The sequence below is a fragment of the Phyllobates terribilis genome, unplaced genomic scaffold, assembly GCF_046119375.1.
Source record: "Phyllobates terribilis strain yellow unplaced genomic scaffold, ASM4611937v1 Scaffold_8__6_contigs__length_399053987, whole genome shotgun sequence".
In the NCBI taxonomy this organism is placed as follows: domain Eukaryota; kingdom Metazoa; phylum Chordata; class Amphibia; order Anura; family Dendrobatidae; genus Phyllobates; species Phyllobates terribilis.
The window spans coordinates 134,105,012-134,249,190 of record NW_027362768.1 but is presented as its reverse complement, the minus strand read 5'-3'; the positions used below and the strand labels follow the sequence as shown (position 1 = coordinate 134,249,190).

General features: G+C 43.5%; 2 protein-coding genes across 7 annotated transcripts in view; one reads left to right on the top strand and one right to left on the bottom strand.

The window, feature by feature from the left end:
* Window positions 1-45,300, top strand: part of NCF2 (neutrophil cytosolic factor 2) — a 53,113-nt gene extending 7,813 nt beyond the window's left edge. Inside the window, exons 2-15 of the mRNA XM_073642613.1 lie at window positions 1-22; window positions 2,516-2,624; window positions 6,581-6,718; window positions 10,368-10,475; window positions 11,627-11,686; window positions 18,861-18,904; window positions 20,123-20,264; window positions 33,038-33,100; window positions 35,214-35,313; window positions 35,820-35,869; window positions 36,675-36,814; window positions 41,286-41,391; window positions 42,102-42,261; window positions 43,207-45,300. The exon at window positions 1-22 is cut by the window's left edge and continues 61 nt beyond it. Coding sequence (XP_073498714.1) covers window positions 1-22; window positions 2,516-2,624; window positions 6,581-6,718; window positions 10,368-10,475; window positions 11,627-11,686; window positions 18,861-18,904; window positions 20,123-20,264; window positions 33,038-33,100; window positions 35,214-35,313; window positions 35,820-35,869; window positions 36,675-36,814; window positions 41,286-41,391; window positions 42,102-42,261; window positions 43,207-43,277 — 1,313 coding nt within the window. The 3' untranslated portion in view covers window positions 43,278-45,300. The remainder of the gene's footprint in view (window positions 23-2,515; window positions 2,625-6,580; window positions 6,719-10,367; window positions 10,476-11,626; window positions 11,687-18,860; window positions 18,905-20,122; window positions 20,265-33,037; window positions 33,101-35,213; window positions 35,314-35,819; window positions 35,870-36,674; window positions 36,815-41,285; window positions 41,392-42,101; window positions 42,262-43,206) is intronic.
* A 9,348-nt stretch (window positions 45,301-54,648) lies between these two features.
* On the bottom strand, window positions 54,649-113,060 carry SMG7 (SMG7 nonsense mediated mRNA decay factor). 6 transcript variants are annotated; one of them, XM_073643323.1, is made up of 23 exons: window positions 112,756-113,060; window positions 95,139-95,170; window positions 94,131-94,248; window positions 92,295-92,427; window positions 91,876-92,047; window positions 91,117-91,188; window positions 80,695-80,845; window positions 80,463-80,598; window positions 78,270-78,432; window positions 77,769-77,925; window positions 77,471-77,541; window positions 76,256-76,316; window positions 74,492-74,593; window positions 73,793-74,225; window positions 73,596-73,719; window positions 73,073-73,458; window positions 71,972-72,376; window positions 68,529-68,678; window positions 64,974-65,054; window positions 64,711-64,870; window positions 62,699-62,869; window positions 62,455-62,606; window positions 54,649-56,238 (listed from the first exon to the last, which is right to left on the bottom strand). In XM_073643323.1, exons 1-23 carry the CDS (start codon window positions 112,782-112,784, stop codon window positions 56,125-56,127), a joined length of 3,573 nt encoding a protein of 1,190 aa, XP_073499424.1. In that variant the 5' UTR covers window positions 112,785-113,060; the 3' UTR covers window positions 54,649-56,124. The 6 variants fall into 6 exon arrangements, with proteins under 6 accessions (XP_073499424.1, XP_073499422.1, XP_073499423.1 ...); XM_073643321.1 differs by having other exon boundaries at window positions 74,492-74,611; window positions 112,756-113,059; XM_073643322.1 differs by having other exon boundaries at window positions 64,974-65,051; window positions 74,492-74,611; window positions 112,756-113,059.
* Between the last annotated feature and the right edge of the window lie 31,119 nt (window positions 113,061-144,179).

The following is a 144,179-nucleotide window of genomic DNA, read 5'->3' as shown; positions in this document are numbered from 1 at the left end:
CAGTCTTCTTCAAGAAGGGCAAGTAAGAGACATCATGAACTTGTCAGGATATAGGATAGTTAAGGACACATGGCACTCACGTCTCTCGCTCACTAGTTACATCACACGATGTACATACAGTATGTGGCACGTGGCACTCCTACTCTGGGTACTTGTCATTTAGGAAACATGGCACTCACGTATTGCCCTAACTACATGCTGCACACATAACAGACACACATACAGTACCGGTCAAAAGTTTGGACACACCTGTTCATGCAATTCTTTTCCTTTTCTTATTGGAATATGCACATAGATTCAGACTGAAGGCAGCAAAACCGCGAAGGAACACATATGGAAACAAGAAACACAAGTGAAACCACCCAAAATATGTGTTAAACCTTAGATTCCTCAAAGTAACCCCCCTTTTACTCTGATGACAGCTTTACACCCCCATGGCATTCTGTCATGCACCTTCACCAGTCCGTCACCTGGAATGGTTTTCCAACAGTCTTGAAGGATTCTCTAGAGGTGTTGAGCACTTTTTGGCTACTTTGACTTCACTTTGCGTCCAACTCATTCTAAAGCATCTCATTTATGTTGAGGTTGGGTGATTATGGAGGCCATGTCGTCTGATGCAGCACTCCATTCCTCTCCTTCTTTGTCACATAGCTCTTACATAGTCTAGAGGTGTGTTTTGGGTTATTGTCCTGATGCAACACAATTGATGGTCCCCTAAAGAGGACTCTTCTCGTTTGCAGTCCTCAGTAGTGGCCTCTTTGCAGAAATTTTACAATGAAAATATATATAAAAAATATATAGACTTGCGCTGCTAACAGAGTGTAAGAGTAGATGAGTATGGATGATTTTAAAACAATTCATCTAGAACACAGTTAAGAGGTAATACACAAATTTGATTAAAACCGATTAAAATTGGATGACTGGGAAGGGTCCCCGTGGTCCTGTTTAAAGTGCTTAGTGCTTCTTATTAGTAGGATTCCTGTTAGTAGGATGAAGAGTTTTCTGTGGAAGAGAATCCTGTTTAAGCACTTTAAACAGGACCACGAGGACCCTTCCCAGTCATCCAACTTTAATCGGTTTTAATCTAATTTGTGTATTACCTCTTAACCGTGTTCTAAATAAATTGTTTTATAGTTATCCATACTCGTCTCACTCCCACACTCTGTTACCAGCTCAAGTCTATATATTATATATTTGTATTTATCCCCCAGACAACTGTGGTAGTTGTTTATCTTGCAGCAGGTTCATAGTGTCCACCCACTAGCGCCACCACCCTCATTTTACTTTAATTTTACAATGAAGGCTGGCTTTTCACAGTGTTATCTGGACAGTTGAGGTTGAGATGTGTCTGCTACTTGATGTCTGTACATCAGTTATGAGAGCTGTTATTTGAGATGATGTCAATTTGCACTTTGAGTCTGGTAACTCTGATGAACTTATCCTCTGCAGCAGAGGTAATTCTTGGACTTTCTTTTCTGGAATGGTCATCATAAGAACCAGTTTAACAATAGAGATTGATGTTTTTTATGACTGCACTTTAGGACACAGTCAAGGTTCTAGCAATTTTCCAGATTGACCGACTTTCGTGTTTTAAAGTAATAATTTCTCTTTACTTAGTTGAGTGATTTCTGTTATATTTTGGCTAAACAGTTGTGGAATAAGGCTCAGCACCTGTTGGTTGCAAACACTTTCTGAAGGCCGGGGATTCCACAAATGAACTCTTGATGAGGCATACCTGTTCATTGGAAGTAATTCTGAGTGTACACCTGACGAAGCTGCTTGAGAGAATGCCAAGGAGATATAAAGATGTCATTAGAGTAAAAGAGGGTACTTTGAGGAATCTAAGCTTTAACACATATTTTGGTTTGTTTCACATGTTTCTTTACTCCTTGTTTCCATATGTGTTCCTTCGTAGGTTTGCTGCCTCCTGTCTGAATTTTCAATGTGTACATTCCAATAAGAACGAGGAAAGCCATTGAATTAACAGGTGTTCAAACTTTTGACCGGTACTGTGGGACACATCACACATACACTGTACTCACAAACTCAGATAGGAAATATAAAGGACATATGTCATTCTGAAACCCTAGATAAACAATGCAAAAGTGCAATAGGGTCTTATCCAAGTATTAAAATGAAAAACAAAGGGTAGGGGTTGCTCACCTTAAGGGGTTGTGTGAGACACAACACCTAGAAATGTATAAATCACAGCCGCTGCAACTTCCAAAGGATATATGTACAAATGGGCCAAGGGCGATGAAAGTATCCTGAGCAACTGATAAATAGTTTGTTTGTTTTATTTGTGGTTTGTCTTGAAGAAGGAGTTGGAGTGACTCCGAAACCCATTGACATTAAACCAATAATTCTTCATTTCATCATGACTTGTCATTTATCAGCAGTGCAGGATACTTCCATCGTTCTGAAACTCTAAACATTCCGCTCTACTACAGGGAGAATGTAGAATTACATGACGACCAAGGTCTGTACTAACAAATGGCAATGTATTTATGTGCAGGTATAGCCAAGCACTGGACGACTGGTCTCGCTGCTTTACAGAAATGAGGGGCAACCAACTCATTGACTATAAGATCCTGGGTCTGACATTTAAACTCTACAGTTGTGAGGTGAGAAAAGTATAAAGCACGATACCCAAATAGTCACAATTTAGATCTATTAATATCAATCTGAATGAAACACACCACTGGTATTAAAATGCCAAAAGTTGCAAAATTTTGGAGCCACTTTTTGGATGTAAAAGTTTTGATGAATTGGGGCCAGGGGTGGATTAAGAGTAGCAAGGGCCCAGCGCAGTTTAGAAGGCGTGGGCAACCCCCAACACACACACCTGATGTATCGCGTGACATGTCACCTGATCCCCCTGATAGATCATGTGATAGTTCATGTTAAATTAATTCTGCACAATACTAATATTTTAATTATAATTATTTTTTTACATTAATTGTATGACTTAATATTGAGCACAATTAAGTATGCTGACATCCCCCTATATACAGTATGAGACTCTACTTACAATATGAGCTTCCACATAACCCTCCTATATAGCCGGAGGCCGCACGGCGCCCCCCCCCCACGCACAGCCGGAGACTGTACGGCACCCCTCAGATACAGCAGGAGGCCGCACGGGGCCCCCCAGATACAGCCTCCGGCCATATCTGGGGGGGCGCCGCGCAGCCTCCGGCTGTATCTGGGGGGACCCATGAGGCCTCCGGCTGTATCTGGGGGGACCCATGAGGCCTCCGGCTGTATCTGGGGGGTGTCGTACAGTCTCCGGCTGTGTGGGGGGGGCTCATATTGTAAGTAGGGTCTCATACTGTATATAGGGGGATGTCAGCTTACTTAATTGTGCTCAATATTAAATCATACAATTAATGTAAAAAATAATTATAATTAATATATTAATATTGTTTAGAATTAATTTCACATGAACTATCACATGATCTATGTGGATGTCACGTGATACATAAGGTGTGTGTGTGTGGGGGGGGCAACACCTTCTAAACTGCCCTTGCTACTCTTAATCCACCCCTGGGGAGAGCAGTGGGCCAGCCATGCTGTAAACTGGCTCTATGCTCTGCTGGAGGCTGGAGCTGGTGGGCGGAGTCTCCTCCTGCACCACACAGTCAGCAGCTGGTGAGTCATCCTCTGCAGCGCCGGACACACCAGTTTTGCAGAGCGGATTCCATCTTCCGACTCCCGGGCCCTCCTGTCACACATTATAATGAGGGCAATCTGGCCATGAGCCCCCCGGGAGCCCTGGGCCCCGGGGGGTAGGCCAGATTGCCCTCATTATAATCCGCCTATGAGTGGGGCCATAATATGATAACAACTGCTTACTGATGGTTTCCAATTAAAGAGAAAGACATTTTCTTGAGTAAAAATGAATAAACAATTGAAATTCTATAAAAGTTAATAAAGATTTCTTAGGCCGTGTTACCATGTATCGTAAATTCTGCAGGGGTGGGGAAGGGTATGGGAGGGGATTTCAGTGGGTGGGTTTCCGTCCACCGCCGCCCCCTGTCACTGCTGTGCACATCCTCAGGATGCAGACAGCAGTGAATTCATTAGAACCAAAGAGACTCTTTTCCAAATAATGAAAATACCCACAAGAAAAAGAGTGAAGGGCATAAAATTGGAAAAATAAATAAATATATAAAGTTTATTGATAATAAATAAAATATCAATATGGTGAGATAAGGTCAAACTAAAAAGATACACATATGGAATAAGATGTAAAAAGGAAATCCTTATTGTGAAGAGGCAAAACCTTCCCCAGCAAAACCACTCCTTGTGGTGACATCCTATGAGAATGACATAGATAAAAGCATCAGCCATATTTAAAAAGCACAATGGCTAAAAATGAATCCCATAGGTGTCCACAGCAACTACAACACTTGTCTAAGTATATAATGTTATAATACAAATAAATATGCATAGCAGGTACAAAGTGAAAGTGCCAAAAGCCCAGAAAAGGCTATCCATGAATCTAGGCTAAGTAATATAAGTGCCTATATACATATAATACAAATGTAAAAGATGTATGTGAAGCAGTGAATTCATTGGTGGAGGACAGAGCTGCCAGCTCCTTCTTCCACCAATCAGCATGTGCGACTGAGCCAGCAGACACAATGACGCCACTACATCGTACTGCTGAGCGGAGCGCCGGGTGAACGGGAGCGAGGTGAGTATGTTGTGGTTTTTTTTTTTCATATGTGTATGGGAGGTTTGCATGTATATGGGAGGCTATGTAAGGGCTCATACTATATATAGTAGACCATGTGAGGGCTCATATTGTATATAAGGGGTTATGTGGGAGTTCATACTGTATATAGAGGCTATATGAGGGTTCACACGGTATATAGGAGGCTATGTGGGGGCTCATACTGTATATAGGAGGCTATATGGGGGTTCATACTGTATATAGAGACTATGTGAGGGCTCATACTGTATATAGTAGGCCATGTGAGGGCTCATATTGTATATAGGGGGCTATGTGGGGGTTCATACTATATATAGGAGGCTATGTGAGGGCTCATACTGTATATAGGAGGCTATGTGGGGGCTCATACTGTATATAGGAGGCTATTTGGGGGTTCATACTATATATAGAAGCTATGTGAGGGCTCATACTGTATATAGGCTATATGGGGGCTCATACTGTATATAGGAGGCTATATGTGGGCTCATACTGTATATAGGAGGCTATTTGGGGGCTCATACTGTATATAGGAGGCTATGTGGGGGCTCATACGGTATATAGGAGGCTATGTGGGGACTCATACGGTATATAGGAAGCTATGTGTGGGCTCATACTGTATATAGAGACTATGTGGGGGCTCATACTGTATATAGTAGGCCATGTGAGGGCTCATATTGTATATAGGGGGCTATGTGGGGGTTCATACTATATAGAGAAGCTATGTGAGGGCTCATACTGTATATAGGAGGCTATTTGGGGGCTCATACTGTATATAGGAGGCTATATGGCTGTTCAAACTGTACATAGGGGGCTATGTGGGGGCTCATACTGTATATAGGAAGCTATGTGGGGGCTCATACTGTATATAGGAGTCTATGTGGGACTTCATACTGTATATAGGAGGCTATATGGCTGTTGACACTGTACATAGGGGGCTATGTGGGTGCTCACACTATATTCAGGGGGTTATGTTGGGTGTATACAGGGGGGCTGTGTGTGGGTCTCACACTGTATACAGGGGGTTCATGCTGAATATAGATTGGCTATGTGTGGCTCTTACGGTATATAGGGGGCTGAGTGTGTTCTCATACTGCATATAGGGGGGTCAGCATACTTAATTCTGCTCAATATTAATACAATTCATATTAATATAAAATAATTATAATTAATGTGTTAATATTAGTATTGAGCTGAATTAACTTCAGCCTATTGCTTCGGACTTCTATAACAGTCACACTCTCTCATATGGCCCCTTGGTTACATTAATTGCCCACCCCTGCCTTGGCCATGTTCACACGATGCTTTTGAGATGTGTATGTTTTGCCGCATTTTTAAATAATCATAATAAAAGCATTGCAGGAAGGTTAGGTCATAAATCAGCTTAGAAGATCTGTAAAAGGAGAAAGAGAATCATTTAATCCCTACGGTTAGATGAGCTTACTGACGGATTCACTGATAACTCATTCTGCAGTCTGTTATGTACTGAAATTCATAGAAGATGTAAAAATCAAAAGGTCCAAATTTTTTTTAATGAAACCCTATTGCAAAATTGCTTTTTAGCCAAAAGCAGCTGAGAGATAACGATTCTTTCAGGTTATGTTCACCTGTAGCAGATTTGTTGTAGAAATATTTGTGACTGAAAATCAGTTCTGTTCATGCGAGTCCGGTTGTATTTGCAGTGTGTAAATGGATTTCTGCAAAAAGCAGTAGTGGAAGTTTCTGCAGCATATCGATGGCATGTGAGCATCCCCCAAATGATTGCCTCCCCCGCTATGGAGAGGGCACGGACAGGCGCATTACCGTTTTTTACATTTGTTGTTATCATTGATATTTTTAAACACTTTTTCCCTTTTTTTCTTTCAGATCCTGCATAATATTGCACTTGCAAATGCAAAAATGGAGAATTGGGAAAAAGCAGAAAAAAGCATTATCCTTGCCCTGAGTCAGAAAGCAGAGCCGCGGCATGGCACCAGGATAGAGAAGGCGATGCAAGAAATCCTGGTGAGTCTTGGACTCGTTCTAGAAACTACGCACAATTTTGACTTTAAGACCAGAATCACACCAGCGTATATTCTCTCATCCGAGAGAATCGGATCGATTATACAAAACACCCTCTGATCAAACATTGATTATAGTGTGATCTGATTTCCTCGGATGAGAAGATGGAGAAAAAGATGTCTCCTTCTTCTCCATTGTGTCAGTGCACTCAGATGTCATCCGAGTGCAGTCCGATGGTTTCTACTGATTAATTGATTGCATGGCCGAGTGCAATCTGAATATCAGATCAAACTCGGGCATGCTGCAATTTTTTTCCTTGGACACACTTTGTCCAAGGAAAAAATCGGACATTTGCATGGCGCCATAGAATAAACATTAGTCTGAGTGTGAGTTGATGTCTTGTTGGTTCACATTCAGACCGAAAATACAGTCTGCACAAGCACTTAATAATATTTCTTTGCATGCATTTTTTTTTTCTTATTTAGGCCATACATTTCATATATGGCTGACATATACAGTAATTTCATAGTCTACATTAGCCTACCTATGACAGTACAGTGAAGGACAAGGTAAACCAGACTAGTGATCAAACATTATCAGGCACTAATGCAAAATCTGGTGAATGCCATTAATCATACAGGCGTCTACAGGTGATTTGTGCCCCTAAGGCTCAAGACCCCTGGTATGATGGCAAACTCTGCACTCCCTTTTTAATCTGATCAATTTTTTCACTAAAAATCATTTTTGTTAAAAAGTTTGGTCATAAATCAGCTTAGAAGTTGCTTAGCAGAAGAGAGATAAGAGGTTCAAAAGCTAGTTTTAGCTGAGCTCACTGATGGAATCAGTGTTAACTCACTCAGTTTGGTCATAATTCAGCTTAGAAGTTGCTCAGAAGAAGAGAGAGAAGATTTTCAAATGCTTTTTTTCGTTGAGCTCACTGATGAGATCACTGTTAACTCATTCAATTTGGTCATAAATCAGCTTAGAAGTTTCTCAGAAGAGGAGGGTTAAGAGATTCAAATACTGCTTTTAGTTGAGCCCACTGACGGGATCACTGGTAGCTCATTCCACAGTCTGCTTTGCACTGTAATATTTAGGAGATGTTTTAGCTAAGTGGTCCAAATTTGTTCACTTAAACTCCTCTATGTGGTTTTCAGTTTGATCACAAAGCTGCTTTAATATAGAGCAAACTGCAGCTCCAACCTTCTTCTGAAGCCGCTCCATTTTCCAGTTTAGAAAAAAACATGTTATTCTGTGCAATGACAATTCCACCCTGTAAGATAATATGTCTGAAAACCACGGACGGAAGTCAGGATGATAAAGCAATCTATGTTTAGTAATAGTTTCACAAGGCTATGTAAGACCAGAATGTGCTATTTTAATAGATTTGGAAATAGCAGCATACGTGACCACTGCATGACACACACATATCCGCATAAGTGCTATCTGTAAATTGGGAGATCCGAACGATACAAATCCAGATCCATAAAAGGCAAACATATAAGACCGGTGGTGAATTGCTGTAGTCTGCGAGTTGGATACCAGAAAAGTTATGGAGAATATCAATACCCTTCTCTATTTTGGCACCAGTAGCAAACATAGAAAATAGGGAGTCTTGTACTAAGCATCAATATGGGAGCCTCATCAGAGTGCTCGGTGAGCCATATAGGACAGGAGGGCTTAATGTGTCTGTTTCCCCCTTCAACAGTTTCATGAGTCCTGGATCAATTCCCTAACTCATTTTGTTGCAAGCAATGCAATTCCTCCATTGAAGAGTGTCCGGTGCACCCTTGGTGTAGCCAAAAGCGCTCAGTGCTCGATTCCGTCCCTCAATTACCATGTCTTCACGGGTTCCTGAATGTTGATTGGCAGTGATCACTTGGTTAGTGAATGGCGCCTGAAAAGAAATTTCAAGCATGCTAACACTGTCTGTCACAGCATGAGCGAGCACAGGCCTCTATCGTCTCTGCTGTGGGCGCTCACTACACTGCCTCAGCAGAGAAGAGAGTGGGCTGCGCTCGCTCCTGCACTTGTTTTAGCTCTCATTCAGCGAGCACTGTCAATCAACATACAAAGAGGCAGCAATGCATGGTATTCGGGGGGGGCGAAATGGTGCACTGCACACTTGTGGCCACACCAAGGGTGCACCAAACACTTGCATATCAGACAAACTGTTTGTTTTTTTTAATGCTCATGAAAGGCAGCATTTATTACACCAGAGATATGATTTTTATTGGGGATAAGTGCAGTAGCGTAACTTGAAGCTCGTGACCCCCAATACCAAAGCTCGAACAGGTCCCCCAACTATTGCAGGGCCCTGATAAGAATAGTCTTTTCATATGGGCCAAAGGGATCTTTTGGGCCCCCTGAGCACCAGGGACTGGGTGTGATTGCAGCCCCTGTACCCACTGTAGTTATGCCCCTGGCCAAGTTCCCTATTTGACCACATGTTTAGTTTAACTATTGTTTTCTGGGCTGACAAACTCCCTTTAAAGGGAACCTCTTGGCAGGGTTTTGCTATGTAATCTGAGAGCAGTATAATGTAGGGTCAGATACCCTGATTCTAGTGATGTGTCACTTACTGGGCTGCTTGCTGCAGTTTTGATAAAATCAAAGTTTTATCTGCTGCGGATCTAGCAGTTCTCTGAATGCTGAGCTCTGTGTAACCCCGCCCACACCACAAATTGGCTGCTTTTGTATACACTATACATAGGCAGAAAGCTGCCAGTCAGTGCTGGGGGTGGGTTTGGATTACATGGCAGCAGATTTACTAGACCCATAGCATTAATCTCCTGCTGATAAAACTGTGATTTTATTGGTAATACAGCACACAGCCCAGTAAGTGACACATCACTGGAATCAGGGTCTTTGCCCCTACATTATGCTGCTCTCTGATTAGGAGGCAAAACCTGGTGACAGATTCCCTTTAAGTGTATGGGCGCAACCAGGGCTGTCCCTCCTTTCTTCAAGAGCCCCATAGTTGCATCATTGTCTGCTCTATTAGAATGAAGCCATTTCTAAAAGTAACAATTGTGTTAACGTTTTAATTGATATTTATGCAATTACCTAATATATTCGTGTAGATCTAATGGCACCACTTACAACACAAAATATATTAATACTGAATACAGAGAACAAAACATAGATTAGATAAATGCCCCTGTCCTTCTTTCCCTCCAATCCCTGTATTTTTATTTATTTTTTTTAAATTAGCAAAAAATAGAATTTAATACTCCGGGGAACGCTGCAGAATTTTCCATAGATCGTGAAAAGAACATGTATTGTTCCTAAAGTGTTCTGTAAGGGGCGCTCTGCTTCAGTTGGCGGCACCCAATGGTGCTGCACAATTACGAGATGTGGGCTGACAGCTATTTTTACCTCCAGCTCTTTCAGCGTCCTGCTAATTATCTCACCATCAAATGTTCTTAACAAAGGAGAAGAAAATTTCCCGAACAAGATCCTCCGCAGAAAATGTGATTTTATAAGAATATACGATGACGTCACTCAATAGCGTTTTCAGTTTTTGACTTTTGAAATCCTTTGGACAATTGTGTTTGATGCGGAGACATCGCTCGTTCCTTACATCGTAACGATGAGAATTAATGCTTACAATGAACCATTCTGATTCCACATCTATTTTTTTCTTTTTTAGAAACAAAAGGACTTTCCTTCTTTAGAGATGCCAAAAGGGAGGTTATTTCAGCCTAATGAGAGGCTTGTGGAACAACTGGAGAAGAAAGACTACTTGGGAAAAGCAACCGTATGTTCCGAAAACTCCACTGGGCATCACAATAGCATGAATTTTATTAGAAATGGTACAGAAAAGGCACAATACAGTCAGACATGTAATGTTATCCTGGCATTCACCAAACCCTACCATCAGATAGAGAGTCCAGTGATGGCGGCTTTACACCACTTCATCCTACGCTTCGAATTGTGCTTGGTGATGCAAGGCTTGCATCTAGCTGCTTGGCCATGGAAAGCCATGCCATGCATCTCCCAGTTCACAATGTTTTTGTGCTGATTGTAGTCACTGTACTTTTGGACTGATCGACTCAGCAAAGCATTGATGATGTTTACCCACTCAGCACTCAGTCCTATTAAAGGACCACTCTCAGACGTGGACTGGAATGGAACTGGAGAATCCTTTGGTAGGCCCCGTGAAGAAGTGCTAATGAGTCGTGGTATTACACTTGATTCACAATTTGCAGAAAAAGGATATAGCAACTGTCAGAGTAGCCTTCCAAGTATTACAGCAGTCTGTTCCCAGTAAGTAGAGAACAGTTGCAACTGGTGAAAATATCAATCATGCACTGGAAGCTGATAGATGTCAAGGGGTTCTTCATACTTTGAGTTATTTCAAGTTTAGGGCTCATTCAGACGTGCGGTCCGATTTTTTTCACAGACCCCGAGATTAGCATTTCCGATTTTTATCCGACCCTTGGATCAAAATCGGACATGTTTTCGCAATTTCCCGCAGACCGCTTGGTCTGCAACAAATTGCAGAAATGTGAATGGTCCCATAGACTATCACAGGTAAAAGTATTAGCCGTGAAAATCACGGATAGCACTCGGACGTCTGAACGAGCCCTTATATAGAAAAGAAGCCACAAAGCTAATTTTATAATGCGCAAAGAAATCAACTTTAATTGGTTGAACTATCCAGACAGAATTCAATCAATTTTTCCACCTGTATACATAGCCTTGAATATTAACAATTTCTCAGAAAGATAATATTTAAGGCATTATGCCAAGAAAAAATTACAATCTGGGCATCACGACAAGATAAGCTCTACACTAACAAAATATAACTTTTTTATAATTAGCTGATAGCATACAAAATGGAGTATAACAACATAAAAAATGGTGACCACTCTGACAGTAACTAATGAGAATGTTATTGTTCGGCAGGTTGTGGCCTCTGTCGTTGACAAAGACAGTTTCTCTGGTTTTGCACCACTGCAACCTCAGGTAAAGAATTTTCCAACCTAATTTACACTCGTCTTATGCATCTGATCCTCTAAATATAGGAAAAACCTATACAGATAGCATAATGCCATAAGAAGTATATACAACAACTGTATTATATATATCATTATATATCTGAAATCTATAACTTGAAGAATTATCCGATTTGGTTTCTCAACAAATGAGTAGCGCTTCAGTAAAGATCTCTCTCCTGGAATGTCATGTAAAGCAAAAGATTTTTTAAAAATACACACGTGGTCAAAATTGTTGATACCCGTCGTTTAATGAAAGAAAAACCCACAATGGTCACAGAAATAACTTGAATCTGACAAGAGTAAAATTAAACTCATGAAATAGGCCTGGACAGAAATGATGATACCCCCGAAAATAATGTGACAAAAGGGACATGTAGTTGTGTCCACTAATTAGCATCACAGCTGTCTACAATCTTGTAATCAGTCAGTGGGCCTGTATATAGGGCTACAGATACTCACTGTTCTGTTTGGTGACATGGTGTGTACCACACTCAACATGGATCAGAGGAGGCAAAGGAAAGAGTTGTCTCAGGAGATTAAAAAGAAAATTATAGACAAGCATGGTAAAGGTAAAGGTCATAAGAACATCTCCAAGCAGCTTGATGTTCCTGTGACTACAGTTACACATGTTATTCAGAAATTTAAGATCCATGGGACTGTAGCCAACCTCTCTGGACGTGGCCGCAGGAGAAAAATTTATGACAAATCAAAGAGACGGATAATACGAATGGTAACAAAAGAACCCAGGATAACATCTAAAGAGATTAAAGGTGAACTTCAAGCTCAAGGAACATCAGTGTCAGATCGCACCATCCGTCGTTGTTTGATCCAAAGTGGACTTCATGGGAGACGACCAAGGAGAATACCATTGTTGAAAAAAAAATCATAAAAAAGCCAGACTGGAATTTGCCAAATGTAACGGGTCCGGGAGGCGGAACCTCTGAGCTACTATACAAGGGGGCGGCCCTTGTAAGGGAGCGGGTGGCAGTCTCTGGATGAACGGACAGGGAGATACGGCAAGTGATCAGGGCAGTCTCTGGGTGAACGGACAGGGAGATACGGCAAGTGATCAGGGCAGTCTCTGGGTAAGGGGTAGGTACGACCTGTGATGGCAGAGCCTCCGGGTAGGCTAGCAGGCAGATGGTAGATGGGTGCTCCCAGGTGAGCAAGCGAGAGTCTCTGGAATAGCAGGTGGTCACGGCACGTGACAACGGAGCCTCCGGGCTGGCAGGCAGGCAGGTAACGGAGAAGCGCTCCCAGGTGAGCGGGCAAGAGTCTCTGGAATAGCTGGTGGTCACCGCACGTGACAACGGGACCTCCGGGCTGGCAAGCAGGCAGGTAACGGAGATGCGCTCCCAGGTGAGCGGGCAAGAGTCTCTGAGATAGCTGGTGGTCACAGCACGTGACAACGGAGCCTCCGGGCTGGCAAGCAGGCAGGTAGCGGAGAAGCGCTCCCAGGTGAGCGGGCAAGCTGGTCCGTAGACAGACTGACCGGAGTTGTAAGGCAGACCGTCGGACCTCAGGCAAGCAGGCAGGTAGCTGATGTGCGCTCCCAGGTGAGCGGACAAGTTGGTCCTTAGACAGACTGACCGGAGTTGTAAGGCAGACCGTCGGACCTCAGGCAGGCAGGCAGGTAACAAGTATTCAGGCAGGAATCAGGCAGGTAACTAGCAGGAAACTGGCAGGAAACTGGCAGGTAACTGGCAGGTAACTGGCAACGGGACCTGAGGGCTGAAGCACAGGTGAGACACAGGAGCAAACAACATTGCTCGGGCACCTCCATTTTGGAGGAGGTGCCTTATATATGATGAAGTCCTCCGGCCATTGGCCGGGGACTCTTTAGGGCGGCGCGCGCGGCCCCTTTAAGAGGAGGGGAGCGCGCGCGCGCGCGCCCTAAGCACAGGGGCCGGGAAGGAGCGCGCGCCGAGAGCAGAGCAGGAGGAGGACGCCGGGACGGAGCGCGCGCTGACAGCAGAGCGGGGAAAGGACGCCGGGCACGGAGCAGAGCGGTGAGGGGAGCAGCGTCCCTGCCTAGCAGAGGGCAGGGACGCCAGCACTACAGTACCCCCCCCTTTAGGCCCCCCCTTTTTTAGGCCAGACAGAAATTTAGCTAGGATGAGAGGGGCATGGATGTTCTCCCGGGGCTCCCACGTTCTCTCCTCAGGACCAAACCCCCTCCAATCTACCAGAAAAAAGGTCTTTCCTCTTACCCTTTTGCTGGCAAGAATGTTCTCTACCTCAAACTTGTCCTCAGCAGAAACCAGAGCAGGAGGCGTACCTGTAGACTTAGAAAAAGAGTTAAGTACCACAGGTTTGAGGAGAGATACATGGAAGGAGTTAGGGATCCGTAAGTTGGCCGGGAGTTTCAATTTATAGGCTACCGGGTTGATCTGACCGATGACCACCAGTGGGCCGATGAACCGAGACCCTAACTTATAGGAAGGGATCTTGAGTCGGACATATTTGGACGAGAGCCAGACTTTATCCCCAGGACGGAATTGAGGAGGGTCCATCGCTAAATGCTGCCAGGGGGCAGCAGGTACTGGCAGAGGAAGAAGGCGGCCGGCCGACAGGTGTCTCGGAACTTTGTTGCGGGCGCAGGACACACAGGCAGAAACAAAGTCCATAACATCCTTGTGCAGGTTAGGCCACCAGTAGTGTCGGGTAATAAGCTGGAGGGTCTTTTTCCGACCGGCGTGGTTAGCTAGTTTAGACGAATGACCCCAGTGTAGGATTCTCTCCCGATCAGGTACCGATACGAACGTCTTACCAGGAGGGAGACAATTTAGACTCACGGGAGCCACCTGCATTACTCTGGCGGGATCGATGGGGCAGTCACATGGTCTATGAGGTGGTGATGTCTCTGCCTCCTCCTTAACAAAGACATCAGCACTAGACCAATAAGGAATCGGAAGTCCAGGTAGATTAGCTGGGATAGGAGAGGGACGGACGGAATGGACGGGAACCAGGCAGGTTTTATGACAGGCCTGTCCCCAGTGAAGGACTTCTCCGGTTTGCCAGTCAAGCACGGGTGCATGTCTCTGGAGCCAAGGCAGACCTAGCAAGAGGGCGTGAGGGAGACCAGGCAGAACGTGAAAGGAGATACTCTCTGAATGCAGCATTCCCACCTGCAGAGTAATGGATTCGGTGATGAATTGGATGGGGCGAGGTAAGAGGCCCCCATCCACGGCAACAACAGACAAGGGTACAGCCAGAGGTTTGGTGGGGATGCGGAATTTCTCCACCAGGGACTGTGAAATAAGATTTCCGGCTGCTCCAGAGTCAAGTTGGGCTAGTTCGGAATAACGATTCTCCCCGCAGATGATTGAGACTGACAACAGCAGGGATGGAGAGGATTTATTTTTGTCTAGATCGACCCCTCTGAGTGAACCTAGATACAGGCGTTCTCCCGACCTCTCCGGGCAGGCACGGATCAGATGCTCCTTACTGCCACAGTAGAAGCAGCTCCCCTCGGCACGGCGGAAATCCTGACGGGATTTGACCATCTTGGTCTGGTCGACCTGCATAGGCTCAGGAGAGTGTACCTGGGGAGAAACGGAAGGAATGACGGGTTCCTGGAAAGTAGGAGCTAGACGTGGAATCCTTCTCTCACGGGTGACCTCTTTGGCACGCTCCTGGAACCGTAGGTCAATCCGGGTGGCAAGGGTTATTAGATCATCGAGAGTGGTAGGAATGTCCCGACCAGCAAGTTCATCTTTAATACGGCCGGACAGACCCTCCCAGAAGACGGATACCAGGGCTTCGTTATCCCAGGCCAGCTCCGAGGCAAGGGTACGGAACCGTATGGCATATTGGCCCACGGTGAGGCTTCCCTGACGGAGGCGAAGCAGAGAAGATGCGGATGAGGTCCTCCGTCCGGGTTCGTCGAAGGCTTTCCGGAAAGCCATGAGAAAGGCAGGCAAGTCGGACACCAGGGGATCTCCTCTCTCCCATAGAGGATTTAGCCAGGCCAGGGCCTCCCCGGTGAGATGGGACATGATAAAGGCAATTTTGGCTCGGTCGGAGTTAAACTGGTGGGATAATAGTTCAAAATGCAGGGTGCACTGATTTATGAAGCCCCGAGCCAGGACGGAGTCGCCTCCGAAGCGAGGAGGTGCAGAGAGCCGGGGTCCGGAAAAGGATACCATGGTACTGGCGGAGGTTGTTGGTGGATCAGACAGAGTGTTCAGGCGAGTATTAACATTCCGCAGGTGACCCAGGATGGTCTCCTGTTGGGACCTCTGACGGGACAGTTCAAGACAGAGGTCCGAGAGCGAGGGAGCTTGGGTGCCACCGGGTTCCATGGCCCGAGCAAACTGTAACGGGTCCGGGAGGCGGAACCTCTGAGCTACTATACAAGGGGGCGGCCCTTGTAAGGGAGCGGGTGGCAGTCTCTGGATGAACGGACAGGGAGATACGGCAAGTGATCAGGGCAGTCTCTGGGTGAACGGACAGGGAGATACGGCAAGTGATCAGGGCAGTCTCTGGGTAAGGGGTAGGTACGACCTGTGATGGCAGAGCCTCCGGGTAGGCTAGCAGGCAGATGGTAGATGGGTGCTCCCAGGTGAGCAAGCGAGAGTCTCTGGAATAGCAGGTGGTCACGGCACGTGACAACGGAGCCTCCGGGCTGGCAGGCAGGCAGGTAACGGAGAAGCGCTCCCAGGTGAGCGGGCAAGAGTCTCTGGAATAGCTGGTGGTCACCGCACGTGACAACGGGACCTCCGGGCTGGCAAGCAGGCAGGTAACGGAGATGCGCTCCCAGGTGAGCGGGCAAGAGTCTCTGAGATAGCTGGTGGTCACAGCACGTGACAACGGAGCCTCCGGGCTGGCAAGCAGGCAGGTAGCGGAGAAGCGCTCCCAGGTGAGCGGGCAAGCTGGTCCGTAGACAGACTGACCGGAGTTGTAAGGCAGACCGTCGGACCTCAGGCAAGCAGGCAGGTAGCTGATGTGCGCTCCCAGGTGAGCGGACAAGTTGGTCCTTAGACAGACTGACCGGAGTTGTAAGGCAGACCGTCGGACCTCAGGCAGGCAGGCAGGTAACAAGTATTCAGGCAGGAATCAGGCAGGTAACTAGCAGGAAACTGGCAGGAAACTGGCAGGTAACTGGCAGGTAACTGGCAGGTAACTGGCAACGGGACCTGAGGGCTGAAGCACAGGTGAGACACAGGTGCAAACAACATTGCTCGGGCACCTCCATTTTGGAGGAGGTGCCTTATATATGATGAAGTCCTCCGGCCATTGGCCGGGGACTCTTTAGGGCGGCGCGCGCGGCCCCTTTAAGAGGAGGGGAGCGCGCGCGCGCGCGCCCTAAGCACAGGGGCCGGGAAGGAGCGCGCGCCGAGAGCAGAGCAGGAGGAGGACGCCGGGACGGAGCGCGCGCTGACAGCAGAGCGGGGAAAGGACGCCGGGCACGGAGCAGAGCGGTGAGGGGAGCAGCGTCCCTGCCTAGCAGAGGGCAGGGACGCCAGCGCTACACCAAACTACATGTTGAAAAGCCACAAAGCTTCTGGGAGAATGTCCTATGGACAGATGAGACAAAAATGGAAGTTTTTGGCAAGGCACATTAGCTCTATGTTCACAGATGGAAAAATGAAGCATATCAAGAAAAGAACACTGTCCCTACTGTGAAACATGGAGAAGGCTCTGTTATGTTCTGGGGCTGCTTTGCTGCTTCTGGCACAGGATGTCTTTAATCTGTGGTACAATGAAATCTCAAGACTATCAAGGGATTCTAGAGAGAAATGTGCTGCCCAGTGTAAGAAATCTTGGTCTCCGTTGAAGGTCATGGGTCTTGCAACAGGATAATGACCCAAAACACACAGCTAAAAACACCCAAGAATGGCTAAGAGGAAAACATTGGACTATTCTGAAGTGGCTTCTATGAGCCCTGACCTAAATCCTATTGAGCATCTTTGGAAAGAGCTGAAACATGCTGTCTGGAAAAGGCAACCTTCAAACACGAGACAACTGGAGCAGTTTGCTCATGAGGAGTGGGCCAAAATACCTGTAGAGAGGTGCAGAAGTCTCATTGACAGTTACAGGAATCATTTGATTGCAGTGATTGCCTCAAAAGACAGTTCAACAAAATATTAAGTTAAGAGTACCATCATTTCTGTCCAGGACTATTTCATGAGTTTAATTTTTTTTTTAAATTCTGTGGAAGCAGAAAAGCAATGTCTGACTTTCATTTGTTCATTTTCATAGATTTTTAATTTATTATTACTTTTGTCAAATTCAAGTTATTTCTGTGACCATTGTGGCTTTTTCTTTCATTAAACGAGGGGTACCAACAATTTTGACCACGTTTGTATATATTGGTATCAGGCCTGGCCTAATATTTAGGTAATATTTTATAGAAAAAAATGAGTGTAGAAAACGGTCTTAAACTTGTGGGTGTCCAGTTGTGTCTAGACTACCCCATACTGGATATTGTAGTTTTACCACTGGTTGTAAATGACTGGTCTATTGAGCATCAAATGGCCCTTAGGGCTTGTAGTGGAGCTGGATTTTATTGGTCATATCCAAAATATAAAGCAAATATTTTCAAAAAAAATTACACAATTTCGCAGTAGGGTCAAAAGCGACAGGTAATGAACTGCAGAAATTAGAATTTGTATTGTGCCCTAGAGAAGATCCGCTGATGGGCTGCTGTTATTGGTTTTCTATGTGCAGGCAGCTAATGAACATTTTAGTCTTAATTCACACTCGAAGACAAGTTAGCTTTTAGTATTCCCTCCATTCTACTCCCTAAGCACAGAGAACTGGACAACATACCTTTTTATGTGAGGTCAAGCCTACTGGGCCTTATCCTGGATTGAATAGGAATTAATGGGCACTTGTCTACAAAATTTTCCCTCAATGACGTGTAAATGGATAATTCGATCAAGCAAATCTATTAGGACTATTAACAAGACGAATAATGGATGTGTTTCTTCTGCTAAATCAGGTAAAAAGCAACAACTGGTTATTTGCCCTGTGGAACTGTAATTTGATCATCATAGAATTATAAAAAAGATTGGCTCCAAAGTGTAAAATAGTATGGGATGAAGTATATCCTCAGGAGTCAGGATTATATAGTTGGCTTTATACACTGTACATATTTAGATTTTATAGGATGTTTTGCCTTTTGTTCCCTTCAATAGGCCAACAACCCACCTGCACGTCCGAAAACCCCTGAGGTACTGAGGTAAGTGAAACAGGGAAAAAGGTAAATCTTTAACTGAATGGTGGGCACTCTACAGGAGATTAATCGGATACCAAAAGATTTAAAAATGTGGTCTTTTTTTACAGTCTGTAACTTTTTTTTCTTTTAAAAAGCTGAAAACTTGACTCCATAACAATACTTTTTCCTTGTATCAGACATGGAGTCAGTGGTAGACCATGTGCCTACATTCGGGCCCATGCACCATCATCCCTCCACCCTTCCTCGGCATCTTAATTGTAATGTTATCGGTATCCTTGGAATGCAGCTAAATTTCAACACAATGGTGGAAGAGGGTGCGGTCAGCTCTCTGCTCCACCATCTAGTCTGAGTGTCTGCGCAGCAGGCGCAATGATAACAGATTACGCCTTATGCGTCTACACACAGCACAGACCAGAACACTGCACTGGGTAAACAGGACAAGGTGAGTAGTTTTTGTAAAGGGACACTGTGGTGACGTCATACTGTGTTGGGGGCATTGAGAGGGCATCATACAGTAATGGGGTGCATTGTAGGGGCCTCATTTTGTTGACGGCCCTGTAGGACATCATACTTTGTTGGGGGTCACTGTGAAGACATCATAATGTGTTGGGGGGAACTGTAGTGGAATCCTACTGTCTCAGGGGAGACTAAAGGGGCATCATTCTGTGTTGTGGAGCACCGTTGGGGCATCATTCTGTGTTGTGGGGCACCGTTGGGGCATCATTCTGTGTTGTGGAGCACTGTTGGGGCATCATTCTGTGTTGTGGAGCGCCGTTGGGGCATCATTCTGTGTTGTAGAGCACCTTTGGGGCATCATTCTGTGTTGGGGCACTGTGGATGCATTATACTTTATTAGAGGCATTTTACTGTTCGTGTGGGAGAATTCTTTGTGAGGTTATCATTGTTTGTTTAATGCATTTTTTTTAGGGTTAATACTGCATGGGTACCATGAAAAGGGTATTGTTATGGATGAAAACACTAAGGGTTTTCAGTAAAGAAGCTATTTTTTATGTATGTGCAATACATATCCCTCTCACGGTCTTCAAAAATTATGAGATACTTCTCTTATCACTTCACCTATGTGATGTGACCTTGACGAATAATTATTATTATTATTTTTTTGCCGGTGGTGTTGACCCAATTTAGATTTTTGCCATGAAGTTCCATGATCTATATTTTCGCCCCTGCATAGAGTAAAATTATTTTGGGATTTCTTTACAGGACCCTACAAGGACAACCCCACCGAGTATTATTTCAGTTTACCCCTGAGACTTTAGAAGAGATGGAGGTCATGCCGGGAAATATTGTATTTGTGATCAAGAAAGGGAATGATAATTGGGCAACTGTTCTGTTCAATGGAAAGGTAATTATGGTGGTGGGCTGTAAGTCTGACTCTATGGCAAGATTATACAGTTATATGAAAAAGTTTGGGCACCCCTATTAATCTTAAGCTTAATGTTTTATAAAAATTGGTGTTTTTGCAACAGCTATTTCAGTTTGATATATGTAATAACTGTTGGACACAGTAATGTTTCTGCCTTGAAATGAGATTTATGGTACTAGCAGAAAATGTGCAATCTGCATTCAAACAAAATTTGACAGGTGCATAAGTATGGGCACCTCACCAAAAAAGTGACATTAATATTTAGTAGATCCTCCTTTTGCAAAAATAACAGCCTCTAGTCGCTTCCTGTAGCTTTTAATGATTTCCTGGATCCTGGATGAAGGTATTTTTGACCATTACTCTTTACAAAACAATTCCAGTTCAGTTAAGTTTGATGGTCGCCGAGCATGGACAGCCCTCTTCAAATGATCCCACAGATGTTCAATGATATTCAGGTCTGGGGACTGGGATGGCCATTCCAGAACATTGTAATTGTTCCTCTGCATGAATGCCTGAGTAGATTTGGAGCGGTGTTTTGGATCATTGTCTTGCTGAAAGATCCATCCCCTGTGTAACTTCAACTTTATCACTGATTCTTGAACATTATTGTCAAGAATCTGCTGATACTGAGTGGAATCCATGCGTCCCTCAACTTTAACAAGATTCTCGGTACTGGCATTGGCCACACAGCCCCAAAGCATGATGGAACCTCCACCAAATTTTACTGTGGGTAGCAAGTGTTTTTCTTGGAATGCTGTGTTTTTTTGCCGCCATGCATAACGCCTTTTTGTATGACCAAACAACTCAATCTTGGTTCCACAGGACCTTCTTCCAAAAAGAAATTGGCTTCTCCAAATGTGCTTTTGCATACCTCAGCCGACTCTGTTTGTGGCGTGCTTGCAGAAACGGCTTCTTTCGCATCACTCTCCCATACAGCTTCTCCTTGTGCAAAGTGCGTTGTATAGTTGACCGATGCACAGTGACACCATCTTCAGCAAGTTGATGCTGCAGCTCTCTGGAGGTGGTCTGAGGATTGTCCTTGACTGATCTCACCATTCTTCTTCTCTGCCTTTCTGATGTTTTTCTTGGCCTGCCACTTCTGGCCTTAACAAGAACTGTCCCTGTGTTCTTCCATTTCCTTACTATGTTCCTCACAGTGGAAACTGACAGGTTAAATCGCTGAGACAGCTTTTTGTATCCTTCCCCTGAACAACTATGTTGAATAATCTTTGTTTTCAGATCATTTGACAGTTGTTTTGAGGAGCCCATGATGCCACTCTTCAGAGGAGATTCAAACAGGAGAACAACTTGCAAGTGGCCACTTTAAGTAGCTTTTCTCATGATTGCATACACCTGGCTATGAAGTTCAAAGCTCAATGAGGTTACAAAACCAAAAAAAGTGCTTTAGTAAGTCAGTAAAAAGTAGGTAGGAGTATTTAAAACAAGAAAATGATAAGGGTGCCCATACTTATGCACCTGTCAAATTTTGTTTGAATGCAGATTGCAATAAACCTCATTTCAAGGCAGAAACATTACTGTGTCCAACAGTTATTACATATATCAAACTGAAATAGCTGTTGCAAAAACACCAATTTTTAAAAAACATTAAGCGTAAGATTAATAGGGGTGCCCAAACTTTTTCATATAACTGTACTTTGTGGCAGGGACACTGTTATAATCTTGTCTCATGTGCCAGACAATCTATGCTGCATCTGTAGGTGAATCATTAATGAGGCATCTGTGGCAGGGATTTTTGGGGTGCAATAAAGGAAATGGGTAAAATCTGCACAGCTCTTTACTTAAATTCTTAAGGTTAATTCTATGCTTCTATTCATGACATCATTTACTTGACTCCCAATGGGTTGCGACAGATGATTGGAGTTCAGCTGATGAAAATGCCAACTCCATCTTGAAATTAGAGCCGCCTTAGTATGAACACCGCTCATAACTGTCCTGCCTGCAGCTTTTTCCTAATGTCATTTCCTGTTGAAAAACAAATCACTAAAAAGATCAATTAATTAATATAAGTGGTGCTGCCTGTGCTGTGTCTACCAGTAATGGATATATTTTATAGTGAAGAGCCACATTTTCATAGACCAAGAAAATGTTGATATTGTAATTATGAGGAACGTTATTAAAGGTGATAATTGTTGCAAGTCAGTTTTATATAAAATCCATTATTGGAACTTGCGAGCACATATTTATGCGGTACTGTGTGTGGCTACCCCAGTTTCCTTCTAGATGAATAGCTGCATAGATATAGACTTACATTATCGTAACTATGTCCATGCACTTCAGGCAACTTGTAGACTCCAATGGATTTCAATAGGCTATCATGCATAGGTTATGTAAGTCGTGGCTTGGAGTGTAGACCCTTGTGGTCACAATTGATTAACTGGAGTGAGATCAAATTGAATGTAGGAGTCAGTGTCAGTTGAGTAAAACTACAAGTTCTGTGTCATCCTAAGGCTAAGGCAGAAGCAAAATCAGGATACTATTGAGACTAGGATCAGGATCTAGAACTCTGATATATTTTCATTTAAAGATCAAATATATATATACAAACCAAGGGGACCGTTATGGGGACTAGGTTTGCCCCAAACTTTGCAGAGGATTTCAAGTAGACTCTATTTACTCTAAAAGACTTTGACCCAATACCATTATTATGTATCAGTAGTGTATTGATGACTTAATTAATGATCTATTCTAATATGGAATAGGATAAGGGAGCCTAATATTCATTTATTACCCATTTTAAACAAAATGACTTTGGTTATTCAATTTACAAGCATAATCTCAGATAAAGATATCAAATACTTGGATCTTGTCCTTATGGGTAAAAATAACTGCTCTACCACAAAATAAAACTTAAAAAGACAGCAAAAACAGACTGCCATAACCTATTAGATTTTAAGAAAATTCTACACAAAAAAATGGAAAACCAATATACCTTTTGGCCAGTTCAAACATTTGAGATGCAGTTGTACTGAGGAATTAGATTTGGACTTGCAAGGGAAGGTTATGAGTAGTGTTGAGCATTCCGATACTGTAATATCGGGTATCGGCCGATATTCGCGGTATCGGAATTCCGATACTTAATTCCGATACTTTTACAATATCGGATACCGGAATCGGAAGTTCCCATAATGCCTGCGCTCTGCAGTGTCTGTGAAGGATGACAAGTTGGATGGCAGCGCGATCCAGCCTGTCATCAGAATGCCATCCCAGCGGGGGTGAATTCTCCTGATTGTTTAAAAGCCGGCGGGCGGTATAAAGCCGCCGGCTTTTAAACAATCACACAGCCCCATACTGCTTCCCCGCAGCCTCCCACCCCGATCCTCCGCTCCCCTCGCCACCTCCCATCCCGATCGTAAGTTAGGACCGGGCGGGGAGCGCAGCTCCAAGGAGCGGGGAGTGAAGGACCCGGGCGGGGAAGCCGGCAGTGAAAAGACTTCACCGCCGGCTTTCCCGTTCTGTGCTGCGCTTTCCCGCCGGTTATTTCAAATGAACAGCTGAGGTATCAGGTGATGCCGATCAGCTGTTCATTTGAAGTCGCCGCGTTGCCCTCAGAGGGTTCATGTGAGTTCATGCTTGACTGCATGAACTCACATGAACTTTCCCACGGCCGCACAGGTCAGCCTCACCTCCCAGACCCGTCATGATTAGTGTGTGTGCGGGGTGTGTGTGCGGGGTGTGTGTGCGGGGTGTGTGTGCGGGGTGTGTGCGCGCGATGTTTGTGCGGGTGTGCGCGGTGTCTGTGCGATGTGTGCGGGTGTGTGCGGTGTGTGTGCGTGCAGGCAGACATAGGCCGATGTGACACTACTACTCCCATCGGCCTATGTCTGTCCCCCGTCCACTCCTGCCAGCAGGATCAGCTCGATGGGAGCAGTAGTTCCCATCAGCCTGATCCTGCTATTTAAATTGCCCTACTGTGTCCCCAATAAATGTTAAATACATGTCATTGGTGGCCAGTGGTTACCTAAAAGAAATTAGTTCATACATTACCTGTCCCCGCCGATCGCCACCTAAAATAAAGTAAAAAATAAAAAACTACACCTATACTCACCAAGACACCTAATTCCCCGAAGCCATCGATCTCCTGTAATAAAATATAAAATAATAAACCACAACCTTATCCTTACCCCTCCGTAGTAGTCCACGAGTGTCCCACGAAGATCTCCAGTTCAGAGCAGCCACATAGAATGTGACCGCTCTGAACCGCTGCCGCCGCTAGAATGACGGGGCCGTAAGGGTTCACCGGAGTTCAGGCAGCGCTGCTCCGGTTAGCTCCTTTACGGCCCTGCTGTATCGTGAGAAATTCCCATGGTACAGCAGTGCCGTAAAGGAGGTCTCCGGAGCTGCGCTGCCTGAATGCACTCCGGTGACCTCAGTCAGTGGCTCCCGCTGCCGGGAGCGGACGTGTTCCCGGCAGCGTGAGCTTACAGCAGCCATGCACAGCTGTCACCATCTCCAGATGTGACAGCTGTGCATGGGAGATCAGCGCAGGAACGTGGACAGGTAACTATTATTTTTAGTAAACTAAGAATTAAATAAAATTGTGTGTTTTATTTCAAATAAATTATTTTTTTCTGGGTGTAGTGTGTTTTTTTCTTTTTAACACTTTGTAGGTTAGTAATGGGGGTGTCTTATAGACGCCCATCATTACTAACCTGGGCTTCATGGCAGCTGGCGCTGACATGAACCCCACCACTATTACCCCCTGCCACCGCACCAGGGCAGCGTGGAAGAACGAGGCTAAGTGCCAGAGTTGGCGCATCCTATGGATGCGCCATTTCTGGGGCGGCTGACGACTGGTGTTTCTAGCCTGGGAGGGGGCCAATATTCATGGCACCCTTCCTGGGCTATTAATATCAGCCCCCAGCTGTCTGCCTAGCCTTTGCTAGCTATTAAAATAGGGGGGACCCCACGTCATTTTTTTTGGGGGGGTCCCCCATTTTAATAGCTAGTAAAGGCTAGGTATTCAGCTGGGGGCTGATATTAGTAGCCTGGGAAGCTCCGTGGGTTTTACCCCCTTCCCAGGCTTCAAACATCTGCCCCAGCCGTCTGCTTAACCTCCGCTAGAGACTAAAATTATGGGGGATCCCACGCCATTTTTTTTTTAAAATAAATCCATTATTTTAACACTAAATGACATTTGAGGAGTTAATAAAGATGCAGTCCCTAAATTATTATTTATTTTTTAATTAATTTTTCCCAAAACTTTTGACGTGGGCTTCGCCATATTTTTGTATGCCAGCCAGGTACAGCATCCAGCTTCTATGAATGCGCCATTTTCCGGGGCGGCTGCGGACTGCAATTTTCAGCGGGGGGCAGAAAGCTTGGGCCTCCCTGCGCTGCAGATTCCATCCCCCAGCTGCCTAGTTGTACCTGGCTGGACACAAAAATAGGGAGAAGCTCCACGTTTTTTTTTTTTTTAATTATTTCATGAAATTCATGGAATAATTAAGAAAAAAAGGGCTTCCCTATATTGTTGTGTCCAACCAGGTACAAATAGGCAGCTGGTGGTTGGGGGCAGCCCGTTCCTGCCTGCTGTACCTGGCTGGACCCAAATATAGTGCAAAGCCCCACGTCAATTTTTTTTTAATTATTTCAGGAAATTCATGAAATAATTAAAAAAAAATTATGTGGGGCTTCGCCCTATGTTTGTGTCCAGTCAGGTACAGCAGGCAGGAACGGGCTGCCCCCAACCACCAGCTGCCTATTTGTACCTAGCCGGACACAACAATATAGGGAAGCCCTTTTTTTCTTAATTATTCCATGAATTTCATGAAATAATTAAAAAAAAAAATACGTGGGGCTTCGCCCTATTTTTGTGTCCAGCCAGGTACAACAAGGCAGCTGGGGGCTGGAATCCGCAGCGCAGGGAGGCCCAAGCTTTCTGGGCCCCACCCGCTGCAAATTGCAGTCCGCAGCCGCCCCGGAAAATGGCGCGTTCATAGAAGCGCCATCTTCTGGCGCTGTACCCAACTCATCCAGGGCCCTGGTGCGGTGGCTCACTGGGTAATAAAGGGGTTAAGGCCAGCTTGGCATTATCAGCTGGCCCTAAGCCCGAAATTCATGGGGTCACGCCAATATTAGACATGACCACCATGAATTTCTAGTAAAGTATTTAAAAAAAACACAAACACCCAGAAAAAAGTCCTTTAATTGAAATAAAGACACAATTCTTTATTGTTCTAAATTAAACCATACTTACCATCACGCCCATTCCAGCTGAAGCCAACGATCTCCTGCAATAAAAGTAAAATAATAAAGCAACCTCATCCTTACCTTTCCATGGTTCCCACGACAGCTTCAGCTCTGCTACATCGAGATGACAGGCTGGACCGCAGCAGAACGCTGCCATCCAGCCTGTCATCCCGCAGACACTGAGAAGCGCAGGCATGCTTGCGCTCCTCAGTGTCTCGCTGTGACGGCATCCAGATGAGCGGAGGTCATGTCCAATGAACTCAGCTCACCTCATGCACGTCACTGACAGCGTGGGAAAATTCTCCTGCACTCAGCGCTTCAGCGTGAGAATTTTCCCACGCTGTCAGTGACGTGCATGAGGTGCGCCGAGTTCATTGGACATGACCTCACCTCATGCACGTCACTGACAGCGTGGGAAAATTCTCACGCTGAAGCGCTGAGTGCAGGAGAATTCTCCCACGCTGTCAGTGACGTACATGAGGTGAGCCGAGTTCATTGTCGGCTCATCTGGATGCCGTCACAGCCAGACACTGAGGAGTGGAAGTATGCCTGCGCTTCTCAGTGTCTGCGGGATGACAGGCTGGATGGCAGCGTTCTGCTGCGGTCCAGCCTGTCATCTCGATGTAGCAGAGCTGGAGCCGTCGTGGGAGCCATGGAAAGGTAAGGATGAGGTTGCTTTATTATTTTTCTTTTATTGCAGGAGATCGTTGGCTTCAGCTGGAATGGGCGTGACTGTAAGTATGGTTTAATTTAGAACAATAAAGAATTGTGTCTTTATTTCAATTAAAGGACTTTTTTCTGGGTGTTTGTGTTTTTTTTAAATACTTTACTAGAAATTCATGGTGGTCATGTCTAATATTGGCGTGACCCCATGAATTTCGGGCTTAGGGCCAGCTGATAATGCCAAGCTGGCCTTAACCCCTTTATTACCCAGTGAGCCACCGCACCAGGGCCCTGGATGAGTTGGGTACAGCGCCAGAAGATGGCGCTTCTATGAACGCGCCATTTTCCGGGGCGGCTGCGGACTGCAATTTGCAGCGGGTGGGGCCCAGAAAGCTTGGGCCTCCCTGCGCTGCAGATTCCAGCCCCCAGCTGCCTAGTTGTACCTGGCTGGACACAAAAATAGGGCGAAGCTCCACGTTTTTTTTTTTAAATTCATGAAATTCATGGAATAATTAAGAAAAAAAGGGCTTCCCTATATTGTTGTGTCCGGCTAGGTACAAATAGGCAGCTGGTGGTTGGGGGCAGCCCGTTCCTGCCTGCTGTACCTGACTGGACACAAATATAGTGCGAAGCCCCACATCAATTTTTTTTAATTATTTCATGAATTTCCTGAAATAATTAAAAAAAAAAAATACGTGAAGCTTCTCCCTATTTTTGTGTCCAGCCAGGTACAACTAGGCAGCTGGGGCGCAAGCATGCCTGCGCTTCTCAGTGTCTGCGGGATGACAGGCTGGATGGCAGCGTTCTGCTGCGGTCCAGCCTGTCATCTCGATGTAGCAGAGCTGAAGCTGTCGTGGGAACCATGGAAAGGTAAGGATGAGGTTGCTTTATTATTTTACTTTTATTGCAGGAGATCGTTGGCTTCAGCTGGAATGGGCGTGATGGTAAGTATGGTTTAATTTAGAACAATAAAGAATTGTGTCTTTATTTCAATTAAAGGACTTTATTCTGGGTGTTTGTGTTTTCTTTTAACTTTGACTATGGGGTTAGTAATGGGGGTGTCTTATAGACGCCTCTCCATTACTAACCTGGGCTTGATGTCAGCTGGCATTATAAGCTGACATCAACCCCAACCCTATTACCCCCTGCCACCGCACCAGGGCAGCGTGGAAGAGCGAGGCTAAGTGCCAGAATTGGCGCATCCTATGGATGCGCCATTTCTGGGGCGGCTGACGGCTGGTGTTTCTAGCCTGGGAGGGGGCCAATATTCATGGCACCCTTCCTGGGCTATTAATATCAGCCCCCAGCTGTCTGCCTAGCCTGTGCTAGCTATTAAATTAGGGGGGACCCCACGTTATTTTTTTGGGGGGGTTCCCCCATTTTAATAGCTAGTAAAGGCTAGGTATTCAGCTGGGGGCTGATATTAGTAGCCTGGGAAGCTCCGTGGGTATTACCCCCTTCCCAGGCTTCAAACATTTGCCCCAGCTGTCTGCTTAACCTCCGCTAGAGCCTAAAATTAAGGGGAACCCCACGCCAATTTTTTTTTAAATAAATCCTTTATTTTAACACTAAATGACAAGTACAGTAATCAACACTATCACTGTACTTCATATATATGTGACTGACATGTTTCTATCTATCTAATCTATGTGTGATTCTCTATTCTTTCTATTCTAAATTGTCGGGTACAGATGCTGAATTGCCGGCCGGCTTTCTTAAAGAGACGGTGCATGAAAACACTATTATTTTTTTTAATAAATCCTTTACACTAAATGACAAGTACAGTAAGCAACACTGTCACTGTACTTCATATATATGTGACTGACATGTTTCTATCTATCTAATCTATGTGTGATGCTCTATTCTTTCTGTTGTAAATTGTCGGGTACCGGTGAATGCCGCTGATGAATTGCCGGCTTTTCATGTAATACATTCTACATTATTCTTAGTTGTTTTACTTCATGTAGAATTAACCTACAAGGAAAGAAAGGGTTTATTTTCATTCCGATATTTGTGTCCCATTGACTTGCATTGGTTTCCGGTATCGGAATCGGCGATATCCGATACTTTTTGGGTATCGGCCCGATCCAATCCGATACGATATTTCCTGATATCGGAAGGTATCGCTCAACACTAGTAACCACTGGCCACCAATGACATGTATTTAACATTTATTGGGGACACAGTAGGGCAAGTTAAATAGCAGGATCAGTCTGATGGGAACTACTGCTCCCATCGAGCTGATCCTGCTGGCAGGAGTGGACGGGGGACAGACATAGGCCGATGGGAGTAGTAGTGTCACATCGGCCTATGTCTGCCTGCACGCACACACACCGCACACACCCGCACACATCGCACAGACACCGCGCACACCCGCACAAACATCGCGCACACACCCCGCACACACACCCCGCACACACACTAATCATGACGGGTCTGGGAGGTGAGGCTGACCTGTGCGGCCGTGGGAAAGTTGATGTGAGTTCATGCAGTCAAGCATGAACTCACATGAACCCTCTGAGGGCAACGCGGCGACTTCAAATGAACAGCTGATCGGCATCACCTGATACCTCAGCTGTTCATTTGAAATAACCGGCGGGAAAGCGCAGCACAGAACGGGAAAGCCGGCGGTGAAGTCTTTTCACTGCCGGCTTCCCCGCCCGGGTCCTTCACTCCCCGCTCCTTGGAGCTGCGCTCCCCGCCCGGTCCTAACTTACGATCGGGATGGGAGGTGGCGAGGGGAGCGGAGGATCGGGGTGGGAGGCTGCGGGGAAGCAGTATGGGGCTGTGTGATTGTTTAAAAGCCGGCGGCTTTATACCGCCCGCCGGCTTTTAAACAATCAGGAGAATTCTCCCCCGCTGGGATGGCATTCTGATGACAGGCTGGATCGCGCTGCCATCCAACTTGTCATCCTTCACAGACACTGCAGAGCGCAGGCATTATGGGAACTTCCGATTCCGGTATCCGATATTGTAAAAGTATCGGAATTAAGTATCGGAATTCCGATACCGCGAATATCGGCCGATACCCGATATTACAGTATTGGAATGCTCAACACTACTCATGATAAATTAACATTTATTGTGCTGGTGATTCTTTCAAGGCAATTCAGTGAATATTGCACTGATATTTTGGGCTGCATACAGCACAGTATGAGCAGTTACATTCTGTTCTGATTCTTTTCATTTGTATTTTGGTTACATCTAGCCATCTGCAGAACAAAATGTATCTGGAAATTGGATGTCCTATGATGGAGCCATCTGTCACTGCCATAATGTATCCAATTATACAACTTCATACAGATAGCTGATATGTCTGTCATCCCCAAACAGATAAAATCAATATCATTGTTTGGGAGAAAAAACTGTCTGATTCTGTCCTTTAAGATGAAGCATTAACCTGCAGCATTGCCAATCTGGGACAGAGACGTTTAATGAGGGGGATGCACACCAGGGATAAGAGGGGGTAATCTCATTCTGCAGGTGAAAAGCAATTATAATTAGTCTTATGACTTTTTCTGCAGTCCGAGTAATTGTTTTGACGGGGAGCATATGTCATTGGAAATAATATTCTAATAGGAATAGCTACTTATGTGGCAACCTACGTATGTATACTAAGTATTCATTAAACCACTCACAAGACTAAGTAAAATTAATTATATTTTTATTAAATATATTTAAAAACATAAACCATACAAAAATAATAATGTATGAGGTTTTTAGAAAAAGGATGAATCAAGTAAGGAAAAAGGTAATGGTGAGTCAGGTCTAACCTGAGATATAGTTACATGTATATGAAATGCTTAAAGAAAATGGCTGCCAAGTAATAGTATATTATCTAATATATATAATCCTCTTATCCCGTCTGTCTGTCTGTCCTTCAGTCCAGGAAATCCTGCGTCGCTGATTGGTCCGGCCGCGGCCAATCAGCGACGCGGGATTTCAGAAAAAGATGGCGGCCGTTAGCGGCTCATCTGCCGCATGGAGGTCAGCGGCGATGCAGCCGGGAGATGACTGGCGCTAGCCGGTCATCTCCAGGCTGCTCGCAACAGACGTACCCCGACCGGCTGCGCCGCTGACCTCCATGCGGCTTCCGTCGGGAGATCAGCGGCTAGGGCCTCTGATCTCCCGACGGCAAGTGTGAAGGGAGGATCGGGGAGCGGTGCCGCTGGTCAGGATACTTCTGCTGCGAGCAGCCGGTCATCTCCCGGCTGCTCGCAGCAGAAGTACCCGCACAGGCAGCGCCTCTCCCCGGTCCTCACTAATACGATTTGCTGATTGTCCCGGCCGCGACCAATCAGCGATATTGGCGCCAAATTTAAACACCGCTCTGCTGATTGCGCCCGGTTGGCCGCATACATATTCTAGAATACCCGATGCGTTAGAATCGGGCCACCAACTAGTATGGTCTATAATTGGCCCCATTTAATCAGGCTAATCCATATAAGCAGAGCTAGCAAAGTTAATGCTTACCCATGATGTAATCAGAAGACCATAATGACCACCATGACCGCCCCGACGCGCGTTTCATAAGGGGAGTGTATGCCTTGTAGTAAATATAGGATTTTTTTTAAAGAGCACTTGCCAATGCTCCTGGTATGTCTGTTTTATTAAATGCATCTGGATCCTTTTTTGTAATAACTCTGTGTGGCCCAGTTCCTCTGTTATTCCTCCTATATTAATACATTGACAATAGAGTCTTGCCATTCCCCAATCGAGGGGTGTGTCTGACACTGGCAACACTGATTGGACAGTACCAGATTGTGCAGGGAGACACTCCCAACTGGTAACGCTCAGCTGTCAATACATTTACAATAAGAATGTCAGAGAAACGGCACAACAAAGAGTTAAAAGAAAAAAATGCTCCAGTGCTGTTTCATTATAGGAATGCAAGTATTTGCTTAAAAAAAGTCTGTATCAATAGCATCTGCAGTTATGAACATTAATCTCTGTGATTTGGGCTAAAATTGTGATGTATTATTGTGGGTAAAACCATGAGCGACAGATAAGACTAAGAAGAGATAAGGAAATGTTCACCACAGTATGACTGATCTGTGACCTCCTACAGAAAGAGGAAATGCAGTCACGGAAGTAACGTTCTATGAAGCGTATTACAACTAACCGTAGGGTATGACGACATGAAGGAAATAATCCCTTTTCTGATTTCACAATGGAGATGAAGTTAGGTTTGTGTTCACATTGCATTAAACCAGAATGTTCATTGTAAACAAATTGAACACATTTAACCTGGTCATGGAGTTTTATTAGCCAACTGTATGCAAAAAAGTCTTATTTTCAATACAACAGTATGCAAAAAAATGGATATAAAGGAAGCCAGTTGGGACACTCCAAGTGGGCGAAACCCACACCATGTGCACTAAACTTTTTTTAATTTATTTTTCACCATTCTGTTTTAGGTCTAAAGTCATAATCTGATTAATTGAATAATGTGTAAGTCCCTTCAATAAATGATATAATTCTCACGGCATGCGGCGACCACTAGGGGGAGCTTCCTGCCCAGGGATTTGTACAGCTAGAAATCTGCATTAACCTGAGCACCATCTAGTGGAGGTTATAAGGAGCCACAATGACAATGTCATGGCAAGTAAAGGGGAAGCAGTCCATGTCCCTTCCCTGTACCGCCAGAATAGAAGTTACATACCCCTTTATACTCTGCAGTATTTTATTATACTGTTCAACATGGTGTCCGAAAAAAACGTCTAAATGAGCAATTATCACATCAGCCATTTTTGCCACATATCAGTTATACTTGTCGAATCAGTGATGACTGGTACATGTTCAATGAGAGATAATTATTTATTACGTCATATTTATTCCATTCTGAAATTATCTTTATTCTTTCTTGTATTTGTATATAGAAAGGGATTGTACCGTGCAATTATCTGGAGCCTGTGGAGTTGCGTTTCCAGTCGCAAACCCAAGTAAGCCATATACCATGCTTCCGACAGATATACATAATAGGTGGGATGAACTTAATATTTGGGGACCTAGTCCTGAGCTCTGTTCAGAGTTTTACTAAACGTTACAGGAAACAGTCAACAAGCTTGTTGTCAGAAACACCCAAAATCTTACCCTAGCTATTATCCTGAGTTTACTGCAAAGCATTAAAGGAAATCTGTCTCCCCCCTGGGCGATATCAGACCTCTACTATGGGCATACAGGGTATAGAAAAGTAAATCTATACTTACCTGTATGGCCCATAGTAGAGGTTTGATTGCATAGAAAAGTGCTTTAATCAATTCTATTATGTACAGGCTTGGCGTCCGGGGGATGCCGAGCAATCCCTGCCTATATGCTTAATTACCATATTCCCCCCCTCCCCTGCACGTCACAGGGCCCTGTGATGTGCACTGCGCTCCCTGACTTCCCGGGCTTTCCGCATGCCTGGGAAGTCAGGGAGCACAGTGCACATCACAGGGCCCTGTGACGTGCAGGGGAGGGGGGGAATATGGTAATTAAGCATATAGGCGGGGATTTGGGGGAATAATAAGCACATAGGTGGGAATTGCTTCGCATCCCCCGGACGCCAAGCCAGTACATAATAGAATTGTCTAAAGCTCTTTTCTCTCCAATCAAACCTCTACTATGGGCCATACAGGTATGTATAGATTTACTTTTCTATACCCTGTATAGCCATAGTAGAGGTCTGATAACTCCAAAATGGTGACAGATTCCCATTTAAAAAAATAAATAATGCATTTTTTGGATATCAAGACACCAGATGGTGAGCGGAAGTGGACATTCCCCATAAATAATTATGGTCGCATCATGGTTTCTATGAGCTTTTTTTTTTTTACTTTTGAGATAACTAGGAATGTATCTTATGTATGTAGCAAGCAAGACCATTAGGCTATGTTCATTAGCAAGAAACATTAGGCTATGTTCACACATTGCTTTTTTGCTACGTTTTTTTTTTTTCTGCAGTCAAAACCTGATCTCTTAGAAGTAAAAAAAAGCTGCAGCCAAAACACAAGTTTTACTGTGTTTTTCACTGCATTGCTTGCTGTGTTTTTCAGTATCTCAAACTTCATCTTTGTTTCCTCCTTGAAAGCATAAACAATACAAGATTTTAAGCCACCAATGCAAGACATATGTGAAAGAATAAAACAAGGTTGGAATAAAAAAGGCAATTTAATCAACTTATTTAGGGGGAGAAAAAAAAAGAAAACTTTTTATGTCTGAAAAACATAGTGACTAAGAAAATCTGGATTCATGTATGAAGAGCTGCTGTCAACTAAGGTTATCAGGATATTTAGTTCATGCAAAAATACACAATTGCAAATGTTAAAAACAGCAGGGGAAGTTGAATTGGCCTGGCATTGTTTACCTAACACATTACTAGGTCATTGAGTTGGTAGGGCATTGTTTACCTAACACATTACTATGTCATTGAGTTGGTAGGGCATTGTTTACCTAACACATTACTATGTCATTGAGTTGGTAGGGCATTGTTTACCTAACACATTACTATGTCATTGAGTTGGTAGGGCATTGTTTACCTAACACATTACTAGGTCATTGAGTTGGTAGGGCATTGTTTACCTAACACATTACCAGGTCATTGAGTTGGTAGGGCATTGTTTACCTAACACATTACTAGGTCATTGAGTTGTTAGGGCATTGTTTACCTATCACATTGATAGGACACTAAGTTAATTGGGCATAGTTTACTTTTTAATACATATCACTAATTTAGTTAACACTATTTTAATTAAACTGTACTTGGAGTCAGGAGAGAAAAAGGATTTAAGTGCAAATTACATTACAATAAAAAATATACTAACATGTGAATATAGCCTTACACTTCTTATTTCTGAAAATTTACAAGTGCAGAAGTGGGATTTTAAAGCTCCTGTGTCCCAATGCAAAATATCACTGGACCTCACAGCTCCTGACACTTGGAGTATTATTTTATTTTTAGGCTCATATGTTATTTTTTTGGGTAAATAAAGTACTGTGCAACTGTATTCTCCATCAGATGAACTAAAATTGATTGCAATGTAATATATATGTAAACATTATTATTGTTTTCAGGGAGCAGAAGCAAAGGAAGATGAAGCAGTAACCAAAGTTACAACCCCGGAGCAGGACATCCCCGCACCTCCCACGTCTGCGGCCCCCGCAAATGTGCAAGGTTTGTGGTTACAGCGCTCAGTGTATTGTAAATTGTACATATCTGTATCTATAAGCGCTATGTGGATGGCTAAGCTATGTGCATGGATTTAGTATTTGGCACATAGAGACCGTGCACACAAAATCATAGGGACTCCAATAGTTACTCACTGTTAAATTGCAAACAATGGGTTAAAGTTTTTTTTTTTCAGTTAATTAAATTTATTGTGGAAAGGGCTCAAAGTGGTTAAAAATAAAGAAAAAAAAAAAAGATACTCACTTGCAGGTACTTTCCCGCACTTACTCTGTGCTTCTCAGTCCTATAGTCAATAGACCAGAAATGCAAAACTTTCCAACCAACTTTTCTGTACCTTATATGTCTAGGACTCCAGGGCTTGTGATGCCCATTAGTTGTCTTGTCCCCATGCTGGATACTTCATATAGAGAAAGAATATACTGACACAGATTACTGTCATGTAGATTTTGCCATATGATCATGTCGGAATTTTTCTTTTTATTTCCCTCTAGACAAACCAGATAAAGCCATCGCAAAAGAAAAACCACCCACTCGCCCTGTGGTATGTATTACAGAGGGGGTCATACATGTTAAAAACAAACTGACTGTAAGAAATCAAAGATTAATAAAGACACAGTAAATGCTCAACACTTTTCTTTTGTTTACAGCTGGTTGCCTAGGAGACTGACCACCACTGCTGTGTAGCTTGTAAGCACAGCGCTGAAACTGGGCGGGATTAGGAGGTAACCGCGCTCTCGGCCAACTTTAAAATAGTGCTAACAATCGCAGGAGAAAAGAGCTTGTAAGCACTGCGCATGTTCTGCTGTTTAGCAGTGGTGGTCAGTCTCCAAGGCAACGAGCTGTAAACAAGGAAAATAGATGAGTTAATATCAAGAACGGCTGAACATTTTAATATGCAGGAAATTGCAAAATTGCTCGTATTTACAAGCACTATCCGACAATACCCATTTATGACGATGGGAATAACCCTTTAACGATCATCTGATGGTCAGATTAACTTTTATTGCTGAATCTATGACTAGTCTAAAGGATTTATACTTGATAAATGACAAATGTTAGGTTCACAGACAGAAGAGGGCCCCTGTGCAAAAACAGCAAAACAAGGGTTAGTGACTAGCGATGATGTGAAAGATTCCCAGTACCTAGGTCCAGTGGCCACCTCAGTGGTCCAAGGTTGCCCGATCAGAACCTTGCAAACCTCCTTCTATCTGCTGGCATCACCACTCTGAGGGGGTCTGCAGGGACTCGGACCACTGGACCAGGGTCCTGCAATTTATTTGAATCATCTCGATCCTCCGATGTCCTATCTGATGTCTCACACGATCTAACGCGTTTCTTCTCTGCAGGAATCCTCAACATCGTACGTTGTGAAAGTTTATTACAAATACACTGTAGCCATACAAGTCTCTCAGAAACTTTCATACGACGACCTCTTGATATTGATCAGCAGTAAGCTGAAGATGACTCCCTGCGCCATCAATCTTCAGTAAGTGCATGTCTATTATTTTTGGAAGAACTGCACATCCAAAAATCACACATTGATCTAATCCCGCTTGGCAAAAATTCACAAAACTCATAACTGTCACCAAATCACAGGTTGTGCTTCCTTGGATAGTTTTTGGTAAGCGCTAACTACTACATACCAGTCTACCCCCCACAAGACCTGTGATTTTGGAGATGCTCTGACCATTAATCTAGATTCTAGCCATCACAATTTAGTCCTTGTCAAAGTCCCTCAGATCCTTCTGCTTGCCCATTTCTCCTGCTTTCAAGACATCGTCATACGCTAACTGTTAGTTTCCTGCCTAATATATCGCACCCTTCACAGGGGCCATTATCGCGAGATAAAAAATGTCATTCACTTCACCTACCAGTAGTTATGATATTACCGATCCTTGTATAATTCTCCCTTTTACACTATTCTGTATGTGTTATGAGTGAGTCAAATTTATGTTGAGATTTAGACAATTCCCTAGACAAGACAACTAAGAACAATTTGCAATGATTTGCGCTAATCGACCCCCAAAAATGCCCACCTTCTTTTTATACAAGGCAAAAGATTGCATGAGCCAGAGAGGGCTCATATGACCTCAGGCTTCCCCATAATGTCTTGAAGTTATTACATCACATGGTATAGTGCAGACAATCCAAAGGGACTATCATAGCCTGTATGAAAGCAGAGGCAGGGAATGCAGCACATTTGTCATTTTATGGTGAATCTGAATAGTAAAAGCACCTCTTCAGCATTTTTTTTTTATCATTTCAGTGCTGGAGTGATGCTAATAAACTAAGTTCCCTGCCCCATGTCTTATAGTTACCCACCACCATCTTCAGCTCTGCCCCGTGCTGCTTCTATCCAGCGTTGCCGACTTGTGAACGCAACTTCTTACTGACCAAAAGGCTGAAGTAATGATCACAAGCTCCCAATGTAAGTCTATGAGAGCCTGTTCTGGTCTAGTTCTGGCTCTCATAGACTGACATTGAATTGTGACTTCTGGATCGCCCAGCAAACACTGGAGCGATCGGGCAGGTTACAAACTGCTGGAGACCGACAGGAGCGGCACTGGGAACTGATGAAGACAGACAGCGGCTGGTAATTAAGACAGGGACTTAAGAATAGGTATAGGATTTCAGAAAAAGGGGGTATCAAGTAGTGTACATCAAACCATTTAAAAACATATATTTATTTAGAACAATTAAAATACAACTAATAAACCCCTGTGCACAGTGAAAATATATTGGATTTATGTCTGATTCAATATCGCTATGCAAAATAGATATACCAACAACACAGCAGGAGAATTCAGATCATATGTAGAACAATTCAGATATCACAGTACTAGAATGATATAACCACACTTATATACAAACCAGATTGATAAGTGATTTTATCACATAAACAGATAGGGGATCTAGTACTGTGTTTACAGATCAATATCTACCATCCCAGGTCCTATCACAAGTGTTAAGCCTATTTCGCCCTAGGATCTTCACTAGGCTGTTCCTGTTTAGCAGCGGAGGTTGGCACCCTAATAATACGGGATTTGGAGCCCCCGCTCCATGGTGACTCGCCCTCGCTTACCCTGGTTGTCCTTGCTAGATATTTAGATACTATGATACATTTCTTGTCTAGACAACACAGATACTATTCTAGGAAAAGCATTTTGAGCACACTTATGGTTTTAGCAGTTTGTCATGATGTCAGTCTCTGTGTCTCTTGCCTCGACGCATTTCTCCACGAAATGGATCATCAGGAGGCCCAGTTCAAAGTTATGAGAGGTAGCGATAACCAAAGATATGCAGGATAGTTATAAGCCTATTGTGATAACTAGAATTGCATCATAGTATCTAAATATGTAGCAGGGACAAGCAGGGTGAGTGAGGGCGAGCCACCATGGAGCGGGGACGCCAAATCCCATATTATTAGGATGCCAACCTCCGCTGCTAGGCAGGAACAGCCTAGTGGACATCCTACTGCGAAATAGGATAACACTTGTGATATGACCTGGGATGGTAGATATTGATCTTTAAACACAGCACTAGATCCTCTATCTGTTTATGTGCTAATATTTATCAATATGGTGTATATTTATATATTATACATACATACATATACACACATATACACACAGACAGTACTGACCAAAAGTTTGGACACACCTTCTCATTTAAAGATTTTTCTGTATTTTCATGACTTTGAAAATTGTACATTCACACTGAAGGCATCAAAACTATGAATTAGCACATGTGGAATTATATACTTAACAAAAAAGTGTGAAACAACTGAAAATATGTCTTATATTCTAGGTTCTTCAAAGTAGCCACCTTTTGCTTTGATGACTGCTTTGCACACTCTTGGCATTCTCTTGATGAGCTTCAAGAGGTAGTCACCGGAAATGGTCTTCCAACAATCTTGAAGGAGTTCCCAGAGATGCTTAGCACTTGTTGGCCCTTTTGCCTTCACTCTGCGGTCCAGCTCACCCCAAACCATCTCGATTGGGTTCAGGTCTAGTGACTGTGGAGGCCAGGTCATCTGGCGTAGCACCCCATCACTCTCCTCCTTAGTCAAATAGCCCTTACACAGCCTGGAGGTGTGTTTGGAGTCATTTTCCTGTTGAAAAATAAATGATAGTCCAACTAAACGCAAACCGGATGGAATAGCATGCCGCTGCAAGATGCTGTGGTAGCCATGCTGGTTCAGTATGCCTTCAATTTTGAATAAATCCCCAACAGTGTCACCAGCAAAGCACCCCCACACCATCACACCTCCTCCTCCATGCTTCACGGTGGGAACCAGACATGTAGAGTCCATCCGTTCACCTTTTCTGCGTCACACAAAGACACGGTGGTTGGAACCAAAGATCTCAAATTTGGACTCATCAGACCAAAGCACAGATTTCCACTGGTCTAATGTCCATTCCTTGTGTTCTTTAGCCCAAACAAGTCTCTTCTGCTTGTTGCCTGTCCTTAGCAGTGGTTTCCTAGCAGCTATTTTACCATGAAGGCCTGCTGCACAAAGTCTCCTCTTCACAGTTGTTGAAGAGATGTGTCTGCTGCTAGAACTGTCTGTGGCATTGACCTGGTCTCTAATCTGAGCTGCTGTTAACCTGCGATTTCTGAGGCTGGTGACTCGGATAAACTTATCCTCAGAAGCAGAGGTGACTCTTGGTCTTCCTTTCCTGGGGCGGTCCTCATGTGAGCCAGTTTCTTTGTAGCGCTTGATGGTTTTTGCAACTGCTCTTAGGGACACTTTCAAAGTTTCCCCAATTTTTCGGACTGACTGACCTTCATTTCTTAAAGTAATGATGGCCACTCGTTTTTCTTTACTTAGAATTTGTATTATGGCAAGAAAAAAGCAGCTAACAGTCTATTCAGTAGGACTATCAGAGTGTATCCACCAGACTTCTGCACAACACAACTGATGGTCCCAACCCCATTTATAAGGCAAGAAATCCCACTTATTGAACCTGACAGGGCACACCTGTGAAGTGAAGACCATTTCCGGTGACTACCTCTTGAAGCTCATCAAGAGAATGCCAATAGTGTGCAAAGCAGTCATCAAAGCAAAAGGTGGCTACTTTGAAGAACCTAGAATATAAGACCTATTTCCAGTTGTTTCACACTTTTTTGTTAAGTATATAATTCCACATGTGTTAATTCATAGTTTTGATGCCTTCAGTGTGAATGTACAATTTTCAAAGTCATGAAAATACAGAAAACTCTCTAAATGAGAAGGTGTGTCCAAACTTTTGGTCTGTACTGTGTATGTGTATATATATATATATATATATATATATATATATATATACATACATACACCGAGGAGGGGAGAATGTCTCGCTCCAGCGAGTGGTGTCCTGTCACTTACCGAGCTAAGTACAGAGCAGGTGCCCACTCGCTGGAGCGAGACATTCTCCCCTCCTCAGCATGAGCAGTCAGATAGCTACCCCCCCCCCCCCCCCCGGCTGTAACCTTCAAACAGGTGAATATAAGGATTTTTTTTATTTTATTCTTACACCAGGACACAGTGGGAGCAGACTACTACTCTCATCATTGTCCCTTGCTAGCGCTGATCACAGCGCAAGCAGGGAACAATGATAAGGGCAGCGTTAACTATACCGCTGATTCCCAAACGCCTGTACGTGTGATCCTGATGCAGCACACAGGTGCACACGGACATCTCCGGTACTGTTTTTTCCAGTACCGAAAATATCCGGACGTCTGAAAGAGGCCTAAGGCTGTGTTTGCGGTAAAGAGCTTGAAAACTCTTCAGTAGTCATAGGAGACCTCAGAGTGTTCTACTTGTCTTTTCAGGGCAACTTGAGACTTTGCAGTACTTGCAATTTTCAGCAATTCGTATATTAGTAAAATATTTGACAAAGCTTGCAAATTTCAAAAGATTCACTCATCTCTAATATGAATCCATTGAAGTGTGTCGTTACCTGTAATCTCTTCAGTTTTATAGATGGAGACAAAGAAGTCCTGCTAAGCAAGGACAACGTGAAAATAGCATGGGAACAGATCACAGAAAACTGCCTGAAACTGAAGTGTACAGATGTACAAGTAAGACACGAGCTGAGCGCTAGATTATTAAATGGAAAGAAAGCTCTAGCACCTATAGTTCTGGCAGAATTGCCGATGAAAAGTGACCCCCTCAATCTTAGTGTAAATGGCAAGTTACAGTGTATGAGAATTTACCAATATATAGATTTTCCTTGGTGGAAAAAAGGAGAAAGAGGAGCATTTTTTGAGCTTAATAAGTTAAAAATATAAAACCAAATTGTAGAAAATGTTCTCATTTGCAACAGGCACAACTTCAAATGCGCTATAGTGGATTCCAACGGGGGCGGCCAACCTGGTATACTGTGAAAATAGCCTCCATAGGAAGTGCCAGCAGAGAAAAAACAAACAGATGGAGGGCGCTCCCGTCAAAATGGAAAGGGTCAAATTGATCCAATGGGATAAAACAAAAGCTATATAAAAATCAAAAAACTTTTCATTAATAAAAACAACACTAAACAAAACCTGAGGAAGGTTGGATGCAGCCGAAACAAGTAGTGTTTTTTTTTTTTGGGGGATTTTTTACATAAAAAGTTTAGAACGCACTCCATCTGTTTCTTTTTTCAGTGCATCAAAATTGGAACAGTTTCAGGACATATTGGACACCAAAAACAGTTACATTTAGTTATGGCGGATGCTTTTAACACGTGTCTGTGTGAAATTTTAGGTTATATTGGAATAAGGCCACAATCTTTCACATTTACTATTTGTAGATGGAACAATCTCTTAAAAAAGTAGAGGAAGAAGGCGTAAATCCCCTAAAATTAGAAGATAAATCAGAGGTTACTGTAACAGCAATATTTGATTATGAGGCTTCGCAGCCGGAAGACCTGCCCTTTAAGAAAGGAGACATCATCAAGGTTCTCAATAAAGGTAAGCATGGATGCCTTCCGCTTATGGAAACCAAGCTTGGTAACAAGTGAATATCCATTATATACTTTTTTAAAAAAACAAAAACAAAACAATGACCACATCAAAGTTGATCTGAACCAGTAGCTCAATGAAAGAGTAAGGCTATGTTCACATTGCATTTTAGGCTATGGTTGAGGGCTTATGTCTGTAGTTCTAGAAAATAAGATTCGGATATATGCACCGATGGGGCCATTAGTTCATCTCAGACGGGGTCTAGTGCTGCAATTCTTTATCATCAAATTGTCCAAAAGGGCAAATAAACCTTATGTATAAGGGATGTTAAAAAATGACTTAATTTTATATTTAAAAGGTCTGTAAAGTTTTAAAATTTGATAGAGTGATCCTGTATTAATTATATATTATATGTTCGGATCCATAGTTTAGTAGATCCCATCTATTCAGCCATTTGTCAACTAACATACACTAATAGTAGGCTCTTAGCCACCACGGCTGCAGTCCATGGTTCAACAAAAGCTTATCAGAAACGTATCAACGATCATACATACAGGATTTCACTACAGCAGCTAAAATAAAACCATAGCTACCCCAACAAGTTTCGCCTTGACAGGCTTCCTCGGGGGTTTGGGGCTATAATGTTTTAGCGCTGCAATTGACTTATTTAAAACTTTAGAAAGGTCTTTGGGGTCCCGATGCTTATAAATAAACATCCTGATGATGAACATTTTAGGTTTTTCTCTATGACTGATATGTAAATCCTAACTTTAGAGGACAATTTTCTGCTTTAAAACATAATGAGCTTTGCAGACTTAAACAAGGAAAAGTCATGAGGACATGTAAACGCTTGTGGGAAGATTCGCTTGATTGGGATCTTTAGCCATGAAGTGTGGATAATGATACATTTCTTGGTACTTTTTACACTAATGAATTCGTCTTGCTCTTTTGCAGTGTCACCAGAATGGTGGGAAGGAGAATGTCATAAGAAAGTGGGCATCTTTCCATCTGCTTTCGTGCAGTGAACGACCGGCGTGTGAAACGGCAACCAACACTATTCATGTATGGACTATAGCAGTCTGCAAGCATTCATGTATCACCTCCTGCTGTTCAATAAAGTAAAAATGTAACCAAAAACGAAAACACTTTCCGAGAACTAGTGAAGCTCTCCAGATTTTACACATCTTTTTAACATCGGTCACACTCGATTAAAAAAGTTTAATTAGTATTTAGATCATGTGCTCTGGAGCGATCCGTGACCGGCAGCATCACGAATGCATCAGCCGCAGTGCACCATCCATGTGACATGTATGCAAAAGTCTAAAAACTTTGGGTCATTGTATTAGTTATCAGGTTTTCACAATTTTTTGTCCCCTCCAGATATGTCCATGAGTAAAGCCCTTTCCTAAATACCTACTGCCCTGGGAGAAAAAAAATTACCATTTTCAACATATTCTATCAAACTAAGGGCTCATCCCGAAGTCTGTTTTATTCATGTCCAAGAAAAACTGTCCTAGTTTAATCAATAATATTGTTCAGATTTTCCGAAAAGATTTTTGTTTGGTCCGAAATTCATTACTTTTTCGCAGATCAGGAAAAAAGAAAAAAAAAAAGTTTCTCTACAGTCTATCTAGCAGTCTGTGCTGTCCAAATTTTTTTTTTGAAGGACCCATAGACTTGCATTGCTGATTTTTATCTGAAACTCAGATCAATATCAAACATGTCTCCATGATGTTGTGTTGACTGCTCGGTCCCCCCCCCCCCCCAAAAAAAAAAAATTAAATAAATCAGACATGTGAACAGACCCATAGACTATAGTAGGTACAGGTTTTATCCGTGAAAAACGTGTAAAGAACTTGTAGCTTAAAAACAGACGTCTAAATGAGCCCTAAGACTCCAACCTTACTGACAAATATGTAAAAAAAAAAAAATACAATTCCAGCTGCTAAAAAGTGATTTCAAAGTTATGAAAGACCCTGTAAGGACCATCCGAATTGATTATTGTTGCTTCGTATTATATATTATAGGTGGTGTGCCTGAGGTCTACACCACCACTAAGCATCACCAATGAACAGCAATTTATTAGCTTTCGAACTGTAAGCACCATTGATCTGTTTCGCCAGCATCCTCAGGGGCTTTAAGAAAATAAATAAAATTGGCAATAAAAGTCTGTTTAGGATATACTGAAGAGTGTTTGTTTTTGCCTTCAATAGGCATTTGTAATAAGTATTTAGTATAGCATCAATCCATGGTCAAAACCCCTTTGTGCGAAAAAAAACATTTTTTGACTCAAACCTGGCAGGTTGGTATGTGCAACTTCTAACAATAATTTATTCTTCGGAATTTGAAAATAGAGCAACTTTGTATACATACTAAGACAGATTTATTTTAGACCGTATGAAAAAAAACAAAAATGTAACATTGTGCTATATTTATTGAGACAACATGCAAACCAATATGTCTCTATGGTAACAGACTACAAACCCTGTGTAGTCTGAAGCAGCAGTCCCATTCCAGTCCATCCTTTACTCCTTACTAACCTACTTTGTGTAAAGCTGGCCATAAATATGAGCTCATTACCAGCCGAATGTTTGCTTTGCAGGCTGCTCTCTCTCCTGATGCCGCCATACACAAGTGCTCAGCTAGGCGAGGAGATTGGCGGCAGCCTAGCTCCCTTGGAAAACGTTAAACAGATACCTGACTCCCTGATCCTCCTTCTCCACCAACGTCTTCTTCTCCAAGTGCAGAGTCAGGAGGCCTCCATACACATTGGATTTTTGGCAGGTTCAGCTAACTTTCATCTAATGTGTATGGGAATAATAAGTCTTTACACGCAAAATGCTAAATTATTTGCAGAGCTGCTTAATTCCTTTATGCATTTTAGCAATTAATATTGTTTCAAAAGGTGGACATTGCATTTAAAGCCATTGTTCTCTACTTTAATTGCACAATGCAGGTTGTTTAGCGACTCTCCTAAATGTAAAGCTCACTTAAATAGTTTGTAGTGTTCCGGAAATATTTCCTACTTTTTTTCTGTTAATAAAAATTTCAGGAAACTTTCCTAATTTTTTAATTTTTGTGCGCAAGTGGTGGTGTTCTCAAATTTCCCAGCTTTCATATGGGCTGTACGGAGATCTTTTCTGTTATTCCATGCTCAGTAAGTGCTAAAATATCAATGGCCTTCCTGCTATTTCATAGATTTAAATTAAAGTGGAGAAAAAAGTTGCAGAACCCTGGTCCATCCAATGGTCACCAGTCCTGAAGCCCGGCGAGCCACCTACCCGCTGACCTGCTCTGAATCTTTTCTGATCAGAAGGTCCGAAGTAACGTCATTGTCACCCCAATCGCACTTGCTTCCTCACAGCTCCCAAGTCTCCAGCTGCCCGTCTGAGTATGAGGTAGAACAGATGGTTGAGTCTGCAGAGCTGTTTACTCATACTATAGCCTGGGAATCAGAGGTCGACTCCAGCGCTTCTGTGAATCCAGACGAGGAAATGATCTGCACTGATGCCATGAATCTTTATGAGTCGGATCCAGGACCAGACGCAGAAGGTTCTGACCATAATGTAGACCCTCATTCCCAAACTGTAACTCCTGTTGGTGGAGACAATGAGGAAGATGATGATGAGACTCAAATACCTAATTGGAGCGACAACTTGAGTTTTTTGTCAGGGCAGGAACAGGTTGGCTCTGAGGACGACGGGTGTGAGAACACACAGGGTGATGATGACGAGGTTGGAGATCCCACTTACTGTCAACCCACAGTCAGCCAAGAGATGAGGTCAGCAGAGGAGGTGGAGGAAGATGCTAGTGACGACGAGGTCAGGTTGCGCCTTCCTGGACAGAGACGTAGTACTGGAAGCACGTCAACAACTGCATCCTCAAACACAACTCTGCCTCTCACCACAAGTCGTGGTGGCTCTTCAGGTCGCATGGGTGCTAAGCCTTGCATAGCCTGGGCATTTTTTCAGATCGATAAGGATGACCCAACTCGTGTTATCTGTAATATTTGTCAGCAAAAGCTAAGTAGAGGCCAAAAAATACTTAGTTTGAGTACTTCATGCATGAACCGGCACATGGACATGAAGCATAAGTTGCAGTGGGAATCTCACTGTGCTACAATGCGGCCTAGCCGCCCGGGCCAGCCACCGTCTGCCACATCTTGTGCATCCGTGGCCTCTTCATCCTCTGTGACTGGGGGGACAGCAGTCACACCTGTTTTGGGACGCAGACCTGCCACCTCTTTACCCGCAACAGCCAGCGTGATTGGCAGGTCATTTTCTTTGGAGGTGGAAACACCAGCTGGTGTTCAGCGCTGTCCGACATCGATAGCACCACCTTTGGATCAAGGCAACCTAACATGTCAGCCTGCATCTTCCTCACAGACCGGCAGTTTGCCGGGGACACCCTTCTCAACCCCGTCTAAGCACAACAGCCAGCCCTCGGTCCCTCAGATGTGGACAATTAAAAGACAGTTTCCTCCTAGCCATGAGAAAGCTAAGAGGTTGAATTTCACCATCTGCAAGCTCTTGGCTACAGAAATGCGGCCTTTCCGCCTGGTGGACACAGAGGATTTTCGAGACCTTATGTCCGTCGCAGTGCCCCAGTACCAGATGCCCAGTCGGCACTACTTCTCAAAGAAAGGTGTGCCTGCGCTCCACCAGCATGTCGCACACAACATCACCGCTTCTTTGAGAAACTCTGTGTGTGACAGGGTGCATTTCACCACAGACACTTGGACGAGTAGGCATGGACAGGGGCGTTACATGTCTTTGACTGGGCACTGGGTAACTATGGTGACAGCAGGACAAGGGGCTGCTGTCCAAGTCTTGCCATCCCCACGAGTTGTGCGTCAATCCTCTTTATCTCAAAGTTCCTCCACTGCTTCTGCCTCCTCAACCTCCTCTCGGTCTTCCACCTGCACCCAAAGCCTGTCTGGTCATGCCACAAAGCTTTCTAACTGCGCAGAAGGGATCCTGCACACCTCCTTACTATGCTGGCAGCAGGGCTCAACGTTATCAGGCGGTTTTTACTTTGAAATGTCTGGGAAATGTGAGTCACACAGCTGAGGAGTTGTTGTCAGCTCTGGAGAACCAGTTTCATGAATGGTTGTCTCCACTGGACCTGAAACCAGGGAAGGCCGTGTGCGACAATGCTGCAAACCTGGGTGCGGCCCTTCGCCGGGGCAATGTCACACACGTGCCTTGTATGGCTCACGTGTTGAACCTGGTTGTCCAGCAATTTTTAGCCCACTATCCCGGACTAGATGGCCTTCTGCAGAGGGCACGGTCGCTGTGTGCTCACTTCCGCCGTTCGCATCCCGCAGCTCAGCGACTTACATCTCTACAGAAGTCGTTGGGCCTGCCACTTCACCGGCTAAAATGCGATGTGCCTACCTGGTGGAATTCAACTCTGCAAATGTTGCAGCGACTGTGGCAGCACAGACCAGCCCTGGTGCAATACGTTCTGACGTATAGCCTGGGCCAACGAGATCCAGAGGTGGGGCAAATCACGCTGGAGGAGTGGTCTCAGATCAGGGACCTATGCACCCTTCTGCACAGTTTTGAAATGGCGACGAAGATGTTTAGTGCTGACGATGCCATTATCAGCATGACTATTCCGGTGATTTACATGCTGGAGCACATGTTAAACAGAATTCGGAGTCAGGTGGTGGCACAAGAGGAGGTGGAGGAAGTAGAGGAGGAGGAGTTGTATGCGGAAGGGCTAACATCTGCAAGGTCCAGACGGTCGGCAGCACCAAGCCGGCAGGAATGTGAGGGTGGGGGAGATGGTTTTACCAGGGCGCATGGTAGCAGCCAAACTAGTGAGGAAGGTGCAGGAGCCCAGGAAGAAGTGGAGGACGAACTGATGGAAGACTCATCAGATGAGGGAGACCTTGATCACATTTCTGTTGTGCGAGGTTGGGGGGAGAGGGCAGAGGAAGGAAGCATGATTGTTACCTCGCCACCAACACAACAGGGACTTGGTGCTCCTGGATGCGCAAGACACATGAGTGCCTTCTTGCTGCACTACCTGCAACATGACCCTCGAATTGTGAGAATCAGAAATAATCCTGACTACTGGGTTCCCTGGTACAAAAGTAAATTTGCAGAAATTATTCCTGCCATAGCAGGAGTATCAGCAGAGACTGTTGCAGAATCTTACATGTGCTTTTCCCCAAAACACTAGTGGTGCACGTAGTGAATCTCACAGTTCCAACTTGCCAACCGTGGGACCGTCGAGTGTTCAGCACTCAAACCGTAACAGAACCACAGTATCTGCTGGTAACATCAATTTTGTGGAATCATTTCATCACTTTTTTAGCCCATCCTTTGCAAGGCCACAGGAGACAAGAAGTCTGACACATAGTCAACGCCTAGAGACGATGGTACAGGAGTATCTCCAAGTAAACATTGAAGCCATGACCGTCACTGGACCCTTGCTCTTTTTGGGCTTCCAATCTGGATAAATGGCCGGAGCTCGCCACTTACGCCTTGGAGATCTTGTCATGTCCCGCAGCCAGCGTTGTCTGAACGTGTGTTCAGCGCTGCTGGTGGTGTGCTGACAGATAAGCGCATGCGGCTCTCCACTGATAATGTAGACAGACTCACGTTCATAAAGATGAACAAATCATGGATCCGAAACGACTTTTCTACCCCTGTGTCATCCTGGGGAGAGTAAAAGCTTGATGATTGGTTAAAATCACCTCACCAACCGTTTTAAGCTTTCAAATTACTAATCATGTTTATCTGTATCTTGGCTGGAAAATAATTTGGGCCTTGTAGCAGTGTGCAGTACTGATTCTATTAGGCCATCTATACTAAACTCCACCAGATTTAAAATTACTAATCATGTTTATCTGTATCTTGACTGGAAAATAATTTGGGCCTTGTAGCAGTTTGCAGTACTGATTCTATTAGGCCATCTATACTAAGCTCCACCAGATTTCAAATGAATAATAATTTTTAGCTGCATCTAGCCCGGAAAATAATTTTGGGGCTCCTAGATGCGCAAGACACATGAGTGCCTTCTTGCTGCACTACCTGCAACATGACTCTCAGATTGTCAGAATTCGAAATAATCCTGACTACTGGGTTGCCACACTCTTAGATCCCCCACACTCTTCGATCAACCTTCTCATTTTAATAAATAACAAAAAAATGGTCATTTTTGAAATTATAAGCATTAGCAGGTTATTAGAAACTGAAATCAAACAGTTTTCAACTCAAAACTTTATTCTAGGTGATGTTACATTTGCACATAGGACCCCTTGTTCGAAAGGAGCTTCTGAACTCTCTCGTCCATTGAATTTGTCAGGTTTTGGATAGTTTCGGCTTCAATTGTTTTGCATGAGGACAGAATACCCTCCCAGAGCTGTTGCTTAGATGTGAACTGCCTCCCGCCATCATAGACACTCCTTTTGATGATGCTCCAGAGGTTCTCAATGGAGTTGAGGTCAGGGAAGCATGGGGGTCACACCATAAGTTTGTCCCCTTTTATGCCCATATCAGCCAGAGATGCAGATGTGTTATGTGCAGCATGAGATGGTGCATTATCATGCATGAAAATGATCTTGCTGCGGAATACACGGTTCTTCTTCTTGAACCATGGCAGGAAGTGCTGTTTGAGAAACTCCACATACATTATGGAGTTCATCTTTACCCCTTCAGGGATCCTAAAGGGGCCGACAATCTCTCTCCCCATGATTCCAGCCCAAAACATTACTCCACCTCCTCCTTGTTGGCGCCGTAGCCGTGTTTGCATGGGGTGTCCATCAACCAGCCATCCTCCACTCCATCCATCTGGACCATCGAGCGTTGCACGGCCCTCATCGGTGAACAAAACAGTTTTGAAGTCAGTCTTCACGTATTGTTTGGCCCACTGGAGCCATTGCTGCTTGTGTACAGTGGATAGAGGAGGTCGACAGGATGGCTTACGCACAGCTGCAAACCTCTGAAGGACCCTGCATCTTGTTGTTCGGGTGGACTTTGGAGGAACCAGCAGCTTCAAAAACTTGTCTGCTGCTATGACAAGGCTTTTTTGCCTCTGCTCTTTTAACCTGACGTAATTGCCTGTAGGAAAGAGTCCTCAATTTTCCCTTATCAGCACGCACACGTGTGTACTGTGAATCAGCTACATAATTCTTGATTGCCAAGACACTTCATCCTGATCATCGCACAATGTTGATTGTAGTCATGCCTTGACCTAAACACTCCACAATTTGTTGCTTCTCCGCAGCCGACACATCCTTTTTCTTTCCCATTTTGGCAGAAAATGTAGGCTGCTTAATAATGTGGGACAGCCTTCTTAAGTAGTCTTGCCTTTCATTGGACACACCTGCCAAACTAATTAGCACAGGTGTCTGCAATTGCTTACAGTGATATAAAGAGCCCTGACACACATCACCATCAATGAGTTTAACTGACAAACAAAAAAATTCTTTCCTTATCACTCCTAAACACTTTTTGCATAATAATTTGGAACACAGTGTACACGTGCTTTTCCACAAAAACACCAGTGGTTCACGTAGTGAATCTTACAGTTCTAACTTGCCAACCGTGGTCTGTATGGAGTTGTTCAATAAAGGGCCCAAAATTAAGATAACAGATGGGAGAGGTCTCTATGAATACGAATTCCTAAGTATTTGATACCCTGAGAGGGCCAGGCAAAGGGAAAGTTGGACTGGATGGAATCCTGTATGGATTTGGGGAGAGAGTCATCGAGGGCCTCAGACTTCGCTGCATTGATTTTAAAATTTGACCATGTAACAAAGAGATCTATTTCAGCCATAACAGCAGGGATGGATAATTGTGATTGAGTGATATATACTAGGACATCATCAGCAAATGCAGAGCACTTGTACTCGGTGCCTCCCACCTCTATCCACCTAATATTGGGGTTATGGCGAATTGATGGAGAGCAGGTGCTCCATCAGTAGGATGTATAAGAGAGAGGACAGAGGACATCCCTGCCTTGTCCCATTGGTGATTATGAAAGGTGATGAAAATGTTCCATTTATCTTCAGCCTAGGTGATGTATTGCGATACAGGGCCGTGATTTTGCCTATCAAAGGGTCCCCTAGACCCCTACCCCAAGCTTTTTAAGAGAATAATATATGGCGTGCCAGGAGACTATCAAATTCTCTCTCAGCATCCAACGAGAGTATCTAATTACAAATTTTTAACTGCATCTAGCCCAGGCAATACTTTGGGCCTAGTAGCAGTGTCTGCTAGTCAGCGGATTATCCCATCTCTTAAGCAAGCTACACCACCTGTAGTTTGGACACCTAATTTTTTCAAAGGAAATGCTTCGGGCCCCCGGGACCCTCGGTGAAGAGCATCGGGGGAGGCACCCCAAGGCACAGGGGCTGGGACTGGCGGTAGGACGCCTTGCGGTGTTCCGCCAAGCTCCATCCTTATAAAAGCTTTTTAACTGCAGCAGCTTTAGTGGACGCTACTGGAGCTGGAATTACCGCGGCTGCTGGCATCAGACTTGCCCTCCAATAGATCCTTGTGAAAGGATTTAAAGTGTACTCATTCAAATTACAGAGCCAATTTAAATTACAGAGATTAGACCTGCCTCCACCGCGGGGGGTCTCGACCCACCAGCGGACAGGCACCAGTTTTGGGATAGGGGGACTGGCCGTCAGGGTCCACCTGGGCTCTGGCACAAACCCGGCGACACGGAGGTCGCACGGGCAGGAGCGGACTGGCCGTGTCGGCTTCGCACTTTTTTGGTTTTAGAAGGGCATGACATGCCTATATCTGTGTCTTCACCTCCTTTTACTCCCCCACCTCTTTTCTTTTCGCATGACTATATGTACTTGTCACTTTTCCATATGTTAGTTGTGTCTTCTGAGCAGTTTGTCAGCTTTTGGACACCTTTGAAGTGTTTTCTGTGTGTTTTTGTTTGCCTGCCATTGGTTTTAACGGTGTTCAAAGGTGTTCGACGAACAGTTCGGCGAACATACGGGTGTTCGACGAACCGAACTCGAACACTACGGGGGTGGCTCAACACTAATAATAAATTAAAAATCTATGAAAATTAACAAATGAAAGTCAGACATTGCTTTTCAACCCTGCTTCCACAGAATTTAAAAAAAAGTTAAACTCATGAAATAGTCCTGGACAGAAATGATGGTACTCTTAACTTAATATTTTGTTGAACAACCTTTTGAGGCAATCACACGATTCCTGTAACTGTCAATGAGACTTGCTCACCTCTCGACAGGTATTTTGGCCCACTCCTCATGAGCAAACTGCTCCAGTTGTCTCGTGGTTGAAGGTTGCCTTTTCCAGACGGCATGTTTCAGCTTTTTCCAAAGATGCTCAATAGGATTTAGGTCAAGGCTCATAGAAGGCCACTTCAGAATAGTCCAATGTTTTCCCTCTTAGCCATTCTTGGGTGTTTTTAGATGTGTGTGTTTTGGGTCATTATCCTGTTGCAAGACCCATGACCTGCGACCGAGACCAAGCTTTCTGACACTGGGCAGCACATTTCTCTCTAGAATCCCTTGATAGTCTTGAGATTTCATTGTACCCTGCACAGATTCAAGACACCCTGTGCCAGATGCAAAGCAGCCCCAGAACATAACAGTGCCTCCTCCATGTTTCACAGTAGGGACAGTGTTCTTTTCTTCATATGCTTCATTTTTCCGTCTGCGAACATAGAGCTGATGTGCCTTGCGAAAACTTCCATTTTTATCTCATCTGTCCATAGGACATTCTCCCAGAAGCTTTGTGGGTTGTCAACATGTAGTTTGGCAAATTCCAGTCTGGCTTTATGATTTTTTTTTCAACAATGGTGTTCTCCTTGGTCGTCTCCTATGAAGTCCACTTTGGATCAAACAAAAACGGATGGTGCGATCTGACACTGATGTTCCTTGAGCTTGAAGTTCACCTTTAATCTCTTTATAAGTTATCCTGGGCTCTTTTGTTACCATTCGTATTATAAGTCTCTTTGATTTGTCATCAATTTTCCTCCGGCAGCCACGTCCAGAGAGGTTGGCTATAGTCCCATGGATCTTAAATTTCTGAATATGTGCAACTGTATCACAGGAACATCAAGCTGCTTGCAGATGGTCTTATAACCTTTACCTTTAACATGCTTGTCTATGATTTTCTTTCTAATTCCTGAGACAACTCTTTCCTTTGCTTCCTCTGGTCCATGTTAAGTGTGGTACACACCATGTCACCAAACAGCACAGTGAGTATATGTAGCCCTATATACAGGCCCACTGACTGATTACAAGATTGTAGACACAACTTGATTTAACATATCCTTTTAGTCACACTATTTTCAGGGGTACCATCATTTCTGTCCAGGCCTATTTCGTGAGTTTAAATTTTTATTTATTTATTTTTTTTTTTTATTCTGTGGAAGCAGGGCTGAAAAGCAATGTCTGATTTTCATTTGTTCATTTTCATAGATTTTTAATTTATTATTACTTTTGTCAGATTAAAGTTATTTCTGTGACCATTGTGGGATTTTCTTTCATTAAACGAGGGGTACCAACAATTTTGACCACGTGTGTACATAGAGTGTCAGGAGAGAGAGATGAGAGCGCGCCCACATTGAGCAAGCAAGAGCTGTCAATCAAGCTGAGATGTACGCGGTACGTTAACAGATGAAGGGAACAGTGCACCGAGGAGACCAAGTTTATTTCTGTCCATCTAAAGAAGAAAAATTCATACTGCAGGTATTCGTTTTATAGAGGGCAAGTTCCCTATAGGACTGTAAAAGTAGTGTAAATCTCATCTTGGGGGAGACAGACTCCCTTTACATATCTTTTTATACATTAATTTACAATTAAAATATTTTTCCCATGCTAAGGGCTCATACACGCATCCTATGTACTCACCTGTGAGTCTATGGGACCATTCACATATATGTGATCTTTTCACGAACCAAGGGGTCAGCGGAAAATCACAGAGACATGTTCGATTTTGATTTGAGGGTCAGATCAAAATTGGCAAAGCCTATGGGTTTGTGAAAATATCAGACCGTACTAGGGTGACATCAGAGTGTGGCCCGCTTTTCACAGACTGTCAGAATGGAGAACGTGGAGAGACTTACTTTTTTCCTTTTTTTAAATTTATCCATGTACGAGAAAAACAGATGACAGTCGAACCACACTGATCAAATTCTGATGAGAATAATGGGTCCATTTTTCTCCTACATGGAAAAATCAGACGTGTGAAGGAGCCCTTACTCTTGTCTTGAATACAAGGATGGAATATATATTATATATATATTTATTTTTTTGTTTGTTTTAAATCCATCGAAACTCAGAACGGATCTCCCCGACTCCAGGGTGAGACACTTCTATCACCAGTATATCACAATGTCAACCATATTCTGCAGCAAAGCCACAAAGACAAAGACGCGGATGGCTGTAGAGAAGATGAGTTTATTAATGGTAAAGCAGATCTGAGCAGATGGTGCTCACACAAGAACACAAGGAAAGGGTGGGAGTGAATAGGGGTCTCCATACTCCAGATCCTGCTAAAAAAGGATAGCCTAAGTGGCACCCTGCTACTTTGTTTTTTTTTTAATATATATATTTCATCCTCAAAGAGAACTGGCTTCTTCCAATAAAATCCTTCGTTCTACACCAAACATCTGCCCCCAAAATGTGTGTTAGGTGTATGGTCAATGCATGAGGTGCTAAACGTGCCGGGACACCAGATGGTGCCCATGACATACACAAAAAACACACGGAAGGGGGGCCTCTATGACGACTCTACGTAGAAGAACCATTTCTCATTCCTGGACACGTGAGGCAGTCATGCTCATTTCATCATATTTCCACTTGATCACGTGTTCATCTTGCTCACCGTATCACAGACATCCCAGCTCGCTCACTGCTTGTGCGCAATGCTCGCTGTGTTGCTGGAGCAGCGTGGAGGACAGAACTGTTCCCGTTCTTGCCTTGTGCTATCAGCTCCAGCACTTGCACTAGCACTTTGTATTGCAACTTGATCCTACACTTCGGTTGCCCTTCTGCCAGATTGAAGGGACTTCTCAATGAGGCAGGTTAATCAAAGGGGGCGAGGAGAAAAGAAATCAGCTGTCATCTAGCTAGAACCATGGGGATCTCCTATAGCCAGGCTCTCTGTAGTCCATACTCTGCCCCATCATAAATTTGCCACCATCCATCCTGCAATACTCAGCTTTTGGGAGACATTGAGCGCACACACAAACACACGACAACTAAGCAGGCAGGGAAGGACAGACACCAAAGTAGGTTAAAGACACTCAATGGGCACAAGCAAGCATCCATAACTGACACAGACACACAACCCCTCACCCATTACCCCTTAAAGGGGAAAAGACAAAAAAAAAAAAAGCTCAGCCATTCAATCACACCTCCCTCAGCCAGCACAAGCCGGTGGGCGAGAGGGGACCAGTTCCTCCGTCTCCACTAATGGAGAGAGTTCCTGACATTCGGTTGTTATCTAGAAATAGAACCATAAAACTCATTACAACTGAGGGGAGAGTTCTTATTGCCCCCCACCTGCCTTGCACTGCTGGGGGATATTTCCTATCCGTGTTAGGCAGAGGTTCAGGGGGTGCTGTGAGAGGCATGCACAAATAACGAGAAAGATGGGGGCGCACATTACCCCTTTTACCCCCCATACTCAAGAAGTCCCAGGCTCCCTCTGGATGGGATCTTCCTGCTGTGTCCGTCAGGTAACTGTGTCGCCTGCGGGCGGGGGTTTCAGATTTGGTGGGATACGCTGGACGCTCCCCCACATGTGCTCCCCCCCAGATCGGTGAGGGGGGGAGAGAGGGCTGCCCTCCTCAGGGCTCAGGACATATCCTGTCCTGCTGACCAATCGTGCCATGTATGGGTTCTTCTCCCCGTCTCTCTCAGTGCGGAGGATTGAATGATCCCTGTCCTCTCTGCTGCTTCTCCTTCTGCTGCATCAGGAGCTGTTCCAGGGCTGATGGGCCAGGGTGCATCATTGTGGTCGACCAAATCGACTAAAAGAAGAAAAATGCACAATTATTTCATGTACCTATTAGTATTCAGAAAAAGTCACCCTAAAGTGGATATGTCCTTTAAATATCCCACGTTAAACGGCACCTACAAGGAGGAAAACGTCAGAACATCTGTGGATTCCTGCAGATACCATATGGAAGCCGTCCATTGACTTATGCCCCTCTCTTCATGCCTTGGGTATATAAAGCCCCGTAAGATCATGGCCATAGTGAACTGGAAGGATATAGGAAGTGGGATTTCCATTTTGCTCACTTAGGCTATGTGCACAAAGTTTCTTTTTCAGGTGGAAATCGCCTGACTAAGAGCTCTCGAAACTGTTCAAGTGACATGCTCATCCTTCGGGCAGCTTCTTCTCAGAAGCCGCCTGCTCTCTATACTTCGCAGTGCAAAAGTAATAGACACTGGAGGCAGCGCTGGCACAAAAACCACTGGAAAACAGACAGTTGTGGCTCTGCATGGGAAAACTCGGCAGCTGTGCTGGCATCTAAAAGAAACCGTGTGCACATAGCCTCAAAGGGCTTTTTCAGTTTCAGAAAACCTCTCGACCTCTGTTGCAGATTACTTAAAAACATAGAGCTTTATTCACCCTCCCCGGGTCCAGCTGCGCTGACGTCAATCTGTGAGCTCAGAGGCTTGAGCCATTAACTAGGGCAGAACTGCTGAACTCAAGTTATTGTCTACAGTGCTGCAGACAATAAGAACTGAATCTCAGGAGGGCGAGTAAAGAATGTTTTTTTTGGATTTGTTTTTCTTTAACCCCTTTACAACCCAAGGTGGTTTGCACGTTAATGACCGGGCCAATTTTTACAATTCTGACCACTGTCACTTTATGAGGTAATTACTCTGGAACGCTTCAACAGATCCCCCTGATTGTGAGAATTGTTTTTTTGTGACATATTGTACTTCATGATTTCTTCGATATCACTTGCGTTTATTTGTGAAAAAAAACGGAAATTTGGCAAAAGTTTAGAAAATTTAGCAATTTTCAAAATTTGAATTTTTATGCCCTTACATCAGAGATATATGTCACACACAAGAGTTAATAAATAACATTTCCCACATGTCTACTTTACATCAGCACAATTTTGGAACCAAAATTTTTTTTTTTTTTTATTAGTGCGCTATAAGGGTTAAAAGTTGACCAGCGATTTCTCATTTTTCCAACAAAATTTACAAAACCATTTTTTTTTTTTTTTTTTTTAGGGTTCACATCACATTTGAAGTCACTTTGAGGGGCCTTTATGACAGAAAATACCAAAAGTGACACCACTCTAAAAACTGCACCCCTCAAGGTGCTCAAAACCACATTCAAGAACTTCATTAACCCTTCAGGTGTTTCACAGGAATTTTTGGAATGTGTAAGAAAAAAAATTAACATTAACTTTTTTCAAAAGATGTTACTTTAGACACAATTTTTTTTTATTTTCGCAGGGGTAACAGGAAAAAATGGACCCCAAAATTTGTTGTGCAATTTCCCCCGGGCACGAAGATACCCCATATGTGGGGAAAAAACACTGTTTGGGCGCACGGCAGAGCTCGGAAGAGAAGGAGCGCCATTTGACTTTTTGAATGCAAAATTTGCTTGAATAATTAGCGGGCGCCATGTTGCATTTGGCAAGCCCCTGATGTGCCTAAACAGTGGAAATCCCCCACAAGTGACCCCATTTTGGAAACTAGACCCCTCAGGGAACTTATCTAGATGTGTGATGAGCACATTGAAGCCCCAGGTGCTTCACAGAAGTTTATAACATTGAGCCGTAAAAATAAAATTTTCACATTTTTCCCACAAAAATGTTTTTCAGCCCCCAATTTTGCATTTTCATAAGGGTAACAGGAGAAATTGCACCACGCAACTTGTTGTGCAATTGCTCCTGAGTAAGCAGATACCCCATATGTGGGGGAAAACCACTGTTTGGGCGCACAGCAGGGTTCGGAAGGGAAGGAGCGCCATTTGACTTTTTGATTGTAAAATTTGCTTGAATAACTAGTGGACGCCATGTTGCGTTTGGAGAACCCCTGGTGTCCCTAAACAGTGGAAACCCCCCACAAGTGACACCATTTTGGAAACTAGACCCCTCAGGGAACTTATCTAGATGTGTGGTGAGCACCCTGAACCCCCAAGTCCTTTACAGAAGTTTATAACATGGAGCCGTGAAAATAGAAAAAAATCAAACTTTTTCCACAAAAATGATGGTTTAGCCCCAATTTTTTTATTTTCACAAGTGTAAGAGGAAAAAATGGACTCCAAAAACTTTTGTGCAATTTCTCCTGAGTACGCCAATACCCCCACCCATATGTGGGGAAAATACAGTGTTTGGGCGCTCGGCAGAGTTCAGAAGGGAAGGAGCACTTTGTGACGCAAAATTGTCTGGAATCGAGAGCGGACGCCATGTCGCATTTGGAGAGCCCCTGATGAGCCTAAATAGTGGAAACCCCCACAAGTGAGCCCATTTTGGAAACTACACTCCAAGGATTTTATCAAGGGGTATAGTGAACATTTTGAACCCAGAGGTACGACACAGAATTTGATAACATTAGGTCATCATATTGAATAAGTTGTCAGTCTTGAGTGCAAGTGCTCGCTACTTGAGTTTGCATCGGGTACTCCGGTATGCACCATGTATCATGGGTGCTCAAGTGACATGCTCGATTCCCCGCCCGCATGTTTCACAGTTATTAGACACCAAAAAAAAAAAAAAAAACATGCGGGGATCGCTCGTGCATGGCAGGCAATCCCTGCAAGTTTTTTTTGGCCGCGAAGCATATAGGGCAGAAAGTCGAGCACCCGCGATACTCAGTGCATACCCAAGTACCCGATGCAAACTCAAGTAGCGAGCACTTGCGCTCAACACTAGTTGCCATACCCCAACCCTAGCCCAACCCCACTGCCGCTGCAGAAACGCTTAAAAAAAAAAGTATCGTGGGCACACAGCCTTATATAGTTTTTCTATGTTTTGGCGCTTTTACATAAAAGCTATTTTATTGCAAAAAAATTATTTTTTATATCGCTTTATTCTGAGAGCTATAACTTTTTTATTTTCGGCTGATGGAGCTGTATGGCGGCTTGTTTTTTGCGGGACGAGATGACGTTTTCAGCGGTACCATTTTTATTTATATTTGTCTTTTTGATCGCGTGTTATTCCATTTTTTGTTTGGCGGTATGATAACGCATTGTTTTTGGCTTCGTTTTTTATTTTTATATTTTACCGTGTTCACTGAAGGGATTAACTAGTGGGACAATTTTATAGGTCAGGTTGTTCCGGACGCGGCGATACCAAATATGTGTACTTTTATTGTTTTGTTTTTTTGTCATAATAATATTTATTGATGGGTACATTATATTTTTATTTTTGGTGGATTATTTTTTTTATTTTTATTTTTTAAAATATTTTTACAATATATATATATTTTTTTCCCTTTATGACATTTTTTTACTTTTATACTTTGTCCCACTATGGGACTTTCACTTTTTTTATTCTGATCGCCTGCATATCATAGGGATGGAGCACCATCCCTGTGCTATGCAGGCTGTCAGCGCCTGTCATGACATCGGGTCGTCATGGCAACATCCGGGAAGCAGCGGCAGACAGCGCAGGAGGCAGGAAGAGGAGGAGAGTATTGTGATCCCCCTTGCCACCGCAAGCCCAGGGCGCAGATATGTATTAGTACGTCTTGGGCTTTAAACAAACTGTAGCTAGGGTGTAGAAGTTTTTCAAAACTTTAGCCATTTTAAACACATGCATATTATTGCTTGCAATCCTCACAAAGAGCATAATGCAAACCTACAGAAAGGCAGAACATCATATTTCACATAATGACAAATGTGCATGATTTTTGATTTGCAAAATAGCCAAGAAGTGGTTTGATGATTTGTGATTTATCGCTCGTTTCCCCTTTCCGTAATTCCTAAACTGGCAAAGTTCATACAGAAAAATACGGCGTGCACTGGGTCATTGTAAAAGCTGTGGTCTTCGATAGCTGCATAGTGGTATGCTATAGGTAATATTTCCAGGATTTGATGGTGATATTAGAGACAATGATAAATTCCTATATCTGTAAGAAATGTACTCTTCATGGTTAAGAGAAGCATGGAGCTTCTCCAAGGAAAAAACATCTGTACCCCATCATCCTATCAGAGCAGCTTACTAGATGGTGGCCCGATTCTAACACATCAGGTATTATAGAATATGTATGCGGCCAACCAGGCGCAATCAGCAGAGTGGTGTTTAAATTTGGCGCCAATATCGCTGATTGGTCGCGGCTGCCGGCCGTGACCAATCAGCGAATCGTATTAGTGAGGACCGGGGAGCGGCGCTGTCTGTGCGGGTACTTCCACTGCGAGCAGCCGGGAGATGACCGGCTGCTCGCAGCAGAAGTATCCCGACCGGCGGCGCTGCTCCCCGGTCCTCCCTTCACACTTGCCGTCGGGAGATCAGCGGCCCTAGCCGCTGATCTCCCGACGGTAGCCACATGGAGGTCAGCGGCGCCGCATCGCCGCTGACCTCCGAGCGGCATATGAGCCGCTAACGGCCGCCATCTTTTTCTGAAATCCAGCTTCGCTGATTTGGTCCGGCCGGACCGATCAGCGACACGGGATTTCCTGGACAGAAGGACAGACAGACAGACGGGATAAGACGATTATATATATTAGACACAGTGGAGTCCGCCATGCCCATGTGCAGATTTGTAGTCGTACTGTGCCCTCTAGTGGTAATAATGCTGAAGTGCACAGGTTCATGTGTGACGACCTTTAAGAGTCTCTTCTATTGCTGAAGCACTGCAGTGATTTATTATTGCAAAGTTGACCCCCAGACTCTTTCTAAAGAGAAGCGAATTAAGAAGAGCCCCACTGCTATCACAGCTCCTTAAATCTATGACGTATTTTCAGGATCCTTGTAAATTAATCTATGTAATATAATTTTGCAAGAAGGTGAACAAGAGCAAATAAAGCTGTACAGGTAACAAAGAGGCTTTTGAGCAAAGGAGTATTCCCATCTCCAAGATCCTATCCCAATATGTAATAGGTGTAATAATATTAGCGAATATATCTAATTAGAAATGTAGTACAGTAAGGCTGTGTGCCCACGATGCGTTTTTAATGCGTTTAAGCAGCGTTTTTGCAGCTGTGGAAACGCATTAAAAACGCATGGTAGAAGTTCTGCCATGTCCCCCAATGATAATCCGCATGTGCTTTGCACATGCTGCGGAAATTTATGCTGCGGATTATCATTGCGGAAAAAAACGCAGCACTACCAATTATTTTGCGGAAGCGCGGCATTTTCGCCACCATGACTTGCATTAGAACGCGCCAATTCCGCAAGACTGCATCTGTACTTGCGAAATTGGCGCGTTCTAATGTGCGGATTGTACCTGAGTATGGAGAAGAGAAGACTCTCCTCCACACCCAGGTACCATAGAAACTGTAAAAACAAGAATAAAATAAAATATAAAGATTCTATTCACCTTCCGACGGCCCCCGGTCTCCTTCCCTGTGCTTGCGGGCAGGACTGAAGGACCTGCGGTGACGTCACAGTCATGTGACGGCAGGTCTTTCAGTGCAGTGTCCCGCGATCAGCTGGCAGCCAGGAAGGAGCGCAGCAACACACGCCGGGCCATCAGAGGGTAAGTATAGGTTTATTTTTTTATTTTTAACCATTCTCTCGGGTCACACTATATAAATCCATGCTGGTTGCATGGATTTATAGAGTGTGACCAAGTTGTCAAGCACTTTCCAAGTGATGCTAAAATCGCTTGGAAAGCGCTTGTCAATCCGCATGCGGAAACGCATATGAATCCGCATGTATTTCGCAGGAAAAACGCATGTACAATCCGCATGCGTTTTTTCTGCCAGGGAGATGCAGAAATTTTCTGCTTCATTTCCGCATCGTGGGCACATAGCCTTATTCTGATAAGCTACGTCACTTACCCCATATGTGCAGTGCATTGGAGTAGCTTAGTGGTTGTAACCATGGATACCTAAATTACTGCAATGACCTGCACATGTGGTAAGTGGCATAGCGAATCAGAAGAACTATACTACATTTCTAATTGAAGTATTTGCTAATATTATTATTATTACACCTACTATATATTGGGATAGGATCTTGGAGATGGGGATAACCCTTCAAACTCTGTTCTATTACTTTCATATGGCTAAAAATGAATTTGGAAGAAGAATATCCGACGTGGACACCAACCTTCAGGCTCTCCATCAGGGCAGCAGAAGAGTCCTCTCTCGCGTTGCCTTGAGCTGCCCAAGCGTTCACACTGCTGGAATTATTTATCTGGCGCCAGCTGTTCTCGGGTGTCGAGGTCACGGACAGGTAGTCCAGACCAAAGCCGCCCATTGCTTTTCAGGAAGAAACATGAAAAACAATGTTAAATTAAATAACTAATGCACAATTAAAATAAAAAGTAGAAAAGAAGAAGTAGTAAGAATACCTGGCTTGTCAGTCTTCCATCGGTCAGCACCTCGCCGGTCACGGTTGTCTGGGGTTCCTATGGGCCCAAAGTTGGAGAAAGGCTGAGCCGTGTGGTTGTGGGTGGGAGGAGAGCTTGGTAAGCTGCTCGGGTTTGATGAATGAGGCGACTGACTCGCTGGTGTAGAATGATCTAAAAGACAAAGTAAATGTAAAACTGATGAACTTTCAGTAACTTTGTGAGCAGCTCAGTGGTTAGCACCGTAACTTTGTAGCATTTGGGTACTTGGCTTATTTCCCACCAAGGAGAACATCTGTATGGAGTTTGTACGTTCTCCCAGATTGGGTGGTAATCAGAGTACCCAAAGGATTACCAAGCGAAGACATACTGAGCCCCGAGAGGAAAAATAATGTCAGTAAAGTGCTGCAGAATACATTAGTGCTATATAAGTGAGTGTAATAAATACATTTAATTAACGGGTTAAGATTAGTGTTGAGCGAGTATGTTCTATTAACCCTTTCGCCGAGTATGCTCGGGCCGAGCTCCGAGTATTTACAGCTGCTCGGTGATATGGTTGAATCGCTCCTGTGTGCATGATTTGCAACTGCAACTGTTTGACAGTTTTATTACATGTGAGGAATGTGTAAGAAATAGACATTCCTCACATGTAGTAAAACTGTCAAACAGTCGCAAATCATGCACACGGGAGCGATTCAACCATATCACCGAGCAGCTGTAAATACTCGGAGCTCGGCCCGAGCATACTCGGACCAGAACATACTCGCTCAACACTAGTTAAGATGTGCACCATCAAGACTTAAAGGAATCCTGTCAAACATTTGCCCCTCCAAAACCATTTATATGACTGTTTAGCCCTGTAAAAGATAATCCAGTCAATTCCTTTATAACCCCAAAGCACTGCTCCAGCAGCATGAAATCACATTCTGAAGTTGTAAGTGCGTTGGGGAGTGACGGTGCACTTCTGGCTTCTCAGCCTCACGTTGCATTTCCCACCGAGCAGCACCCTCCTCTGGCTGATTGACAGGTTGTTTGCTCTGGTACACGGCTACTGACTCTTCAGTCGGCCAGCAGAGTGTGCTGCTAGGTAGGGATAACAGCGCGAGTCTGAGAAGCTGGAAGTGCACCGTCACTCCCCAATGCATTTCCAGACAACTTCAAGATGTGATTTTGTGCTGCTGGAGCAATGCTTTGGTGGTCATAAAGAGATCAGCTGACTTATCTTTTAAAGGGCCACACAATCATATTAATGGTTTCCACCTGAAGAAAAATGGAATTAATTTTTTTCTAAATAAAACTGTAATGTCTAGCTGTTGTCCACACTGAACCACTGATATGTAAAAAAAAAAAGACAAAAAACAACTATTCTCCAATGGCACATTTCCTTTGATACTCAAGGGAACAGTTTTGGCATAAGCCATACTATATGGATACTTACAGCTATATGCAGTTCTCATACAGGACTTGGTGAGTGTATTACAAAGTAACTATGTGTTGACAAGGAGAACCTTTTAATCTCTGCCATACATATATATTGTGATGCCCACGATTGTACAGTGAGATGATGATCAACAGCTTTTTTTTTCCTATGAAGTGTCATCTTCTGCCTCTTGATCACGTACTGATATATCCCATCTAAGGACTGATAATAAGGGGCTGTAGATACAGTCTCAAAAACTAAAAAAGGGACTGTTCTATTACAGCAGCTAAAGGCATTTTTCTAAAAATGTGCTGCCCATTACTGATTGCGGGGGGGCGAGTCTGTCCACAAGAATCAATCCTGACCAAGAGAACAAATGTGCTATAGGCCATAGGGATTTCTCGGTCACTCCCATACAGGAGCTTTGCAAAAAAAAAAAAAAAAAAAAGTGATGCCAAACAGAGAAAGTTCAGAAGGGTCCTTAGCCCTTTGCTCTCATAGTCAGTGATGATCCCAACAATCAGCAAGTATATGCCAAAACTTGAAAATCCCTTTAAAATGTTCCAATGTGCCTCATCCTAATATTTCTCCTTACCTGAGCTTGCTGGAAGAGATGGAGACCAAGGTTTACCCTCAAACAGAGAATACAGAGAGGTCTCCTGCTGTCCGATGGGGGGGCACACTTCATTCTTTGTGCCGCTGCACGACGACTTGCTGTACACATCATTAAAGACGCTGTTACTTGGGAACCTCTCCTGTAAAGAACAGAACAAAAGCTTTAGAGAACAGAAAGTGAACAAACGTAAAAACGCGAGCCCTGTCTCCTCTACGTAAGCCACTCTCCATACCCTCCCTTACCTGGCTCAGTGAAAATCCAGTGAGTGAGAGGAAAGAGGGGGGCTGGGATATCAGCTCAGATGGCTTTTCCAGTAGAGACTTCTCCAAAAGAAAGAGAGACAATTTACTCCAAGACCAATCTCCCATTTCAAGGTGCAATCTGCAACCAACATGAACCTTTGGAGGCAGGGTACGGGCACTTAAAGGGAGACCTGTCACTTTCCATAAATATGGAATCTTTTTACCTGGTGTAAATGTAGCTGTTCTCCTGAATATGGAGATGTTTATTTTTAGTTCATGCGCCTCTGCATTCGACATATGGACATTTGTTCCCTGTATGTAAATTTAGCCTTTTTAGTAAACGGGGTGTGGTCTTCATGAAGATGCCCACAGAGAAGAGCTGAGGACCACGCCCACAAGATGCCCACAGAGAAGAGATGAGGATCCCGCCCACAAGATGCCCACGGAGAAGAGATGAGGATCCCGCCTACAAGATGCCCACAGAGAAAAGATGAGGAACCCGCCCAAAAGCTGCCCACGGAGAAGAGATGAGGACTCCACCCACTTAGTGTGCCATGGGAAGAAAGGGCCATATCTCTGGAACACAAAGGCATAAGAACAAAAAACAAACATCTCCAGATTCAGGAGAACAGTGGCATTTGCACCAGGCAAAAAATAATACATATTTATGGCAAGTGACAGGTCCTCTAACTGTAAACTCACTCAACTACATCCAGATTGGTCTATATAATTAAATTGTTCAGGCATACTCTCCTGCCCCATCCATATTAACAAGACCTGTGAACAACATTTACTACCCAGGTTCTCCATGTCCAATGTCATAAGACGAGAGCGCACACCCACACATTCCCTTTATACTAGCATGTTTAGTTAAAAACATGGTTTGTATCTTCTCGCACAAAGACTTACGGCTTCTACTTCCATAATTTTAAATTACTTTACTTTTCTGAGAATGAGTGGTTTCCTCACAACCCGTAAATACACTGCTCCAAAAAATTAAGGGAGCACTCAAATAACACATCCTAGATCTGAATGAATGAAATATTCTCATTGAATACTTTGTTCTGTACAAAGTGGATTTATGCTGACAACAAAATCACACAAAAATCATCAATGGAAATCACATTTATTAACTAATGGAGGCCTGGATTTGGAGTCACCCCCAAAATTAAAGTGGAAAAACACACTACAGGCTGATCCAACTTTGATGTAATGTCCTTAAAACAAGCCAGAATGAGGCTCAGTATTGTGTGTGGCCTCCACATGCCTGTATGACCTCCCTACAACGCCTGGGCATGCTCCTGATGAGGTTGCGGATGGTCTCCTGTGGGATCTCCTCCCAGACCTGGACTAAAGCATCCGCCAACTCCTGGACAGTCTGTGGTGCAACGTGACGTTGGTGGATGGAGCGAGACATGATGTCCCTGATGTGCTCAATCGGATTCAGGTCTGGGGAACGGGCGGGCCAGTCCATAGCTTCAATGCCTTCATCTTGCAGGAACTGCTGACACACTCCAGCCACATGAGGTCTGGCATTGTCCTGCATTAGGAGGAACCCAGGGCCAACCGCACCAGCATATAGTCTCACAAGGGGTCTCAGGATCTCATCTCGGTACCTAATGGCAGTCAAGCTACCTCTGGCGAGCACATGGAGGGCTGTGCAGCCCTCCAAAGAAATGCCACCCACACCATTATTGACCCACTGCCAAACCGGTCATGCTGAAGGATGTTGCAGGCAGCAGATCACTCTGCATGGCGTCTCCAGACTGTCACGTCTGTCACATGTGCTCAGTGTGAACCTGCTTTCATCTGTGAAGAGCACAGGGCGCCACTGGCGACTTTGCCAATCCTGGTGTTCTGTGGCAAATGCCAAGCATCCTGCACGGTGTTGGGCTGTGAGCACAACCCCCATCTGTGGACTTCAGGCCCTCATACCACCCTCATGGAATCGGTTTCTAACCGTTTGTGCAGACACATGCACATTTGTGGCCTGCTGGAGGTCATTTTGCAGGGCTCTGGTAGTGCTCTGCCTGTTCCTCCTTGCACAAAGGCGGAGGTAGCGGTCCTGCTGCTGGGTTGTTGCCCTTCTACGGCCCCCTCCACGTCTCCTGGTGTACTGGCCTGTCTCCTGGTAGCGCCTCCAGCTTCTGGACACTACGCTGACAGACACAGCAAACCTTCTTGCCACAGCTCGCATTGATGTGCCATCCTGGATGAGCTGCACTACCTGAGCAACTTCTGTGGGTTGTAGAGTCCATCTCATGCTTCCACGAGTGTGAAAGCACAACCAACATTCAAAAGTGACCAAAACATCAGCCAGAAAGCATTGGTACTGAGATGTGGTCTATGGTCCCCACCTGCAGAACCACTCCTTTATTGAGGGTGTCTTGATAATTGCCAAAAATTTCCATCTATTGTCTATTCCATTTGCACAACAGCATGTCAGTGTTGCTTCCCAAGTTTGATTTCACAGAAGTTTGATTCACTGGGAGTTATATTATGTTGTTTAAGGGTTCCCTTTATTTTTTTGAGCAGTGCATATTACCGTAAATGCTTTAAAAATATATTAAAAAAGGGAGTGATCAGGATTACAGGGACTCTCTGACAGACCCAGCATTTCCATGAATTTGACTGATAATTCATGGATTTCAATGGGAGCCTTTGTAATCCTTCAGTTCCCTTGCGGTGGCGGAAAATTGATCACTTGTTGAACAAGGTTCCTCAGTAGATGATTGCTAAGAGAACCAGTGGTGGAACCGCTCAGTGTCCGCTACTTTTCTGAGGACTCCTCCAATTAAAAAAAAAAAAAAGGAGTTTCCTACAACAGATAACCCCTTTAAAAGAAAATTCCCATCTTTAGAAGTTACCATGAATCCATAGCATAGGCAACAGCTTTCTGATCAGTGGTGGTCCAACTGCTGGGACCTCCATCGATCTAGAGAAAGGGAATGGAGTAGTGGCCAGATATGTGCACCGCCGCGCCATTCATTCTCTAAGGGACTGGAGGAGATAGGGTACAGAGTTTGTTTTTTCCGGCAGTCCCGTAGAAACTGGAGCAGTGGTGTGTATGTCAGGCCACTGCTACATTCAAGCGGGGCTTCTTGAAGCCCAGATCTCGGGATCGCAAGGTCAGATCCCCACCGATCGGCAAGTTGTCATCCATCTTCTGGATAGGTGGTAACTTCTATTAACCTTTTAAAGTCCATAGTCATGCAGAACCTTTTCTCCAGTCTGAAAATCCCTGAAGCGTGTTCCAGTAGCCCATCTCGGTTTAGCTCTGCCTTCTAGTTATGAATTAAGGCAGCCGGTATCCCTCCCAACACTGCACACTGGAAGTATCTGGCGGTGCAGTATCCTATAGTATTGCTCTACACGTCATTTGATTTACAGGATCAGCATTGCAAATACAAGGATACTATAAAATCCAATTACATACACATCAGAGCAAAGAGTATTAGTATAAAGAAGCAAGAATGGGATCAAAACTGTAGCATTAAGATACCAAGTCTGTAAGAGAGCAGAAGCTGGGAGAAGCGCAGCGCACAGAATACATACAAAGAGGCTTCGTCCGGGGAGCGTGGCCAGAGGGCCGAGCAGAGCTGGGTATAGATCGGGAGGAGGGGAGAAAGCCAGCTCTTCCTCCTCCTCTAGAGCAGCCAGACTCTTTAACAGGTCCGGGGGAAGGAGAGGGGAACGCTTGGGTTCCTAGTAAGAGACAGGCAGAAACAAACAAGGGAGGAAGAGGAGGAAAGAGAAAGCAGAGAAATAAAAATGGAGACAGTACGAGAGAAGAGGTTAGTATATAGAATAGAATACAAAAAGTACAATGCCAGATTCCGCATGCCGGGGGTTGCACTAAAATCGCAGCACGGTCAATTCCGCTTAGAACGTTAGAAGCTGGACGTCCGCCTTTGTAACACAATGTGTCCCATTGAAAATAAAGGAGGCGACTTTGCAACAGGCCTTGTAAAAAAACAAACAGACCCCAAAACATCAGTTTCTTAAATAAAAAGAGAGATGAAAGGAAGTCTGACTACAGGTTTATTTGTAGTCTGTTACCATGGAGACACAGCTCATCAGAACTATATAAGCAAAATGGTAGGAGATAATGTAATCCAGACCCATTGCAAAGTTGCATATTATTTTTACATATATTAGAGCAATAATACATGGTAGAGTTTACGTCCCTTGCTTTTTTCCTGTGCAGCTAATTTCTCACATTTAACCCTTTACCACATTCTAACGTACGGTACAGACCAAAAGTTTGGACACACCTTCTCATTTAAAGATTTTTCTGTATTTTCATGACTATGAAAATTGTACATTCACACTGAAGGCATCAAAACTATGAATTATCACATGTGGAATTATATACTTAACAAAAAAGTGTGAAACAACTGAAAATATGTCTTATATTCTAGGTTCTTCAAAGTAGCCACCTTTTGCTTTGATGACTGCTTTGCACACTCTTGGCATTCTCTTGATGAGCTTCAAGAGGTAGTCACCGGAAATGGTCTTCCAACAATCTTGAAGGAGTTCCCAGAGATGCTTAGCACTTGTTGGCCCTTTTGCCTTCACTCTGCGGTCCAGCTCACCCCAAACCATCTCGATTGGGTTCAGGTCTGGTGACTGTGGAGGCCAGGTCATCTGGCGTAGCACCCCATCACTCTCCTTCTTGGTCAAATAGCCCTTACACAGCCTGGAGGTGTGTTTGGTGTCATTGTCCTGTTGAAAAATAAATGATGGTCCAACTAAACGCAAACCGGATGGAATAGCATGCCGCTGCAAGATGCTGTGGTAGCCATGCTGGTTCAGTATGCCTTCAATTTTGAATAAATCCCCAACAGTGTCACCAGCAAAGCCCCCCCACACCATCACACCTCCTCCTCCATGCTTCACGGTGGGAACCAGGCATGTAGAGTCCATCCGTTCACCTTTTCTGCGTCACACAAAGACACGGTGGTTGGAACCAAAGATCTCAAATTTGGACTCATCAGACCAAAGCACAGATTTCCACTGGTCTAATGTCCATTCCTTGTGTTCTTTAGCCCAAACAAGTCTCTTCTGCTTGTTGCCTGTCCTTAGCAGTGGTTTCCTAGCAGCTATTTTACCATGAAGGCCTGCTGCACAAAGACTCCTCTTAACAGTTGTTGTAGAGATGTGTCTGCTGCTAGAACTCTGTGTGGCATTGTGTGGTCTCTAATCTGAGCTGCTGTTAACCTGCGATTTCGGAGGTTGGTGACTCGGATAAACTTATCCTCAGAAGCAGAGGTGACTCTTGGTCTTCCTTTCCTGGGGCGGTCCTCATGTGAGCCAGTTTCTTTGTAGCGCTTGATGGTTTTTGCAACTGCACTTGGGGACACTTTCAAAGTTTCCCCAATTTTTCGGACTGACCGACCTTCATTTCTTAAAGTAATGATGGCCACTCGTTTTTCTTTACTTAGAATTTGTATTATGGCAAGAAAAAAGCAGCTAACAGTCTATTCAGTAGGACTATCAGCTGTGTATCCACCAGACTTCTGCACAACACAACTGATGGTCCCAACCCCATTTATAAGGCAAGAAATCCCACTTATTAAACCTGACAGGGTACACCTGTGAAGTGAAAACCATTTCCGGTGACTACCTCTTGAAGCTCATCAAGAGAATGCCAAGAGTGTGCAAAGCAGTCATCAAAGCAAAAGTTGGCTACTTTGAAGAGCCTAGAATATAAGATATATTTTTAGTTGTTTCACACTTTTTTGTTAAGTATATAATTCCACATGTTAATTCATAGTTTTGATGCCTTCAGTGTGAATGTACAATTTTCATAGTCATGAAAATACAGAAATATCTTTAAATGAGAAGGTGTGTCCAAACTTTTGGTCTGTACTGTACATGTACTACATATGCAGGATGCGGGCATACACAGCGAGTCCTATCAGCGCCCCCCAGCAATGTGATTGCGGGGTGACAATGCATTACCAGGCCAGCTGGGGGCCTTTCATGGTTCCTGGTACACCCATGAAAACCAGCCATAGGATAGTCATGACAGGATGTTGATGATGGTCATGAGATCTCTTTTTTTTTTAATCAAATCATTTTAATTGAAAAACTGCAAGAGATCGCTGTTTTTACTACCAAAACATCACATTATATATTACAAGTAACTAAAAAGGCCTAAAAAAGTAAAGTACACAAAAGAAAAAAAAACACCACCTTTTCCAACTCTGAAAACAGGAAAAAAACAGAACACGATTTGGTATCGGCATGTCAATAAAAAAACACATTCCTTGAGAATTAAAATAATTAACCCACATAAAAATTAAAAAATGTAACAGAATTGTCTTTTTGGGGGGCGGGGAGGTAAGAGCTCCTTAACCAAAGTGCAATAATAAAAAAAAGTACATACTCCAAATTGATACCAAAGAAAATAGGAAAAAAAGCGAGCACCTTTATTTTTTAACAATATTTAGAAATTTTTAACTAGTGAAATAAAAAAAATATAAAAAACTTGACCAGAAGACTCATGTTGTCAGGTCATTTTTATCACACGATGAATGTCATAAAAAGGAAACCCAAAAACAAATGGTGGAATTTCGTTTGTTTTTTTTCTAACCAGCTGGAAATTTTTCTCCCATTTTTCGACATATTATATAGTAATGTGAACTTCAAAACTATAACTTGTCCTGCTCAAGACGAGCCATCAAGTGATCATGTCGACCGAAAAATAAAAAATATGGCTCTTGGTAAAAAGGGAGGAAAGAATTATTGTTATTTCTTTTTTTTTTTTATTTTACAAGGAGCGATTACTAAGTGCCTTGGTCCTATTTACTAGTATTACAGGGCTAAACGTTTTCTGCAATCTCCGTTACATGTGTCATGGAAAAAGAGGGGAAAGAATGAGTAATGTAGGAAAGCCGCACACTCAAAATTGGAAAATCTGCACAAAATTGAAGCGAGGAGATTAGTGAGCCGTCTGGGAGAAAACGCACATCACCTTGTAAAGGAAATCCTACCTCAAATGGCAACCTCGTCAATGAATCCTGCCCTGTACGATAGCCGGTCGGTTGGCGCTTGCCCCTTTGGTTATTAATTGACTGCTGTGCCAATAGCGGTCGGTTGTCATTTAGGTTGTAGGATGCTTGTTCCCCCCAGTAGAAGTCGGACATCTTCATCTCAGAAGTGTTCTGGTTGTAGGCGTCCATTGGGAAAGACTTCATCTTCTTCTCCAGAGGTTGCTGCTGTTGTTGCTGCTGCATGCCCGGATGCTGTAGGCACTGCTCCAGCATGCTCAGAGGCTCAGTGGGTAGGCGACCATCCATGAAATAGTTTGGCTTCATAGGAGGCAACAGCTTTCCAAGAGAGTTCGGGACTTGAGGAGAGTTCCACAACTGCTTAGATACATCCGCGGTCTGCTGGTACTGCGGAAACAAGACAGCGGCCACAAAACGTGGAACTTAATTACACTTATGACATTTTCTAAGACCATGGAAATCACAAAAGAATGAGCGGATGTGTAAAAGTGGTTAAAAGGATATTTCCATCTCAAAGTAATGACAGATCGTTAGAATGAGCCATAACTTTATGATTGGTGAAGGTCCGATCGCTGCGACTCCCACCGATCTTGAGAATGAAGGGGCTGCAGCCTGTTTGGGAGTCTTTCCTTGTCACCCACTGTGCAGGGGAACTGCAGCAAAGCTTCATTTAAGTGAATGGATCTGTGCTGCAGTTTTCCGCAGCCTCCTAATAAAAGAGGAGGATCGGACAAGTGGCGTGCTTGCATGTGCGCCTGGCCACAAATCTTACTCCAGTCAGGGGTACGATTTCTGGAACGCCACAGTTCTTAATAAATTAGATAGATGTGATGTCAAGCCCCCGTAGTAACCCAGCAAAACTGGTGTGAAAATGTTAAAAGTTGCAAAATGTTTGCAAAAATGAAACTTTTTTACTCTAGAATTCTGAAGAAACATCTTTGCTGAATCAAGCCCAATATGATAAAATGATTCTTACTGTTCCCTTTCAGATGTAGAAAAGTAAAAATCATGTTCTGGTGAAAGTATGTAGGGATCGGTAAGAAAGGTTTTCAAGCATAAAATAATAATCCATAAGAATGATACCTGCTGAAGAGAAGGGTGATGTTGAGGGTTCTTTCCAAGTGACTGTATAGGTTTCGTGGGCGACTGCTGCTGCGCCATTACTTGCATTTGCAGCTGGGCCGATGTCGGTGTGCTTGGTTGAGTCGGAGAACTGGACGGAGCCTGCGGCTGTGACTGGCCAGGCAGCTGGTTACCAAGAGCTCCTTGGCTAGGTGTCCCTGGGCCAGACGGCCGCTGCTGACTGTAAGGAATGTGGGACTGTTTCCCTTGAGGCCCCTGATTCCCAGCAGCAGAATGAGATGAAGCTTGCAGAAAAGATCCTGGGACATTGACTCCAGGAGGAAAGGTAAATCCAGAGCTCATTGAGAATGCCACAGGTGGGATGACGTAGGTCGGAGGGGGAAATCCTGCGGAGGAGAAGCACAGTGTCATAATTCTTTAAAATTACTGCAACAGCCATTAATAACCTTTTTTAATATATATATATATATATATATATATATATATATATATATATATATATATATATAAAAAAAAAAAATACCTGGTCGGCTAGGCAAAGGTGGGAAGGCTCCAGGATGGTGGATAGGTATGAACTGGGTGTTGTTGCTTGGACTCGATGTTGGGGTCACTGGCGTTTTTCTTGACTCCGACACTGGCGTTTTCACCTTCAATAGGGGACAGAAAAAGTCGTAAAGATCTCATCTGAAAAATACACTGTGGAATTGTACTAATACATACCTGCACGGCGATGCTCTGCTTGGTCGGTTCTTGCACCTTGTCGGTGCCGATCTTCTTGGGTTCATTCTTTCGTTTGCCGTTAATATCCTTCTTGTTAGCAGCAGAATTAATCATCTTATTAAAGTCTCTCTGCTCTTTACAAGCATTGGCTGTTCTTGAGTAACTCCGAGCCGGCACCTCCCGGTTTACCTCCTGGGGTTTAATGTTCTCTTTGAAAGTAACCACAGGCTTTTCTGAGGATTCACCGTTGGGACTGCGCCCAGTGGAAAGTACAGATTTCAACCCAGGGCTTCCCTCACTTTTCTGAGTGTCTGCTTGTCTTGCCTCTTGAGGCGAGGAAAAGTCTTCAATATCGTCTGCATCCTCAATCATGACTTCAGGAATATCAGTGGAGAAGGAAACCTCACCTTGCACAGAGAGGTACTGCATCAGCCTGGCAACATATTAAAAATAGTAAAAAATAAATGAGATTAGTATAATAAATCTCTAATCAGCCAGTAATTTATGGCCACTCGCCATAGAAATAAAAGGTAGTGGACTGAATCGTTTCCATCATCCATCCCCTCTGGGACCGCTCTTCATCTTCCAACCTCACGTGCAAATGTATACAAAATTATTATACTTCAATTATCATGGTATTTCTGGCTACATTGCAATAAATAAATATAATTTAGGATAAAAAAAAACAAAAACACATACCTAGGCTGGTTTTCAGATATCCACTTCCCCAGGGAGACGAGGCGAATGGGTCGCAGTCTGCGGTGCTGTGTCTCCCGGTCTCCAATAATGGCTTCGTGGCCTCTAGAGAAGTCAAGGTTTCTGAAATTAGGAATTAAGACTCTGAGATCTTTAGCGTCTTTTAACGGTGACAAAATCTCAGAAACTGGTGATCAGATACAGCACCTGACCTGAGCAATGCTGTGTAAACAACCTATAATATACAGGTGTATCTCACTAAATTAGAATATCATCAAAAAGTTAATTTATTTCAGTTCTCCAATACAAAAAGTAAAACTCATTATATAGAGTCATTACAAACAGAGTGATCTATTTCAAGTGTTTATTTCTATTAATGTTGATGATTATGGATTACAGCCAATGAAAACACAAAAGTCATTATCTCAGTAAATTAGAATACTTTATAACAGCTTGAAAAATGTTTTTAAAATCTGAAATGTTGGCCTACTGAAATGTATGTTCAGTAAATGCCCTCAATACTTGGTCGGGCTCCTTTTGCATCAATTACTGCATCAATGTGGCGTGGCATGGAGGCGATCAGCCTGTGGCACTGCTGAGGGGTTATGGAAGCCCAGGTTGGTTTGATAGCAGCCTTCAGCTCGTCTGCATTGTTGGGTCTGGTGTCTCTCATCTTCCTCTTGACAATACCCCACAGATTCTCTATAATAGATTCTCTATGGGGTTAAGGTCAGGCGAGTTTGCTGGCCAATCAAGCACAGTGATACTGTTGTTTATAAACCAGGTATTGGTACTTTTGGCAGTGTGAACAGGTGCCATGTCCTGCTGGAGAATGAAATTTCCATCTCCAAAAAGCTTGTCGGCAGAGGGAAGCATGAAGTGCTCTAAAATTTCCTGGTAGACGGCTGCGCTGAGTTTGGTCTTGATAAAACACAGTGGACCTACACCAGCAGATGACATGGCTGCCCAAACCATCACTGATTGTGGAAACTTCACACTAGACCTCAAGCAGCTTGGATTGTGGCCTCTCCACTCTTCCTCCAGACTCTGGGACCTTGATTTCCAAATAAAAATTTGAACTCTGGGACTTTGTGGAGTGTGTCAATGACTGCCTTCTGGACATCTGTCAAGTCAGCAGACTTCCCCATGATTGTGGAGCCTACTGAAACAGACTAAGAGACCTTTTTAAATGCTTAGGAAGAATTTGAAGGTGTTTTTTGTTGATTATTTTAATTTACTGAGATAATGACTTTTGTGTTTTCATTGGCTGTAAGCCATAATCATCAACATTAACAGAAATAAACACTTGAAATAGATCACTTCGTTTGTAATGACTATATAATATATGAGTTTTACTTTTTGTATTGAAGAACTGAAATAAATTAACTTTTTGATGATATTCTAATTTAGTGAGATGCACCTATATTTATATTATTTTTTTTTACGCAAGTCAATAGCAGATGTATACAATACCTTTTTTTGTAAACCAAAAGTATATAAAGTACATGTCATATATACCTTCATGAGTCATTTAACAGTTGTCATTATCAGAATCCGAGTCAAATCGGGAAAAAAAGTCCCTAAAACTTCCATTGCTTTTGGTTTCCTCTGTGTGTTAATTTAAAGGGGCATCAGCACTAAAGAAATTCAAATTGTTATACAAACTTTATTATAAAAATAATGCCTTCATGCTCCTGGGTACATTTAGCCATTAGCAGGTTTGGCTGGGGGTTCCAGAGTCGTCGTCCATGGGTGAAAAACACTTGCCTGAACGCTGGTCGGAGAGCCAGAAACCCTTGCAGCTCAAACTCCTCCGGAAGTGGTAACACTAGATGAAGGGAATAAATGAAAAAAAAAGTGTAAAAAATATTGTTGATTTTTTATAAGCAACAGTTTGTTTGCTCCTCTACCCCACCCTCCAAAAATATTGCAACCCCTAAACTGCAGAAATAAAAAAGTATCTACTGTATAATGTTCAAGCCGTGACCATGGGCTCATCCCTGCCAGCTGGTCCGGTAGTGCTCATTTTACTTTTTTCCAACAAGGGGAAAAAATGGACTCCTAGGGTCCCATCTTTTGTCCCAAAAACAGCCTGAACATATTAGGACTACTGGTAATCAAATAATTGAAATTAAATAGTAATCCATTCAAGCTCCACTCTTCTGCATTGGGAGGTGAGCAGGGCCGGTGGCCTCATGACTATAGTTATCCTCTAGCTCGGGTGTGCAAGTGGCAGGTATTGAGCACCTGTCTCATTCATAAGAAATGGAGAGGTGGAGGACACTTGTAGCCCGCACACAAGCCAGCTGATGTCTGCACATGTAATTTCATCAGTCCTGCTCACCAAACAATGAAGAAGTGTGTGATGTCAGCGGCAGATATCTGCAGATGTAATTTCACAGCCCAGCTTGCCACCCAATGCATGAGGCTGTGTGCCCAAGATTAGGCTATAGCAGCGCTTTGGACGCAGTGTATTTTTGCTGCGTCCGATCACGCAGGTACATCCGCATGTGTTCGTTGAACACATGCGGAGTTACCGCACCCTTTACATTCTATTGGGGTAATTCGTGTTGTGGAGACTAGCGTCTCCGCAACAAAAATTGACATGCTGCGTCTTGTAAAGTCGCGCCGCCGGTGAGTTTACGCGGCATCAAATAGAAGCTTAGTGGGTATGGGTTTTCTATAAATCCATGCACTGTGCTTCTACTGTACAACGCAGCATTTTGGAAGCAGCACAGGTGAGCTGCGTCCAAACCGCTGCTACTCCGGATTGTGGGCACGTACCCTAAATTAGCAGTGTTGGCATATATCTGTAGACGTAATGTCACCAGCCCAGCTCGCCTCCCGATGCATAATTGTGCAGTGTCAGCAGATATCTGTAGACATAATGTCACCAGCCCAGCTCGCCTCCCGATGCAGAGGTGAGCAGAGGCCGACGGCCCTTTTCAAACCCTGAAATTGTATGAGCTGATATTTACTTACAATTGGCACTCGTAAGGTCTTCCTCTAACACATGGAAACTGTTCAACAGAGAAATCAGCCATGGCCAAACACTGCAGACAGAGGAACAAAAGTGACCCAATATTACACAATATTGTAAGACTGAGTACAAATAACAAACGCATTATGTGCCGGTGCATAAACAAGCGACACTAGTCCAGGTATCCACATGTTGAGCGTCTATGCCGAAGAACAATTGTATAGTCATTTGGCTGATTAGACCATTGATTACGCAGACATCTCTTTTTTTTTTTTATAAATGTGTCGGGGTGCTACTTACAATTGTCTTTCCTCCACAGCAGTCTCCTGAAATACAGTGGGGCGCAGCCTTATCCAGTCTAGAGACACCTTGATCGCAGGAAGTGGATCGGCACAGGATGTTTCATCACAGTGACGGGTCTTTGAGGGACTTCTGCACAGAGTGCCAAGGAACGACACTGCGCAAAGAAAAATGACAACTATATAGTCAGGGTGGACAATGTAAATTTTATACCCTTTGCCACAAAAATAAAATGTAATGCTAAACTATTAAAAGGGTGTTCGATTGACAAGGCCTTCACAGGCCACGTTCACACCTAGCATTCTTCTGTGGCTCAAAGTCATAGAAATTCTGTGATTATTTTTCCCCACTAACAACATTGTGAAAAATAGCAAAATGAGATTGGGCACGGTGTAGATGTAAACAATAGACATGTCTGGATCTAGAAGTCAATGAGGGGAAGTTTTGAAGTCACTTGTGAACTTCCAGTGGCCGGTCCACCTTCTGACGGGCAACACTTACTGAAGAGTGCCAGCAGCTGGGACCAGCACAGGTCCTCGTCTTGGCTGAAGCTCTGCTGCTCGGCCTCCGTACCGAAACTGCGCAGGTGGTGCAGCTGAAACAGGTTGATGACTGTGATATGAACCAACTGCTGGGAATTGAAGGCTTTCTGAAATACCATATTCTATAAAAAAATCAAAAATAAAAAAAAGAGGAAAAAAAAACAGACAAACCATGAATATGTAGGCAAAATCAAGCAGCTCTGTAGGGTTAGAAAATAAGGGTCCATTCATACAGGAATATTATCGCGAATGAACTTTCCTTACAATGTAGGATAATTGTGCGACCAGCTGCAAATCACCCAACAAATTAGCAAACTGCTCCTTTTTGGGGTAAAATGATCTTTTGTGCTGCACAAAAAAAAAATAATTGTTGTCGACAGCATGTAAACAAGAACTGAGCTGCCGAGATCAATGGCAGCTTATGTGCACTGAATGATCTATTACAGATCATTATGCATCGTCCACCTCTGTAAACAGGTCAGTAAACATGTAGCAGGTAGGTGGTTGTGTAGTGCCGCCGATCGGTTAGTCTAAACGGACCCCAAGACAAGCAGACCTATTTTGAAATGTGTGAATGATCCTAGTGTGGAATCTGCAGCGTGTGAACCCGGCCTACTATAGTGAACAGTAGAGTATATTTACCTGGAAACAAATGTAGATTGGAATATTACAAAGTTTAGTTTCCTTACATGTATAACACAAGCTATCTTTTATTCCGGTATATCATATTTTGCATAAAAGCTGCTGCATAATTCACTATGGAAGAATATGCACGGTGGCTCAGTGGTTAGCACTGCAGCCTTGCAGCGCTGGAGTACTGGGTTCAAATCCAACTAAGGACATAATCGGCAAGGAGTCTGTATGTTCTCCCCGTGTTTGCATCGGTTTCCTCCCAAACGCCAAAGACATAGGTAATCTGATAGGGAATCTAGATTGTGAGCCCCAATGGGGACAGTGATGTCTGTAAAGCGCTGTGGAATTAATGGTGCTATACAAGTGAGTAAAATAAATGAACATGGTAACTGCATGCAAGGCAGATTTCTGCAATTGTCACAGAAGTATCTCATACAGGAATTAGGGCTCTTTCAGCTTATATCGTCGGTCTGCATGCACTACAGGCTGCACAAACACCTATTTTAGTCAAAGTTCCATTACATATGGGTGATCTTTCAAGCAAATAAAGTAAATCGCAGCATGCATTTTACAGATTATTCCACCCATCATTGACTTTTTCCTCTTCATTACAGAAGTGACCATGGTACCGAACGTGACTATTTCCTTTGAAAAATGGTTTAACTAAAAAGCATTGTATTAACTACATTAAAACAGATAATGGGGTGTTGGTTACATTTCCCAGGCGTGGTGTCACAAGTGCGTCTGACTGAGAATTGGGATGTTTGGGCTAATGGGGCTTTGGACCACTTGATGAAAAGGAGTTATGTTTTTTTGTGCCTTATCGATTTTTATTTTTCTTTGGTCGACATTGTTTTGCACTGCTTTTACTATTCAAGTAGGGATCAATTTGCTCATGCACACATTGTACCGCTTGTATATTTTATGTACTAAATCTAAAATTACCTAAATAATAAAAAAAAAAAATAAAAAAAAGTGCATGACATAGTAGCAGCTCCATAATCCGGATGAGCTCACGTTGCTGCACAATTTGCGGCCATGACTGGCACCTTTTTTTAATACAGCCGTCTGAATTAGCCCTCAAAAGAGGTGCCGCATCTTCTTTCTTCAGCAGCGCATTGCTCCCCTGCCTCCTGCTTGCCTAGGGGCGGTGCGTTCCAGATGATTGACAGTTCAGACTAGTGGAACAGTTGTGTTGTTAACCTAAACTGTGCACTATCCGATGAAGCATCGGAGGAGCAAAGGGGCACTGAAGCAGGTCGGGTTAAGAGTAGTGCTTGCAATCTCTAAAACAAAAAAGAGCTAGGAAACCGGCTACAGCTGATAAGGCTGCAGAGGTGGTCGGTAACCTAGGGGTAATCTAGGCAACAAGCAGTAAACTATAGAATTAAAAAGCCGTACGGTCGGAAAGATTTTGCTGGTTGTTTTTACAAGCACTTTACAATTTTGACAATGTGACAACCCCTTTTAACCCGATTGCACGGTGGCTCTTAAATAGTCCTTAAAAACACTTCCCCACCTTGAACTGCTCCTCCAGCTGCTCTCGCAAATGGCTCAGTCTGTCCAAATTTTTTGCTAAATAAACATGTCCGTGGAACTTGATGAAAGCTTTGATAAAATCTGACACGCTCCATCGTTTTTTCACTTCCTCGTGACTTAAAAAGAAATAAAAAGAAGCAAAATTAAGATGAACGTAAAAGAACAGGAGGAAAAAAAAAAAAGCAAAACAGTGTAATGGAGTCACCCTGTACCTCTCAAGTGCTTTGGAAAGAGCCTTCTGCAGGTTTGTGGAGGCCGCAGGGAAAGGAAATTTAACAGCGATGCTGCGGCAGTAGTAAAAAATAGTGGTCAAATGATCCCCCTTTGAAGAGGCAAGGATAGCCAGCTGATTATATGGCTGACCTAGGAGAGAAAAGAACAATTACTACAAGGTCTTCAAGGAATTCATATATAAAAGGGGATAATCTATCGCATATCACAGATACCAGAACGATGCTTCTCCCACCTGTGGACTTGTCGTCTCCCTGTTCACAGATCCCCACATTCTCCATACACTTCAATGGAGAAGTAGCCGAGCATTTCACAGTCGCTACCGTGACTCCCATGGATTTTAGCTGAAAAAGCCACCATGCACTGTATAGAAAATGCAAGAACTGGGAACTGATGGGCAGGCGCCACCGGACTCCAAATCTCCCGAAAGGTGCGGGTTTGACCCTGATCAGGCCATTACAGCAGTTCGCATACCTTGGACATACATAAACTGACGTGCTGGTGGCAAACGACAATCATTTATGTAAGCGCCAAATATTTAAAGAGACAAGTGTTTTATCATTAGTGCCATGTCAACTTCTATTGAACGAAGATTAAAACCATCAAGAAAGCTTTACAGATTTGAAATTATGGTTTATTATTAATTACTCACAGGAATTTAGACATTACATGTCAATTACACAAAGAGGCACAGGGAAACAAAACAGCGGAAAATCTGCACCAAAACACGTGGATTTTGGTGTATATTTGATGCTGTGGATCAGCAAGAAAAAAAAAAGGGTCCAAACTAATTAAATTACATCTTCACCATACCTATTAATGGGAGCCTGGTCCATCTCATCACGGGACAACTGCGATTGTCACACATAAGGAGATGCCATCATAGCTGGAGGCTCGGTGTACACAGCGACAGATGGACCAGGCGATCGCTACCATAGATGTGCCGGAGAAGGGAAGTACACAGATTTTTTTTTTTTGATCCACACTTTTGCAAATACTAAAGGATCCAGGGTACTCCCTTCTCGTTATTCGGCACAATGTTTGTTTAGCATCACAAGTGATATCAGGCACATGTGATGTGATACGGCAGCTGTGCTGAAAAGGAGCTCTCCAGCCCTAATTCTGACATTTTATCCCCTTTCCAACATCAACCACATATTTACGGTGCAGGGCGCGAGCTCAGAAGTGGAGCCCGCTACCTGCTATATACCGGACAGATGTCGGCTGTGTTAAACAGCCAGCAATTACCAATAACAGCAGGGATCGGAGCTCACATGCCGCAGTGAATCTCGACAGCGACATTAACCCCTTAATAACATCTGACGTACTAATACGCATCTGTGCCCTGGGACTTAAGAGCCAGACCCGTATTAGTACATCATCGCGATCGCGCGCGCACACAGGCTGTGCGGGCGCGATCGCCGCCGGGTGTCAGCTGATAGTACCAGGTGTCAGCTGTGACAATGTGCAGGGAGCGGTCCTGCACCGCTCCCAGCACATTAACCCCTGCGATGCTGCGATCGAAGTCGATCGCAGCATTGCGGGGGCAAGGGGAGGTGATCGCAGATACTCACCTCCTCTTCCGGCTTCCAGCGCTGTCTGCAAAGGCTTCCCGGGTGTTGCCATGACGACCCGATGTCGTCATGACAACATCCGGGTCACCAGACAGCAGGAAGATTGTTTAGACATGCGCAGTGCATCTCCAAACAATCTTCTCACTGTGCAGCGCTGATAGCCTGTATGACACAGGGATGGTGCTGCATTCCTGTGCCATGCAGGCGATCAGAGAAAAAAAAGTGAAAGTCCCATAGTGGGACAAAGTAATAAAGTATAAAAACACCCAGAAAGTGAAAAAAATAAATAAAAAAAAAAAATTGCAAAAATATTAAAAAAAATAAAATAAAATAATCCATCAAAAATAAAAATATAATGTACCCATCAATAAATATTATAAAAAAAAAACAATAAAAGTACACATATTTGGTATCGCCGCGTCCGGAACAAGCTGACCTATAAAACTGTCCCACTAGTTAACCCCTTCAGTGAACACGGTAAAAAAAAAAAAAGAAAAGAAAACGAAGCAAAAAACAATGCTTTATCACCATACCGCCAAATAAAAAATGGAATAACACGCGATCAAAAAGACGAATATAAATAAAAATAGTACCGCTGAAAACATCATCTTGTCCCGCAAAAAACAAGCTGACATACAGCTCCATCAGCCGAAAAATAAAAAAGTTATAGCTCTCAGAATAAAGCTATGCTAAAAAATATTATTTTCTATAAAATTGCTTTTATTATTATGTAACAGTGCAAAACATAGAAAAACGATATAAATGTGGTACCGCTGTAAACGTACTGACCCGAAGAATAAAACTACCTTATCACTTTTACCACACGCGGAACAGAATAAAAATAAAAAAAAAAATAATAAAAAATAAAAAACAATTCCTGAATTGTTGGTTTTTGTTTATTCTGCCTCCCAAAAATCGGAATAGAAAGCGATCAAAAAAGGTCACGTGCCTGAAAACGGCACCAATAACAACGTCAACTCATCCCGCAAAAAACAAGCCGTCACATGACTGTCTGCCAAAATCTGGAAAAATTATAGCTCTCAAAATATGGCGATGCAAAAACTAGATTTTACAAAAAATGCGTCTTTTTGTGTGTGACAGCTGTCAGTCATAAAAACCCCATATGATTCTGGTATTGCTGTAATCACACCGACCCGAAGAATAAAGTCGTCTAATCACTTATACCGCACGAGGAACGGCGTCAAAAATAAACTCTTGGGTTAGGGTTGTGCTACGGTTAGGGTTGGGGTTGGGGTTAGGGTTGTGCTAGGGTTAGGGTTGTGCTAGGGTTAGGGTTGTGCTAGGGTTAGGGTTGTGCTAGGGTTAGGGTTGTGCTAGGGTTAGGGTTGTGCTAGGGTTAGGGTTGTGCTAGGGTTGTGATGGGGTTGGGATTTTTTTCAAAAGTAAGAAAAAAGATGACGATATGGCGACTAGTGTTGAGAGCAAGTGCTCGCTACTTGAGTTTGCATCGGGTGCTCTGGTATGCATTGAGTATCGTGGGTATTTGAGTGACATGCTCGAGTCTCTGCCCCATATGCTTCGTGGCAAAAAAAACTTTACGGGGATTGCCTGCCATGCACGAGCGATCCCCGCATGTTTTTTTTTGGGTGTCTAATAACCGTGAAACATGCGGAGCAGGGACTCGAGCATGTCACTCGAGCACACGCTGTACATGGTGCATACCTGAGTACCCGATGCAAACTCAAGTAGCGAGCACTTGCGCTCAAGACTAATGACAACTTATTCAATATGATGACCTAATGTAAACAAATTCTGTGTCGTACCTCTGGGTTCAAAATGTTCACTATACACCTTAATAAAATCCTTGAGGGGTATAGTTTCCAAAATGGGGTCACTTGTGGGGGAGCTCCACTGTTTAGGCACATCACGGGCTCTCCAAACGCGACATGGTGTCCGCTAACAAATTGAATGCAAAATCGGCTCAAATTGTTAGCGGACATCATGTTGCGTTTGGAGAGCCCCTGTGTGCCCAAACATTGGAGCTCCCCCACAAGTGACCCCATTTTGGAAACTAGACCCCCCAAGGCACCTATCTAGATTCATAGTGAGCACTTGGAACCCCCAGGTGTTTCACAAATTGATTCATAAATATGAAAAAGTGTTTTTTTTTCACTTTTTCATTTTTACGAATCAATTTGTGAAGCACCTGGGGGTTCCAAGTGCTCACTATGCATCTAGATAGGTGCCTTGGGGTGTCTAGTTTCCAAAATGGGGTCACTTGTGGGGGAGCTCCAATGTTTGGGCACACAGGGGCTCTCCAAACACAACATGGCGTCCGCTAATTATTCAAGCAAATTTTACAATCAAAAAGTCAAATGGCGCTCCTTCCCTTCTGAGCCCTGCCGTGCGCCCAAACAGTGTTTTTTCCCCACATATTGGGTATCTGCGTGCCCAGGGGAAATTGCACAACAAATTTTGGGGTCCATTTTTTCTTGTTACCTCTGTGAAAATAAAAAAAATTGGGTCTAAAGTAACATTTTTGTGAAAAAAGTTAAATGTTCATTTTTTTCTTCCACATTCAAAAAATTCCTGTGAAGCACCTGGAGGGTTAATAAAGTTCTTGAATGTGGTTTTGAGCACCTTGAGGGGTGCAGTTTTTAGAATGGTGTCACTTTTGGGTATTTTCTGTCACAAAGACCTCTCAAAGTGACTTCAAATGTGATGTGGTCCCTAAAAAAATGGTTTTGTAAATTTTGTTGGAAAAATGAGAAATCGCTGGTCAACTTTTAACCCTTATAGCTCCCTAACAAAAAAAAATTTTGATTCCAAAATTGTGCTGATGTAAAGTAGACATGTGGGAAATGTTATTTATTAACTCTTTTGTGTGACATATCTCTCTGATTTAAGGGCATAAAAATTCAAATTTTGAAAATTGCAAAATGTTCAAAATTTTCGCCAAATTTCCATTTTTTTCACAAATAAACGCAAGTGATATTGAAGAAATTTTACCACAATCATGAAGTACAATATGTCACGAAAAAACAATCTCAGAATCAGGGGGATCCGTTGAAGCGTTCCAGAGTAATTACCTCAAAGTGACAGTGGTCAGAATTGTAAAAATTGGCCTGGCAATTAACGTGCAAACCACCCTCGGGGCTTAAGGGGTTAAGGATGCGCAGTAACAGGGGAACTGGGTTATTAGTGAAAATCCATATACTCCTGCCAATAGCAAAGCATTAGAGTGGAACATATACTACTCACAAAAAAATTGTGATATTTGGTTTTCGGATGAAATTTCAGGATCAACCTAAAATGCGCTCTAAACTTTTCAGGTGAACTTAATGTGAGGTCTCTAAACTTTTGAATGCACTGATCCAACTGTCCAATGTTTCAGGACTTTCTGCACAACTTGCAGAAAGGAGCTTAATGGCAAAATTTACAACAGGTGTTTGATCCATGAATCAACCAATAAATTTCAGGGTTCAATTAGAATTGGTATTAAACTGTCTTTCTCATCATGCTGTTGACATTTTGAGATGATGAGACCAAGACGACACTTAATTGATCACCAGAACCTCGACCATTGTGAGGCTTCAAGCAGCATGTTCTCAGACAGAAGCGGCCACTGAGCTTAGAGTCAACAGCAGGTTGCAACAGAGACTGGAAGAGTCACAGAAACGCAGAGAAGTGGATGTCCTTTGGCTACACCCCACACTGATGACCGCTTCATTGTGAACATTGCCCTTCAGAACTGGATGATGAATGAAACAACTCCAGGCACATTCAAGGGAGGTGAGAGGCACCCAAGAGTCACGTCAGACCATCCGAAACAGTTTACATCAGCATTATCTACGTGCTGGACGACCTGCAAGAGCACCTGACCACACCACCAGGCGCAGGAGTCATCTATGCTGGACGAGGGACCACTGGACCTCCTCAGTGCTGTTCACTGATGAAAGTCGATTCACGCTGAGCAGAAATGATGGCCGCCAATGATGTTGGAGACATCAAGGAGAGCGCTATGCATCAGTAAATGTTGTCACCAGACGAGCCTTTGCTGGTGGTGCTACAGTGCGGGCAGGTGTGTCTAGTAAGTACAGAACTGCCCTACACTTTGTGAATGGTACCGTGACAAACCCCTACTTCTTGAATAACATCATTAATTCAGTCATTGTGCCTCAACAACAATGCTCCAGCTCAACGAGGTCAGATCATTAGGGAACGGCTGCTGGAGACTGGGGTACCTCAAATGGAGTGGCCTTCACTTCTCCAGAGCTGAATCCTATAAAAAACCTATGGGATCAGAGTCGCCGTGTAGAAGCTCGTAACTCTGTACCCCAGAACCTCAATGACCTGAGGGCCACCCTTCAAGAAGACTGGGATGCCATGCCTCAGCAGACAAGAACTCCACTTGTGAACAGCAGGAGACGTTGTTGTCAGCTGTAATTGATGCTCGAGGCCACATAACAAGTTATTGAGACATTGGCATTTTTTGTTGGGGTATACCCACCACTGTTGTTGGCTTTTGTTTTATTAAGTTGTTTGAGATAAGGAAATCACCATTGTTGCTTCTACTTAAATGCCCGACTGCCATGATAAAATATCACTGCAGTGGGAACTTACGTTTTCTATAAAATTCGCCCGACAGCCAAATATCCCAAAATTTTTGTGAGTAGTGTATATACAGATTTTTCACTAATAAAAGAAGAGATCCGCCACTGGTAAATGCTGTCTGTTTCTATCTATTTGATGTGGAATATTGGACACTAACTGACCACGATGGTGATTGGCAGCTGATCCCGAGTGATGTACAGGTAAGGACTGCATAAGGACTGTACTTAGCTTGAGGGGTAGTGCCTAAAGGGGTTTTTACAATAGTCTAAACAGTACCAAACACCTTAGACTGAGGCCTTAATCAGACGTCAGTGATTTTTATGGTACGCAAAATCCAGACAGATTTTCATCAGTATTCCAGATTCAAACATCAGGGTTTTATCAGGGATTTTTATAATATTATATATATATATATATATATATATATATATATATATATATATATATATATATATATATATATAAAATATATATATTGCGAAGCTTCTTCTAACCATTATAATGTTTTGATCGCCTGTTATTGCATTTTATTGTAATGTTGCAGTGACCAAAAAAAAGTAATTCTGGCGTTTGGAATTTTTCTTCTTGTTACGCCATTTACTAATCGGATTATTTTTTTACATTGATTAGTGTTGAGCGAGTATGTTCTGTCCGAGTATGCTCGGGCCGAGCTCTGAGTTGAATCGCTCCCGTGTGCATGATTTGCAACTGTTTGACAGCTTTAATACATGTGAGGAATGTGTAAGAAATAGACATTCCTCACATGTAATAAAACTGTCAGTCGCAAATCATGCACACGGGAGCGATTCAACCATATCACCGAGCAGCTGTAAATACTCGGAGCTCGGCCCGAGAGTACTCGGCGAAAGGGTTAATAGAACATACTCGCTCAACACTAATATTAATAGATCGGGCGATTCTGAACGCAGCGATACCAAATATGTGTATGTGGGGTTTATTTTTTATTATTTTATTTTATAAATGGGGCAAAAGGGGGGTGATTTAAACGTGTGTGTGTGTATGTGTGTATATATATGTCAAAAAAACTGACCAGCACATCCCAAATGTGAACAGGTGCAAGCTGCAGAAACTTTTTTTTTGACATATTACTATAGGAGGTGGGAACTGCCTCCTGTTTGACCTTGTATTCCCTCCCATTTAACCAGCAGGTGATGTATATTCTATTCTACCAGCCCATTTAAATTGTAGGTGTTTTTGCCCAGAAGTGACATGTTCTGTCCAGAGTTATAGGCTTGTAGTTATTGCCAACACCTGTTAGGTGCCACAGGTAAGTTACAGGTGATGTTAATTAAACAAATTAGAGAAGCATCACATGATTTTTCAAACAGTGCCAATACTTTTGTCCACCCCCTTTTTTAGGTTTGGTGTGGAATTATATCCAATTTGGCTTTAGGACAATTCTTTTTGTGTTTTTTCCTTGCAAGCAAATTAAATGAAGATAATAAGAGCAAAGAATTTGTGATTGCAATCATTTTCAGGAAGAAACTGAGTATTATCTGACAGAATTGCAGGGGTGCCAATACTTTTGGCCACCACTGTATGTATGTATGTATGTATGTATGTATGTATGTATGTATGTATATATATATATATATATATATATATATATATATATATATATATATATATATATATATATATATATATATATATATATATATATATATATATATATATATATATATATATATATATTTTTTACACTTTTTGCTTGCTTCTATAGTCTCCATAGGAGACTTAAAGCAGCAACTGTCTGATCGCCTCTGCTACATAGAGGTGTTGAGCAGATCACCTCTATGTAGCAGAAATTCTTCCTGTACTATGAGCGCCGACCACTAGGTGGCGCTCATAGCAATCTCTACATGACAACCACTGGGGTCTGCTACAGACCCAGGGTTGTCATGCCCACCCATCAGTGACCCGCGATCACGTGATGGGGTCACCGATGGGCGGGGTAAGTGACGCGCTTCCGGCGCGGCGCTGTTAAATGCCGCTGTCAGAGATTGACAGCGGCATTTAACTGGTTAACAGCGGCGGGTGGATCGCGATTCCACCCGCGGCTGTTGCGGGCACATGTCAGCTGTAAGAATCAGCTGACATGTGCTCGGTTGAGTGCAGGCTCAGCACTGGAGGGAGCCCCCGCTGAACTGGCCTTTCCGACGTGGTGCGTACTATTACTGACCACGTCGGAAAGGGGTTGTCCACTACAAGAATGTAGAGGCCATTGACGAGCTGCAAGGTTCACGTGGCAAAATATCGCTGGGGCGGTGCTGGCACTGGAGGAGAGTATAGGTACTTTTTATTTTTTTACAGGAGAAGGGGTTGACATAGTAGTGGACAATCCCGTTAAGGGTAGTTGTACTTTCAAGTAACTTTTCAGAATAAGCTGTCCTGTATTTGTATACGAGAAATAACAATATTTCTGGCCATTATATAACTTGCATTTTCACCAGTTTCCCCTTCTGCAGGCTCTTCTACTCACCTGTACTATTGATTTATACAAAGTTTGTTGAAAATACAGTTTTTATTTTTGGTTTCCATTGAAAACAAGTAAAAATAAACTTGGAAACTCCCTTAGGGTATGTGCACACGATGCAGAAATGCTCAGGATTTTTTCCTGAGCGTTTCTGCATCTCTCTGGCAGGAAAAAACGCATGCGGATTGTACATGCGGTTTCCTGCCAGGGACATGCGGATGTGAAGCGGTCTTCACTTTCATTTCCACATGCGGGTTCACAAGCGCTTCCCAAGCGATTTTAGCATCACTTGGAAAGTGCTTGTCAACTTTACACTATATAAATCCATGCAACCGGCATGGATTTATATAGTGTGTGATGTCAAAAAATAAATCTATACGTTACCCTCTGATGGCCCCCGGTGTCCTGCTTCATCGGTCCCGGCTGCCGGCAGTGAAGACTGTAGGACCTTCCGACGTCAGCGTCACGTGACCCGTCACATGACTCTGACGTCAGCGAAGGTCCTTCATTCAACCGCGAAGTGCGCGGGAAGCCGGCAGGACGCAGCGCGGGCCGTCAGAAGGTGAGAATATATATTTTTTATTTTATTCTTTTTTTTTTTAATGGTACCTGGGTCTGGATGAGAGTCCTCTCATCCACACCCGGGTACCATCCGCACATTAGACCGCATGAAAAGCGCATCAACATATACAGTGATGCGGATTCCATGCGGTCTAATGCAAGTCAATGGCGGCAAAAGAGCAGCGTTTCCGCAAAATTAATTGACATGCTGCGGATTTTTAACCGCAGCGTTTACGCTGCGGAAAAATCCGCATCATGGGCACAGCACATGCGGATTTCCATTGGGGAACATTGCTGCCCTTCTACCATGCGTTTTTCATGCGTTTCCGCGGCGTTTTTGCAGTTGCGTAAACGCATGAAAAACGCATGGTAGAAGGGCAGCAATGTTCCCCAATGGAAATCCGCATGTGCTGTGCCCATGATGCGGATTTTTCCGCAGCGTAAACGCTGCGGTCAAAAATCCGCAGCATGTCAATTAATTTTGCGGAAACGCTGCTCTTTTACCACCATTGACTTGCATTAGACCGCATGGAATCCGCATCACTGTATATGTTGATGCGCTTTTCATGCGGTCTAATGTGCGGATGGTACCCGGGTGTGGATGAGAGGACTCTCATCCAGACCCAGGTACCATTAAAAAAAAAAGAATAAAATAAAAAATATATATATTCTCACCTTCTGACGGCCCGCGCTGCGTCCTGCTGGCTTCCCGCGCACTTCGCGGTTGAATGAAGGACCTTCGCTGACGTCAGAGTCATGTGACGGGTCACGTGACGCTGACGTCGGAAGGTCCTACAGTCTTCACTGCCGGCAGCCGGGACCGATGAAGCAGGACACCGGGGGCCATCAGAGGGTAACGTATAGATTTATTTTTTATTTTTTGACATCACACACTATATAAATCCATGCCGGTTGCATGGATTTATATAGTGTGAAGTTGACAAGCACTTTCCAAGTGATGCTAAAATCGCTTGGGAAGCGCTTGTCAACCCGCATGCGGAAATGAAAGTGAAGACCGCTTCATTTACGCATGTCCCTGGCAGGAAACCGCATGTACAATCCGCATGCGTTTTTTCCTGCCAGAGAGATGCAGAAACGCTCAGGAAAAAATCCTGAGCATTTCTGCATCGTGTGCACATACCCTTAAAGTTTTAAGATCAAGAAAAAATAAAATGAAACCAGAAGTCATTACTCACCATTGGAAGGGACAAGTTGAGCAGCATGTCTGTAATAGGATTCAGCTTGGCTTGTCTGATTTCTATAGCGAGCTGGAAAGCAACAGAAGTCAGCGTTACATACAGACCATTTACTTGTGTAATAGTCTATTTAGTCCATTACTGGTGACCTGTAATCCATGCCCTATTCACTCAATGCAGTAGTCAAAAAAGAGAACATCTGTACTATAAATCAAAACAAAAATAAAAGCTACAATACATGTAGGGAAAAAAACACCACCACAATACCAAAAGTGTACGTAACCCAGTATGAAAATTCAGCAGACCTTGCAGCTACAAGTGCAGAAAAAAAAGATCAGCTCCAGATTTTGCAGTGGATCTGTTGCAACAAATCCAAGGCAAAGTCTGCATGCTTTACATGTACATTTTGTTGCAGATTTGCAGCAGCAAAAAAGTGTAATTTGCAAGGAAAATTTTCAGAATAAAGTCTGAACCAAATAGTAATTTTCCCCAAATTGTGCAGATTTATCTATTTTTTTAAATTATTATTAATTTTTTTTATTTATTTTTATTTTTTATTTATTTATTTATTTATTTATTTTTTTTTTATTTTTTTTTTTTTTACACACAGTGTATGGATGGATAAGACTGGGCAAAATCTCCACCACTTTGTTGGCACTATACACTATAGGAACTCAGCAGAGCATTCTCCCAGTGTGAACAGATCCTAAGGGGAAAAAAAAAAAAAAACTGGACAAATTAAATGACAGAAAGTCTCACCGATATCTCCAAGATGAACCAAGCAGTGCTGGCAAATATAGGAGCAGGAACTGGATTGCGGCTTCACCACAGTCCCACAGTGCATCTGCTTATTGCTGATAATCCCCAGCTGAGAGGACTTCACACGGCACGGCAAATCCACATTAAACACAGTGCATAACTCCTGCAAAAGCTTCAGGAAGGAATACAAAAAAAAATTTACACATACAAATATATAAATATACCATTAAAGCCGCATTCAGACAGCCATGTGTCACGGATCATAATCTCCAAACTTAAACTCAACAGCATCATAGATATATGATGTACGGCCGGTCCATGCACTGCGGTCTGGAATCGGACCACGATACACGGAAGTGAGAATCTGGCCTAAATTTCAACATATGTGGGACACAGATAACCGTGCGGAGCTAGCTCACCTGTGTATAGAAGCCACTAGCTGCCTCCAGGAATAGCGACAGATTAGCCTGCACCTCACTGCGATTTGGGTTTGCCCGGTTTTTAGCTTGACCCTGCAGTGTTGTAATCTGGTTCTTGAAGGCATGATTCCAGCTAAGATGAAAAAAATACCATTTGGGTTAACAGTCCACAAATATCTGCTATTGATTTCCAACCACATTTATATAGCTAAGTGCACACATTTAAAGGGGTTGGCCACCTTTACTTGTTAATGCAGCTTTCCTCACAAGCTGCACAGCACTTGCGTCCAGAAAGTAACTGCTAGTGTAGGAGCTTCTGAGCAGATCATCAACCTACTACGATTGTAAAAAAAAAAACTCCAATGGGAGAGTTATTGGAGGAAGTTGATGGTCAGGTCTGGCCACAGGCTCCTCCATCAGCAGCCATTGTATGGAGAGAAGTGCTGGTCAGTTTGTTAACATATCTGCAGTAACAAGAGAAAGTGGCCAACACCTAACCGTAAGAGAAGTGACCAAATATTAGGGTTGTAAAAACTAGAGTACAGAGGAAGTGTAAGATCAGACTACACATCTTAGCTGCGGGGACACAGGCATGCACAGAAGCTTCAATTTAAAGAGACCCTTTCATCAAATGTTTCATGGACTGGACAAGATGTAATAGCGGCTGCAGAGAGCAACTCTCCCAGTTGTCAGAGCTTTCACTGGGGGTGTGTACTTCTCCCTGTATGATGTTGACCAATCATAAGCAGGCAGCAATATACAGGAGAAAAAGAACACACCCCATTCATAGCTCAGAACTGGCTACTCCAGTGTGCAGTGAGATCAGAAGCAGGCTGTCATTACTAGACATGAGCGAACCTGTATTTAAAAGTTCGGGGTTCGTACTGGACTGTAAGTAAGTGTCTGGTGAGAGAGAGAAATTTTCCAGCTCAAAAGTTCAGGTCCCCATTGTTTTCAATGGGGTTCAGGTTCTGGTTCAAGTTCGGGTAGAGTTCTGGTACCCGAACCAAACTGTGGAATAAAGGGCGGAGGTGGGGGTGTGTGTACAGCAGAAGTGAATGTGCTACGAAAGGAAAAGAGCTGATTGAAGGCTTTGTAATGTGACACAGCTAAACTCATTGTGCTGCCCCTTCCCCTACACCAACTGTCAGGACTTTAACTGAAAGGTGCAGTCATCTGTGCTCTCCTCCCAGCACTTTCTAATCATGCAGGAGGTTAGACCTGGACATCAGAGCTGTCTGTCATTACATTTCCCACACTGGGAAACCTAATCTAAGCTAAGGTGGGGGTGTGTTCTTTTTTTCTCCTGTGTGTTGCTGCCTACTTATGATTGGTCAACATCATACTACAGGAGGAAGACATACACACCCCCAGTGAAAAACTCTGAGAACACCCATTTGGGCTTTATTTTAATTGACTCCTTAGCTACCAAAAACAGATAGCCAGCATCTCCACAAAGTAGAGGCATAATTAAAAAAAAAAAAAAAAAAAAAAAAAAGTTATTACATTGTGTGCCCTGGTCAACAAAAAACAATTTGGTGATAGGTGCTCCTTAAAATTTAAGTCCGCACAGGCTGGACACAAAGCAGATTTTTCAGGCAAAGAATCTGCAGCATATTACTGTTCCACCATGTGATCCTGCACCTGCTCCAAAGAAAGTTTCAAGGAGAATGACAGGCACTGCGGATTAGTCATTTATGGCACGTCAATTTATACTGAGGATTTTCACAATAGATTTCACCATTTACAATACAAACGGTTGGTCAGATCTGCAGCATTTAGGTAGCAGACAAGTTCTGTGTAGATAGAAGCTTAAATAATCAACCAGGCACTCACAGGTCTTGCTCCACCTTCTTGTCCAGTGCATACTCCAGGTCTGTCACAAGCATCTTCTGGTACAAGTCCTGTAGAGCCTGACGTGATGTCCACACCTCCGCTGTGCCAGGCTTAGAATCTGAAAATCAAGAAAGCACATGAGCACAAACAACCAACAGCTTCAAAGATTGTTTTTTTTTCCTATTATTTCTCAAGGGTGCTAGTTTTGTCTAGTGCAGGGCGTCTTAAAGGTAATGCTCCTTGGGGGGGAAGGGAGGGGGTGAGATTGAGTATGCAAATGAGCTCTCTACCAGAAGGAAGAAGACTATCAAGAAGCTGAGATCATTGAAGTCATCGGTTGGCGCTCAATCTACTCCACCGGTCTCCAGGTGCAGACAGAACTTAACGGAAAGTGAACGTTAACGCATTTCGAAGACGGAGCGTCTTCTTCAGGTACGCAATATCAAAGTTCGGTGTTCCCTCCCTGATAAAAAAGCCAGTTTATCATCTTGCACTTGGAGATCGGTGGAGTGGATTGAGCGCCAGTAAACCACAACATTGTTTTGTATGGATGAGGGAGCGTTAATTCCCTAAAACCGGTCTATAGATAGTATGGCGTGAGATCACTAGGCAGGAGTACTGTCTGGTGGAATACGTCATTGAGAACCACAATCTGCTCGTGGAAAAACAAGATGAAAATCCAGTTTGGTGCATCCACGATTACATAAGACAATTACAGCACTAGCAACTTCCTTATACTTTATTTTTATTGGTCTCGCTCCCTTAAAAGATGTGAGATCACGTGATATGCTTACAGGAAGGAGCCACTGTCACATTTACAGAACAGAGAACTTGCTTAAAAGCAGGCTATAATAATTACAGCGCTCCTAGAGGCCCCCCAGAATACTGCAGACAAAAAGTGACCTAACCGGTATAGTGCTAGCCAAATAACATGCAGTTATCCACACAAGTGGCTGAACTGGGTGGTGTCCTCTACCACAGCGGAGTCAGATCATAAAATAGGTTTACCTGTCATATCTGCTTTCAGGACTTCGGCCTGCCTGTATGGAGAAAAAAAAAGCATTAGAGTCATTATAACAAAGGACATGAGCAGCACGTAGGCAGCCATGTTTTTCTAATCCTGGACAACCCCTTCTTCCAAAAAGAGCAGCACCCCCCTGTCCATGGGTTGTACGTGGTACTGCAGTTCAGCTCTATTCACTTCAATGGGGGAACACCCTATGATCAGAGGTAAAGCCGTTTTGGATTTTTTTTTTTTTCAATCCAATCCTGTAAATCCCCTTTAAACTAAGGGTTTTCAGCTAATAAGGTTAGTTCATCTATTTTCCAAAGGGCAGCTGTTAGATGAGAGCTGACACATGATTGGTTGTTGGTTTAATTTTTTCCCCCAATAAATGCTATTGGGGCTAAAAAAAAAAAAAAACGGATATAGTTTGGTTTCTACAGCCTCTATATATCACAGTGCCTAAAAGTCTACAAAATTAGTTAAAGGGGTTGCTTGACAGTAAAAAATTTGTTTTAGCCATAGATGGATTGAAAATAATAAACAGAGGTATAATCACCTTCCGGCGCCCCCAAAGATTTTGCGCACGTCACTCCAGAGGTCTAAGCCACCTCAAGAAGCTGAGTATGCCTCAGTTTATTATTGTCAATCAATCCGTGACTTTTACTTTCAGACAAGAGTTTTAATAGACAAATTACAGGATCTGTAACCCTCATCTTTCTTAAGTACTAATCTAAGTCATGAAGAAATTTATTGGTCAGAAATCAGCTTAGAAGATAGTTCAATAAAAGAGATGAGAGTAACAGGCCCTGTAGAAATAACGAGCTTACTGACAGATTCACAGTCAACTCATTGTGCAGCCTGTTATGTATGTACATAGGGATGTAGAAGCCAAAAAAGTTCAAAAGTTTTAATGAAACCTTAATAGCAATCAGACGACAAATGTTCACTCGACAGAAAGTTTTCTCTCTCCATACATGAGCGCTTGGCTCAGCCAATGGTTCATGTGTTTTCACCGGGGAGAGGAGAAAGCTGCTCTGCTTCCAGGCATTGGCTCCCTTGAAAACAAAAGAATGGGTGTTGAAATCCCAATTACCCGATCCTTCACAGCCCTAACAATCTGTAGAGAGGCCCCTTATACATCAGATGGTCGTTTGGAATTGCAAAATTCAGCAGATTTGGTTAACATTCATCTAATGCAGGGGTCTCAAACTCGGCTAAGTATATGGGCCGCACATAGAAAAAATGTGAATTTGAAGGGCAGCATTCTTTGCAGGATGATATGAAATTTTTAATGATACCATATTGTTTTTTCTATACACATTTTGGATCATTTTTGAACATTTTGGGCTTTTTATTTTATTCTTTTACATGGTTTTACAAGTTTTACAGTTTTTACAATTTTTATTTCCTTTTTGTGTCCCCTAATTGGCCACATAGTGATTTTTTTTTCTTACAATTTGCACCATTTAGTAATTCTGACCAACTTCTTGTAGTAATGTCCTCCATCCTGGTCCCCATCTTGTAGCAATGTCCTCCATCCTGGTCCCCATCTTGTAGTAATGTCCTCCATCCTGGTCCCCATCTTGTAGTAATGTCCTCCATCCTGGTCCCCTTCTTGTAGTAATGTCCTCCATCCTGGTCCCCATCTTGTAGTAATGTCCTCCATCCTGGTCCCCATCTTGTAGTAATGTCCTCCATCCTGGTCCCCATCTTGTAGTAATGTCCTCCATCCTGGTCCCCATCTTGTAGTAATGTGCCCATCCTGGTCCCCATCTTGTAGTAATGGCCCTTGCTGGTCCCTAGCTTGTAGAACATTCAATTGAAAAGAAACACTGACTTTGGCGGCCCTCAGGGCCAGGCAAGAATTATTACGCGGGGCTCCGATGCCTGCGGGCCGCATGTGGCCCTCGGGCTGCGTGTTTGAGACCCCTGATCTAATGTGTATAGGCCTTAGCAGAATTTTAGCCACCAAAATACACTGCTCAAAAAAATAAAGGGAACCCTTAAACAACAGAATATAACTCCAAGTAAATCAAACTTCTGTGAAATCAAACTGTCCACTTAGGAAGCAACACTGATTGACAATCAATTTCACATGCTGTTGTGCAAATGGAATAGACAATAGATGGAAATTATTGGCAATTATCAAGACACCCTCAATAAAGGAGTGGTTCTGCAGGTGGGGACTACAGACCACATCTCAGTACCAATGCTTTCTGGCTGATGTTTTGGTCACTTTTGAATGTTGGTTGTGCTTTCACACTCGTGGTAGCATGAGACGGACTCTACAACCCACAGAAGTTGCTCAGGTAGTGCAGCTCATCCAGGATGGCACATCAATGCGAGCTGTGGCAAGAAGGTTTGTTGTGTCTGTCAGCATAGTGTCCAGAGGCTGGAGGCGCTACCAGGAGACAGGCCAGTACACCAGGAGACGTGGAGGGGGCCGTAGGAGGGCAACAACCCAGCAGCAGGACCGCTACCTCCGCCTTTGTGCAAGGAGGAACAGGAGGAGCACTGCCAGAGCCCTGCAAAATGACCTCCAGCAGGCCACAAATGTGCATGTGTCTGCACAAACGGTTAGAAACCGACTCCATGAGGGTGGTATGAGGGCCCGACGTCCACAGATGGGGGTTGTGCTCACAGCCCAACACCGTGCAGGACGCTTGGCATTTGCCACAGAACACCAGGATTGGCAAAGTCGCCAGTGGCGCCCTGTGCTCTTCACAGATGAAAGCAGGTTCACACTGAGCACATTTGACAGACGTGACAGAGTCTGGAGACGCCGTGGAGAGCGATCTGCTGTCTGCAACATCCATCAGCATGACCGGTTTGGCAGTGGGTCAGTAATGGTGTGGGGTGGCATTTTTTCAGAGGGCCACACAGCCCTCCATGTGCTCGCCAGAGGTAGTCTGACTGCCATTAGGTACAGAGATGAGATCCTCAGATCCCTTGTGAGACCATATGCTGGTGCGGTTGGCCCTGGGTTCTTCCTAATGCAGGACAATGCCAGACCTCATGTGGCTGGAGTGTGTCAGCAGTTCCTGCAAGATGAAGGCATTGAAGCTATGGACTGGCCCGCCCGTTCCCCAGACCTGAATCCGATTGAGTACATCTGGGACATCATGTCTCGCTCCATCCACCAACGTCACGTCGCACCACAGACTGTCCAGTAGTTGGCGGATGCTTTAGTCCAGGTTTGGGAGGAGATCCCACAGGAGACCATCTGCAACCTCATCAGGAGCATGCCCAGGCGTTGTAGAGAGGTCATACAGGCACGTGGAGGCCACACACAATACTGAGCCTCATTTTGACTTGTTTTAAGGACATTACATCAAAGTTGGATCAGCCTGTAGTGTGTTTTTCCATTTTGGGGATGACTCCAAATTCAGGCCTCCATTGGTTAATAAATTTGATTTCCATTGATGATTTTTGTGTGATTTTGTTGCCAGCACATTCAACTTTGTACAGAACAAAGTATTCAATGAGAATATTTCATTCATTCAGATCTAGGATGTGTTATTTGAGTGTTCCCTTTATTTTTTTGAGCAAAGTATTTATATGCGCATGTAGCTCTTGCAAAGACAAGTCCAGAAATACCTTTACATGGCCAGTCTGTTCCTCCTTTACTGAGAAATCAGCGTTTGAATTGATATGCAAATTGCTGTGGTAGATCTGAAGCCTCTGTCACTCCAGCTCTATTCCCCGCCCAGCGACTCCTCCTCCTGCTGTCAATCAAGCAAAAGAGCACGGAATAGAGCTGGAGTGACAAAGGCTGCAGAACTATCAGTCCTTCAGCCTCATTTGTATATCAATTCAAGAAGGAGATTTAGAGCTGGAGTGACAGAGGCTTCAGATCTACCATAGCCATTTGCATATAAATTCAAACGCTGATTTCTCAGTAACGGAGGAATGGACTGGTCATGTAAAGGTATTGCTGGACTTTTCTTTTAAAGAGCTACATGCGCAGATAAATAGTTTGGGGTTGGAAATCCTGCTGACGGATTCCCTTTAAACAGCACTTTTGGTTATAACCTGGGACCATGCGCCCCATAGTGGTCTGTGAACATGTATGTGGGGTGCAGAATAATTTGAACAACTTTATAACCGAAATTGCTCATTTCCTTCTATTATGAAAGTCCGCAACAGACCAATTTATGTACACGCCACAAAATTTGTTATTGAAGGTGTCTCAAAATGTAATAAGTACTCGCTACTGTGGAACTGGAAACATCAGTGTACTATTAATGGGGTTCACGTACTCTAAATACAGAAGCTAGGCCAGGGCTTTGTCCCACCACGTTTCTGAATATGTGGATAACTAAGGTCTCCGGTCAGATCGCCGATGTCTTAGTTCATGTTCTGATGGTTACATGCGACATGTGAAATTATTTCACAGCCACACACTTCACTGCAAAATATAAAAGGATGAAGAGGACGACTTGTGGAGCCTACATCAATTATCTGATCACTTAAATAAATGAGATCTGTGGTAGGGGACTCTCCGCCACGGTAAGAAACGTTCTTCATCTGTGCTCCACCGTGCTAAGAAGATAAGGAAATGGGAGCTTTACCCCCCTGGCATCACCAAAACGCGTCTGTCAGTATAATTACTAGCTCCTCTCTGTACAAGACACCGGCAGGTCTGTGCAGCGTGCAAGAGACAGGAGTATTTAATGAGGGAGGCCGGATACAGGGAAGACAATACAAATGAAATCCTTAACCTCCAGACTCTTAGTGGCTATCACTGATGGATGTAATAACAGGCTGACAATACGGAGAGCGTATGACGGGGAGATTATAAATGGAAGCTGTTACATTGTACCATGCAGTCACGATACAAGCTATAAAACAGATTGATAGATCGTGTTGTGGGAAGAGATTCGGTATGGGCTGTATTGTAATCATTGAAATCCTTGCTCATTTTGGGCTTTAGGGCGGTCCTAGTAAGTGATTGACAGCGGTCTCTGTATGCTTCCTGCCTATATGGACTGTGCAACATTTTTGAGCTGAAACGTTCCTTTCAATGCGGTCAAATATTAATTGAAACAATTCAGTCATGGCCGAAAGGGTTGAAATTGTTCCAGAAACGTAAACATTTCTCCCAGAAAATTATTGCAATTACACGTTTATTTTCTGTGTGTGTATTGGAACAAAAAAAAACCAAACAAACAAAAAAAAAAAAAGGACATTGGACACTAAACCCCCAAAAATGGGTAGGACAAAATTGTTGGTACCTTTCCAAAATTGTGGGTAAACAACTTGGTTACAAGCATGTGATGCTCATTCAAACTCACCTGTGGCAAGTAACAGGTGTGGGCAATATGAAAATCATACCTGAAACCTGATATAAAAGGGTAGAAGTTGACTCAATCTTGTGTGTCTCTATGTGCCAAACTAAGCACGGAGAACAGAAAGATTAGAAGAGAACGGTCTGAGGACTTGAGAACCAAAATTGTTAAAAAATATTAACAATCAAGGTTACAAGTCCATCTCCAGAGACATAAAAAAATACTGCAGTTTGCCAAAATGTACGCGAGTAAGCCAAAATCCTTCTGAGAAAGTGTCTTGTGGACAGATGAGACCAAGAGCTTTTTAGTAAAACACATCATTCTACGGTTTACTGAAAACGGAATGAGGCCTACAAAGAAAAGAACACAGTACCTAGAGTCACATATGGTGCTTTGACTGTATGTGAGGCATCATGAAATCTGAAGATTCCCAAAGGATTATGGGTCGCAATGTAGTGCCCAGTGTCAGAAAGCTGGGTTTGCATCCTAGGTCATGGGTCTTCCAGCAGGACAATGACCCCAAACATACCTCACGAAGCACCCAGAAATGGATGGAAACAAAGCGCTGGAGAGATCTGAACTGGCAGCAATGAGAGATCTTAAAATTGCTGTTGGGAGAAGATGCCTTCAAATATGAGAGACCTGGAGCAGTTTGCAATAGAAGAAGGGTCCAAAATTCCAGTTGAGAGGTATAAGAAGCTTATTGATGGTTATAGGAAGCGATTGATTGCAGTTATTTATTCCAAAACATGTGCAACGACATATTGAGTTGAGGTTGCCAACAATTTTGTCTGGCCCATTTTGTCCAATTTGCCTTTTTTTCTCGTGTTGTTCAAATACATACAAAGGAAATAAACAAACATGTGTATAACAAAATATATGTAATTGCAATAATTTTCTGGGGCAATTCCAAGGGTGCCAACACAGTCTCCCCCAAGGTGTGTGACTTGCTTGACAGATCAATCCCTCTACATACAAGGATGGATTTGCAGGGTCGTCCAGGACTAGGAAACTGAATTATTACTCGGACAGGCCATCAATATTAGTCGGATCCTTGGCTTACTGACTCCACAACCCTGATTAGCAGGTTCTGCGGCATCCAGAATTACACAGTGTATGGAGCTAGCGCCACATACTGTGCAGTGGCCAGAGTGTGGTACTGCAGTTTAACGCCTACTGAAATTAATGGGAGATGAGCTATAGTACTAGAAAATGGCCACTACACAGTTTACAGTGCTGTGGTGTTCCGGCTCCATACACTGTACCTCCGGCCTCCCAGGACCTGCTAACTGCTGACCATTGGGGATTGTGCAGCAATATCAGATTGGTGGGAATCTAAGGACTGGTCATCAATAGTAGTAGAATTGTAGTCTTGGACAAAGGAGAGTTAGGCAGGGAAAAGCCAGAGGGAACTGGTCGCAGACTCCTCTCCCTGGCCTGGTAAAACACAGCTCACTGATGAGCCTGGCCATATTTCATGCTGCCCATGGTTTATCTAAAATGCGAAATGCCCTTAAAGTACTACCGTCATGTGAAGGTATCCAAACACGACACATAAAAGGGTTAAACCACCAAGCTCTAAAAACGCTGTATACTGTGCCTCGTATGCAGCTGGAAAATAAAGTTGGGAGGAGGAAAAAGGTTTTCAATCAGCCCCTCTCAGCCAATCACCCAAAAGTCCTTTTCAGCTTGAGATCAGGCACGGTAATGAATTCAAATATCTCCATATATTGAGACTTTAGTGATGTTTTATCCACCTACAAAATGCAATTTATATATAAAAAAAAAATTGCCCGAAACAGGGTTTTCATGAACGGTAGAGTTAAAATAATAGAGAAAACATTCACATGTCCCCTGCCTCCATGGCGGAGGGCCGGGAAGTGACAGTCTCATGGGAACAGAGACTATACAGGAGGAAGCATAACAAAAGCAGAATATAGATTTCTCATATGCTGCTGTTAGTACATTAGATAATCAATTAATATTCTGGAAGTCAGACACATTACAGGCCCCAGAGTGGGGGAGGCAGCCGGATGAATGCTGCACTATTAAAAAAAAAAAGGCATAAAATGAAGGTTTATACAACACATATAGTATATAAAGGAAATATTATATAGGGCAAAGTGTTGTCTCCAGGGGAGGATATATCATTGGTGCAACCTGTGTAGCTGCACAAGGGCCTATTTTGACCTCTAAAGCAATAGGAATTGTTCATTATTATAACATATTAGACTGCTAAGGGCCTATATATTTTTCTTGCACAGGGGCCCTTTTCAGTCTGTTTGCCAACGGTTGTCTCCAGGCACAGAACAGAAGTGAAATAAAAGGGTGACGGTAGAAGACCCCCATGGGCAGTGTGTAACAGGCCTGGCAAACCTTTAGGGAACCCATAGTGGGATTAATGAGAGGAATTCCCAATAATATAGTCATAATATAGTCATTAGTAAGGCCAAGAAAAGAGGTCCACAATTATGTGTCAGCCTAGCAGGCACCGGACTGCAGGACTCCAATGGGGTAAATGTTGGAAAAACCACCAAAAATGTTATCGAATAGAAAGAATGAAGGAGACATTGACCTTGACTGTGGATTAGGAGAAGGGCACAACAATAAATGAAGCACAAGTATAATAAAGGTATGGCTATGTATTACAGGTAGGGGAAGGTTTACCATCGCTGGTAATCTATACATCACATTCTCTGCAGCCTGAGGGACGTGTATAAAAGTGATCAGACTGCATTAAGATCAAGAGCAGCGCTCCGATCAAAGCACCGGAGGCAGAGCTATGTCAGAAATGTGATCCGTCATGGCTAACAATACAATGAGGGCAGGTGACAAGAACACAACTAACAGCTCCGGGAAACACCTCGGGAAGGTGTGTTACTAAACGTCTCGCCTGACACTCCCCGCCACTAGATTTCTCTGAAACGTTACTGCTCAGTCCATTTAGTACTTTTGTATTAAACTACCAGAATTATGTTATTTGTCTGCAGAAAAGCAGAGACAGCAAAAAGGAGAAGAAAAACATTTACTTAGACAAGTGGACTACAACATGATTTTCTTCAGCATAACTTTAAAAAAAAAAAAAAAAAAAAAAAAAAAAATCACCGATATATTCCTAGAACTACATCTAAGAAACTAGATACTGTGCATGATAATGTGACACCATATGATAGGCAGCACGGTGGCTCAGTGGTTAGCACTGCACCTTGCAACGCTGGGGTCATGGGTACGAAACCTACCAAGGACAACAACATCTGCAAGGAGTTTATACAGTGGTGTTAAAAAGTATTTGCCCTCTTCCAGATTTCTTATTCTTTTGTACGTTTGTCACATTTAAAATGTTTCAGATCACAAAACAAATGTAAATATTAGACAAAGATAACACAAGGAAACATAAAATGCAGTTTTAAATGAAGGTCTTTATTATTAACGGGAAAAGAAATCCAAACCTACGGGGCCCTGTGTGAAAAAGTGATTACCCCCCCCCTTAAAACATAAATTAACTGTGGTTTATCACATCTTTGGGAAGCGGAGTTCAATTTCCCTAGCCACACACGGGCCTGATTACTGCCACACCTGTTCTCAATCAAGAAATCACTTAAATAGGACCTGCCTGACAAAGCGAAGTAGACCAAAAGATCCTCAAAAGCTAGACATCATGCTGCGATCCAAAGAAATTCAGAAACAAAGTAATAGAGAGCTATCAGTCTGTAAAAGGTTATAAAGCCATTTCTAATGCTTTGGGACTCCAGTGAACCACAGTGAGAGCCATTATCCACAAATGGTAAAAACATGGAACAGTGGTAAACCTTCCCAGGAGTGGCCGACTGACCAATATTACCCCAAGAGCACAGAGACGACTCATCCAAGAGGTCACAAAAGACCCCACAACAACATCCAAAGAACTGCAGGCCTCACTTGCCTCAGTTAAGGTCAGTGTTCATGACTCCACCATAAGAAAGAGACTGTTCAAAAATGGCATGCATGGCAGAGTTCCAAGACGAAAACCACTGAGCAAAAAGAACAGAAAGGCTCGTATTTGTTTTGCCAGAAAACATCTTGATGATCGCCAAGACTTTTGGAAAGAGTATGTCCCATTATATCTGGCATAGATGTAACATAGCATTTCAGATAAAGAACATCATACCAACAGTAAAATATGGTGGTGGTAGTGTGATGGTCTGGTCCTGTTTTGCTGCTTCAGGACCTGGAAGACTTGCTGTGGTAAATGGAACCATGAATTCTGCTGTCTACCAAAAAATTCTGAAGGAGAATGTCCAGCCACCTGTTCGTGGCTTCAAGCTGAAGTGCACTTGGGTTATGCAGCAGGACAATGATCCAAAACACAGCAGCAAGTCCACCTCTGAATGGCTTAAGAAAAACAAAATTAAGACTTTGGAGTAGCCTAGTCAAAGTCCTGACCTTAATCTGATTGAGATGCTGTGGCATGACCTTAAAAAGGCGGTTTATGCTCGGTAACCCTCCAATGTGGCTGAATTACAACAACTTTGCAAAGATGAGGGGCCAAAATTCCTCCAGAGCGTTGTAAAGATTCATTGCCTGTTATCACAAACACTTGATTGCAGTTGTTTCTGCGAAGGGCGGCCCAACCAGTTATTAGGTTTAGGGGTGCAATCACTTTTTCACACAGGGCCTGGGTAGGTTTGGATTTTTTTTTCCTTTAATAATAAAGACCTTCATTTAAAGCCTCAGTTTGTGATTACTTGTGTTATCTTTGTCTAATATTACATTTGTTTTGTGATCTAAAACATTTAAGTGTGACAAACGTGCAAAAGAATAAGAAATCAGGAAGGGGGCAAACACTTTCACACCACTGTATGTTCTCCCCGTATTTGCGTGGGTTTCCTCCGGGTTCTCTGGTTTCCTCCCACATTCCACAGACTGATCGAGAATCTCGATAGTGAGCCACAATGGGGACAGTGATGATAAAGCGCTGTGGAATTAATGGCGCTATATAAGTCAGTAAAATAAGTAAATGGGATATCCACATATGGTGCTATAGAAAGGATCCTACATCTCTGCACAAGATATTGGCCCCTAAAGGCACCTCCACCCGCTGAATGTAGACAGAATTAAAGAAAGTCCTGTGGCACAACGCGATCACCTGTACTTACATTATACTGTGATGCAGCATATGCCTGGTTCAATTGTAGCCAGTACTACGTGTCAAAGCCAAAGACGCAATAGAGATCTAGACACTGGACACAGACAGAATAGGGCCCCACAAAAGCACAGTCCTAGATGGGAAGCTGTGACTATTATATTCCAATTATAGGGAATCTGTCAGATTACATAGCAAAAACCTGCTGAGAGCGACATGTAGGGGCTCAGACCCAGATTCCAGCGATGTGTCACTTGCTGGACTGCTCGCTGTCATTTTGATATAATCATAGTTTTCTCTGCTGCAGATCTAGCAGTGCTCAGAACGCTGAGCTCTGTATAACCCCGCCCACACCACTGATTGGCTGCTTTCTGTGCACACTGTACATTAACAGCTGCCAAACAGTAGTGGGGGCGTGGCTGGACTAGCAGGCACGAGACACCTAGTCCTGTAGTGATGATAATCTGCTGATAAAACATTAATTTTATTGAAACAGCAGCATACAGCTTAGTAAGTGACATTGCTGGAATCAGAGAGTCTGCCCCTACATCATGCTGCTCTTGGATTACATAAAACCTGCTGACAGATTCCCTTTAATTTCTGTCCTGCCTACATTTTTTTCATGTGTTGTCCCAGAAATCCTCAGAGGAGAAAGGCCGCCTACAGCCTGGGTAACACTGGGATATAAAAGATGGAGCATCTGAGATTTACTTGCAGATACATGTCTGCTGTAGAGGTCTTGCATGATCATCTTAGAGCGGTGGTTTAGTTATGCAACAGCATCAACATCCACTGTCTAAAACCAGATATTTCATGTAATGTTTGGTTATAAAGTGTAAAACAACCCTACACATTACCGGCCGTTGCCTCCTGTTACTCCACACACGTCCGAAACAACATACAAGGTTGGATTTCACGGTCCACAAAGAAAATGTCATAACCAGAAGTGATATACGAAAGTGACAGATGTCTATTATCAGCAGGTTTCATATCACATGTGCTTTGGAGCAATGCACACACAAACTTCTAGAAAGTTACAGCTCTCCGCCCCTTCACTCTCAAAAATGATGCACTTCATAGGATAAAGTTGTAGACATCGGGAAACATCAGGCTTAAGGGTCATCATCAGTGAGGGGCTGAGAACCCAGGCTTCCAACGGTACATAAAGCCTCTATTTTTACCATTTTCCCTGATTGCTTGGTTATGGTGAAGCCAAATTTAGCAAAACAGGTCATCAAAAATGGATGAAATGCAAAAGCAGCAGGAGACAGAAGACACAGAGCAATCATTTTACTATAAAAATGCCTGAACGCAGCACTGATGGGCTAAGCCGTATATAAAAAGAAAAGATGGGCCAAGGTGAGCCCGACACGTCTCATGCCTCCATATATTCTATACGGCTTTTCTGTGCAATGAATACAATAGGTCACTGCACCACCCATGGGTGCTGCTGCCGTGCTACGACATGGCATAAGGGGCACCAGGGGCTCAGGGAGGACAGGTCTGGTTTTATCTGCTAGTTCTGCACCAGTAAGGAGTTCTGCTCTGAGGCACAATGCAGATCTGTACAGGAGCCACTAAGGCAACCCCATTGGAAGTAAGAGCCATCCAGGCAATCCGCTGATCACAGCAAGTCTAGCTTCTCTGTCTGCAAGGGAAGGTATACGCCTGCCAACCAAGAAAAGGATGCTAGAGCAATAGTTGGCTTTTCATTAAAGACTTATCCCCCACACCTCAATACAACATCCACAATCAGAATATTGAAGGCTTTTCCTCGTGGCCATCAACATCAAATCAGCAGAGGTCCAACTATTTAGTATTAGCGGTGCAAGGTACCCCAGCACGGTCCCACTGATGTGAACAGACCAATGCTGCAATAATAGTAGGCAAAATGTAGATAAACAGCTATGTAAAGACTGAAGAAGCTGCAGGACTTGCATGAGAGTCACGTACCCATGAAACAACTGTCTGACAGGGGGGCAATTGTCAGAACCCCTCCAATCTAGTGCGACTCTTACTAATATTCTAGAACTCGAAAACCCAAAAACAGCAAGGCTTTTATGACCTGATGCTATTGAAAGACCTCCTACAGCGGCGCCTCTTAGTGGTGGCTTAGTGCAGCGCTGGGATCCCAATTTTGAATATAATCAAGGACAAATATAATCATGACGTAAATAATGTAAAACAAAGGAGGACAAAATACTTAAAAAAATAAAAAGGCAGATATAGGCTGGACAATTCCTAGACTAAGTAATACCCTTCACATTGTGGTTTTACAGATGTCAAGATCCTACAGATCTCAGTATGAAAGCGGCTGACTATGGAGGTTATATACTGGGGTCTTGGAGTTTCACAATGACTGAGGAGCCCCAGGTTGTAGAGCACAGCTGGAGGAAAAGGCAAAATAACTAACTGAAACTACATAAAAGGAGTGCAAAGTTATATTTGTGGATTATGTAACCGAAGCCAGTAAGTCGCTGTAAACCGGATAATTATCTCACTTGCGTATGGTTGTAATATGACTCGGTATAGGAGACATGTTTGACCTGATGAGATCCAATCCCATTCTTGACAATAAGGGTAGGTCTACAAGGTGACAAGTTGTGTGCAACCAAAAACATGTGTGTCACTTGCTGTCTCGTAACTATTTTAGAGCTGCAATTTAGGTGTCTAAAAACAAACAAAACAGCTTAATAAAAGACATGACACATGAGCATTTAATTTACGGAGAGCCCACAGAAATTTAGAGAGAGATACAGTGAACGATCCTGACAGCACACGACGATGAGATAATGGTCCCGACATTTAAGGCAGAGCTTGTCAATATAACATTAATGTCCTAGATGGGATAACCCTTTTATAGAGGGCTTGTCAATTGCCATAAAATATGTACTTTATTTTTACCGAGTGTAAAATGACGGTGTTCTCCGGAGTCTGGAGTTTTTATGTTATCTCTGCTCCTCTCCATTTCTGGGATATGGTCCCCTCTTCACTCTAGTCTAGTCTCATGAAAACGCACACAGAAGAGTGGAGGACCACGACCAGTTGGATAAAAACATAGATTTATAGCAACTGGCCAAAAGTTTGAGACCAAAACAAATTTTGGTTTTCACAAAAAGGTTGATGCTTTAATTTTTATAGTGGTAATTTGCATCAACTCTAGATTGTTCCGAAGAGTGATCAGATGAATAGCAAAAAATTGCAAAGTCATTCCTTGCCATGAAAATTAATTGCAAAAACCCCATTTACAAGAGAATAGTTCAATTGCTGTGAAGAAAGTTTCAGAGCACCCAGGAAAGTCCAGCAAGTGCTAGGACCGTCTCCTAAAAAAAGATACAGGTATAGGACCAGTTCATCACCAGTGCTGAGCTTGCTCAGGAACGGCAGCAGGCAGATGTTAGTACATCTGCACTCACAGCGAGGTGAAGACTTTTAAAGGCTGACCTGGTGTCAAGAAGGGCAGCAAAGACAACACCTTCCTTCAAGAAAAACATCAAAGACAGACGGAAGGATTGGACTGCAGAGGACTGAGTTAAAGTCATTTTCTCTGATAAAGCCCCATTCAGACTTGTCTGGGGCAACTTGAAGAATGATTGTCCAGAGAAGAACAGGTAAGTGCTATGAGTCCTGTGTCATGCCAACAGTAAAGCATCCTGAGACCATTCATGTGTGGGGGATTCTCATCCATGGAAGGGGCTCACTCACAATTTTGCCTAAGAACTTGGCCATTAATAAACAATGGGATCTAAACCTCCTCCAAGAGCAACTTCTCTCAACGGAGCAATGTGGTGATGAACAATGCTTCGCCCAGCATGATGGAGACCATGTCACGAGGAAAAAGTGATAACTAAGTGTCCAGTGAACAAAACATTAAAATTTTGAGTCCATGGTCTGGAAACTGCACAGATGTCAATCCCATTGAGAACCTGCGTTCAATCCTCAAAATGTAGGTGAACAAACAAGAACACAGAGATTGTGATGAACTCCAAGCACTGATTAGGCATGAATGGCCGGTCATCAGTCAGAATTTGTCCCAGAAGCAGTTATCCATCATGTTAGGGCGAACTGCAGAAATCTTGGATAAAAAGGGTCAAAACTGCAAATATTGAAAGTTTACATAAACTTGATGGGCCCGATTCATCTAAACTTTTACACCAGAATTCTCACATAAAGAGAGGAAAAATGTTGACAACACGTGGCTACGCTAAAATTTTGCGACTTTTGACATTCTCACACCATTTTCGCTGAGCAACAACGTGGTAGTGTACCTTACACAACAAATCTTACTCCAGTCCCTGACTAGAGTAAGATTTAGGCCATGGCCCCACTATCAGTATTTGGTCAGTATTTTTTCTCAGGAATGGGAGCCCAAACCAGGTGAGGAACAATCAGAGAAAAGGTATAATAGAAACAAGTCACCAATTCTGCATTTATCACACACTCCTGGTCTTGGCTCCCACTCCTGAGAAAAAATACTGACCGAATAATGATAGTGGGGCCGTGGCCTTATGGCAAGGCGCACGCCACTTTTAAGACGTGCCGGATTCATTAAGAGGCGCTTCTTAATGAAGCGGGAGCATCGGACTCCAACACACCCCATCATCAAGATCAGAACGAAAACCGCCAATCTTGATGAATCGAGGCAGATGTATTTGTCAATAAAGGTTTAATAAACGTATGAAATGTTGATAATTGCACTTCAGTAACCACATAAACCTCTGACTAAGGCTATGTGCTCACAATCAGGCTATAGCAGAGTTTTGGAAGCAGTGCATTTTTGCTGCGTTCAAAGCGCTGCGTCCGATCACGCATGTGTACATTGAACACATGCGGAGTTACTGCACCCTATACATTCAATTGGGGACATTTCTGTTGTCGAGAATAGCGTCTCCAAAACAGAAATTGACAAGCTGCGGCTCGTGAAGCCGCGCTGCAGGTGAGTTTACGCGGCATCAATTAGAAGCACAGTGGGTATGGGATTTCTATAAATCCTATCTACTGTGCTTCTACTGTACAAAGTAGCGTTTTCAACGCAGAGCAGGTGAGCTGCGTCCAAAACTCTGCAAATACTGATTGTGGGCATGTACCTTAAAAGATCGAAAAACACTGAAGCGGCAAACTTTATGAAAACCAAACTTTGTGGCAGTCTCAAAACATTTTGGCCATGACGGTATATACAGGGAAGAGAAGGCCATATCGCAAACGGAGAAGCGCAGGGCAAAAAGAAGAGCAGCATCAGGACAACAGCAGCATTTACTTGGGTAAAAAAAATTACATACAGATGCATCTCACTAAATTAGAATATAAGCAAAAAGTTAATTTATTTCAGTTCAATACAAAAAGTGAAACTTATATTATACAGAGTCATTACAAACAGAGTGATCTATTTCAAGTGTTTATTTCTGTTAATGTTGATGATTATGGCTTACAGCACCTGTATATTTTTCATGAGTCACATGTCCTCTTTAAAGTCACTGGTGCCTTCCAGCCAAAAATCCAGCAGGGCAGTTTTTGGTGAAGGTCACGCCATGGGTTACAATGTGACCCCTATCATTAAATGTCATATCTCCGTTAAACACCAGGATCTTCGTGTGGAGTGACACAGGTCACCATGAAGACATAGCCCAACACTATAAAAACCTTTCCCCACACATGAACTTTGAAAAAAGTTTTCTTGCTTTGTCCCCAACAGACTGCGAGCCATCACTGGCAACACACATCTTCTACACCATATTACAATCCTGTGAAAGCCAGTAATAAAGTGCTGCATAAAACAGACAAGCAATAGATCTCTTAAAGGCCGTAATTACGGATTGCAGTGTGCACATTCCTGTCCTGTCCACAACACAGAAGAATAGCTGAGAGCTGATTACACACCGGCACAACACCTTTACTAATCCAAGTTTGTCATTTTATTGGCTGAGTCAGTATGAAGCAGAGCGACTTATTAGCCATTGCTGATGACATTACATCTTATTGAGGTTAGTGAACCCAACACCAGCCCAATGTGGGACCTGGTGGGTGCACTAACCACTGTCTCTCCGGACAAGGAGTCTGTAGACTGAACGACGAGACCTGCAGACACTACATGATCGCACATCACCGGGGCAGAAGACCTGAGACACTGTTATTACATGGGAAAACATCACTGAGGCAGGAGACCTGCAGACACTATTATTACAAGGGCGCACACCACCGGGGCAGGAGACCTGCAGACGCTGTTATTACACAGGCGCACATCACCGGGGCAAGAGACCTGCAGACGCTGTTATTACACGGGCGCACATCACCGGGGCAGGAGACCTGCAGACGCTGTTATTACACGGGCGCACATCACCGGGGCAGGAGACCTGCAGACGCTGTTATTACACGGGCGCACATCACCGGGGCAGGAGACCTGCAGACGCTGTTATTACACGGGCGCACATCACCGGGGCAGGAGACCTGCAGACGCTGTTATTACACGGGCGCACATCACCGGGGCAGGAGACCTGCAGACACTGTTATTACACGGGCGCACATCACCGGGGCAGGAGACCTGCAGACGCTGTTATTACACGGGCATATCACCGGGGCAGGAGACCTGCAGACGCTTATTACACGGGCGCACATCACCGGGGCAGGAGACCTGCAGACGCTGTTATTACACGGGCGCCCATCACCGGGGCAGGAGACCTGCAGATGATGTTATTACATAAACGCCCATCACCGGGGCAGGAGACCTGCAGATGCTGTTATTACACGGGCGCACATCACCGGGGCAAGAGACCTGCAGACGCTGTTATTACACGGGCACCCATCACCGGGGCAGGAGACCTGCAGACACTATTATTACAAGGGCGCACACCACCGGGGCAGGAGACCTGCAGACGATGTTATTACACGAACGCCCATCACCGGGGCAGGAGACCTGCAGATGATGTTATTACATAAATGCCCATCACCGGGGCAGGAGACCTGCAGATACTGTTATTACATGAACGCCCATCACCGGGGCAGGAGACCTGCAGATACTGTTATTACATGAACGCCCATCACCGGGGCAGGAGACCTGCAGATGGATGGAAGTGAGCAGGGGATGGAGGGGAGCAGCACATGGAGGGGAGCAGCACAGGGGACACAGCTGTACACAATGGCCTGATCACAGGGGCACCTTCCTCCGGTCTCATTGCAGCACTGTCGCGATATAACACTGGCTCTGTCCCTCACCGGATATACTGCGCACACAGCAGGCTCATCCTCCACCGGGGCTTTCAGCTTCGGTCTCTCCACTCAGGCTCAATATCGTGGCGGCCGTGAGTCAGCCATCTTTTCCGGGCCCCCCTCGCCACCTGTGAGGTTGGGGCCCCGGGCCTGCAAACCCCCCTGTCCCCCTGACAACCAACCCCCCGGAGAGTCCCACTGAACGCTTTCCCCTCCGGAAACAGCTATCTAAGCAGCACTTCCGGTCGGTGCGACTTCTATATCCCTCCGGCTGAAGCTTCCAAGTGCACAGCTTAGTCACGCCCACATACCTCTAGTGCGCAAGCGCGAAGCGCTTATCCATGGGAGTGACGACAAGTAGAGGTGGGAGGTGATAGAGAGAGAATTTGATGACTCGGTTGCTGTAGCAACAAGTTACCTGCTGCTGAGCGGTCTCCTAGGCAACTGAGTGCGGCGGCCCTAGGACTGCTCAGTGCGTCAGCAGCGGCCCCAGGCCTTCCTGGCACAGCGCGTGCTTGCACCGAGGCTGCAGAGAACCGCGATTGTCATAGAAGGCAACCGGGTGACCTTACAGGAGCGTCATTATATACACAACGTCATCTGCAGGAGAAGCTACCTCCACATGGCTCCACAGCAGTAGGGAGACTACTACTCCCGGTTTAGATTGGGAAGGAAGATGTAGTAGTATCACCACAGCTGGAGGATGAGGATGCTACCTGGTTTATTCGTAGTAATGCTATTGTGGTGTAGTCAGGTCCCGGGCGCCACCATGAGCACCCACAAGACCAAGGTCAGGACACGGAAAGCTCAGCACTGATCTGGTTTCTCTAATGTGCAGAATAATGGAAACACATTACAGGGAAATGTACACAGTAATGTCACTAAAGGGATAATGCACACAGTAACATCTCTGTAATGTGACATTACTGTGTGCATTATCCCTATAGTGACATTATTGTGTACATTATCTCTATATTGACGTTACTGTGTGCATTATCGCTATAGTGATGTTACTGTGTGCATTATCTCTGTAATGAGACATTACTGTATGCATTTCCCTGTAATGTAATGCTACTGTGTGCACACAGTAACATTACTGTAGGGCTAATGCACACAGTAACGTCACTATAGGGATAATGCACACAGTAATGTAACTATAGGGATAATGCACACATTAACATCACTATAAGGATAATGCTCACAGTAGTGTCACTATAGGGATAATGCACACAATAACGTCACTCTAGGGATAATGCACACAGTAACATTATTACAAAGATAATGCACACAGTAATGTCACTATAAGGATAATGCACACAGTAACATCACTATAGAGGTAATGCACACAGTAACATCACTATAGATATAATGAACACAATAATGTCAATAAAGGGATAATGCACACAGTAATGTCACTATAGGAATAATCCACACAGTAATGTAACTAGGGATAATTCACACAGTAACATCACTCTAGGGATAATGCACACAGTAATGTCTCATTACAGAGATAATTCACACAGTAACATTACTATAGCGATAATGCACACAGTAACGTAACTATAGAGATAATGCACACAATAATGTCACTATAGGGATAAAGCACACAGTAACATCACTCAAGGGATAATGCACACAGTAATGTCACTATAGGGTTAATTCACACAGTAATGTCTCACTACAAAGATAATGCACGCAGTAACATCACTGTAGGGATATTGCACACAGTAATGTCACTCTAGGGATAATGCACGCAGTAATGTCACATTACAGAAATAATGCACATAGCAATGTCACTATAGGGATAATTCACACAGTAATGTCTCAATACAGAGATAATGTACACAGTAACATCACTATAGGGATAATGCACACAATAATGTAACTATAGGGATGATGCACACAGTAATGTCACAATATGGATAATTCACACAGTATTGTCACACTACAGAGATAATGCACACAACAATGTCACTATAGGGATAATGCACACAGTAACATCACTATAGGGATAATACACACAGTAACGTCACTATAGGGATAATGCACACAGTAATGTCACTATAGGGATAATCCACACAGTAATGTCACTAGGGATAATGCACACAGTAACATCACTATAGGGATAATGCACAGAGTAACATCACTATAAGGATAATGCACACAGTAATGTCACTATAGGGATAATGCACACAGTAACGTCACTCTAGGGATAATGCACACAGTAACATTATTACAAAGATAATGCACACAGTAATGTCACTATAAGGATAATGCACACAGTAATGTCACTATAGAGATAATGCACACAATAATGTAACCATAGGGATAATGCACACAGTAATGTCACTATAGGGATAATTCACACAGTAATGTTGCATTACAGAGATAATGCACACAGTAACATCACTATAGGGATAATGCACACAGTAATGTAACTATACGGATAATGCACATAGTAACTTCACTATAGGGATAATGCACACAATAATGTCTCATTACACAGATAATGCACACAGTAACATCACAATACGAATAATGCACATAGTAATGTCACCATAGAGATAATGTACACAATAATGTCACTATAGGGATAATTCACACAGTAATGTCACTATAGGAATAATGCACAAAGTAAGATCATTATATGGATAATGCCCACAGTAATGTCACTAGTGATAATGCATACAGTAACATCACTATCGGGAAAATGCACAGAGGAACATCACTCTAGGGATAATTCATACAGTAATCATTACAGTGATAAATCACAGAGTAATGTCATAATAAGGATAATGCACACAATAATGTAACTATAGGGATGATGCACACAGTAATGTCACAATATGGATAATTCACACAGTATTGTCACACTACAGAGATAATGCACACAGCAATGTCACTATAGGGATAATGCACACAGTAACATCACTATAGGGATAATACACACAGTAACGTCACTATAGGGATAATGCACACAGTAATGTAACTATAGGGATAATGCACAGAGTAACATCACTATAAGGATAATGCACACAGTAATGTCACTATAGTAATAATGCACACAGTAACATCACTCTAGGGATAATGCACACAGTAACATTATTACAAAGATAATGCACACAGTAATGTCACTATAAGGATAATGCACACAGTAACATCACTATAGAGGTAATGCACACAGTAACATCACTATAGGGATAATGCACACAGTAAAATCACTATAGATATAATGAACACAATAATGTCAATATAGGGATAATGCACACAGTAATGTCACTATAGGGATAATCCACACAGTAATGTCACTAGGGATAATTCACACAGTAACATCACTCTAGGGATAATGCACACAGTAATGTCTCATTACAGAGATAATGCACACAGTAACATCACTATAGCGATAATGCACACAGTAACGTCACTATAGAGATAATGCACACAATAATGTCACTATAGGGATAAAGCACACAGTAACATCACTATAGAGATAATGCACAGTAATGTCACTATAGGGTTAATTCACACAGTAATGTCTCATTACAACGATAATGCACGCAGTAACATCACTAGAGATATTGCACACAGTAATGTCACTCTAGGGATAATGCACACAGTAATGTCACATTACAGAGATAATGCACATAGCAATGTCACTATAGGGATAATTCACACAGTAATGTCTCAATACAGAGATAATGTACACAGTAACATCACTATAGGGATAATGCACACATTAACGACACTATAGGGATAATGCACACATTAACATCACTATAGGGATAATTCACACAGTGTCATCACTATAGGGATAATGCACACAGTAATGTCACATTACAAAGATAATGCAAAGAGTCACTTCACTATAGGGATAATGCACACAGTAATGTCACTAGGGATAATGCACACAGTAATATCACTATAGGGATAATGCACACAGGAACATCACTCTAGGAATAATTCACGCAGTAATGTCACTATAGGGATAATGCACACAGTAATGTCACATTACAGTGATAATGCACACAGTAATGTCACTATAGGGATAATGCACACAGGAACATCACTATAGGGATAATGCACACAGTAAGATCACTATAGATATAATGAACACAATAATGTCACTATAGGGATAATGCACACAGTAATGTCCCATTACAGAGATAATGCACACAGTAACACCACTAGAGGGATAATGCACACAGTAATGTCACTATAGGTATAATGCACACAGAAACATCACTCTAGGGATATTTCACACAGTAATGTCTCATTACGGAGATAATGCACACAGTCATGTCAGTATAGGGATAATGCACACAGTAAGGTCACATTACAGAGATAATACACACAGTAATGTCACGATAGGGATAACGCACACAGTAACATCAATATAGGAATAATGCACACAGTAACATCACTATAGGAATAATGCACACAGTAACATCACTATAGGGATAATTCACACACTAATATCACTGTAGGGATAATGCACACAGGAACATCACTCTAGGGATAATTCATACAGTAATGTCTCATTACGGAGATAATTAACACAGTAATGTCACAATAGGGATAATGCGCACAGTAATGTCACATTACAGAGATAATGCACACAGTAACACCACTATGGGGATAATGCACACAATAGTGTCACTATAGGGATAATGCACACAGTAACGTCACTATAGGGATAATGCACACAGTAGCATCACTATAGGGATAATGCACATAGTAATGTCACTATAGGGATAATTCACACAGTAATGTCTCATTACAGAGATAATGCACAGTAACATCACTATAGGGATAATGCACACAGTAATGTCACTATAGGGATAATGCACACAGTAAATTCACTAAAGGGATAATTCACACAGTAATGTCTCATTACAGAGATAATGCTCACAGTAATGTCACTGTAGGGATATTGCACACAGGAACATCACTCTAGGGATAATTCACACAGTAATGTCTCATTACAGAGATAATGAACACAGTAATGTCACTATAGGGATAATGCACACAGTAATGTCACATTACAGAGATAATGCACACAGTAACACCACTATGGGGATAATGCACACAGAAACATCACTCTAGGGATGATTCACATAGTAATCTCTCATTACAGAGATAATGCACACAGTAATGCCACTATAGAGATAATGCACACAATAATGTCACTATAGGGATAATGCACACAGTATTATCACTGTAGGGATAATGCACACAGTAATGTCACATTACAGCGATAGTGCACACAGTAACATCACTATGGATAATGCACACAGTAACGTCACCATAGAGATAATGCCCACAGTAATATTACTATAGGGATAATGCACTCAGTAACATCACTATAGGGATAATGCACACAGTAACGTCACTATAGAGATAATGCACACAATAATGTCACTATACGGATAATGCACACAGTAACGTCACTATATGGATAATGCACACAGTAACATTACTATAGGGATAATGCACACAGTGATGTCATTATTGGGTTAATTCACGCAGTATTGTCTCATTACAGAGATAATGCACACAATAATGTCACTATAGGGATAATGCACCCAGTAATCTCATAATACAGAGATAATGCACAGAGTAATATTACTATAGGGACAATGCCCACAGTAATGTCACTATAGGGACAATGCCCACAGTAATGTCACTATAGGGACAATGCCCACAGTAATGTCACTAGGGATAATGCACACAGTAACATCACTATAGGGATAATGCACAAAGTAACGTCACAATAGGAATAATGCACACAGTAACATCACTCTAGGGATAGTGCACCCAGTAATGTCACTATGGGGATAATGCACACAGGAACATCACTCTAGGGATGATTCACACAGTAACCTCTCATTACAGAGATAATGCACACAGTAATGTCACTATAGGGATAATGCACACAGTAATGTCACTATAGAGAAAATGCACACTGTAATGTCACATTGCAGAGATAATGCACACAGTAACAACACTATAGGGATAATGCACACAGTAACATCACTTTAGAGATAATGCACACAATAATGTAACTATAGGGATAAAGCACACAGTATGCACACAGTTATGTCACATTAAAGAGATAATGCGCACAGCAACATCACTATAGGGACAATGCCCACAGTAATGTCACTAGGGATAATGCACACAGTAACATCACTATAGGGATAATGCACAAAGTAATGTCACAATAGGAATAATGCACACAGTAACATCACTCTAGGGATAGTACACCCAGTAATGTCACTATAGGGATAATGCACACAGAAACATCACTCTAGGGATGATTCACATAGTAAACTCTCATTACAGAGATAATGCATACAGTAATGTCATATGAAAATACACACAGTAATGTCACTATAGAGATAATGCACACAATAATGTAACTATAGGGATAATGCACACAGTATGCACACAGTTATGTCACATTAAAGAGATAATGCACACAGCAACATCACTATAGTGACAATGCCCACAGTAATGTCACTAGGGATAATGCACACAGTAACATCACTATAGGGATAATGCACAAAGTAATGTCACAATAGGAATAATGCACACAGTAACATCACTCTAGGGATAGTGCACCCAGTAATGTCACTATAGGGATAATGCACACAGAAACATCACTCTAGGGATGATTCACATAGTAATCTCTCATTACAGAGATAATGCACACAGTAATGTCACTATAGGGAAAATGCACACAGTAATGTCACTATAGAGATAATGCACACAATAATGTAACTCAAAGGGATATTGCACACAGTGATAATGCACACAGTACCATCACTATAAGGATAATGCACACAGTAACGTCACCATAGAGATAATGCACACAGTAGCGTCACCATTGAGATAATGCACACAGTAATGGCACTATAGGGATAATGCACACAGTAACATCACTATAGGGATAATGCACGCAGTAATGTCACTATAGTGATAATGCACACAGTAACATCACTATAGGGATAATGCACACAATAACGTCACTATAGCGATAATGCACACAGTAATGTCACATTACAGAGATAATGCACACAGTAACATCACTATAGGGATAATGCACACAGTAATGTCACCTTAGAGATAATGCACATAGCAATGTCACTATAGGGATAATGCACACAGTAATGTCACTATAGGGATAATTCACATCGTAATGTCTCATTACAGAGATAATGCACACAGTAACATCATTATAGGGATAATGCCCACAGTAATGTCACTAGGGATAATGTACACAGTAACATCACTATCAGGATAATGCGCACAGTAATGTCACAATAGGGATAATGCACACAGTAACATCACTCTAGGGATGATTCACACAGTAATCATTACAGAGATAAATCATACAGTAATGTCATTGTAAGGATAATGCACACAGTAATATCACTATATTGATAATGCATACAGTAATGTCACATTACAGGGATAATGCACACAGTTACATCAATATAGAGATAATGCATACAGAAATGTCACTATAGGGATAATGGACACAGTAACATCACTATAGGGATAATGAATACAGTAATGTCACTATAGGGATAATGCACACAGTAACATCACAATAGGGATAGTGCACACAGTATTGTCACTATAGGGATAATGCACACAATAACATCACTATAGGGATAATGCACACAGTAACATCACTATAGGGATAATGCACGCAGTAATGTCACTATAGTGATAATGCACACAGTAACATCACTATAGGGATAATGCACACAATAACATCACTATAGCGATAATGCACACAGTAATGTCACATTACAGAGATAATGCACACAGTAACATCACTATAGGGATAATGCACACAGTAATGTCACCTTAGAGATAATGCACATAGCAATGTCACTATAGGGATAATGCACACAGTAATGTCACTATAGGGATAATTCACATCGTAATGTCTCATTACAGAGATAATGCACACAGTAACATCATTATAGGGATAATGCCCACAGTAATGTCACTAGTGATAATGTACACAGTAACATCACTATCAGGATAATGCGCACAGTAATGTCACAATAGGGATAATGCACACAGTAACATCACTCTAGGGATGATTCACACAGTAATCATTACAGAGATAAATCATACAGTAATGTCATTGTAAGGATAATGCACACAGTAATATCACTATATTGATAATGCATACAGTAATGTCACATTACAGGGATAATGCACACAGTTACATCAATATAGAGATAATGCATACAGAAATGTCACTATAGGGATAATGGACACAGTAACATCACTATAGGGATAATGAATACAGTAATGTCACTATAGGGATAATGCACACAGTAACATCACAATAGGGATGGTGCACACAGCATTGTCACTATAGGGATAATGCACACAATAACATCACTATAGGGATAATGCTCACAATAACGTCACTATAGAGTTAATGCAAACAGTAATGTTACTATAGGGATAATGCACACAGTAACATCACTATAGGGATAATGCACACAGTAACGTCACTATAAGGATAATTAACACAGTAATATCTCTATAGAGATAATGCACACAAAATGTAACTATAGGGATAATGCACACAGTAATGTCACTATAGGGATAATGCACACAGTAATGTCAATTACAGAGAAAATACACACAGTAACATCACTATAGGGATAATGCACACAGTAATGTCACTATAGGGATAATGGACACAGTAGCATCACAATAGGGATAGTGCACACAGTATTGTCACTATATGGATAATGTACACAATAACATCACTATAGGGATAATTCACACAGTAAGGTGGTCTAATTATAGAGATAATGCACACACTAACATCACTCTAGGGATAATTCACACAGTAATGTCACTATAGGAATAATGCACACAGGAAGATCACTCTAGGGATGATTCACACAGTAATCTCTCATTGCAGAGATAATGCACACATTAATGTCACTATAGGGATAATGCACACAGTAATGTCATTATAGGGATAATTCACACAGTAATGTCACAATACAGGGATAATGCACACAGTAACATCACTATAGGGATAATGCACACAGTAACATTACTATAGAGATAATGCACACTAATGTCGCTATAGGGATAATGCACACAGTAACATCATTATAGGAATAATGCACACAGTAATGTCACTATAGGGATAATGCACACAGTAACATCACTATAGAGATAATGCACACAATTATGTAGCTAAAGGGATAATGCACACAGTAATGTCACTATAGGGATAATGCACACAGTATCATCACTATAGAAATAATGCACTCAGTAATGTCACTAGAGTGATAATGCACACAGTAACATCACTAAAGGGATAATGCACACAGTAATGTCACTATAGAGATAATGCACACAATAATGTAACTATAGGGATAATGCACACAGTAATGTCACTATAGGGATCATTCACACAGTAATGTTGCATTACAGAGATAATGCACACAGTAACATCACTATAGGGATAATGCACACAGTAATGTAACTATACGGATAATGCACATAGTAACTTCACTATAGGGATAATGCACACAATAATGTCTCATTACACAGATAATGCACACAGTAACATCACAATACGAATAATGCACATAGTAACGTCACCATAGAGATAATGTACACAATAATGTCACTATAGGGATGATTCACACAGTAATGTCACTATAGGAATAATGCACAAAGTAAGATCATTATATGGATAATGCCCACAGTAATGTCACTAGTGATAATGCATACAGTAACATCACTATCGGGAAAATGCACAGAGGAACATCACTCTAGGGATAATTCATACAGTAATCATTACAGAGATAAATCACAGAGTAATGTCATAATAAGGATAATGCACACAGTAATATCACTATAGGGATAATGCACACAGTAATATCACTATAGGGATAATGCACACAGTATTGTCACATTGCAGGGATAATGCATACAGTTACATCACTATAGAGATAATGCATACAGAAATGTCACTATGGGGATAATGGACACAGTAACATCACTATAGGGATAATGCACACAGTAATGTCACTAAAGGGATAATGCACAAAGTAATGTCACATTACAGAGATAATGCACACAATAAAATCACTATAGGGATAATGCACACAGTAACGCCACTACAGAGATAATGCCAACAGTAATGTTAATATAGGGATAATGCACACAGTAACATCACTATAGGGATAATGCACACAGTAATGTCACATTACAGAGATAATGCACACAATAAAATCACTAGGGGGATAATGAACACAGTAATATCAGTATAGAGATAATGCACACAATAATGTAACTATAGGGATAATGCACACCGTAATGTCACTATAGGGATAATGCACACAGTAATGTCAATTACAGAGAAAATTCACACAGTAACATCACTATAGGGATAATGGACACTAACTTCATTATAGGGATAATGCACACAGTAACATCACTTTAGGGATAATGCACTCAGTAACATCACAATAGAGATAATGCACACAGTAATGTCACTATAGAGATAATGCACACAATAGTGTCACTATAGGGATAATTGACACAGTATTGTAACAATAGAGATAATGCACACAGTAATGTCACATTACAGAGATAATGCACACAGTTACATCACTATAGGGATAATGCCCACAGTAATGTCACTAGGGATAATGTACACAGTAACATCACTATCGGGATAATGCACACGGTAATGTCACAATAGGGATAATGCGCACAGTAACATCACTATAGAGATAATGCACACAGTAATGTCGCTATAGGGATAATGCACACAGTAACATCATGATAGAAATAATGCACACAGTAACATCACTATAGGGATAATGCACACAGTAACATCACTATAGAGATAATGCACACAGTAATGTCACTATAGAGATAATGCACACAATAGTGTCACTATAGGGATAATTGACACAGTATTGTCACTATAGGGATAATGCACACAGTAATGTCACATTACAGAGATAATGCACACAGTTACATCACTATAGGGATTATGCACACAGTAATGTCACTGTAAGGATAATGCACACAATAACTCCACTATAGAGATAATGCACACAATAATGTAACTATAGGGAAAATGCACACAGTAATGTCACTTTACAGGGATAATGCACACAGTAACATCACTATAGGGATAATGCACACAGTAATGTCACATTACAGAGATAATGCACACACTAACATCACTATAGGTATAATGCACACAGTAACGTCACTAAAGAGATTATGAACACAGTAATGTCACTATAGGGATAATGCACACAGTAACGTCACTATAGAGACAATGCACACAATAATGTAACTATAGGGATAATGCACACAATAATGTAACTATAGGGATAATGCACACAGTATTGTCACTATAGGGATAATTCACACAGTAATGTCACATTACAGTGATAATGCACACAGTAACGTAATTATACAGATAATGCACATAGTAACTTCACTATAGGGATAATACACACAATAATGTCTCATTACAGAGATAATGCACACAGTAACATCACAATATGGATAATGCACACAGTAACGTCACCATAGAGATAATGCACACAGTTATGACACTATAGGGATAATGCACACAGTAACTCTAACTTCACTATAGGGATAATGCACACAGTAACATTACTATAGGGATAATGCACACAGTAATGTTACCTTAGGGATATTGCACATAGAAATGTCACCTAAAGGATAATGCACACAGTAATGTCACTATAGGGATAATGCACACAGTAATGTCACATTACAGAGATAATATACACAGTAACATCACCATAGGGATAATGTCCACATTATTGTCACTAGGGATAATGAACACAATAACATAACTATAGGGATAATGCACACAGTAACGACAGAATAGGGATAATGCACACAGTATCATCACTATAGGGATAATTCACATAGCAATGTCTAATTACAGGGATAATGCACACAGTAACATCACTCTAGGGATAATTCACACAGTAATGTCACTATAGGAATGATGCACACAGGAAGATCACTCTAGGGATGATTCACACAGTAATCTCTCATTACAGAGATAATGCACACATTAATGTTACTATAGGGATAATGCACACAGTAATGTCACTATAGGGATAATTCATACAGTAATGTCACAATACAAGGATAATGCACACATTAACATCACTGTAGGGATAATGCACACAGTAACATCACTATAGAGATAATGCACACAGTAATGTCACTATAGGGATAATGCACACAGTAACATCATTATAGGAATAATGCACACAGTAATGTCACTATAGACATAATGCACGCAATAATGTCACTATAGGGATAATTCACACAGTATTGTCACTATAGGGATAATGCACACAGTAACGTCAATATAGAGATAATGCACATAGTAATGTCACTATACGGATAATACACACAGTAATGTCACTATAGGGATAATACACACAGTAACATCACTTTATGAATAATGCACACAGTAATGTCACTATATGGATAATACACACAGTAACTCCACTATAGATATAATGCACATAATAATGTAATTATAGGAATAATGCACACAATAATGTAACTGTAGGGATAATGCACACAGTAATGTCACTTTACAGGGATAATGCACACAGTAACATAACTATAGGGATAATGCACAAAGTAACATCACTATAGAGATCATGCACACAGTAATGTCACTATAGGGATAATGCACAAAGTAACATCACTATAGAGATCATGCACACAGTAATGTCACTATAGGAATAATGCACACAGTAACATCATCATAGGATCAATGCACACAATAATGTCACTATAGAGATAATGCACGCAACATTGTCACTAAAGGGATAATGCACATAGTAATGTCGCATTACAGAGATAATGCACACAGTAACATCAATATAGGGGGAATGCACACAGTAACGTCACTATAGAGATAATGCACACAATAATGTAACTAAAAGGGATAATGCACACAGTAATGTCACTATAGGGATAATGCACACAGTAACATCACTAATGGAATAATGCACACAGTAATGTCACTATAGGGATAATGCACACAGTATTGTCTCTAAAGGGACAATGCACACAGTAATGTCACTTACAGAGATATTGCACACAGTAACATCACTATAGAGATAATGCACATAGTAATGTCACTATAGATATAATGCACACAATTATGTAAATAAAGGGATAATGCACACAGTAATGTCAATATAGGGATAATGCACACAGTAACATCAATATAGGGATAATGCACACAGTAATGTCTTTATATGGTTAATGCACACAGTAACGTCACTATAGAGATAATGTACACAATAATGTTAATATAGGAATAATGCACACAGTAATGTCACTAGGGATAATGCACACAGTAACGTCACTATAAGGTTAATGCACACAGTAACGTCACTATAGAGATAATGCACACAATAATGTAAGTATAGGGATAATGCACACAGTAACATTACAATACGGATAATGCACACAGTAACGTCACCATAGAGATAATGCACACAGTAATGTCACTATAGGGATAATGCACACACTAACATCACTATAGGGATAATGCACACAGTAACGTCACTATAGAGATAGTGCACACAGTTTTGTCACTATAGGGATAATGTACACAGTAACGTCACTATAGAGATAATGCACACAATAATGTAACTATAGGGATAATGCACACAGTAATGTCACTATAGGGATAATTCACACAGTAATGTCACATTACAGAGATAATGCACACAGTAATGTCACATTACAGAGATAATGCACACAGTAACGTAACTATACGGGATAATGCACACAGTAACGTAACTATACGGATAATGCATATAGTAATTTCACTATAGGAATAATGCACACAGTAATGTCTCATTACACAAATAATGCACACAGTAACATCACAATACGGATAATGCACACAGTAACGTCACCATTGAGATAATGCACACAATAATGTCACTATAGGGATAATGCACACAGTAACGTCACTATAGCGATAATGCACACAGTAATGTCACATTATAGAGATAATGCACAAAGTAACATCATTATAGGGTTAATGGACACAGTAATGTCACCTTAGGGATAATGCACATTGCAATGTCGCTATAAGGATAATGCAAACAGTAATGTCACTATAGGGTTAATTCACACCGTAATGTCTCATTACAGAGATAATGCACACAGTAACATCATTATAGGGATAATGCCCACAGTAATGTCACTAGGGATAATGTACACAGTAACATCACTAAAGGGATAATTCACACAGTAATGTCACTATAGGAATAATGCACAAAGTAACATCATTATATGGATAATGCCCACAGTAATGTCACTAGTGATAATGCACACAGTAACATCACTATCGGGATAATGAACACAGGAACATGACTCTAGGGATTATTCATACAGTAATCATTACAGAGAGAAATCACACAGTCATGTTATAATAAGGATAATGCACACAGTAATGTCACATTACAGGGATAATGCACACAGTTACATCACTATAGAGATAATGCATACATAAATGTCACTATAGGGATAATGGACACAGTAATGTCACTACAGAGATAATGCAAACAGTAATGTTACTATAGGGATAATGCACACAGTAACATCACTATAGGGGTAATGCACACAGTAACGTCACTATAAGGACAATGAACACAGTAATGTCACTATAGAGATAATGCGCACAATAATGTAACCATAGGGATAATGCACACAGTAATGTCGCTATAGGTATAATGCACAAAGTAATGTCAATTACAGAGAAAATTCACACAGTAGCATCACTATAGGGATAATGTAAACTAACTTCACTATAGGGATAATGCACACAGTAACATCACTATAGGGATAATACACACAGTAATGTCACCTTAGGGATAATGCACATAGAAATGTCACTATTAGGATAATGCACACAGTAATGTCACTATAGGGGTAATTCACACCGTAATGTCTCATTACAGAGATAATGCACACAGCAACATCATTATAGGGATAATGTCCACAGTAATGTCACTAGGGATAATGTACACAGTAACATCACTATCGGGACAATGCACAGAGGAACATCACTCTAGGGATTATTGATACAGTAATCATTACAGAGATAAATCACACAGTAATGTCATAATAAGGATAATGCACACAGTAATATCACTATAGGGATAATGCACACAGTAATGTCACATTACAGGGATAATTCACAAAGTTACATCACTATAGAGATAATGCACACACTAATGTCGCTATAGGGATAATGCTCACAGTAACATCATGATAGGAATAATGCTCACAGTAATGACACTATAGGGATAATGCACACACTAACATCATTATAGGGATAATGCACACAGTAACGTCACTAAAGAGATAATTCACACAGTTATGTCACTATAGGGATAATGTACACAGTAACGTCACTATAGAGATAATGCACACAATAATGTGACTATAGGGATAATGCACACAGTATTGCCACTATAGGGAAGATGGACACAGTAATATCACATTACAGGGATAATGCACACAGTAACATCACTATAGGGATAATGCACACAGTAACATCACTATAGAGATAATGCACACAGTAATGTCACTATAGGGATAATGAACACATTAACATCACTATAGGAATAATGCACACAGTAATGTCACTATAGTGATAATGCACACAATAATGTCATTATAGCGATAATTCACAGAGTATTGTCACTATAGGGATAATGCACACAGTAATGTCACAATACTGGGATAATACACACAGTTACATCACTATAGTGATTATGCACACAGTAACGTCAATATAGAGATAATGCACACAGTAATGTCACTATAGGGATAATACACACAGTAACATCACTATAGGGATAATGCACACAGCAATGCGACTGTAAGGATAATGCACACAGTAACTCCACTATAGAGATAATGTACGCAAGAATGTAACTATAGGGATAATGCACACAGTAATGTCACTATAGCGATAATGCACACAGTAATGTCACATTACAGAGATAATGCACACAGTAACATCATTATAGGGATAATGCACACAGTAATGTCACCTTAGGGATAATACACATAGCAATGTCACAATAGGGATAATTCACACAGTAATGTCACTATAGGAATAATGCACAATGTAACATCATTATATGGATAATGCCCACAGTAATGTCACTAGTGAAAATGCACACAGTAACATCACTATCGGGACAATGCACACAGGAATACCCGTCTAGGGATTATTCATACAGTAATCATTACAGAGATTTATCACACATTAATGTCATAATAAGGATAATGCACACAGTAATATCACTATAGGAAAAATGGACACAGTAACAAAACTATAGGGATAATGCACACAGTAATGTCACTATAGAGATAATGCACACAATAGTGTCACAATAGGGATAGTGCACACAATATTGTCACTATAGGGATAATGCACACAATAATGTCACATTACAGAGATAATGCACACAATAACATCACTATAGGGATAATGCACACAGTAACGTCACTATAGAGATAATGCACACAGTAATGTCACTATAGGGATAATGCACACAGTAACGTCACTATAGAGAGAATGCACACAATAATGTAACTATAGGGATAATGCACACAGTAATGTCACTATAGGCATAATTCACACAGTAATGTCACATTACAGAGATAATGCACACAGTAACATCACTGTAGGGATAATGCACACAGTAACGTAACTATACGGATAATGCACATAGTAACTTCACTATAGGGATAATGCACACAATAATGTCTCATTACAGAGATAATGCACACAGTAACATCACAATGCGGATAATGCACACAGTAACGTCACCATAGAGATAATGCACACAGTAATGTCACTATAGGGATAATGCACATAGTAACATCACTATAGGGATAATGCACACAGTAACGTCACTATAGGGATAATACACACAGTAATGTCACCTTAGGGATAATGCACATAGAAATGTCACTATAAGGATAATGCACACAATAATGTCACTATAGGGGTAATTCACACCGTAATGTCTCATTGCAGAGATAATGTACACAGCAACATCATTATAGGGATAATGCCCACAGTAATGTCACTAGGGATAATGTACACAGTAACATCACTATCGGGACAATGCACAGAGGACATCACTCTAGGGATTATTCATACAGTACTCATTACAGAGATAAATCACACAGTAATGTCTTAATAAGGATAATGGACACAGTAGTATCACTATAGGGATAATGCACACAGTAATGTCACATTACAGGGATAATTCACACAGTTACATCACTATAGAGATAATGCACACACTAATGTCGCTATAGGGATAATGCTCACAGTAACATCATGATAGGAATAATGCTCACAGTAATGACACTATAGGGATAATACACACAGTATTGTCACTATAGGGAAGATGGACACAGTAATATCACATTACAGGGATAATGCTCACAGTAACATCACTATAGGGATAATGCACACAGTAACATCACTATAGAGATAATGCACACAGTAATGTCACTATATGGATAATGCACACATTAACATCACTATAGGAATAATGCACACAGTTGAGATAATGCACACAATAATGTCATTATAGGGATAATTCACACAGTATTGTCACTATAGGGATAATGCACACAGTAATGTCACAATGCAGAGATAATACACACAGTTACATCACTATAGGGATCATGCACACAGTAAGGTCAATATAGAGATAATGCACACAGTAATGTCACTATAGGGATAATACACACAGTAACATCACTATAGGGATAATGCACACAGCAATGCGACTGTAAGGATAATGCACACAGTAACTCCACTATAGAGATAATGTACGCAATAATGTAACTATAGGGATAATGCACACAGTAAGGTCACTATAGCGATAATGCACACAGTAATGTCACATTACACAGATGATGCACACATTAACATCACTATAGGTGTAATGCACACAGTATCGTCACTATAGAGATAATGCACACAGTATCGTCACTATAGAGATAATGCACACAGTAATGTCACTATCAGGATAATTCACACAGTAACGTCACTATACAGATAATGCACACAATAATGTCACTATAGATCTAATGCACACAGTAATGTCACTATAGAGATAATGCACACAATAATGTAACTATAGCGAAAATGCACACAGTATCATCACAATACGGATAATGCACACAGTAACGTCACCATAGAGATAATGCACACAGTAATGTCACTATAGAGACAATGCACATAGTAACATCACTATAGGGATAATGCACACAGTAACGTCACTATAGAGATAATGCACACAATAATGTAACTATAGGGATAATGCACACAGTATCATCACAATACGGATAATGCACACAGTAACGTCACCATAGAGATAATGCACACAGTAATGTCACTATAGGGACAATGCACATAGTAACATCACTATAGGGATAATGCACACAGTAACGTCACTATAGAGATAATGCACACAATAATGTAACTATAGGGATAATGCACACAGTAATGTCAAAATATGGATAATTCACACAGTATTGTCACATTACAGAGATAATGCACACAGTAATGTCACTATAGGGATAATGCACACAGTAACATCACTATAGGGATAATGCACACAATAACGTAACTACGGATAATGTACACAGTAACATCACCATAGAGATAATGCACACAGTAATGTCACTATGGGGATAATGCACACAGTAACATCGCTATAGGGATAATGCACGCACTAACGTCACTATAGAGATATTGCACACATTAATGTATTTATAGGGATAATGCACACAGTAATGTTACTATAGCGATAATGCCCACAGTATTGTCACATTACAGAGATAATGCGCACAGTAACATCATTATAGGGATAATGCACACAGTAATGTTACCTTAGGGATAATGCACATAGCAATGTCACTATAAGGATAATGCACACAGTAATGTCACTATAGGGGTAATTGACACCGTAAAGTCTCATTACAGAGATAATGCACACAGTAACATCATTATAGGGATAATGTCCACAGTAATGTCACTAGGGATAATGTACACAGTAACATCACTATAGGGATAATTCACACAGTAATGTCACTATAGGAATAATGCACAAAGCAACATCATTATATGGATAATGCCCACAGTAATGTCACTAGTGATAATGCACACAGTAACATCACTATCGGGACAATGCACGCAGGAACATCACTCTGGGTATTATTCATAGAGTAATCATTACAGAGATAAATCACACAGTAATGTCATAATAAGGATAATGCACACAGTAATATCACTATAGGGATAATGCACACAGTAATGTAACATTACAGAGATAATGCACACAGTTACATCACTATAGGGATTATGCACACAGTAACGTCAATATAGAGATAATGCACACAGTAATGTCACTTTAGGGATAATACACACAGTAACGTCACTATATGGATAATGCACACAGTAATGTCACTGTAAGGATAATGCACACAGTAACTCCACTATAGAGATAATGCACACAATAATGTAACTATAGGGATAATGCACACAGTAATGTCACTGGCGATAATGCACACAGTAACACCGCTACAAGGTTAATGCACACAGTAACGTCACTATAGAGATAATGCACACAATAATGTAACTATAGGGATAATGCACACAGTATCGTCACTATAGACATAATGCACACAGTAATGTCACTATAAGGATAATTCACACAGTAACGTCACTATACAGATAATGCACACAATAATGTCACTATAGGTCTAATGCACACAGTAATGTCACTATAGAGATAATGCACACAATAATGTAACTATAGGGATAATGCACACAGTATCATCACAATACGGATAGTGCACACAGTAACGTCACCATAGAGATAATGCACACAGTAATGTCACTATAGGGATAATGCACACAGTAACGTCACTATAGAGATAATGCACACAATAATGTAACTATAGGGATAATGCACACAGTAATGTCAAAATATGGATATTCACACAGTATTGTCACACTACAGAGATAATGCACACAGTAATGTCATTATAGGGATAATGCACACAGTAACATCACTATAGGGATAATGCACACAATAACGTAACTATACGGATAATGTACACAGTAACGTCACCATAGAGATAATGCACACAGTAATGTCACTATAGGGATAATGCACACAGTAACATCGCTATAGGGATAATGCACACACTAACGTCACTATAGAGATATTGCACACATTAATGTATTTATAGGGATAATGCACACAGTAATGTTACTATAGCGATAATGCCCACAGTAGTGTCACATTACAGAGATAATGCGCACAGTAACATCATTATAGGGATAATGCACACAGTAATGTCACCTTAGGGATAATGCACATAGCAATGTCACCATAAGGATAATGCACACAGTAATGTCACTATAGGGGTAATTGACACCGTAAAGTCTCATTACAGAGATAATGCACACAGTAACATCATTATAGGGATAATGTCCACAGTATTGTCACTAGGGATAATGTACACAGTAACATCACTATAGGGATAATTCACACAGTAATGTCACTATAGGAATAATGCACAAAGCAACATCATTATATGGATAATGCCCATAGTAATGTCACTAGTGATAATGCACACAGTAACATCACTATCGGGACAATGCACGCAGGAACATCACTCTAGGGATTATTCATAGAGTAATCATTACAGAGATAAATCACACAGTAATGTCATAATAAGGATAATGCACACAGTAATGTCACATTATGGATAATGCACACAGTAATGTCACATTACAGAGATGATGCACACAGTTACATCACTATAGGGATTATGCACACAGTAACGTCAATATAGAGATAATGCACACAGTAATGTCACTTTAGGGATAATACACACAGTAACGTCACTGTAAGGATAATGCACACAGTAACTCCACTATAGAGATAATGCACACAATAATGTAACTATAGAGATAATGCACACAGTAATGCCACTTTACAGGGATAATGCACAAATTAACATCACTATAGAGATAATGCACACAGTAATGTCACTATAGGGATAATGCACACAGTAATGTCACTATAGGGATAATGCACACAGTAACATAACTATAGGAATAATGCACGCAGTAATGTCACTATAGGGATAATGCACACAGTAACATCACTATAGGAATAATGCACGCAGTAATGTCACTATAATGATAATGCACACAATAATGTCACTATAGGGATAATGCACACAGTATTGTCACTAAAGGGATAATGCACACAGTAATGTCACATTGCAGAGATAATGCACATAGTAACATCACTATAGGGATAATGCACACAGTAACGTCACTATAGAAATAATGCACACTGTAGCGTCGGCGTCCCTGCCTCCTGCTAGGCAGGGACGCTGTTCCCCTCACCTCTCCGCTCCGTGCCCGGCGTCTTCCTCCCGCTCTGCTGGCAGCGCGCGCTTTTTCCCGGCCACTGTGCTCAGGGCGCGTGCGCGCGCGCGCTCCCCCTCTCTTAAAGGGGCCGTGCGCGCCGTCCTAAGGAGTCCCCGGCCAATGGCCGGAGGACCTCACCATATATAAGGCACCTCCTCCAAAATGGAGGTGCCCGAGCAATGTTGTTGCATAGCCTATCACTCTGCTTCAGCCCTCAGGTCCTGTTACCAGATACCTGCCAGTTACCTGCCAGATTCCTGTTTGATACCTGCCTGATACTTGTCTATCTACTTGCATTCCTGCGGTCCGACAGTCTGCCTACCAGCCCTGCCAGTCTGTCTATGGATCTGATTGCCCGCTCACCTGGGAGCGCTCATCTGCTACCTGCCTGCTAGCCCACCTAGAGGCTCTGCCGTCACGTGCTGTGACCACCTGCCTGTCCAGAGACTCTTACCCGCTCACCTGGGAGCGTCCGCCTGCTACCTACCTGCTAGCCTACCTGGAGGCTCTGCCGTCACGTGCTGTGACCATCTGCCTGTCCAGAGACTCTTACCCGCTCACCTGGGAGCGTCCGCCTGCTACCTGCCTGCTAGCCTACCTGGAGGCTCTGCCGTCACCTGCTGTGACCACCTGCCTGTCCAGAGACTCTTGCCCGCTCACCTGGGAGCGTCCACCTGCTACCTGCCTGCTAGTCTACCTGGAGGCTTAGCCATCACTTGCTGTGACCACCTGCCTGTCCAGAGACTCTTGCCCGCTCACCTGGGAGTGTCCACCTGCTACCCGCCTGCTAGCCTATCTGGAGGCTTAGCCGTCACTTGCCGTGACCACCCGCCTGTCAAGAGACTGTCCCCGTCACTTGCCGTGACCTCCTGCCCTTCTACCCAGAGACTGTCCCCGTCACTTGCTGTGACCTCCTGCCCTTCTACCCAGAGACTGTCCCCGTCACTTGCCGTGACTACCTGCCCGCCTACCCTGGGAGCCACCCGCTTCCTTACAAGGACTGCCCCTTTGTATCGTTGCTCAGAGGTTCCACCTCCCAGACCCGTTACAGTTTGCTCGGGCTATGGAACCCGGTGGCACCCAAGCTCCCTCGCTCTCGGACTTGTGTCATGAACTTTCCCGTCAGAGGTCCCAACAGGAGTCCATACTGAGTCATCTGCGTAGTGTTAACTCCCACCTGGACACATTGTCTACCTCTTCGGGAGCTGCCTCCACACGCACACTTACTACCCCGGCACCGCCGCAGCCCATCAACACCATGGCATCTCTTCCCCGTCCCCGCCTCTCCGCTCCTCCTCGTTTTGGCGGAGATCCCAGCCTGGCACGGGCTTCATTAACCAGTGCACTCTGCACTTCGAACTGTTGGCACACCAGTTTTCCACCGACCGAGCCAAAGTAGCCTTCATCATGTCCCATCTTACGGGAGAGGCACTGGCTTGGCTAAATCCTCTATGGGAGAGAGGAGACCCCCTGGTGTCCAACCTGCCAGCCTTTCTCACGGCTTTCCGGAAAGTCTTCGACGAACCAGGACTGGAAGACCTCATCCGCATCATCTCTGCTACGCCTCCGTCAAGGAAATCTCACCGTGGGCCAATATGCCATACGGTTCCGTACCCTTGCTTCGGAGCTGGCCTGGGATAACGACGCCCTGGTGTCTGTCTTTTGGGAGGGTCTGTCCGGCCGTATTAAAGATGAACTCGCCGGTCGGGACATTCCTACCACTCTCGACGACTTTTTAACTCTTGCCACACGGTTAGACATCCGGTTCCAGGAGCGCGCCAAAGAGGTCACCCGTGAGAGGAGGTTTCCACGTCTAGCCCCTACCTTCCAGAAACCCGTCACTTTTCCCGTTACTCCCTGTAACGGGTCTGGGAGGCGGAACCTCTGGGCTACTATACAAGGGAGCGGTCCTTGTAAGGGAGCGGGTGGCGACCAGGCAGGCAGTCACAGCAGGTGACCGGGACAGTCTCTGGGTGTACGGGCAGGAGGTCACGGCAAGTGATCAGGGCAGTCTCTGGAAGAACGGGCTGGAGGTCACGGCAAGTGACCGGGGCAGTCTCTAGGTAAAGGGTAGGTACGACCAGTGATGGCTGAACCTCCAGGTAGGCTAGCAAGGCAGATGGAGGATGTGTGCTCCCAGGTGAGCAAGCGAGAGTCTCTGGAATAGCAGGTGGTCACAGCACGTGACGGCGGAGCCTCCAGGTAGGCAAGCAGGCAGGTAGCGGAGAAGCGCTCCCAGGTGAGCGGGCAAGAGTCTCTGGAATAGCTGGTGGTCCCAGCACGTGACAGCGGAGCCCCCGGGCAGGCAAGCAGGCAGGTAGCGGAGAAGCGCTCCCAGGTGAGCGGGCAAGAGTCTAGAATAGCTGGTGGTCACAGCACGTGACAGCGGAGCCTCCGGGCAGGCAAGCAGGCAGGTAGCGGAGAAGCGCTCCCAGGTGAGCGGGCAAGAGTCTGGAATAGCTGGTGGTCACAGCACGTGACAGCGGAGCCTCCGGGCAGGCAAGCAGGCAGGTAGCGGAGAAGCGCTCCCAGGTGAGCGGGCAAGCTGGTGCATAGACAGACTGACCGGAGTTGTAAGGCAGACCGTCGGACCTCAGGCAAGCAGGCAGGTAGCTGATGTGCGCACCCAGGTGAGCGGGCAAGTTGGTCCTTAGACAGACTGACCGGAGTTGTAAGGCAGACCGTCGGACCTCAGGCAGGCAGGCAGGTAACAGGAAATCAGGCAGGATTAGGACAGCAAGCTGGCAGGAATCTGGCAGGTAACTGGCAGGTAACTGGCAACGGGACCTGAGGGCTGAAGCAGAGTAGAACGGTGCAACAACATTGCTCGGGCACCTCCATTTTGGAGGAGGTGCCTTATATATGGTAAAGTCCTCCGGCCATTGGCCGGGGACTCCTTAGGACGGCGCGCGCGGCCCCTTTAAGAGGGAGGGAGGGCGCGCGCGCGCGCCCTAAGCACAGTGGCCGGGAAGGAGCGCGCGCTGCCAGCAGAGCGGGAGAGGGACGCCGGGCACGGAGCAGAGCGGTGAGGGGAACAGCGTCCCTGCCTAGCAGAGGGCAGGGACGCCGGCACTACAGTACCCCCCCCTTTAGGCCCCCCCTTTTTTAGGCCAGATAGAAATTTAGCTAGGATGAGAGGGGCATGGATGTTCTCCCGGGGCTCCCACGTTCTCTCCTCAGGACCAAACCCCTTCCAATCTACCAGAAAAAAGGTCTTTCCTCTTACCCTTTTGGTGGCAAGAATGTTCTCTACCTCAAACTCGTCCTCAGCAGAAACCGGAGCAGGAGGCGTACCTGTAGACTTGGAAAAAGAGTTAAGCACCACGGGTTTGAGGAGAGATACATGGAAGGAGTTAGGGATCCGTAAGTTGGCCGGGAGTTTCAATTTATAGGCCACCGGGTTGATCTGACTGATGACCTCCAGAGGACCGATGAACTGAGGCCCTAACTTGTAAGAAGGTATCTTGAGTCGAACATATTTAGATGAGAGCCAGACTTTATCTCCTGGACGAAATTGTGGAGGATCCAGGCGTTTTTTGTCAGCGTGTCTTTTCATACGCTCGGATGACAGAAGGAGTGCGGACCGGGTACTCTCCCATATGGAGGAAAATTTGCTAACGAGAGATTCCGCAGCCGGGTTGTCCACAGAGGTGGAGACAGGAAAAGGAATCCGAGGATGCTGACCAAAGACTACAAAAAACGGGGATTTGGAGGAGGATTCGCTCTCGGGATTATTATAAGAGAACTCGGCCCATGGTAGGAGATCCACCCAGTCAGAATGGTGGGCATTAACGAAGTGCCGGAGGTAACTGGTCAGGTTCTGATTGATCCGCTCCACTTGACCATTGGACTGTGGGTGGTAAGCGGAAGAGAAGTCCAGGGTGACGTCTAGTAGTTTACAAGTGGCTCTCCAGAAACGTGAGGTGAACTGTACCCCACGATCCGACACGATGTGGAGGGGCAGGCCATGAAGACGGAAGATGTGGCGGATAAAGTCTTTAGCCAGCTCGGGTGCAGACGGAAGGCCTGGCAGGGGAATAAAGTGAGCCATCTTGGAAAAGCGGTCAGCGACCACCCAAATGACCGTACAACCGGCAGAGACGGGGAGATCAGTTATAAAGTCCATTGCTATATGCTGCCAGGGGGCAGCAGGTACAGGAAGCGGAAGGAGGCGTCCGGCTGGCAGATGTCTCGGGACTTTGTTGCGGGCGCAGGACACACAGGCAGAAACAAAGTCTATTATGTCCTTGTGCAGGGTAGGCCACCAATAGTGCCGGGCAATAAGCTGGAGGGTCTTTTTCTGACCGGCGTGGCCAGCTAGTTTAGACGAATGGCCCCAGTGTAGGATCTTCTCCCGATCAGGTACTGAAACAAACGTCTTACCGGGAGGGAGACGATTTAGACTCACGGGAGCCACCTGCATTACTCTGGCGGGATCGATGATATGTTTAGGTTCTTCCTCGAGATCGGACACCAGAAAGGATCGGGACAAGGCGTCTGCTTTGACGTTTTTGTCAGCCGGGCGAAAATGAAGAACAAAATCAAAGCGAGCAAAAAACAAGGACCACCGGGCTTGGCGCGGGTTAAGTCTCTGGGCATGCTGGAGGTAAGCCAAGTTCTTGTGGTCAGTGTAAATTATTACCGGATGAAGAGCCCCCTCGAGTAGGTAACGCCACTCCTCCAACGCCAGCTTGATGGCCAATAACTCTCGGTCTCCTATGGAATAGTTGCGCTCAGAAGAGGAGAAGAGTTTGGAGAAGAAGCCAAAAGTTACCATTCTCCCGGAAGATGATTTTTGAGTAAGTACCGCTCCGGCTCCAGAGGAGGAGGCGTCAACTTCCAGGAAGAACTGCTTGTTGCCGTCCGGGCGATGCAGCACCGGGGCGGAAGAGAAGGCCTGTTTTAGGGAAAGAAAGGCCTCCTCTGCTTCGGGCGGCCACTCTTTGGGATTAGTACCCTTACGGGTGAGCGCGGAAATTGGGGCAGTCCGGGAAGAGAAGTGCGGGATGAAGAGGCGGTAATAGTTGGCGAAGCCCAGGAACCGTTGAATAGCCTTCAACCCCTCTGGTCGGGGCAATTTCTCGATGGCAGACAGTTTCTCAGGATCCATTTGTAGGCCGGTCTGAGAGATAATGTAGCCCAGAAACGGAAGCGAGGTCTGCTCAAAGAGGCACTTCTCATATTTAGCGTAGAGATGGTTCTGCCTGAGCCTGAGCAGGACCTGACGAACATCCCTCCGGTGAGTCTGGAGATCCGGAGAGAAGACCAAGATGTCGTCCAGGTACACCACTACGCAGGAGTAGAGAAGGTCCCGGAAGATGTCATTGACCAACTCTTGAAAGACGGCAGGAGCGTTACAGAGGCCAAAGGGCATTACCAGATATTCATAGTGGCCGTCCCGGGTGTTGAATGCCGTCTTCCATTCATCCCCCTGACGGATACGAACCAGGTTGTACGCCCCACGGAGGTCCAGTTTGGTGAAGATTCTAGCCCCCCTCAGACGATCAAATAACTCCGGAATGAGCGGAAGGGGGTACTTATTCTTCACCGTGATCTGGTTAAGGCCTCTATAGTCTATACAGGGACGGAGAGAGCCGTCCTTCTTTTTGACGAAAAAGAAGCCTGCTCCCGCCGGGGAGGTAGATTTCCAGATGAATCCCCTTGCCAGATTCTCCTCAATATATTCGGACATCGACCGGGTCTCAGCAGCGGATAATGGATAAATACGCCCACGGGGAGGAGAAGTACCAGGTAACAGGTCGATAGGGCAGTCGTATGGTCTATGAGGGGGTAGTGTCTCTGCCTCCTTTTTATTAAAGACATCAGCATAAGACCAATAAGGAATCGGAAGTCCAGGTAGATTAGCTGGGGTAGGAGAAGGACGGACGGGATGAACGGGAACCAGACAGGTCTTATGGCAGCCCTGTCCCCAGCGAAGGACTTCTCCGGTCTGCCAGTCAAGAACGGGTGCATGTTTCTGGAGCCAAGGTAGGCCTAGCAAGAGGGCGTGAGAGAGTCCAGGCAGAACATGGAAGGAGATACTTTCAGAATGCAGCATTCCCACCTGCAGAGTAATGGATTCGGTGATGAGTTGGATGGGGCGAGGTAAGAGCCCCCCATCCACGGCAGCAACAGACAAGGGTACAGCCAGAGGTTTGGTGGGGATGTGGTATTTCTCTACCAGGGACTGTGAAATAAGATTCCCGGCTGCTCCAGAGTCCAGTTGGGCTAGTTCGAAATAACGGTTCTCCCCGTAGACGATTGAAACTGACAACAGCAGGGATGGAGAGGATTTATTCTTGTCTAGGTGGACCTCTCTGAGCGAACCTAGACACAGGCGTTTCCCGACCTCTCCGGGCAGGCACGGATCCGGTGCTAGTTACTGCCACAGTAGAAGCAGGTCCCCTCGGCACGGCGTAAGTCCTGACGGGTCTTGACCATCTTGGTCTGGTCGACCTGCATAGGCTCAGGACGGTGTACCTGGTTAGAGACAGAAGGAGTGACGGGTTTCTGAAAAGTAGGAGCTAGACGTGGTAACCTCCTCTCACGGGTGACCTCTCTGGCACGCTCCTGGAACCGTAGGTCAATCCGGGTGGCAAGAGTTATTAAGTCATCGAGAGTGGTAGGAATGTCCCGACCGGCAAGTTCATCTTTAATACGGCCGGACAGACCCTCCCAGAAGACGGAAACCAGAGCGTCGTTATCCCAGGCCAGCTCGGAGGCAAGGGTACGGAACCGTATGGCATATTGGCCCACGGTGAGACTTTCCTGACGGAGGCGTAGCAACGATGATGCGGATGAGGTCTTCCGTCCGGGTTCGTCGAAGACTTTCCGGAAAGCCGTGAGAAAAGCAGACAAGTTGGACACCAGGGGGTCTCCTCTCTCCCATAGAGGATTTAGCCAGGCCAGGGCCTCCCCGGTGAGATGGGACATGATGAATGCAATTTTGGCTCGGTCGGAGTTAAACTGGTGGGACAATAGTTCAAAGTGCAGGGTGCACTGATTTATGAAGCCCCGAGCCTGGGCTGAGTCGCCTCCGAAGCGAGGAGGTGCAGAAAGCCGAGGTCCGGGGTAGGATATCATGGTGTTAGTGGACAGCGGAGCTGCCGGATTGCGAGACATGGCACTGGCGGAGGTTGTTGGTGGAGCAGTCAGAGTGTCCAGGCGAGTATTGACATTCCGCAGGTGACCCAGGATGGACTCCTGTTGGGACCTTTGACGGGACAGTTCATGACACAGGTCCGAGAGCGAGGGAGCTTGGGTGCCACCGGGTTCCATGGCCCGAGCAAACTGTAACGGGTCTGGGAGGCGGAACCTCTGGGCTACTATACAAGGGAGCGGTCCTTGTAAGGGAGCGGGTGGCGACCAGGCAGGCAGTCACAGCAGGTGACCGGGACAGTCTCTGGGTGTACGGGCAGGAGGTCACGGCAAGTGATCAGGGCAGTCTCTGGAAGAACGGGCTGGAGGTCACGGCAAGTGACCGGGGCAGTCTCTAGGTAAAGGGTAGGTACGACCAGTGATGGCTGAACCTCCAGGTAGGCTAGCAAGGCAGATGGAGGATGTGTGCTCCCAGGTGAGCAAGCGAGAGTCTCTGGAATAGCAGGTGGTCACAGCACGTGACGGCGGAGCCTCCAGGTAGGCAAGCAGGCAGGTAGCGGAGAAGCGCTCCCAGGTGAGCGGGCAAGAGTCTCTGGAATAGCTGGTGGTCCCAGCACATGACAGCGGAGCCCCCGGGCAGGCAAGCAGGCAGGTAGCGGAGAAGCACTCCCAGGTGAGCGGGCAAGAGTCCGGAATAGCTGGTGGTCACAGCACGTGACAGCGGAGCCTCCGGGCAGGCAAGCAGGCAGGTAGCGGAGAAGCGCTCCCAGGTGAGCGGGCAAGAGTGTGGAATAGCTGGTGGTCACAGCACGTGACAGTGGAGCCTCCGGGCAGGCAAGCAGGCAGGTAGCGGAGAAGCGCTCCCAGGTGAGCGGGCAAGCTGGTCCATAGACAGACTGACCGGAGTTGTAAGGCAGACCGTCGGACCTCAGGCAAGCAGGCAGGTAGCTGATGTGCGCTCCCAGGTGAGCGGGCAAGTTGGTCCTTAGACAGACTGACCGGAGTTGTAAGGCAGACCGTCGGACCTCAGGCAGGCAGGCAGGTAACAGGAAATCAGGCAGGATTAGGACAGCAAGCTGGCAGGAATCTGGCAGGTAACTGGCAGGTAACTGGCAACGGGACCTGAGGGCTGAAGCAGAGTAGAACGGTGCAACAACATTGCTCGGGCACCTCCATTTTGGAGGAGGTGCCTTATATATGGTAAAGTCCTCCGGCCATTGGCCGGGGACTCCTTAGGACGGCGCACGCGGCCCCTTTAAGAGGGAGGGAGGGCGCGCGCGCGCGCCCTAAGCACAGTGGCCGGGAAGGAGCGCGCGCTGCCAGCAGAGCGGGAGAGGGACGCCGGGCACGGAGCAGAGCGGTGAGGGGAACAGCGTACCTGCCTAGCAGAGGGCAGGGACGCCGGCACTACACTCCCCAGGCGCACTCACCCGAGCCTATGCAGGTCGACCAGACCAAGATGGTCAAGACCCGTCAAGAGTTACGCCGAGCCGAGGGGAGCTGCTTCTACTGTGGCAGTAAGGAGCACCGGATCCGTTCCTGCCCGGAGAGGTCGGGAAACGCCTGTGTCTAGGATCGCTCAGAGAGGTCGTCCTAGAAAAGAGTAAACCCTCTTCATCTCTGTTGCTGTCGGTTTCTATCATCTGCGGGGAGAACCGTTATTTTGAACTAGCCCAATTGACTCTGGAGCTGCCGGAAATCTCATTTCTCAGTCCCTGGTAGAGAAATACCGCATTCCCACCAAACCTCTAGCTGTACCCTTGTCTGTCGCTGCCGTAGATGGGGGCCTCTTACCACATCCCATCCAACTCATCACCGAATCCATAACCCTGCAGGTGGGAATGCTGCACTCAGAGAGCATCTTCTTTCATGTTCTGCCTGTACTCTCTCACGCCCTCTTGCTAGGCCTACCTTGGCTTCAGAAACATGCACCCGTGCTTGATTGGCAGACCGGAGAAGTCCTTCGCTGGGGACAGGACTGCCATAAGACTTGTTTAGTTCCCGTCCATCCTGTCCGTCCTTCTCCTACCCCAGCCAATCTACCTGGTCTTCTGGTTCCCTATTGGTCTTATGCGGACGTCTTTAATAAAAAGGAGGCAGAGACATTACCCCCTCATAGACCATACGACTGCCCAATCGACCTGATGCCCGGCGCTACTCCTCCCTGTGGGCGTATTTACCCTTTGTCCACCGCTGAGACCCTGTCCATGTCTGAATATATTGAGGAGAATCTGGCCCGGGGATTTATCCGGAAATCGACCTCCCCGGCGGGAGCAGGCTTCTTCTTCGTCAAAAAGGATGGCTCACTCCGTCCCTGTATAGACTATAGAGGCCTTAACCAGATCACGGTGAAGAATAAATACCCCCTTCCGCTCATTCCGGAATTATTTGACCGTCTGAGGGGGGCTAGAATCTTCACCAAGCTGGACCTCCGTGGGGCGTATAACCTGGTCCGTATCCGTCAGGGGGATGAATGGAAGACAGCATTCAACACCCGGGACGGCCACTATGAATACCTGGAGATGCCCTTCGGTCTCTGTAACGCTCCCACCGTCTTTCAAGAGTTGGTCAATGACATCTTCCGGGACCTTCTCTACTCCTGCGTAGTGGTGTACCTGGACGATATCTTGGTCTTCTCTCCGGATCTTCTCACTCACCGGAGGTATGTTCGTCAGGTCCTGCTCAGGCTCAGGCAGAACCACCTCTACGCTAAATATGAGAAGTGCCTCTTTGAGCAGACCTC

Coding starts and splice junctions, on each gene's coding strand:
- SMG7 (XM_073643321.1), bottom strand. CDS start 112,784: ATGAGCCTGCTGTGTGCGCAGTATATCCG. Junction 73,720..73,792: donor AGCAGAGCATCGCCGTGCAG/GTATGTATTAGT, acceptor CCCCTATTGAAG/GTGAAAACGCCAGTGTCGGA. Junction 65,055..68,528: donor TCCCCGGACGAAGCCTCTTT/GTATGTATTCTG, acceptor TTTCTTTTGGAG/AAGTCTCTACTGGAAAAGCC.